General features: G+C 41.6%; 7 protein-coding genes across 8 annotated transcripts; 2 read left to right on the top strand and 5 right to left on the bottom strand.

The window, feature by feature from the left end:
- Positions 1–15,391: 15,391 nt before the first annotated feature.
- tmem38b (transmembrane protein 38B) lies at positions 15,392–24,067 on the bottom strand. The gene is made up of 6 exons (XM_079235173.1): positions 23,635–24,067; positions 18,636–18,792; positions 18,055–18,239; positions 17,864–17,951; positions 17,146–17,263; positions 15,392–16,344 (listed from the first exon to the last, which is right to left on the bottom strand). Exons 1-6 carry the CDS (start codon positions 23,756–23,758, stop codon positions 16,042–16,044), a joined length of 975 nt encoding a protein of 324 aa, XP_079091299.1. The 5' UTR covers positions 23,759–24,067; the 3' UTR covers positions 15,392–16,041.
- A 43,039-nt stretch (positions 24,068–67,106) lies between these two features.
- Positions 67,107–82,376, top strand: prag1 (PEAK1 related, kinase-activating pseudokinase 1; the record flags this gene model as incomplete). The annotated part of the gene is made up of 5 exons (XM_079235376.1): positions 67,107–67,376; positions 67,481–69,240; positions 75,575–75,717; positions 77,288–78,054; positions 79,730–82,376. 5 exons carry the CDS (start codon positions 67,107–67,109, stop codon positions 80,888–80,890), a joined length of 4,101 nt encoding a protein of 1,366 aa, XP_079091502.1. The 3' UTR covers positions 80,891–82,376.
- A 3,551-nt stretch (positions 82,377–85,927) lies between these two features.
- Positions 85,928–89,827, bottom strand: edf1 (endothelial differentiation-related factor 1). The gene is made up of 5 exons (XM_079234728.1): positions 89,608–89,827; positions 88,493–88,544; positions 88,186–88,346; positions 87,513–87,606; positions 85,928–86,460 (listed from the first exon to the last, which is right to left on the bottom strand). Exons 1-5 carry the CDS (start codon positions 89,683–89,685, stop codon positions 86,399–86,401), a joined length of 447 nt encoding a protein of 148 aa, XP_079090854.1. The 5' UTR covers positions 89,686–89,827; the 3' UTR covers positions 85,928–86,398.
- Positions 89,828–90,310: 483 nt separating this feature from the next.
- On the bottom strand, positions 90,311–92,870 carry LOC306751170 (uncharacterized protein). The gene is made up of 4 exons (XM_079234712.1): positions 92,774–92,870; positions 91,531–91,669; positions 91,313–91,417; positions 90,311–90,707 (listed from the first exon to the last, which is right to left on the bottom strand). Exons 2-4 carry the CDS (start codon positions 91,666–91,668, stop codon positions 90,543–90,545), a joined length of 408 nt encoding a protein of 135 aa, XP_079090838.1. The 5' UTR covers position 91,669; positions 92,774–92,870; the 3' UTR covers positions 90,311–90,542.
- A 651-nt stretch (positions 92,871–93,521) lies between these two features.
- prrc2b (proline-rich coiled-coil 2B) lies at positions 93,522–111,204 on the bottom strand (the record flags this gene model as incomplete). The annotated part of the gene is made up of 30 exons (XM_079234801.1): positions 93,522–95,883; positions 96,554–96,739; positions 97,062–97,143; positions 97,309–97,385; positions 97,567–97,758; positions 97,912–98,152; positions 98,285–98,412; positions 98,498–98,595; positions 98,683–98,872; positions 99,024–99,125; positions 99,354–99,641; positions 99,801–99,877; positions 100,173–100,314; positions 100,404–100,519; positions 100,828–100,979; positions 101,691–103,733; positions 103,901–104,108; positions 104,232–104,433; positions 105,337–105,575; positions 105,674–106,013; positions 106,813–106,987; positions 107,097–107,181; positions 108,173–108,336; positions 108,609–108,733; positions 108,891–109,204; positions 109,461–109,604; positions 109,710–109,773; positions 110,245–110,347; positions 110,795–110,972; positions 111,090–111,204. 30 exons carry the CDS (start codon positions 111,202–111,204, stop codon positions 95,716–95,718), a joined length of 6,738 nt encoding a protein of 2,245 aa, XP_079090927.1. The 3' UTR covers positions 93,522–95,715.
- A 9,045-nt stretch (positions 111,205–120,249) lies between these two features.
- Positions 120,250–124,259, bottom strand: LOC306751526 (inactive phospholipid phosphatase 7-like; the record flags this gene model as incomplete). Its single annotated transcript, XM_079235111.1, has 2 exons — positions 120,250–120,638; positions 123,755–124,259. The coding sequence occupies 2 exons, from the start codon at positions 124,257–124,259 to the stop codon at positions 120,250–120,252; spliced, it is 894 nt and encodes a 297-aa protein (XP_079091237.1).
- Positions 124,260–126,075: 1,816 nt separating this feature from the next.
- fam78ab (family with sequence similarity 78 member Ab) lies at positions 126,076–132,094 on the top strand (the record flags this gene model as incomplete). 2 transcript variants are annotated; one of them, XM_079235364.1, is made up of 3 exons in its annotated part: positions 126,076–126,112; positions 126,904–127,207; positions 131,569–132,094. In XM_079235364.1, the coding sequence occupies exons 2-3, from the start codon at positions 126,945–126,947 to the stop codon at positions 132,092–132,094; spliced, it is 789 nt and encodes a 262-aa protein (XP_079091490.1). In that variant the 5' UTR covers positions 126,076–126,112; positions 126,904–126,944. The 2 variants fall into 2 exon arrangements, with proteins under 2 accessions (XP_079091490.1, XP_079091491.1); XM_079235365.1 differs by lacking the exon at positions 126,076–126,112 and having other exon boundaries at positions 126,879–127,207.
- Between the last annotated feature and the right edge of the window lie 12,085 nt (positions 132,095–144,179).

Genomic DNA, 144,179 nt, shown 5'->3' with positions numbered 1-144,179 from the left:
TCCCCAGAGGTTGTCCTACCAGGATGTAACTAAGCTCTCTCTCTCTCTCTCTCTCTCTCTCTCTCTCTCTCTCTCTCTCTCTCTCTCTCTCTCTCTCTCTCTCTCAGGAGAAAACAAAGAGCTCAAAGAGGCACATTCCAGTGGGCAGGTTCCTTAGTGGATGTCATATGTAGCCCCAAATAAGATGTAAGGAGAAGAAACAGAAGTACTACATGGCCAAAATGTAGTACCCAAATATAACATATATGTGATTTCTGAAATCTCAATTCAAAACCATAAAATAGATGCTGAAAAAGCCTCCAATTTTTTGAGACTTTCCACAAGATTTTGGGACCTGGTTGTAGCGATGTGCTCCCATCCAGCGTTAGTGAGGTTGATGTTGAGTGATGAGGCCTGACTCTGTGTATGATGGAGTTTAATGTCAGCGCTCTGTCCAGGACTGCCATGTTATTCTCAGTCCAGTATCCCTAGGTATTATGTTCATATTAGATGATTCTGTCTGTAATGATTTACGTCAAATGCCAACATAGTGTTTGTACAGGAAGCAGTAGCCATTTATGTGGCGAAGTGGAAATTAAAAGAGGGTTATGCTTTAATTGTTCATACCTGTTCAGCATCTCTTGAAAGGGGTCTCCTGGAAGACATTAGGATTGGACTAGTTTATACACAAGAAAGTGAAATATAGTGAAAATATATATGTGTACCCAATTTGGAGGCCGGAAAGGTGTGGGGATATGGGTCATCCGAAGCTATTTGACGAGCCAACAAGCAGTTCTGATGCAGTATACTTGCCCCTAGCCGTGTCTAGTGTGGTTGGGAACAGGCATGTAGTGTATCTGACTTTCTTCGGCCAGCGTTTGCAGGGCTCTCAAGTTTTTAAGACAGGTGAGAGTGACATATCCCCCCCGGCTGCGCCCTCGCCCATGCCGTATGCCCATGGACCAGCTCCCCTCCTCCCCATATTATTATTAGCTTTATTTTCATTGGTTGCTGGATTACATTTCACCCAGATACAACAGATACATTTTTTGATTGGCTATTCGTGTAGCCCATTTCTTTTTTTTGATTGGCTGATGAGTGGCACCTCGCGGCAAGACCTCCAGGGGATTCGGGGGAGACGTGCTTGATTCCTCCATGGTGAGGGCAGCGCGACCAGGTCATGTTTGTGCGCTGCGGCACATTAAATAGCCTAGAGTTTTTTTTCAGCGTGAGAAATACGATGTGTGGCGGGAGGGCGTGACTTAAGACCGAAATGCGTGACAGTCACGCTCAATGCGTGACACTTGAGAGCCCTGTGTTTGCATCCTAACCACAATTCATAATTATACTTTAACTGTACAGAAGTTTATTTGCCAAAACCACAGTCTTTCTCTCACTGATTTTAAAACGTTGATATTTAAAGGTGCCGATCTATGGCCTCCACAAGGCTCTCAACATGGCAACGATGAGCCAGTGGCTACTAGCTAACGGTGCAAACACCAACAGCACTCACAGTGCACTCAACAGCAACAATGTTGAGCTAACGGTGTTAACAACACTTAGGCGATGATGTCGCTGGTCGGAGCAGCGCTATATATGCAGGAAGCGCCCTCCAGTATGAGCGCAGTGCAGAAAGACGACCGTGAGCTAGCTGGTGTGGAGCGCTCACATGCACTAAAAGGCACGTGGTAAAGCAACAAAGCACAGAGAAGCTCGGATAACAACACGCACCGAGGGAGAGTGTCTTCATTCTCTGCTCAGGTAGACGATACTTAACTATACAATTACACAGCAAATCGTGGTTTGCTCTATATTAATGATTTGAATATAGATAGCATAGAGAATCTTTACAAATAATGTTGAATGCAAATGCAGAAGAGAGCAGGATATTAAATGCCAAACTCAGACAACCATTTGCTTTGGGCGCAAGGGCATTGTAATGTTGAAACATCAAAGGGCTTTCCCTAAATTGTTGCTACATGGTTGGGATCACTTTGCTTTTTAATCTACTATACTCAGCCTTCTTTTCACCTGTGATTTATAAGATGGGAGGCGCATCAGGAGCCAGCATCTACCGCTACGACAGCCTCACAGTCTGTGTGTGGAGTCAGCAGAGGAACTTGCCATCAGGTCCTGATCGACCTCCCCTTCAATCCCTCCGCCCCTTCATCCTGGTCCTGGATCCTGCTGGCGGACACGATGAATGATTCATCCTCCCAGCAAAAAGAGCTGACTCATCGCTACATTTCAGCTCCATATTTCTCAAGTGGGCAGGAGCTAAATGGCTTTACCAATAGCCTTCTCACCAGCTCCAGCTACCTTCTTGTTCTGCTGCTGAATATGCAAAAGAAGGAAATACAGTATTGAAATGTGTTGCTTCCCTTTGAGTAAAAGCCATTAAGGTCTATGTATCTCTCCAGGCTGCAGCTAATTACAGTGTATTGTCTCTATATAATTTTCTACAGTGTAATGTGTCTAACGTGTTGCCTCATGAGGTCCTTTCTCAATTCAAATTAAGCTGTCTGATATGATCATTTATTATATGGTTATCTTAAAAGCTCAGGTCAAATTGTCATGAAATCGGACGAGAGTCAAAGTCTGTCTCTTTGAAGCTACTGGATTTGAGAAGCTGGTGCACACAAATATTCACAAACACTCGCAGTGTGACATTCTGAGATGAAGGACATTTTAGTTCTGCTCTGCTGCAGTGAGCTAATGGTCAATAACAGATTCATTTTCATCACACTACACTACGTGAATGCAGTGTGTGTGTGTGTGTGTGTGTGTGTGTGTGTGTGTGTGTGTGTGTGTGTGTGTGTGTGTGTGTGTGTGTGTGTGTGTGTGTGTGTGTGTGTGTGTATGGGCTGCGTGTTTGTGTGTGTCCTTCACTTCCTTCTCCGGCAGTTATTATGGACATTTGAAATTCTGTACCAGCTTCTAGATCGAGCCGGGGGGATTACTCATCTGCCTCAGATATTGGGCTCCTTGGTGGTGCTTGGCTTTGCGGCTGACTTAATGAGAGTGGAAGGCTTTGTTGTTGTGAATTTCTCTATTCATCCAAAAGAGGAGGAAAGGTGCTCCACTGAGGAGAAAGAAAAAAATTAGGTAGCTACTCTCAGCTGCTTTTCTTGGTGAAAAGGAATGGCAACTAATACCTGAGGGCACTTCCTTATCTCCAGCCTGTCAACACAGACAGGCCATATCATTCAATGGGAGCTTTACTCAATGGGAAAAAGCCATCTACCAATGGGAATAAGCCCTTTCTTGAAAACAGTGGTGCTCTATATCTTACTGTGACTCCGTAACCTTTATCATACAGCGTTTATGGAAGAATGGTTCCTCACTCTGCCAAATACTGAGACTTTCTTTCATTTCCTGATTTCAAAGCAATGCTGTGATGTTCTCGGCTTAGAGGAAACAGGATGAGGTGAGGAGCCAGGAAGTGCATTGTGGGACAAAGATGAGATTATGGGGCGAGGAGAGAAGATCAGGTTGAGATTTAAAAGATGTGCTGACCGCAGGTGGTGTTTTTAATGTGAGTGTGTCTGTGAGAACGTTGCTCTCTCAGACATTTCTCTTGATCCGTGTTTAAGGATCGCAATTTAAACGATGCACTTTTAAAGCTCTGCTCCTCTTTCCTGGGGTTTTTTTTGTGCAAAAATGGAAGAACTATCAAGAAATATCATCACTGGATGACTTGATAGAAGTTTGAAAAAAATGCATAAGAAAAAGATGCATGGTGCCAGAAGGCTGACCCTGGCCAAACTTTCTATTTGTGTACAGCCATGTACAGCTTAATCCAGAGACCTTAAAGAACATCATTTTTATTTCATGTAACCCCAGAGCAAAAACCATCAAAACCACATCCTGTGAATACCCACATGCATTGGAAAAACCCACTCAAAATAGTCATGTTATTTGGAGATCCACCTTTAACCGAAACAGTGCTCAGTGCTCCTGATTAACTTTAACAAAACCAGCGCTCAGTGCTCCTGATGAAAGACAACCGTCCAGGGAGCCCCCACCCCCCTTACGCACATACTAAAGTGTCTCCCAAGAAGAAATCAATGACTTTCTGTGGGAGGTTGCGATATGCCACGATCGACTACCCTGCCTACTAAATAAGCAACCACTGGCAGATGATGTTAAATGAGGGTGAGAGGAGATAACGCATTTGGTCACAGCGTTTCTCTGGTTCTTTTGAGTGAGCAGGAAATGATTCAAAGATATGAGGTGAAAAGCCAAACTGTCATAAGTGTCCTTCCTCTAGTAGACAGAGTTCTAGATTGATAGATTTTGTCTCATGACCGACTGACAGAAGTTTGAAGCTTTGTGCTGTAACATCTCAAACACAAATAATATAGAGATATTTAAAAAAAAAAACTTTTACCTTTCCCTTCTAATACTCTCACTCTCAGTTCTTCCTAGCAACACCAAGTTGTGTGGTCTATGTCTGATAATGACAGTGATGATAAAGTATGTAGGACCTGTAGTCTCCAGAGTTCTGAGTGGCTCACATCCACTTCCCTCTTTCTCTGATATGATTGGTCGCTGAGTTAATTGTGGAGGTCACGGATGGATGGGGAATTGAACTTCCATCCTTGGAGACTACAAAAACTAGATCACTCAGAAGGAGACGGCATCATTAAAAGTAAACTATTACTGTAATAATAAAGACTGATAATTTATACACCTGAAATCCAATCTACTTGTTTTCACGAAGAAAGCTCTTCTTTTAGGGATAGGGCTTCTTTCGAGGCTTCTGTGGAATAGTTACAGAACACTATTAGTGACTCAACAAGTGATTACACTTTAAAGGAACAAATGCAGATTAATTTTCACAATTTGTATGGATGGTGGTGTCCTTGAACACATTGTTGTTGTCATTAGCTGTCATGTTTTGTAGTTATTTGGCACATTCTACCTTTATTGTGTTTATGTTACCTTTGGTTATTTTAAGCATTTATGTGTGTTGTTATTGATTTGGTGCTTTTGTATTCGGATCAGCTGCTCTTTTTTTTTATCTTCATTTGGATCCTGCTTTCATGATTATATCAATATTTCATTTGGACATTTTCTTTATGTGTGGACTCAGGAAAATTAGCTAATGGGGATACAATGAAACAAACAAATACACCCTAAACGATAGAGGGTGAACAGACCAATTCTTATGAATAGCAAGAAGAAAGCAATTACTTTTGTTTTTGTAATCAGGAGCGATGCGGTTCTAAATTATCAGAAAATGTTCTGCTAAATTGAGTTTGTTCACCAGAGAATTGTGTTTCTTGTTTTATGTTTGTGTTTTTTTTTTTTAAAGTTGATTAGACACAGTTGGACAAAGATTATGTTATATATATCTAATAACCAATCAGGAGAATTTTAATCAAAATGTCAGAAATACGATATGAAATCCCATGGTGCCGCAGCAGTGGCATTGGGTACCACTGCTATATAAATCAGACAGTCCCTTATGATTTCCTACCTAAGTAAAAAAAAAGTAAAAAAAAATTCAAGAATATAAATGCCACTGCAAAGTCACTCCTCCTGATCAGTTTTAAAATACTGGTGAACTATTTATTCATGTCGTGTCATTGCCTTTTGTTTGACTATACCCAGACGTTTTTGTCCGCATTAATGCCGGTGAGAACCGCCAGAGGAAGAGTTCCTCACATGAACACAACACTGTTCCCCAGATAGTCAAGATAGTCAAGATTAATGATTGAAAACAAGTGGGCGAACCAAGAAATAACAACTATAAATATTGGTGCTTTAGAGAGTTGGGATCAGGCTGGAGCTTTGCACATCAATAAGAGCTGCTTTGCTCTACCTTATTGGCTATGCAGTGTAAAGGAAAATGAAACATTTTTGCAATGCTTTAAGACTATATATGAGTCCTTCTGAAGGTGAAATTGAAAGGTTACTGCACCTGACATTTGTCCAAGTGGTCATTTTTTAATTTGAAGCACATCAGATATTTATTGAGGGCTGTGAGGCTTAATATGAAGTGCTGACCCCTGTTCCTGCATGGACATCAAAAGGAATAACATTAGATTCATATAGCACTTTACAACAATGGTTTTAACCAGGCCATTTTCTTCATTGTGCATGGTTCCCTAGTAGAAAATAAACGAGTTTTTTTAATGAAAGATCTTTTCTTTTTCTTTTCTTTTTTCAGAGCTACAACTGTGAGAAGAGAAACCGATGGGAAACGAGTGTGAGAAGTGTGGACCAAATCTAGTAAAACTTTGATTTGTAAATGTAATGTGTGTGTGAAAGACATAGTGCAAATGTGCAGCCTTTTTCCCCCACAATATTTTCCCGTTTGATTATAGTATGGAGGAAGATTATAGAGGAAAATCCCAAGTATCAAGCGCAACCTTTTATTATTCAAGATTAGTTTTAGCTTTGTCATCATTTGAAGGCGTTTCATTGGCTATACAAGTGGATAACTTTGTAATGTTTACTTTGGAATGATTACAACCAATAACCTTTGTATTTGTTTAATGCAGGGCTGTGTTCAGTCAGAAAGCACAGTCAGGAAAGAAAAAGCCTTCGTCCTTGGTCAAGCTCAACTAAATCCGGATTCATTGTTGATGCAAAGGATTTATAATAGCCCCACTGCAGATACTTACGGTTTGGATTTGTAGTTCAACATTGTATTTCCCCTGTTGATGGCATCCTCACCACACTAGACGGGTATACTGTAAACAATCGGGTTGTATTGTGTTTGAGTTATACTCCCTACAGTATACGTATTTGCATTATTTGACCACTTTGTGATACAGGCAAAGGGTGGGAGATCCGCCTTGTTTCATTACAGAATATAAGAGTATTCGATGCATATCTACATTGTTGCATTCACTGTGATGGAGAACGCTGAGTAGAAGGTTTGAAGTGGGAATGTTTTTGCTGCGTGTGTTTTATTCAAAAGGTGAAGATAACTGAGCCTTTTGTTTCAAATCATCTTACGTTGTCTTCACTCTCAACAATCTCCAACAGCATCAGACACGTTTAAGATAAAGAAACAAGCGGCCCATGTTGACCAACAAGTTGTGCCATCACCATGTGGTAGCCGCTATCTATGGATCCCCCAGCCACTATCTATGGATCATAAAGCTAACATTACCAACAAACTCATCTGACTATTAGTTTAAATAGCATGTAACACATTGCTTTTTGCAGTGCTGATACTAATCCATTTTGTCACTGCCGCTCCTCCAGGAAATACTTCTCGGTTGCTTCATATGTAGTGCAATATCTTGCCAGGCCACCAGGCCTTATCTTGATATGTAAATCATACCACTGCTGCAGTTGTTTCTTTCACTCTTGTTGCTGCTTGACTCTGGAACATCCTCCCACAGAGTCAGAGAGAAGCGAGATCCATGCACATCTTTGTTTTGTTTGTCTCTTTGTCCACTGAGGAACAAAGAAAAACCAAGACAGAATGATAAGTCATTGTGTGTTGTGTGTGACCACAGTGGGAATTCACACTGACTATTTGGGAGCACTTGGAGCTCAGCTGGTCGTTCTTTTATTTTTCTTTAAAGGAGACATCCTTGAATAGTGTCTGAAAGATTAACTGGTAAAACACCAGCAGCGATTTGACATGACTGTCCTAGATTTCCAAGCGGAGCTTTAACCTGGTACAATGAAAACAGGTTCTTCCGGCAGTGCAATCACAACGTGGAGATCTGGTCTTGAAATGGAAAACTACCCAACAAATGCAATACACCTAGGTTAGCTAATATCGAAACAGCTGGTGGTGTCCATAACGGTCAACATACTTCAGCAGTAATGGATAGGTGGACGTTGCAGGTCAGTCCTGTGTCTCGCTCTTGTTTTGCAACCTTCCTCATGGTCAGACTCGCACATTCCTTTCCAGAGGCAGGTCGGCCTCAGTGCCAGGGTAAGCTGGAGTAACAGATGGTTGCTGGAGCAAGTCTGGCCTTTCCCCCTGTCTCTCTCCCTCTCTCTATTCCACGTCCTCTCTCTCTCTCTCTTCACAATAACCCCACTGCTGTTCTCATGGTAACACTATCTGCCAAGTCTGAGGGATTGGATTTTCACAGGACACATGAGCTCAGCACTGTACCAGAGGTGGACACTCTGCTCCCACTGTCTCTCTCCTTCCCTTCTGCACCTTCATCTTTCTTTCTGTCGCCATTGAATGTTTCATTTCTTCCTCCCCGCCGGCCCAGGATCCCTTTGTCTCCTTTCTCTCTCTCCACCTCTCCTCAGCTCATCTGTCATCGCTGCTTGTTGAGTCAACGGTTCCTTCTCTTCCTCCTTCTGGTTTTTGTTTCATCATCCAGAAGTCCCAACCATGACTGGGCTTTATTAGTTAGTGTCTATACATCTTACTCCAATCTAATCTCATGCATCTGCTGAGCTATTGTTCCTCTTTGCTTTGTTTCACTGTAGCTTCAAACATATTGCCTCTATTGTATCATGTTCTCCAGACGGAGCTGATAGTCTTACCACAAGACTGATGATTGCATCTGTGGATACGATCTCGCACCTTTAAAGAATGGCGCCCATTTTGGTGTAAGGTTCTTGCAATGTGGTTTGGTTGCCTGGTGGTGCAGTTTTTTTTTTTTTTGGAACACAATCAGCGACACACATATGCACCAATCCATGCTAACACACATATTAAGGATATTAGATTCAAACGGGCACAGCATGGTGTAGGAAAGATAGCCAGCTGCTCTTTGGACCAACTTAGATTTCTGAACAGTGGCCATCTGTGGTTCGAGGGGGTGACCACTCTGAATTCAAAACATCTACAAATCAAATGCAAGACCACACACACACACACACACACACACACACACACACACACACACACACACACACACACACACACACACACACACACATTCTCCCAGCCCCTGCTCCATCAAAGAAGAAATTCAAATCACGAGACTTAAGAAAGGGAAGCTGGCTTTCGGCGTGTCTTGCCATCTTTCCATCCACAAGGTGAGCTGGCCTTGCTCTCTCTACCTCCTCTTTCTTCCTCTGACGGCATTGTAAATGGAATGAGTCTGGTAGCATTGCTGTATTACGGTGGGATAAAGTATCAGTGCTGGTAATCTTCCGTGGATTAATGGCTTCTTCTTTATCTGCTGCGGCTGCTGCGCTCAGATGTCTGGCCGGGCCAGGAGCCTCCTGCTGGAATACTAATGACAGACAGACAGACAGCTCCAGCTCTCCCTGTCCCTAGCCCAGCCCAGCCCACGGGGGCTGTTTGTGTATGTGTGTGTGTGTGTGTGTGTGTGTGTGTGTGTGTGTGTGTGTGTGTGTGTGTGTGTGTGTGTGTGAAGTGCATGTAGAGAGAGCACAGCAGAGGAGGAGAAGGAGACTGCACGTGTTAAGGGTGTGTGTTTGTGTGTGTGTGTGTGTGTGTGTGTGTGTGTGTGTGTGTGTGTGTGTGTGTGTGTGTGTGTGTGTGTGTGTGTGTTTTTGCCCCCAAGACCCTGTCGCCTCCTTTGTGAGGTAGTCGCTGTCCTTCTTGTCCTGGCTGACACCTGCTTTGCATACAGGAGGGGCCAGGCCGAGAGGAGGGGAGGGGCAATGATGGGGAAATGAGGGTCCCCCAGGATGTGAGAGTGAGGGACACAGAGGGGACGGAGGGAGGGAGGGAGGAGGAGATACAGCAGATTAGTGGAAGAAAATAAAGCAGACTGATGGAGCGAGAGAAGGAACCCAGAGAGAAAATTGAGAAAGGAACAATGGGAAATATGAACAGATCCCAGTGACTGGACTACACAATATTGCCCCTTTCCTATATGAACCACTGACAGAAAGCCATTCTGCCGTAAATAACCCGCTGTAGGGTGTAGTCATTGTGGAAGCTCCTCTTCCATTCCCTCAGCAAGGTCACATTTACCCTGTACAGACCCTAAGCTAAGAATATCCAGTAGGTCCTTTTATGAAAAGGAAAAGGACCAACACTAAACACCATCTGCTTCCTCAGTCAAGGAAGAAAAGAAGAGGAGGAGGAAAGGAAGAGGAGGGGGAGTGACAGAAGCACACCATGTACCAACTACTGGCTATGCTTATGTGAACAGAAATACAGAGGAGAACAAAAGAAGACTGTATGAGCCCTGAGCGTACCTCATTTCCTAGGTGGAGCAGGAACAAATATGAAGCACCAGCAGAACATCCAACCAGAGATACAATGAAAAGCCAACATCTCAGTACCAAACTGCCCTCAAGACATTTGGCCATACCAGCCAACAAAATACCATAAAAACCCATGGATACAACTAACTGTGGATTCACACAATCATTTAGTAGTTGCTATATCGCTATTTTATTGTAAACTTCATTTTATTCTAAACAGCTTCGATTGACTCTTTACTTAAAACATTTTTAAACTATGACCATAAAAATGCCCCCAAAATTGAATAAAGCATCTCTTTGAGTCGCACAGTCTCAATAAAACATGGATAATGTGAGCATTGAGAACTTGGTATTTGGCAGAGCTTCTATCCAGAGACCCTGCATGTATTAAAGGTCACTCATGCACAAACATTCATGAGAAGCACGCTGCATCTTCTACTCTCCACTTTGGACGGTTTTCATTTTCAATGACAAACAACTAGCGGCCATCCTTACAAACTGCATGCTAAAAAAAATAAAGGTTGGTGTCCCTCTGTGTGTGTTGTTGTTCATGGCTCATGGCTCTCATATGTCACGTAATCACTGTTTGCTCGGTCAGAAATGTTGCTGTAGTTTGTTAGCACTGTTAGCTACGAGCCGGCATCACACTGCAATAAATCATATCATTGTGAAGCTTTTTAGTTTGTTTTTTTACACTGAGACCCAGAAGTATGTTACATGTATAAAACCTAGCATCGGCAGTAATGTTGGACGTCATTTTGCCAAGAACATCTTCAATTTGACGCAACGAAAAACATTCCCTGTTAGTGCATTAAACCCACGCATATCTTGTTTTAAAGTAAAACGACATTGTTAAACGACATTGTTATTACAGGGTTTTTATGATGATTTAACATGGCAATGTAAAGTATGAAGTAGTGTGCACGAGTTTGCTCATTTAAGTGCAAAGAAAGGGAAATATCAACACAAGCTCACCCTTTTATTCTCCAGTGTGTCTGTTTCTCACTCTCACAAACACACACACAGCCAGCTTTCTAGTCACATTATAGTAGCTCCATTTTTTTTGGCATTCTCCTCGCAGCTGTTCTTTACAAGTCAGATCTTGAATAGTGGTAGACATTGGCTGTTTGGTTTGCCATTCAGTTAGAGCTCTCTGAAGAGACTCCTGTGTGTGTGTGTGTGTGTGTGTGTGTGTGTGTGTGTGTGTGTGTGTGTGTGTGTGTGTGTGTGTGTGTGTGTGAGAGAGAGAGATTGAATGTGAGAGAGAAAAAGAGATGTCATATACAACACCACAACCATGTCTTGATGCCCTGATGTGAGTCCTTATTCTACAGTATGTGGTCCCTACACATTTTTTACTCTCATACAGTTCATATTTCCCCCTTTCTTTCTTTCTTTCTTTCTTTCTTTCTTTCTTGCCTCCTATCTGCCTTTCTCCTTCCTTCTGCCTAACTTCCCGAACTGAGTCTTTTCCTGTGTGGTCTCCAGCAGTTCTCTCCTTACTTTCATCTCACTTGAAGAGATAATGAGTTTGATTGCATCACCCGTAGAGTCATTTGACAAAAAACTTTGGATTAAATAACACTTTGATCATTAATAATAAAATAAAAAAATAGGAAGAACTTGTCAACGGGAAAAAACGTATTGCGACGTGTTTTGCTGTTACTGTATGAAACTTTTTATTCCATCAGTTTTGTATCTTTTTAAGTGATACGTCATCCATGGCAGACATTTGCTCAGAGGGAGCTCATGGGCCCAATAGAGATCATGTCAGCGTGTGGTGAGAGGCCAAACAACGACCATTCTGACACGTCACGCTTAGACACCACTGAGTTGGAGCAGGTGCACAGCCACAAGCCAGAAGATTGAGCCAGTTTAACACTTTCACAGTTATTTTTTCATGGAGTGATCGGAGGTCTGGTGAGGCAAAATGTCAATGAGATGACTCATACTAGCTGGAATTAAGCAAAAAAAAAAGGCTCATTGTAAATGCATTTCCGGGTCATCATCAACATAAAAAAATGGTTAAACAACAGCTTTATAAATCTGGACAAACATTGGCCGACGATGAACATAGATGCCATGACGGGTCATGTTGTATTCTTTTGAGAAATGGAGGAAAACAAAGAGCCTTGGTCTGACTGGTGGTTGGAAGGATTTGGTGAAAGAGTGTGTGTGGGCGCACTCGGGTTTGTAGGTGTGTGAGCCTCAAGGCTCTTTGTGCCTTTTTGATGGACTCAGCCTTTGTTGCCACTCTTCGTGTCACATGCACCGACAGCGAGCAACTGAAGCACACACGTATACATGCAAGTTGGCTGGTTTTTCACACAATAGAGTCCCCAAAAAGCTTCTTTTAAAAAATATATATATATTCTCATTTCACCTTCAAGACTTCGAGGAGATGATTTTTAATGTTTTCGAAATTATTTTGGATTTTGGTCCATCCAAAATGCTTTCACAAGCTAGAATGTCCCCATAAGAATAGCGGCCTGCCTACAGTGAATCCTCACAAGCATAGCTAAACCAGATCACACACATGCAGGCAGCTACCATTGGCTCCTCAAAGAGGGTCCCCTCCTGTCCCCATCCCTTCTTGCCTGCAGCTGCTGGCCAGCATGTCAGTTCCCAGGCATCAAGCCATCAGAGATGACGCCTCCTAACGCCACCAAGTGGTAATCACCTGCCCTGCACTTCTCAACAACAGGGGCTCTATCCTTCAGGCAGCAGTGGAAATGTTTATTGGTTAATTTATGGAGTTTGAAACTCAGTGTGTGTGTTTAAATTGAGATTGAAGGTAACACCCATATGATAAAGCCACATTATGGAATGAAACCATATAATATAAGCTGTGTGTGCTGTTATCTCGTCATGTTGGTTGTATCACAGCACCTTTATTACACTGCATGACATTTTTTTGTCAAGTCACGTATTGTATAGATTAAGGGAATAGAGTACTTTAATAGTCATGCATGTTTCCCTCCAAAAAAGGGCTGCAATTATTCAGAATTTGCCCCAAAATTCTGGGGTAAATTATCACAGAGGTCATTCCTTTACAGGCAAATTACATAAAATATGATGAATAAACCATTAAACTGTGGAAAAGACTTAGTAAGGCTTAGTTTTGTTGGGACATATCTTAGTATCAAGGGGAGATGATTCCAGCAGCGAGCATGGCTGAAACCTGTTTCACCACTTTTGAACTTAGCTCCTCTAACTGACCTGTCCCTGCAGGTCTGAGAGACACCCAGCTTGCACTCTGCCATATATGTTGGGCCCAGACCATTGAGTGACTTAAAGACAATAAGGAGGCGTCTAATCAATTCTATATTTAACTGGAAGCCAGTGCAGGATCTAAGAATTGGATAAATGTCTTCTCCCTTCTTGGTCTGTGTCACTATTCTTGCAGCAGCATTTTGAATAAGTTGGGAACTTAAGAGAGAAAATGAACCAATGAGTGAGCAACTTATTAAAGGATAAGGCAGACATTCCTTAAAAAGACAAACCAACTGTGTGGTCGTCTGTTTCGCAATACTTTCTGACTTCTCCAGGCTCATTCTGTAGATGTAGATAAAGACATAAAAAGCAGATCACATACAGGTACATCTTTGTTTAAAAGTAGGGATTTGAGTGAAATGACGGAGCGCTGCAATGCATTTATAGGGGAGATTATTTTGTTGATGCATTTGGGATTGTTTCAAAATGAACTACAGCGCTGTCCATGTGTTCGTGGTAATGACAGGTCTTAGTGGGATCAATCCATCGATTGTTTTGCCAAAGTATATCTCTAGATTGTGAAATGATGAGAAACAAAATAAAAAAGCTCCAACCAAACGGGTCACAGAGTCGAGCGGTCCGTGTCAGTCATACCCTGATGGCCTCCCAGTATTTAGCCAAGCTGTCAATCTGTCTACTGCGTGTGTGTGTGTGTGTGTGTGTGTGTGTGTGTGTGTGTGTGTGTGTGTGTGTGTGTGTGTGTGTCTCTGGTGTGGGTTTGTTTGTGGGTAGTATGCCTTGGTCTCACTACGTCCTTGACCTCTACTTAGACTGTGGGTTCAAAGTCATGTGAATAGGAATGTGTGGGCATCTAGTGTCCTCCCATTGTGTCTGTGCGCACAAGTCGTGTGTGTTGTTTGATGGTAAGCGGAAAAACAGATATTTCTGAGCCATAATATTCCACATCCTTGCTTTATCCCTGAGCTCTGCTTAGACATCACTGTGGATTCAAGTGTACAGGAATGTGTACATGCATTGTGTGGATAATGTGTATGTGTGCATGTAAGCCATTTTATTTAAAGATGAATTTTCTGCACCGGACACCTGGAAAACAGGGGTATGTCTGGGGATATAAAAGAGGCTGAAGAGATGCGCCATAGAGCAGGTAAAGTGTAGGTGAAACAGTTGGGGGCTCAGCAGTGGGGGGGCTGCTCAGTTCAGTGAGTAATTATGGTTTGGGGGTCACACGGGCCTGGACCTCATTAAGAGAAATGTCTGGGAACGTTCAGGCTCTGAGCCGCCGTCATGTCACCTGCTTTTTTTATCATGGAAGGCAACGGGAGGAAAACAACGGCTTATTAACGTGTCTTTCAGTTTTCCAGGTCACATAGTTTGCCATTAGTCAGGAAGATCAACGCGCACACACACACACACACACACACACACATGCTAAAACTGAGCATTTTTGCAGCAAACACTTTCAGATGCAAGCCTGTTCCTGACACGCACACGTCTGACATCTGTGGACTTGAGACGTATGAAAGGCAGGTACATCATCTCAGCCGGTATCGCTTTTGATCGTCTTCTCTTATCTCTTCAACCCCTCCCCCTCCTCATCTGTTCTTAATTTGTATTCACAGGGGGGGTTTCTGCTGTCTGAGGTTACATAGATGAGAATTGAGGGGGATTTGGGGGGATCTCTCTCTAGCAGCATTTTAAAGAGGCTGAGGTATCAATCAGGTGCTGATGTTACACTGATGCAATGTTTCAGCCTATGGAGGAGGTTACTTCTGGACGCCGCGCTGCTTTTCATCAACTCACCAGCAGCTAATTAAGATACCAGTTAACATTTGACAAACTCTACTCTGAACTAATGTGCTAAGATAGCTCCATGATGTTTGATTCTGTATTAATTAGCGTCTTTCTTGCAGGGACTTAAACATTTGTAAAATGTGACTAATGATCTGTTTGGTGCTTTAAAGTGAGGCCTTATGGAGTTCAGTCCATGGTCACTGAACTGCATGAATCTGTCTGATAAAGCGGAGAGACTAGAAATCACAAACATTTTATAGTTCATTTAACCCGTTTATTCTCATGCTTATAAGTGTAATTCAAAGCATTCACCAAAGAAATAGAATACAATGAAAAGTGTCTTCCATTTTGTAATGTTCATTCAAGAGTGCAATTGTTTAGTATAAATATAATTAAATATCTGAGTGTTATAGAATATAATCTCTTTAAAAAATATCTTTCTAACCATTTCAGAGTATGAAATATAGCATTTACATAAAGCAAAAAACAGATGCGTAGACATTCATAGATCAGCAGGTGCACAGCACTGTTCCCAAAACCCAAGCAAAAAATGATCAACAGTTTTCAATCAATATAAATATATATGAAAATGAAGCTACACGATGTGTGTAATCAGCCCGAGGATACATGATGTTAACTTCCAACAGCATAAATATCGCAGTAGTTTAAGGACGGGGTGATTATCCCACGATAAGGTGCAGGCTTGGCTGGAGTCAGCTCTTAATGAAATTACATTTCAGCAGTCAGATTTCCATTGCATTCCAAGTAATGAATAAGAGAACTATTGTTTAGACGGAACAAGAACAATGTCTCCATAAAAGAAAAAATAAATAAGTTCTTATGTGACTAAGCTGAATCAGAAATGACTCTATAACCCTGCTTAGAGGTGAAAAGGCGCTATGGGGCGAAGGCTGACTAGTTTATCTTCTTGCAGTTTGTTGTGTCGCCGTTCTCTGACTCCTTTTTGGCTTTGAGCGATCCTCTTTGTCCCTTGACAGGAGGAACCGGGCTCTTTTTCCCTGTCGCTCCATTCTCACCAAGCTCTTTGGTTCCGGCGGTGGAGGTCGACCCGTTGGTTGCGCCGTGATCGAGAGGCGCTTTCTTTACCTCGCCGGTGAGCGCAGCATAAGGGGAGTGGCCAGCGAAGAGGGTCTTGTAGATGGCCAACTCGATGACAGCGAATGGTGAGGCGGAGGAGCCTGTCAGCATCATCCTTGACTGGAAAACAAATTGAAACAAAATGTGAGATTAGGTTTAGAATTTAATAATTTTCAAACTGTGGAAGTGTCTCATATTCCTTCACCATAGCAGCTATAATCAGTTTATTCAAATTAACAATGGATCAGATGACTACTTGTACGTGAAAGAACTTGCTTGTGGTGCTGAACATACAGTATCAGTAGTGTGTCATTTGTCACTTTTCATTGATAGCCAATGTGATGTTGGCCTATCTTAAATAATATAAAGACACTAAGTAATTAGGGGATGAGAGTGTAACATCTGCATCATCGGGAAAACAAACTAATAAATGGGAGATTTGGACGCGAGACTTTGAATCTGATGTAATGTCTCTGCGTTAATTTGACAGATCAGAGACGGAGAGAGCTAAAAGAATGAGAGTTGAAAGAAGACATGGTAGATTTATCTGCGTCTCAGTCAAGAGCACAAGTTTCCCAAAGAAGAGAAGAGAGGAGAGGATGATGCAAGCTGATGAAAATGATGCAAAAGCCCCAGCCCTACGGGTAATACCGAGCTAATGTGAGTCACCACAGCACAAACTTCAAAAAAAAGCAGAGGGAGAAAGGTCATTTAGAAGACAGGACACCACAGATACGGAGGGATCCACGGCACCAAAACATGTTATATACCCGAGTTAAGATCAAATAAAAAACTAAGAATGCTATGAAATCTTTTTTTATTTATAGGTAAGTAAATGGACTGAAATATCTGAACTGAATCACTACCACCGTGGGTGTTTATTCCCAAGGTCACGGTGTCCGGTGTGAGTCACAGACTGACCTTGTTGACGACGGTGAAGACGGTGTAGACGAGCATCAGGTGGTGCGTCTTGAGAGGCAGGTAGTCGGTCTGCTGCAGAGCGAACAGCACCGCTCCTATCAAGGTGATCTTGGTGGGGCTGCACAGACATGCAATAAGAGATTTAGTTATGATATAATATATGATCAAAATAAATAAATGGTGCGGGTGAAGACATCACATTCTTATGTGCTTTAACTATTATACACAAATTAACTAAACTGGAGACACACATCGTGGCTGTAGACGTACTCGGCATCCTCTTGAGTAAACTCAAATCAATGCTGCTTTAAGGCAACAAAGAGAACATGTTAGATGTGATTTGTAAACATACATAGGCTCCAGCTTTAGCATATCCCCAGATTTGTTGAGAGTCTCCATGTTTGGTTCGGAATATTAAGCATTCTGGAAAATGGGATTATTAGCTTTCTTGCCGAGAGGTAGATGAGAATATCAATACCACTATGTGTCTATAAGGTTAATATAAAAAAGGTACAGCCATGAGCCAATCAGCTCGAGTTATTTGCTTACCAGATACTCTAAAGCTCAAACTCAAGTTGTATTTTTACATGAGGGGTTATGTGCCAGATGTCATGTAGTCATTTTGTAAATAAGCTAATTTACCAAAATGTCAAACTAATCCTTTAAATGTGACATTAGACTAAAATGTAGTTTTATAAGAAGTATGCAGAAGACTTACTAAGACATTTTTAGGAGCTCATTAGTCTCTGGTTTCCATACACCTCGAACGAGCTGCTCAAAGTTACTTATCAGACCGCCTCCAGCACCTAATGGGGTTAAGAAAATAATATAAGCATATGCTTAATACAGATTGATATTAATATAACTAATCCATTAAAAATCCTTCTGCATGCACCATCAGCTGCCGACCTTTAGCCCACCCAATGGCGATCATAACCAGCAGGCTGTCTTTGTATTTGCCGTGTGCCTGGGCGACCCCCCCGAGCACCTTCCACGTCCTGGTCACTTCCTTCATCCCTGACAGCACCAGCCTGAGAGGCAGCAGGGCAGCACAGCTGTACACCAGGTCCATGGGGCAGTAAAACACGAGGTACCTGGAGAGGCAGATATGGCTCAAATAAAGAGTACCCACGCACACACTGTTCCTTAAACATTTTGACAGTATCACCTGCCAGTTTCTGTCAAGTACATGACTTCACCAGCAGAGGGTGCTGTGCTTTTTTTGTGAGGTGAGTGTAATATGATGTCCCACCAGTAGAGGGCACCATACACTTCATATTTAGAAGTAGGAAGTTGACAACAACCTCTCTGTTTCGTTCAATCTCTTCCACATGTCATGTTCCTTTCACAGGAAATTAAGTAGCTGCGCATTTCTTCACAAGAGAACCTTTTCATTAAAGCTGCAGCGGGCCGCTCACTAATCCTGCAACGCTCTGCTCCTCCTCCTCCTGGCTCTTTTCTCTATTTCCACACAGTATCAAGATATTTACCAGGTGATGGAAGCCAGCAGAACACCTGTGCTGTTGGACAGAGGTGCAACAGCTGGCTCGGCCAGCATGACAGCAGACAGCACGGCTCCACCGAAACAGAAGAGCATGGAGCTGAACCAGCAGGCTAAGGGGCTGACTCTCGAGACCTCAAGAGCACCTGCACAGGAACACAAGTATACTCATCAGCGGCATCACTGTGACATGGATTTCCCTGAGTCACATGTACGTGGTATATTTCCAATACATAAAAGGTGTTAGCATGCCTACAGGGTCTTTAAATACCCGGGAACACCCCCTGCAACAACGGTTGTTGTTGTTGAATGTTTCCCATAATAAGCGTTAAATATAGTTTTCATTATAGTGGAGGGATTTATATTATGACAGTAATAATGCCTAAGAGACGGGCTTAAGTAACATTTAGTCGAGACCAAAAGGTCATTTGTGTGACTTCCACAGTAGTGTTGTGTAAACACACTTTAAATTTAGCACACAAGTGTTTTAGAAAGAAGTGGAGCTTGACATTCCTGTGTGATGATTCTCCCAATCCCCGTCACTGTATTGATATTAACTAGTGAGAGGGAACAACTAGAGGGAGGTTTGTCAAATACTGGTTACGCGATTGAGGTCAAAGTGCAGCCCGGAGCCACGGCAGTTACAGTTTACAAACCATATCAGTTCACGGCAGATAATGATCAACAGCTCTGTGTTTCCTCCCTTTAAAGAGAACACTGTATTCTTTTTTTCACCGAAAACCATCTACACGCTAATTACAGCAACAGCACGAGTTCTATGCAACTCAAAAAGCACGTGAACTGCTAAGTATTATGATACTGATGTTCTTATATCTTCACTATGGAAGGAAGGTCTGGTGTTACTGTTATTTAGCCAAAGATTGAGATTTTTACATTCTTTATATTGACCTTTGCAGAGATGGACCAATACTATCTAAAACCGACTTGTTTAACTCTACCAGAATTAATGACGCCAACATATGCTGGGATATTCCTGTTTTACTTAACCCCAGACGGGTAACGCTCAGTCCCTCCTGAACCACCTGCCCTGAGTCACTACGGCCACACACAGGCCCAATCTGAGGATTACAGGCAGATTACAGACTCCTGCAGAGCGATCGGTAAACCAGCAGGATTTATAACTCTATCTGCCTCCTCTCAGACTCCCAGTGGATTCTGTCTGCCCGGCCCATTCTTTAACTTTTGCTCCCACTCACAGATAATGGAAACGATAGAGAAGCAGTTGAATTTATCACTTTAAAAAAAGTGTACAAAGTTGTGAACTAGTATTTAGTATAATTGTTTTAATGAGACATGTAACAATATTATCATTTTGAACAGTTTTGATGCTAAAATAGAATTGAAAAGTAGCAATACAACAATGTGAAAACACCTCACTGTAAGAAAAGATCATCTTTCTGCAGTAAAGTGCCCCCTGTGACAGATACACATACATCATATATGACATTAGATTAGATTGTTCATTCTGTTGCAGCAATGTGTAAACAGTGTTTTACAACCTCGGGGCCTGGGCCCCTCCTAAGGGTCACCAGATACGTCTGAGAGGGTGTGAGATGATTAAAGGGAAATTCTGCAGCAAAAGTCTATAATATTTTGGAAACTTTTCTCGAATCTTTGCTTTTTGTGAAATAAAGGATCATTTGACCTCTTTGGTTTTGTGAATATGAGTAGATTTTTTAACTCCTATTATTATTCTGTCACACTTTGGGGGATCACCATGCTTCAAGTTATGTAACTACTATTCCCATAATGTGTTGGCTTGGAGTGATGTAAGCAAGAAGTATAATGCCATGGACTAAGTCTGCTGTGGGTTACAACTTCCTCCACATGTCAGAGCCTATATTTGTTTGCATTTTGGAAAATGGCATAATTTAAAATATGTCGAATTAGCTGTTAGTTCCTGTTTGCAGTGTAACCAAGTTCTGATATAAAAATAACTTTTTCCAATGAGTTTATTTCCAAGTGTTTATTTGTTTGTTCTATTCATTTATTCTAATATAGTTGGAAAGTGTACTTCACACTGAACAAATATGTGTATTGTGTCTGTGTGTTCCGATTTCAGTTTCGACTGAAGTTTTCATGCAAATTGTGGCCATCAGGCACTAAGAGTTTTCTAGTACCATAAAAGTCTCCATCCGCTGTATTTCACAGACACTGCTGCTCTAACCACTAACGGTGTTGGTGAGCGGGTGTGAAGTCACTAACTTCCTGTTTTTAGAACACCGGTATGCACCTGTCTCTCTCAGTTCAGTGTCTTAACCCTTACGCCTGTCCCTTCACCCCTCTTCACCCCCTTTAACTCTCCCACGCCCCTGTGGGTGGGCGCCCCTCACAGTTTGAACATCTCTGCAGATGTTCTTTCTGCTATATAGCAGAAAGAATAGAAGTGAGTCGGTACAATATGGCTTTAGCTCATGGTAACATGCAACTGCAGCATCAAAAGATCAAAGATTTTAGAGTTATTTTTGTGTGCGATGGCACAACCAGACCGTTTTTTTCTCTTTTTTCTTTTGTGTGTCAAGTCTGATGTAATAAACGTTTCTGTTTTTAAAACCTAACCGGCAGTTAAAAGAGGAGGAAGTTCAGGAAAAAAAACACCCAAACGTGAGACAGGAAAGAGTCTGGCAGCCCATCTGTCACACATATTACACATATTCCTTCCTCCTGTGAGAGCCTCAGCCTACATGAGACATGGATGCTCAGTATCTGTGATCTTATAGCAGTGGTAGCACTCAGTTCACATGTGTAGCACATTGCTTACAGTAAACAGGGTTGCATTGTCATCACTTTTCGTTCCAGAGCTAAACACACTGCTGTGTGTGAGCCTGACTTTTGCACTGTCATTTTATAAAGCGTAATGTCAATAGCAACAGTTGCTTTTCAGAGAGCTTCCAGGTGGTAAAAAAAATAAAATAATGCTTTGTTCACTGAAATATAAATCAGGCTGTTCGGACTGCTCTGACCTGCTGGGCTACAAACACACCTTTTCCAGCTCAAGATCCTGTTTCCTAGTTTGCGTTTAAGGAAACACATTTGCAAGCCAAATTTGGTGAATACAAGCCACGAACACCACAGCTGCAACATGTAAAACTCTTCTTTTTTTTGTATTCCTTTTTTTTTCTGAGAGCAAAGGTATCTTAGTGTATTCACATGCATACAAGTCCAGATCTTTTAAAATCGACACAAAGGAAACGGGTAAGAGGACAAGTTTTATAGCTGAAAAACAGTTCAGTGATTAAAAACCAGGACAGCATCTCTCCGACCATACACACTGACGCGTACATAAGACTTTCCTCCTCCATCTTGAAACTGGATAAGAAACAAAGTGGCTTATCCCCGGTTATTTTGGGCCCTGAAGAGTGAACCACTGATTGACTGTCCTCCTGCGTCTAATACAATCCACTCACAGCAATGTTGAGGAATTTGCTTTAAATAACTCCACTGTAAACGGTAGTGAAAGTGTCATAAACATGTGCGGAGACCTGGCGAGCGCTTTTTAAATCCTCAGACTGGAGAAGAGTTAACATATAAAGGATAAGAAATGGAAGGCTGAAAGTGGTTCATGGCATTCCTTTCCTTTTTGGGGAAAATAAGAACTTCTGCTTGCTCCTTGAGTGTTAAATGTCTTGATCTATAGATAGATAGATAGATAGATAGATAGATAGATAGATAGATAGATAGATAGATAGATAGATAATGTGGCAGCAGCAAGCAAGTTACATAGTAAACATAAAAATATGAAGTATAGGAAATACTCAATATATACACAATACAATAAAATAGCAGAACAGAACATATTAATTTAAATGAAAAAAAGAAAATGTATGTAAATGTAAGAACAGTGTATATACAATGAATTAGAACTATATACAGATACAGTGAATTAGAAGTAATTACAGTGAATTAGAAGTATATACAGTGAAAGCGGTGCAAGGGGTTTACATGATGGAGGATCTGGCCGGAGGTGATTTATAATAAATGTATTATTTATTCTGGTTTTAAAGACTTTATTTCGCTATATTCTGCGTTATGAGGTATTTTTGTGTTGTGTCTCCCCCCACCCTTGTGCATCTGTCTCTTGGCTACAGATAGATGGATAGATGGGAGCAGAGGACCAGGGGTTAAAAGGTCACGGGAGCTCAGATGCTTTGCGAGGCAAGTTCCAAAATAGACGGCAGGATTCGCAGTAGCGGGACTACAATGGAGTATATGTGTGTGTGTGTGTGTGTGTGTGTGTGTGTGTGTGTGTGTGTGTGTGTGTGTGTGTGAAAAGTCGACTCGCTGGGCAGTTAAAGTCCACCTGTCCCTGCAGACTGTATCTCAGTGACATAACACATGGGCTCAGTGCCTGCCTTTAGTCTGAGCTGATACAATCAACTGTTGCTCAGCGGCAGCGTGTGCTTTGAAGTTAAATTAATTTGATATTTATTTATTAACTATCGATCCGTCTAATGTGCAGTTTTTCTGACCTTTTTATAAGAGGGGTCATTGGACTTTTAGAGCAGATGTAGTTGGTGCTGTTGAACTTCATTTAATTAGTGGGGTGGATAAGGGGTGGCCAAAATAATAGAAACAACTAAGAATAAACAAACTAATTGGCTTTTAAATATAGCTTCTAATAACACAAGACTAATAATATGCATGTCCTTATGACACGAAAGGGCACAGCAGAAGTAAGAAGTGGTCGAGATTATTTGCACAAATAAAAACAGATTTAGATGTGTTCATTTTAAATGAGGCCGATACGATCCACTAAATCTAAGTGTGTTGGCATTTATAACATCCCCAGTGGCTGAGTGGCATTCTGGTTTTGGTCCTGAAATACCAGAACATCATGAGAGGCATATTGTGGAAGTTTCACCAGGGCAAACTCTTGCAAAACTATGCAAAACAACTTCAACAACTTGCTGAAAAGTGTAAATGCCGTGCTGGTTATTGTGCGCTCGAGCTCCCCGTCCACCACTTACCTGGCTGCTCCCTCAGAGCCAGGATTGACACGATGTAGTGCGCCATGTCAAAGAATGGAAACATGGACAAGCTTGCCAGCCCGTGGGACAGCTCGTCCAAATGCAGCAACCCGAACAATTCCATGATCTTTTTTTTTTTCTTCTTTTTTTCTTTTATAACTTTGTTAAAAACTCTTCAGCAACAGGAAGTGACTGATCCCCGCCAGTAGTTCCGAGTGGAAAGAAAGGCACCCGTCCAACTCGGAGCATCAGGGCTTCATCCAACGTCCGCAAAGTCTGACACCAGCCTGTGGCCCAAAACAGCTGTGCGCGCGCCCGCGGAGACACTGACGCCAAGTTGCTCGCAGCTGGTTAGTTGATCGCCGCTCGTCGCCGTGCAACAGATCTGTAACGCCAGAGTGTGGCCATCGTCGGTGTTACCCCATCGACGACGCTGTCATCGGCGCATAGCCGGAATTCCTGCTCGGTTGTTCCGCCATGCAAGTGATGTGGCGGGCGGAGCCAGCGCGGCTTTGTGATTGGAGGAGCGGAAGCACGCGCGAGCCAATCACGTGTCACGGTGCGGCTATGTGCGGCGATGCTCGCGAACCACGTGACAGACAAACACACAACGTTGTCTTGTTTAATTGTGTACACAAGAAGCTTAAAAAGGCCTACCTTTAATTAGGTAGAGCCCACAGGTAGAAATGACACATTTTACACTAAAACTATAACATGTGTTTGATATTCATGTGTTTAACATTGGAATTATATTGTTGATGGTCTTTTTTCTTAGATGCTATTGATATTACTATTATTGTATCTGTTCATTGTTTGTGCTTACATTTTGAGGGATGGACACAGTATTATTCGTCAGCTTGTCCCACCTAATTAAGTCATTTTCTTTTATTTGCATTTACTATATGACACAGTAAATAGTAATCTGTGTCATGTTTGGCCTGTGTGTCATGTGAAATGGCTCTGACGACAATGTCTACTTTTACTCCTTACAACATTGTAATTGACCTGCAGTTTTCAAAACATGAGGGAATGCAGAAAACATAAAAGCTCAAAAAAGGTGCAAGAATAGTGTAGATTGTCACAAAAAACAATTACAACTTAGTTTGTTGTGTCACATTGGGTCATATTTTTACTTTGTTTGAAAGCACAAATAAACTTAAGGAAATGTTGAGACAACAATCAGTTCTCCATTATTCATGTTTTACAAGAACATGTGAGCGCACAAACAGATTGAATAAAGTGTCAAGGAGGATGGAGCTGGTTGATCCTTTTTTGAACCGGTCAAGTCGGATCATGTCCGAGTCACTGCAACATCAATGCTTTCATGGTAAACTCAAAGACCTATGGGTTTTCATGAACAAAAAATATGATACATTGACATCATTTGTATTGTATTTTATTTTGTATCTACCATAAATAGTTGTGTGCATGAAAACAGTCTTTACATGTCATCAAATTAGTCAGCTAGTCTCCTGGCCAGCATGACACCTGGTGGTGGCTCCTTATGAGTTTTTTTTTCTTTTCCTTTTTAGAATCAAATTGGAATATAATCAGATCTTATAAGAATTGTTCTGTTACAGTGTGGTTAACTGGTACAACAGTAGCTCTGCTTGCTAATATTGAGACAATATCCATCCTCATTTGATTTCTGAAATTCTTGTTGTTACCATGTAGACGTAGCAACTGAAATATACACTTTTTCTTTCTGTTTTAACCAAGATAATTGGTCAAAGAATAAACCTGTGCAGAAATACCATGGGGTGCCCTCATAGGAGCTGGGGAAAGCAGCCACAGTCAGAAAGTTGTGGTTATGACACAAAGCCCTTTTATAGCATGTCAAACATGTGGTGTCACCCAGAATTAACAATCAGATATCAAACTTGCTACACAAATGCTTGTATTATTTTGAAGAAGCATGAGGCAGTTTTTATCTAACATTTTTCTGATCATTGAAATCAGCTGCTCTTATGCCTCAAAAAAAAGGAAAAGGGACCTTTTGAGAAGCTGTAATGTGAAGGTATAGCCACTAGATGGCACCAATCATCCATTTACACGACAGAATCTTACTGAAACATAATCATCCAAAAAGCAACCGTCAAATAATCATTAATATTCACCTTGTTTAGTTTTCTCTTATTAAAAAAGATAAATCAGCGTAAGCGCGAATGCATGCAGAAGATTGGGATAAAACAAATTGTTGGTTAAAAAAAGGTTGATAAAGATAATCATCAGTGAAAAAGGGTGGCGTTCACCTTTTAATGCCCTTTACACAAGCCATTGTGTTACTTGTTTAACTGTGGAGGAAACTCCTGTGAGAGGTGACGGGATTCCAAAGCCATGATGAACATGGACTGATAGCATAAAGGAGGCACAATACCTACCCTGGCCTGGTGATGACGTAAGCTCGTATTTAAGACCAACATCGGAGTGAAACTCCACCCGAAACCGCTCCTGTGTTTGTGTTGGTAGCTGGCAGAGGGCTGAGATGTGTATTGGCTTGTTGAAGCCTCTGACTTGTACACTATGCCGTCATAAAAGAGCTGTGCATTATTACTAGAGCCTGCATTTTATTTTAGATATTGCCCAGCTATATTGTGTGACACCTTCCATAAATATATAATAGGACCGTGGGTCCATCAGGGTCAAGGCTCAGAGCTTGTCAATGCTTTTAACACACACACACACACACACACACACACACACACACACACACACACACACACACACACACACACACACACACCCTCCTTTCTGAACACTTCTCATCAGTATTCTCTCAGTAGTGCAGGATTAAACTGTGTCCGCAGCGTTGACAGCACATAGGCGGCCTCTCATTCCTGACATTTCTGGGGCCCATCTCAAAGCCTTCAGAGGCTAAACCCAGGGATTTGAGGACAATTGGAATCTTAATTTAATTACGTCTGTCACCAGTGTGTTACGTCTTACTTTAACTATCAATAGTTGACATGGCCGATATGAATCTGGTTGTTTGTTCGTGTTCTGGCCATCAGTGGTTGCCAGCCTTCTGCCCATGTCATGCTAGGAAAGGCTTACGGCATAACCATGAAAAGAAAAACGCAGTCAGAAGAATTTGATGCAACGTCACCTAAATCCATCCATCCATATTTGTTTCTAGATGAAACAAAAAAAAATCAGGGTTGACTTTGAGTTGACTCCCTTACTTTCTTGTGACAACAGATTTCTTTCCAGCTTGTTTATTATTATTTTACTCGCATTAAGTGCTTTCTTCTCTGCCACTTAGGGGCAGCACAACATTAACATATTGTCACTCCATAAAGTTGTTATGGCAAATGTGTTAGCAAACAGTTGCCTATATTCACATCTGGCAGTCACTTAGCATAAGAATTTTGTCAATCTGATTTATTATCTTTTAGCTCTGTTTTAGTCTCCACCAACTGGTTGAAATATCTGTCTCTTTAAAGACCTTTACACATCAGGGATGTTTTTTTTGTACAATTATTTTGCACGTACATACATGCTTTTGAAATGGTGCTTTTGTCATGAATAGAGAAACAGAAATCTTTATTCGCTGTGTGAAAGCTCAGAAGAATCTACCTTGCATTTTCGCCTTGCATATCTGTGTTCTGTGTGAAAGTATTCATGTTAAAAAATATTTTTTGGAATTGCAAATTAATCCCACATAAAACCACATCCGATGTGTTAATGCCTTAATGCCGTAATGCCTTAATGCTGCATCTGGAAATGATGATGCTAATGAGAGCGAGAGAGAGTGAACCAAAACTTTAAAGTTGAAGGCCATCAAAGCAAAACTGTGAGTTGATAAGAACTGCACATCATCATCATTCATAGGTTTTGTCACTACTAGAGACCCCTTTCACACTCACAGTCACTTGTTCCATTGTTGATATAAAATATTGATAATAACAGCTTTAAAGGAGATAATTCAATTACGGAATTCACGTATCTGAGTTTTTTTTCTTAATTGATAAGCTGTGAAGTGACTGGGATCATTCCTTTATATTTAAGGCAAATCAAGCTTGACTTAAACATTGCTTTAAAATAATGGTATTCAATACCATATTTGGTCATAGTTAACAATCACTGATCCAGCTATTTGAATCATTATCGGACCGATATCCGATACCGTTGGCGTCATTTTTTAACAGACTAAAGATGTCATAGGTGTCTTACTTTTTACCTGTCTTCTGGATTTAATTGGATGTGATAGACAACAGATGCACCATGATGCAACTTAAGGGAACATAAGCGCTTGCCTTAAAGTTTTTATGTTGAAGGAGTAAATGTAGAGAAAAGAGAGTGGAAACAGGACACAAGCCACACCTTATGATAGATGACATATCAACAGAATGAGTAACGATGAATGTGCCACACATCTGTTTTGATTATATTGTTCTTCAGGTGTTGTTCAAGTGCCGAAGTTCATGTGGAATTCCCCTGAAAATGTAACCAATGGTCAACTGACACGAAACATAGGACCTTTAATATAACAGATAAAAAAGGCACATGAAGCTCTCTGCCTGTCTGAGTGTTGTTGTGTAGCAACCAAGCAAATTCCTGGGTATGGTGAGCAAAATGTAGGATACCAGCCCATTAATCAAACTGAACCACTGAGCGGAGGCATTATTTGTGTGTACTGTATGTGTGTGACTCTCTCTTTGCTCTGCAGTAAATTACTTTCCAAGTGAAAATCTTGTACAAACAGGATTTTTTCCCATCAACACAGGCAGAAAAGTCAAGCAGAAGGTCACAGCCAGGGAGTTTCTCAATTATTTAAACAATGATCGTATGTTTACAAAAAATACTTCAGAATATCTCCCTTATTCATGCCATAACCAAGCTTCTGTTCGATCCTTGATTCTGAGATTGCTTCACAGCTGTGACTGATTTCTTCTCCAATTATTCTACACTCTTGTAAATCACTCTTTTAATTATAGCTTGAAACCATAATCTTTCTAAACGGCCTTCTGCAAACAATTATTCTTCAAAGTTAAACCCTATTGTCGATGGCGGATGCGTTTTCGACAAAAGCAAGACTTACAGTGAACGTATTTACAGCTCAGTGTTTTCGAAAATTAACCAATTAATCAAATTAACCTTGATTATCTGTACAGGACGTACAGCTGCCGTCCAACAGCACTGCACATGGCAACGGCTGAACCGGCGGCTCGCAGCTGATGCTGCTCACGACATGACGGTGCTAACGACATGAACAGTGCTAACGACAGGGACTGTGCTAGCGACATGAACTGTGCTAACGACATGAACTGTGCTAACGACATGACAGTGCTAACGACATGACGGTGCTAACGACATGAACAGTGTTAATGACAGGGACTGTGCTAACAACAGGAACAGTGCTAACCACAGGAACAGTGCTAACGACATGAACTGTACTAACGACATGAACTGTGCTAACGACATGACAGTGCTAACAACATGAACAGTGCTAACGACATGACAGTGCTAACGACATGAACTGTGCTAACGACATGACAGTGCTAATGACATGAACAGTGCTAACGACATGAACAGTGTTAACGACAGGGACTGTGCTAACAACAGGAACAGTGCTAACCACAGGAACAGTGCTAGCGACATGAACTGTACTAACGACATGAACTGTGCTAACGACATGACAGTGCTAACGACATGACAGTGCTAACGACATGAACTGTGCTAACGACATGACAGTGCTAACGACATGAACAGTGCTAACAGAGCTAATGTTTACCTGGGGGGTGATCGGAGATTGAAAGGTGGGCGCTATGCTTCAGCACTGGCAATGAGCTAGCTAGTGGGGCACGCTTGAATACACTAACATACACTAAAAGGCACGTGTGTCCAGCTATATCAACAAGTGTTGACATAAAATGTTTTTGACAGATATAGTTACAAGTTACTTCGCAGATTTCGATTTGACATGTTGCATGAAAATATGATAGAATACAACACATTGTTAGAATGTGTGGCTCCCAACCATTTGGCTTATGACCTCTTAAAACAGTTTCTAGGCTCCTCGTGTAAGATGTCTATGTCTGAAACGCTTCACTGGATATAAAGTAGTTTAAACTAGCTCCTCATGGACCAGCTTCAACTGTGCTTTTGCATTCATGCAACGGCCTCATAATTGTATATTGTAATGTATCAGTCATAGGGGCCAAGTACATTTTACTGATAACATGTTTGCTGAAGTATCATTTGAATGCAGGGCCTTTGCTGTCTAAGGGTTTTTATATTGTGGTATTGGTACTTTTAGTTAAGTTGAAAAATGTGGTAAATTCTTCCACAACTGTGATAAAGTTGAGACCTTGGCACTCTGACAGCCAGACCAAGATAAACTGTCGAAGAGATTTGTTTCTGGCTTCTATTCCAGACCCGGTGACTCAGGCGCTTTGGCGCGTCACTTTCAAACATTCGTCCCCAGCAACACTGCTTAAAACAGAAACTAACCCTAAATTGCTCCGGTATAACCAGGAACATTTCTGTGGTTGGCTAAATATGTCAAGCAATAGAGACATGAAACCAGTCATATCGGATTACAGCTGTTTGAAGATAGTTGGGGGGCGACTGCATTGGACCTTTATCCAGTTTTGTTTGTTTCCACTGAACTTTCTTTGCACAAACACATAAGCAATTCCTGTTGGGATCAACTTCCCAAAAGAAGAATTGCGGTGGCAACAACATTGTAGCTTCACCAACACAAAGAGATACAACACGGCGTGATGATGCTTTGTATATTCCAGCAGTGTGATGAACTCCTGAGGTTCCTCTCGCTGCCATAAGTCTCATGATCAAGCCTCCACAGCAGACACAAAGAAGTTGGTTCCACAAATACTCACTTGTCTTTGTCCTCAACACAGTGTTTATATGAAAACAGATGTGCTGCCTTCATAATAACTAAAAGGGTCAACAGTGGTTCAGGATCAGTTCCTTCAAGTAATCCCACCCTTCCCCCACTCTGCAGGACCCATCCAGCTGAATTAAACCTCTGCAACCAGTTTCAATCAGACCAATCAATTGTGGCATTGATCTGGCTTGCATCAACATGGATTGCAGATACTTAAAGTGAAGGTGTAAATGAGCAAACACCATTCCTGAGCTAGAGCTACAAGAATATAAATACTAATCACTTCATTCTTTCACTCACTAATCGGACACAAGTATTGGATTTTTTAAACGACTAAGTTAAACAGTGTTTGTGAATGGTTTAACAGCGCAGTTACAGAAGATCTGGGCTTAATTCATCTCTTTAAAGTGCAATAACACAACCATTATTGAAGAAAATCTCCTATATAAATGTCTTTTATAATACAAATAAATATAAATAGAGTTTTTTTCCAAAAATCTCTGCATTGCACATTTGCATTTCAGACTTCCTTCATCATTTTGATGAGCGCTCTAGATTATGATAATGTGATAATACCATCATGCTGTGTTTCAATCTTATCAGACGTCAACTCAAGGCTTCTCTCTTGCTGTGTTGACAAAAGAAAAAGAACATCCACTGGAGGCTGACTGCATGAACAGAAGGGCTGACTATGCATTATGCATTATGTATTTGTGTGCAAGAAAACCTAGAGTGTGTACCGTGGACAGGCCGTGTAAATAGCCCATGTAGCAAAAATGGCTTAGGACACAGCAAAAAGGCAGGCCAGTCCTGAAGGAAGAGAACCAGGATAAACCAGAATTATCTTGTCATCGGCAGCGATGATAAATGTAAAACCATTTGTATGAAAACCACATCACAAGCATACACAGTAATGCTGCGTTATCAACCAACGAACTCTCAGACTGAGAGGGAATAAACTTCAGACTCTGCAGCAGCACGACTGGTGAACATAGTGGAGCAGTTTAGTAACTGAAGAGTCAGATAATTCCCTCTGGAGTTGGTCGTAAAAAAGACAGTGAAACTATCAGGTGGACAGAAACATGACTCCAAATGAATGCTAATGTTGCTCCATGGTGTGTAGAAAACACTTGTATGCTAACATTATTTTATGAAAATGAGAAAACTCCCACTCACTTCCTGTTGGATTATTAATTAATTTACGACATTGCTGTCTGTTTTGCTATTGCTATTGTCTGTGTGGCACCCTGTGTAACATCTGCTGAAATTTTATTCAAATTGGGCTTTCCTCCAACGCACCTGTCAAATACTACATGTGCAGAGGATTTTTGTATTTTTTGAGGACACTTGCCACAACAAGTTTTTGAGGTGACAATAAGTCAAGTGACCAAAATAATCAATTAATGCTGCTTTAAAGCCACTTTGTGTAATTGTTTTGTAATTATAGAATCTTTTATATTACTTGAATGCCTGAAGGCAAACTGAATGTTAAGGGGCTAAGTAATCTAATTCAACAAAATACTATATTTGTGACTGTAAAATATCCCCATTGATCTGCTATAAGCTGTATTGATATGATCAGTCTGAATAACACACTAGTTCCTCACTAGTTAAATCACCTCACTGACACACGTTTTACCCAGAAAAGTGACAGACGTTCCATTCCATTCGCTGTGACTGTGACACACGGGACAATGTGGGCGACAGCACATTAAATGTACATTGAAGGTTAGTCAGTGAGTCAGATTGTTTTTTTTTTTACGCCTCAGGAAACTAGATGTACTGTATGTGGGACATTGGCTGCCTCTGGGTCTGGCTGGAAAAACCTCTCACCCTCGAGACCTTTCCACAGTGCTCTTAGCTGCCAACGACACACACACACACACACACGCGCACACACACACACACACACACACACACACACACACACACACACACACACACACAAACGCAAACACAAACACAAGAACAACCTAAATGCACTGAATTCTATCTCCGGCATCCTCACCCCAGTGTGTGCTGGTGTGTGTCAGCCCGACCACACAGCGATACAGGGAGTCGTACGGCTGGCGTCACTCTGTGGTAAATTAGTAGACATGTTATAAACAGAATATTTTAGTCTCTGATTACGTGTACCAAATGATGGCTTAGTTTAAACACCAGTGACTCTGCCCAAGTGTCCTCTCTTTGATTACACACAAGGAGGTCTGGAAGATAATTATTATACTAAAGATAGTCACACCGAATAAATTCCAAAAAAGGATAAAGCTATGTTATGAACAAAATTCTTCTTTAAGTGCAATATAATAGTTTGTTGTCAGGCACGAGGGGGATTTTTTTACCATTTATATTGTAAAACCAGCTCCATCTCAACTTGCATTGTTGTATGTTGTACAAGCCTATATGGTCTTTGAGTTCCATGAAACAACAAAATGTTTTCTTATTCTAATAACAACAATGTAATATATTTCAGTCAAAGGGGCCATTTGACTACATAAAGAGTATGTTTAATTCTGATGTTTAGTATTATAGTATAGTGTTGTATTGGGACTGTTCCTTTAGTCAAGGGCCTGTTACTTTTTCCAGGACGAATGTAAGAAATATAGTCAGTGGTTATAATGGCTTTCTGCTTGATGTCCTGAGTGCATCGTCAGGTTTTCTCAAGATTTCCCTTTCCATTTCCTTCTCCATCTTTCTCCGGATGCAGCCGCTGTTTCCGCATACAAGCAGGAAATGAGGAATGTTAAAGGCACCCGTGTGTAACACCAGGGTGACGCTAAGGATTACACAGGGACCGGCTCAGTTTTTCTGTTGGACCTTCCAGCCATTAAAACAAATGAAAACCCCTCTGTCATGCGCTCAGACACTGAGGGGGAAAGGGCGGAGGTTGAACTACACCCTCTTTGCAAACCTCACCAACCTCGTCTGTCTCATAAACACACATGTGCACTCTGTCTTTGCTACCAGGCTGCACCGTATCATTTTGGGAAGGCCAAATGTGGGTGTTGTCTGTTTCTGGTAAAACCATGCAACAGAGCTGGTTAGAGAAATGGCTCTGGCAATACCTTAAAAGAAAGACAGGGAGTCAGTCAGAAAGAGTTCAGTGGAAAGAGAAGTGGCGTTTAGAAAAATTGGCGTCCCCAAAATTACATGATTACATGCACCTCTACTGTACTGTACTGTACTGTAGAAATGAAGGACATATGGACCACAAGGTTACAAATAAAAGTGGAGGTTCAACCAGAGGACATGTGGAAGAGTGAGAGCAAAAGCAGACTTTAAACTCAGTCTGGCGTTAAAGGTCAAGCCAGCCTTGACCTTTCACATTGACCTTTAACTTGTTGACCATCAGTGAGAGAAGATGACCCGCAACATTGCACCCTGGGTATGTAGGCCATGTTGTTCCCATGACAGAACCAAGAAATGCCTGTTATATTTTTATCCTCACTAAACCAATGTTTTTCTCATCCTAAAATGGAGAGTATCTGGAAAACGGAGCTTTTTCTTTATGGTGCAACACATTCTTACTCCTAACTAACAAAGATGCTTGGTCTGTGTCCTTAAGTTTCAAACTATGGCGCTCTCGGTGTTCCCTCGAGCCTCAGATTTGGACGTGGCAGAGACAGCTTGACAATTTACACTTGTTGCATACATATTAGTGTCTTTTCAAAACAAACTGTCTTCACAGGAAATTAGGTTTACGCAACAAAACCACTTAGTTAGGTTTAAGAAGAGCGCAATTGACAATGATGATGACTAATGACTGACGTGACAAAAGGTCAATGTTTACTTTTAGCTCTCCACAGGATATGATTAGCGGCCTACTGGATGAAGGTCCTGTGTTTGTTTGACCCGTCCACCTCCCCTTCCTGCCCTATGTGCACTCTTTATACTACGTCCGTTGCTCTGAGCATTTCATAATGATGAGGATGGGTTTACATTGGAGTTAGTTGAATGCCTGTTGTGTCTCCTACAGATGCTGAAGGGCGGCCCTGTGCTCATGTATCAGACTCCGAGGGACACTGACCAACCGTCGGTATTTGACGAGATGGGAGTCCGACCGGGTTGAATGATGACGTAACTGCCCACGCTGGGGCCTGTGGCAGTAAAGTTAACCGGAACTTTCTGTCTCTTTTAACCTTCATTTCTAAAGTCAAATTAGACAAACACGGAGCACAGGTGTTGCCATTAACTTGTATTTAAGTTGACTTTTCAGACAATGTTGCAAAATAAAGATTTTATTACTTCAGTGCAGCAACTTTGAAATCCCTGCTGGTTATCAGTTTGAATCTATGAGAAACAATTAAATCATACTTTGTCGTCTAATAACAGATGCAGTCAAATATGTAAATGAGAACTACTGTAAAATGGTCTATATTTAAACTCAGATTCGTATCACCTCAAACTGTCTGCCCTAGATTTTTTTTACACTTTGTGGCAAATCTTTGTGGTTAACTATTCATGCAGCTGCATCACAGTAAAAGCCCCCGAGTAGTACAAGTGTCATTAACAATTTTCTAACTCAAAGCACTATTCAGACAATTTATTGCTACAGTATACATTGAATGCATAATATGTAGAAATGTTTTTACTGTTGTGCAGTGGAATCTAATAAGATGCATTACACAATTAAACAAATGGAAGGGTTGTACTGTGAAGCATGCAGAAACTAAAGTATATAGTGTGTTAATAGAACAATTCACTTTTAGTTTGTCTAATTAGAGCAGTAGCCTTAGCGTTTGAGTAAACCAAAACTCTGCACACAAGATAGGTCATCTTGCATTCTGTTTAGTACTTCTTCGACTCTTCTTGTGATGCTAGTGACTCTCTCTCTCTCTCTCTCTCTCTCTCTCTCTCTCTCTCTCTCTCTCTCTCTCTCTCTCTCATTATCTGGCCTATTCATTTGGACTGTAGTGCAGTGATGAATCTCTCCTCTTTCTCCTAAAATCACCATTAAACAGGGTGTCAGACTGCAGGTCAATTAAAACCGCTAAACCCACTGAGAGACTGCCAAAGGCTCTGCCCGCTCACTGTTTGCTTTTAACTGGTGAGGAAAAAGAAGTGTTTGTGTGCCAGCATGTGGAAGGATCCACAGTGGGAAAACTGGCAATGTTTTACACTTAGTAAAAAGATATGGGCGTTGTGTATTAAACTCAAGGCCAAGTCCCAACATTGCCTTACAAAGCTTGCTGTCAAGCACACTGAATTGATGTCTGCTTAATCCTGAGTGGCATACACATGTTTATGATTGATTGCAAAATTAACAACTTGTTTTATTCTCATTTGTTTTTAAGCTAATTAAAACAGCACCTTGCGTTATCAACATAATTTGAAGTTCTGCCTTTGAAAACAAACTTAATTCACTCTTTTTTGCATCTCAAGTCCCACTAATTTCCCGTGCTGCTCCAGACAGACGTTAAGATTAATCAAGCCTGACTTGAGCGGTTGTCGTGCTGAGGAGGAATGCTCCTCTTGACTCTCTACGTGTTTGAGGATAATTGCTACTGATTACCGCCTCTTACTGTGTGTACTCACTGCTCACTGATGAGGAATGGCTCTAACACACAGATGCTCACAAACACATAGACACACTTTTGTTGTCCCCAAAAGTAACACTTGGTGCATGCGTGCAGATACACACCGTTTCCCCCATTATCTGCTCCTGCACATACCTGTAGAGGAGGAGGCTTGTTTATTTGAGCTGCTGTGTCTCTTAAAGACATTCCAGTGTGGTTTTCCCACGCTGAGGGTGGTGCTGGTAGCTGGTGAGAGGGTGGTGGTGGTGGTGGATGGGCTTGGGGCAATGGCCTCTTGGACTTTGTATTGACAGTCGGTGCACGAACAGCCAAAGAAGCCTTGTCTGTCCACCACAATACATAACACACATTCCTCGGAGATATGTCCAGACATGTTGGAGAAGACTATGCGAGGACACACACACTCTCTCTGTTGCTGATGAGAGCTGTTTAGAAAAGGGATTGTGGGTATTTATGCATGCATGTACATGTGTGTATATGAGGGTATTTCAGTTCTTCAGGATTACTGTTGTTATTCCACTTTTGCGCCTCAAATCAACGCACTGCATCTCAACAAGATTTAGCTTTGCAGTTTTAAAAGAGGGCAGCAACTGTCTTGCTTCAAAAAAAAGACTGGATAATCCGGCTATCATTAGAGGCGCAGTTAAAGCAGAAAAGAAAAACACAAGTGGAGAGTGCCCCTGAACTTTGTGGCTCCAAAATAGATCTTATCAGCAAGGCTCCTGTTGCCAGACAACGCTGTTGAAAGAAAGCGGTTAACTGTCTATTTATGCACAGACATGCATGAGCGCACACACACACACACACACACACACACACACACACACACACACACAAACACACACAGTTCACTGTTAAGGCCCGCTGCAGCATCCCCAAAGCGCCCATTGTCAACGTATATCAGCGGCGTTTTGGTGAAACCAAACTCCCCAGACATCAGAGGGCCAGAGAAGAAGGACCCCCCCTCTTTCTTTCTCACCCCCAGCTGCCAGGGAGGGGCAGCTCTGTGCCCTGATTTATACCCTGCAGGTGGCTGGCATGTTCATGTGCATGCACACAGATGTCCATGGACGTGTAATGTCAGAACAAATTGGCCCCTTCAGTGTATTTTACTATTTAGATAAGGCAGTAAAGTGAAACACTGAGATGCTTCACACTTTTAGATCGCTCCATTAATTCTGCTCTGTAAAACTCTGCTTTTAAGAACCTATTTCTGCTGTGCAATGGAAGTCAGATTTAGTATGTGCTTCTAGCTACTGCACAAAGCACATTGTGAATATTGTTTGGCCAAATAGCAATGGACATCAACTGTTTGTTTTTTTCCAAATTAAGAACTGCGCTTCTTTATAATACTTTAGTAAACATTAGAGCCAGTGAGTTTTTATTTGTGTAATCCATGACAATGGACTCTAAAACCTATAAATGCCAACCATTTATTCTTAGATGACAAAATATAGGTCCATCCATCTCCCTTTGTCCACTTTAAATGAAAAGTTACATATTTCTGACCCATTATTTAAAGGCTCGCATCTTGCCTGCTGGAAAATGATGCTGTGAAGTACCTGTTTGCCTGCATGTCTGTGATGTTCACAGGAAGCACCGATTGTGTGCTGTGGGTCCGTTGACATATGCAAGCACGGATGAACACATCCACATGTAAACAAACAGCAGGATTATTCTTTGTTGACAAGATTACCAGTATCAGTTTCAGAGAGAACAGTTTTTACTTTGTATAAATGTAGGAAATAATTAATTGATTGCATTGTCTTCATTTTTCAGGAATACTTTGTTTCTCACAGCAGTTCTCTGTGTCTCAGTTACCGCTTAAACCAGCCCCTCCCTCACTCAAACACAACCAGTCTCTTCTTTCACGTTCCCAGAGGGTTCGTCTTGATAAAGGGTACACTATTAGAAAAGACGGAGGGAAAAGTGATGGGCTGATAAGGAAGAAAGGCAGTGGGGTGTTCGGGGGGGTGGGGTCAGGCCAGTGCAGAGTGCTGATTTAGCTCTTCCTAACAACCATCACAAGATCTATTCCAGAGTTTCCCCAGGGAGTAGCTACGTTCTCAAGGCTCCACGCTCTATATAACGGGAACATTCATTGGACAGACAGCATCTAGTGACAGAGATCACGTTACTGGGACGGGGCAATACGTGGTAGAGAGGCTCCGTGCAACTTCTTGTGTATGCAACAATGAGTTGAAGCATGAGAGAAGACAAAGCCCATGTGATTTTACATATAAAGATTTGTGGTAGCTGATGAGTTTCCATGTGAACGCCTGCAGGGTAATAGTGCAGGCTGGTAGGATGTTGTTTTTAGCTGTGTCTCTCCCACGAGGACAGCGGGAACTTAAGCCAGATACTCCTAAATATAATGAAATGTCTTTCCAAGTCAAAACAGTGCTGTTTAACCCCAGGTTTAGCTCACTCAGTGCCTCTCAGCTTTCAAACAGTAGATAAAAACCCTGGAATAGGTCAAGGCCGTCTCAGACAGCTGAGCTGACCAAACTGCCAAGAAACTGATGCTCCGATACGTCTCAGACGGCCGCGTGTAATTTGGCTGACAGGAAGGAAGCGAATGAATACCAGGAAGTGAGGTTCATTGAAACGACCCATTGGCTGACGTGGCCTTGGTTGCTAGCGGCATGAAACGTGCAAAAAATGTCTGCCCAAGTCTGCCTGCTGTTGCTTAGCAACCCTGATTAGGTTTAATCACTGGGAGACCTTTATCTGCTTGTGACTGCAGAGCATGGCCTGCCCTTTGGAGAGGTCACTCGAGATAGTGTGTGCAAAGGCATGCGGATGTATCACGACATCAGTTAATTATTCTATTCTATTTATACTCTCATCTGATTTCCATCCAATATGGATTAATATGTTGTCATGGGTTGTTTTTTTTTAAATGTATTTATTGTGATACCCTCATGTAGTGTGGTATAGTATATTTTCTGGAAATTCAATTGGGAAGACAACTAACTTGAATTCTTCCATCTGATAGTTATAAGACAAGAATCCTGTGAAAGAGGTCATAAGTATCCACTTGATGGATATTGTTGCATGTCTCGAAAAGTCGAAAACTCATTGTACTTCCTGTTGAAGACAAGATAAATGAATTGCAATGGGCTCAATCTTCAGTCAGACTGGCTTCGGGGAAGCCTTAAAAAAAACACAGACCTGACACAAAGTATTTCTGTATGTTTAGTACCAGCAGCTACATGTTGGGTGTGCAGTAAAACACAGGACCTGGAGCGATAAGGAACATGTGCCAAACCCTAACTAGGCGTAATGCATTCAGGTTTTGTAGGTTGTGATACAAATATTTCGGCTTCTAATAATATCATACGAGGCAAAAATTAATGTATAACTGAATGTTCACAAACACTGAAGTATTCCTACTCCCTCGGGCCATGGTTTCATAATCCATTTATCAAAAACACATTTATTAAGACTGTCTACGTCCCCACAATACGTATCTCACAATCAACACTCCACCTCTTTCTCTCACACTCTCCCTTTATCTCTGTTCCCTCCTATCTCCTGTTCAATCGGCTTTCTCTTCCCCTGCCTCTCATTGTGTCGCTGCCTCACTTTTCATCCTCAGTCTCATTCTCAGTCCTTTCATGGAAACAACAGGTTCAATATTTTCTAACATGGTTCCCTGAACCGACAAAAGGAGTGAGAGAGAGAGAGAGAGCAGCCATCTTGTTCATATATATGCCATGCATGATTTAGTACAGGTTTGAAATGTGTGCATTTCATATTCCTTTCCCACAGGGTATTACTTTCTCTTGTACATCGCATGTAAAAGAACAAAGGAGATGCAGGGAAGGAAAGAGGGATAAAGGGTTTCAGTCTTAAGTATTAGGTGAATACCAAAAAGTAGCAGGGAAGACAATGAAATAGAGACAAATTACAAGTTTGATGTTTTGTCTAATCAAAATTCAAGAATATACATACAATTAAACTTTCTAAAGGGTTGTCATTCATTATCCCCCGTCTAATACAATAACACATTCATTTGTAAACTTTGGTTCCCCAATGTAAACGCATATGTGTGAATGTGCTCTGCTCTAGTCTAAGCAAGTGACATAGTTAAAAAAGTGAGGAAACCGGTGTTCGAGACCCAAAGTGTCAATTTGAAGTTACCCTAGTGATGTTTGTTAAGTGCTTTTCTTATGTTGTTTACCTATTACTTAGTTTATGTACTTGTCTTAAGCCCAGCCATGATGTTTTTCCTAAACCTAACTAAGTGATTGTTTTTACCGATACCTAACTTTAGTGTAAAATAACACGAAACCTAAAATGTGTTAACATGACAGAGGAATGTCCTTAAAATGGGCTGCTATATATTTATACCCCCTACCATGAGGTCAGGTTGCTTATCTACATTTTTCTCCGTGCCATCGTAAGTCTTGTTGTTTCTAGATTTCAGTGCAGCACAACTATGTGAGCCAATTGAATTTCCTGTTACTATGTTGACATAACGACACTCACGGACACATCCTGTGAAAAGACGCAGAACAAGAAGAGACAGCGAACAAAACCACTGTTTATTAATTAAACCGCTGATACGAGGAGACAGATGGCCGGATGCTCGTATGCGATTAGACAGCTGTGGCTGTCATACCTCTTTGACGTAGAGCCTCCCAGGTGTTGCCTCCTGGGCTTAGTGGGCATGGTGGGCACTGCATTCTTCTGTATGTGTGTGTGTCTAGATGTGTGTGTGTGTGTCGGGATGTGCGTCTGTCTGAGGGGAAACCAACGCTTTCACCAGAGTGTTTTTCTACAGTCAGGTTTCGGTGCCAGTCGACACGTGTACGTGTCATGTCATGCCTTTGTCAAAGTGAGCGTTTGCAGTCAATCTCACGCTGTGCCTCAAAGCAGTTGGCGGGGAGAGAGACAAAGGGAATTTCCTTGAAGCTGAAGCGGATCTCACGTGTGCATTCCTCTCGTACCAAAAGCCAGCCAACGCCAAGATAAAACAAAAGAAAGAGATCTTTTACTTATTGTATTTTTATTATTCAGGATGTCCCATTGAGACCAGTGTTCATGAGACGGCAGAGAAAAAGCAAATCAATGATGCAATAAAAGAGAGACACTTTAAAAATGCTTTAACAAATGTGTACTAGTGTAAACGCCTGCCCACTTGGTTATCTACTGATGATAGAAAATGCTCAAAAAGTGCAGTCCACTGCTTCTTTTTGATAATGTTTCTCTGCTTGCAGTTGTTATGCAGATGTATGCATTACAAAAGTACTCCACCAATTTTGCATAGCACTCAATCATTGTTGCACAATGAACACTTTAACAAAAGAGGATCAAAATAGATGCAGCAGAACCAGAAATATTGTCTTTTTTGATTCCACAGATTCTTGTCAAGACCTGGCGCCTACATGATAATGAAGTGACATCACTTGAAGCAGCATTGGTGGCGTTCCTGTTTATTTCCTGACAAACAGCGAAACCATATATGCCCATAGTCATAACAACAAATTCAATTTAATGTGCATCTAAAATGCAAACTCGTAGTCATCTGACTTCGACTAGTCATGCATGCAACACAATTTGTATCATCAACCCATGAGCAAGTTGTATAAACAGTCTGCAGTCATGTGAGTCATTTTAGATACCAGCTAATAAAACCAAAAGATGTCTGAGTCTGCAATGTCATATATTTTCATTTCTGTCATCATCATCACATTCTGGTAAATGGTTGATCAAGAACAAACACTTGAACGATGAGGGGTGTGTGTGTGTGTGTGTGTGTGTGTGTGTATGTGTGTGTGTGTGTGTGTGGGGGGGGGGTAGACAACCAGACTTTAGGTTCCTGTTGGTATGATCTGACCGGACCTCAAAGAGAAGTAGCTGTCACTTCCTGGCATCACACGGACAGGAAGCAGATCACTGACTGATCTGGTTTCAGTTCCTCTGGCAGCTCAAAAGCAGGAAGCCAGACTGATAAGCAAGAATAGCCACAGACAATGAACACCTGAAAAATATCAGTGAAGAGGACCACATACCAAAACACTCATGCTGGTACACAGACGTATACGCAGCACATGACTAGCCTGGGACTGTATACATGATTTATGACCCCCACCTCAAAATTAGCTTATTGTTTCACTATCTGCAGAAAAAAAAAGACACTCTCTGCAGATTCCTCATTATGACCGAAATGTATCACATTTCCAACCAAATGTTTTCTCATAAAAAAAATAATAAAAAGAAGCTTGGTGTAAACAAAGGACCATGTTCTGTGCTTGCAATTAAAGCTGAACTGCTATATCGCTGGTGAAATAATGATGCATACCGGCACACATTTGGATAATTCCAGGATGAATCAAAAGGAAGCACCAAAGAAACTGTCACAGTAGAAAACTCAGTGGCCTAATTTGAGTTCTCACATGTGTGAGTTTGAAAAAAAGATAAAACAGTAAATTGTTGGAAAAAGAGAGGAGTTGTACTAATCTTGTGCAGCGGGCTGGTAGTTGAGTATTTTTATACAATGGGAGACTCTTCCTGTCTTTCTGTTGCATTCCAGAGCTGACACACCGTTCAGGATGTCCTCCTGGTAGCAATCCTTCCTGAAGGAAAAAAGATGTGAGGTCAGCCTGTGATGTTCTTTTGAGCGACGGGGATGGAAAGTCAGTATAATTCGTATTGCTGTGAGTTTTTGATCACTTCTGGGTGCCACTCGGAATGAGGTTGAAACTAAACGTTTAATAAACCCCTCCCCTAAACAGTGATTATCCAATCATAGCTTCGTAACCACAGGCAGGCGTGTCAAGCTTTGGATTTCTCCCGATGATGAAGCCTTGTTCATGGGTAGGAAGAGTCATACTTGATATCTGTAGATTGGAAGGTGTTTTCAAAACCAAAAACACAAGAGCAGTAGTGTAAGGAATTGATTAATAGGTCTGTGCTGCTCCTTATTGGACTCTACAAGTTTAACTATAGCAACTTCAGCCAAAGTAACCTGAGACAGCATTACATTAATAAAGACATGTGTTAATCTTTGTTCTAAAAGTCTTCCACGGGATCATTTCAAGTGAAAATATACTATTTGACTAATGGGTGACGTCACGGTGACTAGGTCAACTTATTATAAAGTCTCTGGTTATTTCAATATTCAGACAGACAGTAAAACATATAAACGTGTTCTGGTAGAAACCCAAAATACATATGAATATGAAAATCGGCTATATGAAAATATAGCCGAAATATAGCCGATTTTTCCGATAAAAAGTCAGTCAGCGAATGTGTTTTCAACTAACTCATGAAGATACCAATAGATAAATTATGAAGCTAGCTAGTTGGCTGATAACATCTGTTAGCGACAGTTGTCATTGTACAAAAGTGATGTTCGCCAACTAGAAAAGAAAAGACCGCTTTTGTCGGAAATCAAGGACATTGTTGAAAAAATAACTCAAAATTTCAAGTGGTAAATCTGCCACGCTTATAATGTAAAAAAACGGCTCACGTGTGTGTGTGTGTGTGTGTGTGTGTGTGTGTGTGTATGCGTGTGTGTGTGCGCGCTTGCGTGCATGCATGTGTGTGTGTGTGTGTGTGTGTGTGTGTGTGTGTGTGTGTGTGTGTGTGCATGACAGCAGAAAGTCTCTACATTTCCGTCGCAAACTAAAAACACATCTTTTTCGACTGCACCTTGAATAAGGAAGGTACCGCCGTAGTAGCACTTTAGCACTTAGATGGTACTAAAAGCACTAACTTTATTGAAATTGTACTTTTCTTGATTCTTGTTGTTCTGAGTTTGTACTCACGGTAGAATTGCACTTATTGTAAGTCGCTTCAGATAAAAAAACGTCAGCTAAATGAAATGTAATGTAATGTGTGTGTGTATGCACAAATATAATTCCTCTCCTGTTGACACTCTATTGTTGTGCGCCTCAAGTTCAAGGATTTCTAAGTGATCCAAATAGTTGTGCAGCCGCAACCAGCATTCTGTAGAATGACAAGTCTAATGACTAATCCAGTGGTCATCCCTCTCCCCAAACTCTCTCTCTCTCTCTCTCTTTCTTTCGCTCTCCCTCTGGCACACACACACACACACACACACACACACACACACACACACACACACACACACACACACACACATACACACACACACACACACACACACACACACACACACACACACACACACACACACACACACACACATTCCCCTCAACACCACAAACAGAGCATGGCCAATTAAGTAAGATGAGCAGAAAAGCTTGGGGTTACTGGAAGCACACAAAAGGCTTTTGTAGAGCTGCCCCAAACTGACATACACTGGTTGAATATATGGGAAAAGATTAACCATGCATACATTACGATGTGGCCAACAACCATTATGCACTTGGGAGATTCACACACATGCACCTCCATTCTATTTCTTCACATTGCTTTACAGTAAAGTCTCTCAGACCGATTATTATAGGGACGGCGGTTTCCATTCATAATCAAATGCCTGATTTTGACAAACTTTTAAATCTTTCTTTTCCTCCATTTAAAAAAGTCGCGAAAGGTGAAGAGAAAATGTAGGATATTAGGAAGCGTGTGGTTTAATAGTGGGAGAGAAGTTTGGACAAAGACCGACCGTTCACAAACCCCCCAAAAAATAATCATTGTTCAAGCAGAAAAGAATCATTGTTAAATGAGACAAAGAAGAGGAAAAGAAAAGGAAAACAGAAAGAAAAGAGACAGAACAGAGGAGCTGCCATGTCTTGAATGACACAGTGTCTAACCTGGTAATAATTCAACATCTTGGGTTTTTGTTGGTAAAGAAAATCAGATGAGTGTGAAGCAAAGATAAGCATGGTTGGACTTTATTTATACTGTGTGTATGTGAGAAGTTTTATCCATAAATATTTGTAAATTCAATATAGCCATGGGTGTGATGTAAATAGTTAATAGTTGTGTATACTATGCAGAATTAGCTCCTTTGGTAAAATGGAAAGACCTTCAGTTGAGATTTGGTTCCATACCCACCCTGATACTTAATAAGCTATTAATCTTTTATCCTGGTCCCTCCCAGCTCACGAAATACATGCATGCAAACAGATACCGATATGCATGCAAATTAAGTTGTTTTGATTCCTCCACACACACACACACACACACACACACACACACACACACACACACACACACACACACACACACACACACACACACACACACATTTAACATCATGCTTCAATCTGCACAGGGCAGTATGCATTTTGAATAATTCAGCAGCACACACACACACTTAGTCAATATGACTCCATGTATTCATGCCGTCCTCAAGGGCAAACCTATCATTATTTGATGAAGACTTCAAGAGATTTATAGTTTAAAAAAACTGAAATGTAAGAAGAGCTGTGATATTGCTCAAAGGCTTACTCGCCTTTCAAGGAAAATAGTTTACTTTCTGAATATAAACTAAGTGATAATTTCACCATTTAGCTAAACTGATCACAGGCTGTAACCTGGAAAACACACTTTCTGTTGAAAGTTAGATGAAATGATCCATACCACTCACAACGGATACAGTGTGTTTCCCAAAATTTTGAGAAAAAGGGGAAGTGGGTTTTATATTTTTATTTCGTTGTTTACTTCTTTGGCATGCCATATTTTATGGATCTATGTGTGTAATTATCACACACAGTATAAAACACAACAACACACACATCTGTCATTAATTACCAATCAAAAGTTTAAATATTTTGTCTCTTATCCATTTTTAATGCGAAGCCACAAGGATTACTCATTGAAGTTCCTGGTCTTAGTGTACATTCCTGACCATTGATACACAATTGTACACCCATAGCAGAGAAGCACACACTGTTGAACATATCCCCGATAGAAAGCCTTGAGAAACACAATCAGTGTGAAAACTTCCTCCATATCCTTTCTGTGATTTATGTGGCATTTAGTGGGAAATGTTCCATCTGTGCCCTTGAGAGATTGTTTAGTGCCACCAGATTTTTCAAGTTTGTTCCCCGTTCAGAGCATTCAGAGCAGGATAAAGGGGACGAAGGGTTGTAACCTCCGGGATCGGTGGTTCTCTCTGTGTCTCTTCTTTGATGGTGACAGCGTCAGCGTGGAATGCAGATCTAATCTCCACCTTTGGGAGAAATTGTTAAAGACAAAGTAGTCATTACACTTTCCACTTTCCACTCTTTCCCTCGCTTGTAGTTTCCACCGAGAGAGAGAGAGAGAGAGAGAGAGAGAGAGAGAGAGAGAGAGAGAGAGAGAGAGAGAGAGCGCTTTGGGCTAAAACCAAATATGCAAACGAGGGGTTCGTTGTGTTTCAGTTTGAGGCTTTTCCTGTAAATGTTTTACTATTTAGTAAGTTGCTCTTTTCCAAAGTGCCTGAAAGGTCTTTCCCATTATGGCCTAAGTGGGATGTTAATCCAAAAACATTTCTGTGCTCTCCTCTACTTGTAGTGTACTTGGATGAGGATTGTGTCCAATAGATAGCGTGTATTAAAATACAACGTTTAATAAGTTTTTACTAAATAAAATGACCATGAACTTAGAACCTAGTGGCTAAATACAAATTGTGTCGTGTTTTTCCTTGTTTTCCATGTCCTCAAGTAGAAAACAATGGGTTTCTTTATTTTGCTAAATTGGCTTTACTTAAGTCCGGAGGTTATTTGAACAATAAATAAACGTTGACTTCTCAGTGCACACCTTGCACAAACAACGGTCTCCTGTTGAAATGCACTTTTTAGTTTGACCCATTCCCCTGCCCTCCCTCCCGGCCTGTGTGGGGTTTAGGTTTAGTTACGAATGCTGGACGAGAACAGCCTGAGGCCGGGGGCACTTCTTTTGAGGGTGACAGGTTTTGTCTACATGGATCATCAACTTGAGGGAGGCTGATGGGCAGCAGCCTCTGTCTTCACCGCATACAGTAATATCACAGCCAGGGGGTATTTAAAACTCTTCACAGGGTTCTTGTTTTGAAAATAAATCAGCAACAAATATTAAAAAGTCAACGTTAAGCTGCGCATGAAGCTAACTTTAGCTCAATTAGCTAACTTTAGATGATAAAACATGACAGAGACAGTTGTCCTTTCAGCCGACAAAATGGTCGGTCACTGGCCAGAAGCCTGCTCTTGTCTATCTCTAAAATAAAGGACCTGTTGTTTCCAAAGACAGTTTCCAAGTTTGAGTGATACATCCACCACTGTTATCCTTGTGCACTGCATATGCGCGAGAAAAGCCTGATAGGTGTAGCAACACTAGAAACGAGCTGAGCATTGATCTAGTCACTTTGTATCACGGCAAAAATGTTGATAATACAAAGTTCGCAAAGCTAACACTGCTGAATAATTGAGAGTATTGTTTCTCTGTTTGAGCTGGAGGGTTAACAAAAACAAATTGATTGTACATGTGGGACCTAAGCCAAGACCCCTTGCCAGTTACTCAGGTCATAGACAGCTAATATATGACTTATGGCCTTGCTAAGAAATAAATAATGGAAACGTCAATATGTTTACTCATCCATGGGTTGTTAAAACAATTAAGGAGAGAGTTTTTTTTTGCCCTCTTCCAAACGAGTCAGAGCCTCTTTGTCTTTGGATCTTCTATTATTGCTGGAGGCCAGTGTAATTGCACAGAGCACCAATTTTCTGATTCAGCACTTCTACAGTGTTAGAAAAGCAATCAGGATTGTCCCACAGCGATCCGCTTTATTGCTCCATTCGCTCCGTCTTATTTCAGATAATGTGGAGTGAAACACAGAACAATGTTCAGTTATGCTCTGAGGCCAAATCAGGCCTGAAGTTTTTCTCCATCTTGTCCAATCATTGTGTTTGTGTGTGTATGAACTCTCCATCTGCAGGGGAGATTCTCGCTGCTGAGGTTTGCACAACAGGAAGATCTTGTCTATTGTCTCATCCCTCCGGATTTTTTCTCCCCTCCACTGCACCATTCAGCTCTGCTCTTCGATTCTTTCATTAATTTGTCCCTCGCTGTTTATTCATCAACATATCCAATTAATTGGAAGGATGGAGTACCCACAAAACAGATTCAAACTAAGCGTGTAGAGTCTTATAGTATATACAGAATATGTTCCAGTGTGAACACATCAATATTGCATTAATTAAATAGCCATTAGAAATGTATTCCATCGTATTTGGGAGATTTATTGGGCTTGTCTGATAGAGTTGGCTCATGTTATTGATTATGTCTGGAGCAGTAGAGCAAATCCAGCTCCAGAATCTAGTTTTGTTTTAGCTCCCAACCAAAGCAAACAGATTGATGAAAGGGGTTTAAATTAATGTGTCTCCAGTATACACACGTTCTGCAGGTAGATGAGCATATGAAAATTCATAGTCATAGATTCACTACCCTCAGTCGGTGAGTTAACCAAACACTTTCTTTGGGCGGCTGTAGCTCATGGGCATGAGTGGTCGCTCTGTAACCAAAAGGTAGCCGTTTCGATCCCTGGTATCCCCATAGTTTGCATGTCGAAGTGTCCTTGAGCAAGACACTGAACCCCTAGTTGCTCCCCAGGCGCCTCACAGGGCAGCACACTGCTCCTTAATCACTAAGGATGGGTTAAATGCAGAGAATAACTTCCCCAAGGGGATTAATAAAGGATACTTTCTTTCTTTCTTTCTTTCTTTCTTTCTTTTCTTTCACTAACATGCCGGCTATTGCTGGTCAGGAACAATATTTCTCCAAGCTAATTTCTATTTTCTCTAATCTTTTGGCTGTTTGGCCTCTGAATGGACCGCTGCTGTAAATCCAAACTGAGCATATTTTGACAAGAGAAATGGAGCAGAAAAAACCTGCACCTGTAGCTTTTCTGTCAGCAAATGACAAGCCGTCAGGGACCTCCGTTGGGATCGGGCTTACCAGACACACACGCAGAAACACACACAGAAACCAGACAGGAATTTTTGGCCTCCCCCCAGACAGGTGCTTATTAAGACAGCAAAGTCCTTCTTTTCTTCTTCTTCTGGTGCCCTACTTGGCTGTAGGTCAAGAGAATGAATATGAGAGGAAAAAGTAAGATAGGACGAGAGATGAAGATTTCATCCAGACCACCCACTGCCATCCTCAGGATTCCTCTTTTTGTCTCACATAATAATCAGAAAAGAGGGACATGTTGCCAAATTCTCCCCGAACTCACCAACTGTTGTTACTGCAAACGCTGTATACAGCTCTGTTTGGGATAAATAAGCAATGCGTATAGTTTACTATTTACTAGCTGACAATGGATAAAACCAGGGCTTTGTCAAGTCTCAACGTTTCCTGGGAAGCTGTTTTGTAATTCCCAAACAGATGGAAGGAAATCCATATAATTCAAAGAGCCTTTGAAACCAGCTTAGAAGATCTAAAAATGTTGTTTTTTTTATACTTTCCGCTGTCTATCCTCTTTTAAATAAAGCTGCATTTGACACCTTTTCAAATCCTTTTAAAGTTGTTTTCCCAACAGTTCGTGACCAAACACATTTACTCCCATTCTCAGTGGACAAACTTCTGCTGAGCGTAGCAGTCTGAAACTAACTCTGCTTTTAATATTCTTGCTATTGTTGTGGCTTCCCTAACCCCATTGTTAATCTGGAGGTTGTTTGATATGTGACGCCAAAGTGCTCTGGGGTTTCTGGTGGTGGTTATTGATGGAGAATGGTATGTTCTTTATGATTCAAAGATCAGTGTGATTGTGTGGGAGCAAGGACAGCACTTCTTCTGTGGGAAGATGGGTTGTTCCTGGTCGTTATTTATTCTGTTTTTCCCCTCCTTACTCAAGCAGCATGAGTTTATGTAATGATGGATCTGTCATGACAGCTGCCACAATAACGGAACTATGTCGGTTTTTATATATTTTACATGTGTGTTAAATTACAATGTGTGCGTGTGTGTGTGTGTGAGCACCGCCTCATTCCGTGCATGCTTCAGAGGACAGCGTGTGTGTCTTTGGTACAGTATGCCGCTGCACAGCACTCATTAAGCTTGGTTGGACAGTGACTGTAACTCATTAAAACCTAGTTTTAGTGCATGGCCCACTGCGTGTGTATGGACCCATGGAGGGCTACGGTTTACTTGGCACCAACTTTGAAGATGAGGAGCGAACAGGAGAAGGATAATACAATATATTTTGTTTTGGTGCTAAATCTTTTAAGAATAGTATACATTTACTTGAGAATGATCGATACCACTGTCATGTCTAAGAGTGGGTTTGAAGAAAGCAAATATTGACCAAAATGTTGAAAAAAAAATCTTATACCTTCCTATCAACAAAATGCATCCAGCGAAACTAAATACTGTGTAATATTTTCTATACCATGGATTTGTTTGTTTGTCTGTTATGATTATCATCGTCATGCTCCTTAATTATTCAGGATGGGTTCAAATGCAGAGAATACATTTCCCCACTGTGGGACTAATAAATAATAATAAATAAATAAATCATCCACAAGAGGTATTGTTATACATTAAAGTGGTAGTAGTCGTAGTAGTGCTGGTTGTGGGGTTTTGGTGTATGAAACATGTGATTACTAGTATGCCTCATTCCTCCTATAAGAGCTTAATCTCACTCCCCATCTCATTCGACTTTGCCACTCATAATTATTAATCACCACATTTTAATTTAGCACCATAGACCTCCTTTCTGTGTGCGATAGTAATTATGAGAGTGAGCAGGTGCTCTCATCATCCTAATGCACTGGCTGGTAATGCGATCTTCTGGGTAGACGGGTTGTAAGCGAACGGCTTTTCCCCCGTCATCTCTCCAAATCCCTTGGGGCAAAAATTACGCACATCTGAATTATTCAAATGGGCATAAGTCTGAATGATTTATCATCAGGAGATTTATCTTTTTCATTTTACCTTACATTACCTGTTTTTCTCATGTCTGTGAGAAGAAACTTCACCTCCCCCTCTGCCCAACATGACTAACATGCTGCTGAAACCACAAACCGCTGTCAGTAGTGAAGAACCGCTCCACCTCCTGCTCTGCAGTTCTCTCATGGCTGAAACAGAACACGGCAGATAAGAATGCCTCTTATCTGCCGCCTCTTGTGTCCAAGTCTACAGGATTATGTGTACGTGTGGTCAACCATCAGTAGTATAATGGCAGTGAGTGCCAGATGTGCCCTTGCTACATTATAGATGATAGTGGCCAACATAAGGTCTGCGTTGGATTTCCACCTCAATGTCCCTGTCAATCTCCAAGATCTGCTGCATCTTAGTGGCTATTTTAATGGATTTCATATGTTCATTCATCAATGCTTTGCACTTTCCAATTTATGTATCTCTTATTGTAGTCAAAATTATGTTGATGTGTTTGAAAAAATAATAATAATATATGTATTTATATTTGTTTTTTTCTTCTTTTTAAATGCCTTTTATATAATTTAAGAAAAAGGTCTCTTTTGTTTGTCTCAGCAGCTGGAGGGTCGTGTTGTTGTTTGATTGACGTTAGCTGTCCGGCCGAGCCTCAGCAGGAGAACGAGAGACAAAGTAAACAAACTTCCTCTGTGTTACCATCCCAGGACAGACAGTGGCAGAGAAGAGGTGCTGAGGTGCAGGACAAAGCATATGTTCATGTTTGTAAGTTAGATGATATGGGGCCCGAAAGCCAACACGGGGTTCTTCTTCAAAGTCTGTGGCTCATGTGTCATGTAGCAGGCTGCAGACTGGCTGTTAGTCCGTGTGACTAACAACGCTTTTTTTTTCTTTCTTTTTCTCAAAAAAGCACAAAGAACATGTGACATACAGACCAGATATGTATGCTGCAGCAGACACAAAAAAGAGCTGATCCTCTCTTCTTATCCTCTCCCTCGTCCTTTCATCTCCTCCTACCCTCTCTCTCTTTTTAAATTGGCGGCGCAGGTGTTTGGGTGCAGTAGAGGTTAATGCATCATTCTTCCATCTCCTCTGAGACCTGTGTCCACAGCCCTGTTTCATACCATTACAAAGTAATTGGGATTCATGCACACACACACACACACACACCCACACATACACACACGCTGTTATACAATACTATGCAATATCATCATTTTAATTTTAAACTATAAGAGGAACATGTTTCTTCACAATATTGAATTTGATCTCTTTTACCCATTACATAATGTTTTTAGATCTAATTTTAAAATACTTTTTCCTTTTTTCCTAATGTTGTTGATCCTTCTGGCATAACTTCCATAACATTAATTATTCAGTCACTTCTTATGAACGTTTGAATACAGCAAAGATTTACCTTTGGGAAATATAAGCAGTTTATAGAATGATGACTACGACCTGGATGTTGTCGGTCTGTGGTGACTGGAGTAATTGTTTGAGTGAAACTTCTCAAAACGGCCTGAGGTTATTATATGAAAAACACTGAGTATCTTTCATATCTCTGACTCAATTGTTTGATTATGAGGAAGAGGACCAGATACATCTGCCATGGCAATTGGAGAGTGCAGTAGATATAGAATACACGTATATACCTATTTAATTAGAAAAATATTTTTCAGAACAGCGCATATACAATGTTGATGATGGTAAATCAATCATTATAATGATGATCATTACAGCAATCGTGATATTACTATCACAGCTGCTCGTAAGCAAGATGCAGGAAGAAACGATGGCTGATTTGAATGCAGATGAGAACCTACTGAGAGAGAGGGAAGGCTGGATGCTTCTCTCCGTGTGAAACGTGGAAATGCAAATCAGATTCGACAATCATGGCAGGATTACCAGAAGGAAGCACAGCCACCATACAGATTCCTTTCCTCTGGTGCTTCATTAACCGTAAATTAACCGTATATTTCTGGTTCACACTGAACATTTTGATTGGTTTCTGGTCAAAAATAGAAGAGACGCTGCTGCATTGTAATAACCCTCGCATATTGATTTCCTTTGAATGCATTTAATATTAATACCACTGGGCCTGTGTTTACCTCACACAGGCTGTATTTTAAGACAGCAGTGTAGTTTTGCAATAAAGCAAATTATAGCAGTAAATGCTGCTGATCATTTCCTTCAGGTGAGGTTGCACAGGTTCTACAATCATTTTATGCATTTTTTTGGTGCATATTAATCTAATTTCCATTGCATTCTTTATGCAGTTACATATTTGATGTGAAGTAAATCCGACTGTCGTGCTACTTGTTTTCCGTGTCGTTGACTACACCTGGTTTCCTGGTTTCAACACTGACGCTATTGTTCCTCAGAAGAGGCTTGTAAACAACGACTCTGGTGAGGAGTGACTGCATGCTTGACTAAACTCAGCCTCTTTGTCTCTGGTTCTGGTTCAACACACACATGTAAGTGAGTGAGGAATCACTGGACTGACAGGTTCTCTGCAACTAGAGCTGGCTTTGCCTAACCCCACGTGGAATTTCAAGGTTTAATGATTGAGTGGCATTCGAGAGGCTGACAAGATATGAAATGTTCCACATTCATCCGATTGATCTCATGAGTAGAATATAGAGGGATCTGATGGAACAGTTGAACGTTATATTTTACTGTTAATGGGAGATGACTATTTCACATTGTGAGAATAATTTGAGCAACTTAGCAATGTCCAAAACTCTCAGACCAAAGATACACATTCTAAGTGGACGTTGCCTTTCATGCAACAGAGTCAGTCCCATTCACATTGGTGTATGAGTTCATTTAGCGTGTCATTGTGAGGAAGAAACAAGGCTCTGCTAAACTTAGAACAACCACCAAAGTCAATGTCTCTGATGCAGATATGAAGTTGTCATATGAACTCAGCTCTCAACTGCAGCCTCCGAACAAAATGAGAAGTAAAGCCGTCCAAATCTGCCGTTTTCATCTCTGTTCCCCAGACGTACAAAAGTTATTTCTGAAAACATGACTGGCTATTTTTACATGCTGAAAATGTCATCGGCTTGTTTACTGATTCTCTGTCCCACTTCGCGGCACACCCTCTCCTCTCTCGTTCTATTTCTCTATCCCACTCAGTCTGTGTGCTTTAAACCACGGAGTTAACAAGCAAAGACGGAGCAGATCACAGCCATTTTCTGACTTTATACGATGTGTGTTTTTCACATCTGCTGTTGTAATTATAGCAATCTGCATCTCCTCCAACCAACTGTTCTCTCTCTTTTTTTCATTTCCGTCAATTTTCATCTTTCTTTGTGTTAATCACCCAACTTGTTTGTCGCCAAGGCATTCTCCAAAAGGTATTGTCTGTTGCCTCATGCTATTTCCCAAACACAAATATAACCACATACCGTAGGGGGAGGGGAATTTACCTTTGTGAGAATCATGATCATTTTCACACAATCATCACAGAGATATGGCCCCTCCCCCAGCTCCCTGCTCACAGTGCCTGGATGGCACATGTGTACAAATGGCTTCTGCACCAAATATGATGTAACGTTTGCATTAAGACTGCAGAACATGCGAACAGTTGTTTTCTGACTAAATATTGCAACATTTATAAGTTCTCTAATTTTTTCTTCAGAATTACCTTCAGAGAATGATCAACATTTACGCAAGCCACCTCCGCAGCTTGCATGAACATGAAGTGCTGGGGGAAAAGTTCAACGAACATCAAATCATAATTGATAATTTAAAAAAATCTGATTTGTGTAAAAGTAGATGGAGGCCATAGCCTGGAACACAATTAAGTCCATATCAATAGGAAATATTTATTTTCTAGCACAAACCAGCTTTGAACTAAACATCTTTCTTAAAAGAAAATATAATGCCTATTAGTGATTGCAAATACTATAGAGACTGAGGATTTAATACATTCATAAAAACACATTCTCCATTGTGCACATGCACAGTCAGCAGTGAAAGACTCCACTGCATCTGTTGAAAACATGAAGAGCAGTCTGTTAACTGCAACACTTTCTTTCATATAGCACTCACGTCTTTGGTGTTTGACATGATATAAAGACATGTGACCTCCAGGAGGTCATCAGACGGTGGAGAGATGTAACAAACAAGAGGGGGGGGGGGGGGGGGGGGGGGGTGAAGTCTGGAGTGAACGTGCGTCTGGGAGCCAAGTGTGATTCACACGCTACTCATCACCATTCAGCTCTGTTCTACAGAGCCTCAGGCACTTAATTGAGAGGGGGGCTTTGTTAGGAGTCCTCTGAGTTGTTAGTGAGTGAGAGTTATAAAGACCGCCTGTGAATCAACAACTGTACACGTCGTATGTCCATCTGACTAATCAAGGGTTCATCGTTCATCCATTGACTCTTTTGTTTGTGACTTAACAACAATGACAACGAGTCAACGAGAAGTTAGCTGGTCAGCAGGAAGCAGTGCTGCATGGTTTCAGCTTTCCCCCTCTGGAACGTATTTCATCTCACAGAAGCCAGTGCACAGTTAGGTTGTTCGCTTGTGATGTCACACTACACATGTGGCCGTAAGTGTTATTATCCACAAAAGAGCCATTTAGAGCACGGGTACTAAACCTCTTTGTGGAGGACCTGAAAGTGACAACAGAGTGGTCGCAACTCTATGCCAACCACAAAATGTACACTTCTTAACTCCTTGTTTCATGAAAGCCATTTCAACCACATCAAGCTTATAGATAAGTCCCATAAGATGCTGTGATGAATTAGAAAGACAGAAATAAGAACAGCTGTGCATTGAGGGTTCAGATTGATGCAGACCGGAATGAAGGATTGATTCCTCTCTTCTTTGTTGTTATTTTCTGCTTATGTTACATTTTTTTTGTTTTTTGTTTTTAACATCCCAAGCTGATTGACAATGTATCCTGGCCATATGACCCTCATACACACTAATGAGATTCTTTAATAATAGGCTTCTTAACTGATAAGTATGTGTGTGAGAGAGAGGGTGAAAGTGAGATAGACAGCAAGAGAGAGCACATCCAGCCAGTCAAAGTCAGTCAGGCTGACCTGTAATCACAGCACTGAGGGTAAGCAGTCTTCTGGGACACTGTGAGGCAGACATCGGGTCAGACCATGTTGCAATGTGTGTGATGTGTCGAAATTAGAGCCACAACTTCATGTCCATTGGCACACATCTCACCGCATTTGAGTTACAAAGCAATATGAATCATGAATACTATGAAGTATTACAGTAGTGTCTGCTATGGAACTGGGATGGACTCTTTCTCCCCTTGAGGGAGATGTTTTGTTATGAGTAATCATGGGTTCACTCTCTTAGCTTGTACAATTGAGGGATAACTATACTTGACGGTTGGATCAGTAAAGAGCACATTCTTTAACTCTTTGTTTTAAGAGATTGTATTGTCCGTGTTATTGCTCAAAATGTTATCTCAGTAGTTTACCCTGCTCCCTCTTGTCTCTTGTGTTTTCTCTTTGTTTCTTTCTGTTTTCTTTTGTTCATTGTATTGCATTGCTTTATTTTAAATGGTTATTTTGAGTAAAGTTAGCTTGTTATCTCTGTAAAGTAAAGTCATCTGACATGATTTTGTGCTGGAGCTGTAGAAATAAACTTGATGCCTTTTGGGAAAGTCACTGACTTTATGTATGTATATATAAGTTTGCATACACTATAGGAAAACCTCCACAATCACGTTTGTGTGTGACATAACAAATGATGTATGAGCCTTGATTTTTAACATCATCCGTGCCTTTTAATGTGCCACTTCATAACAAAAGAAGTAACAGGAGTTATAATACTCTATAATCTTAGATGAGGTGGTTTATTCTTTGAAACACAATAGAGAAGCTCATACAAAGCCATCGGACAAATAAATTAGCCAGACCTCTCTATGTGTGTGAGAGAAAGATAAGGTAAAAAAGGGTTTGGGCTTTTTAAGATGATCTGAGCCCCCCATAAAGCCATGAACGCACACACTCCCAGTGCTCTGCTATGACAGTCTGACCTGGGCATCTGTAGAGGGCTAATGCATCTGGCAGATGGCTCTGTGTGTGTGTGTGTGTGTGTGTGTGTGTGTGTGTGTGTGTGTGTGTGTGTGTGTGTGTGTGTGTGTGTGTGTGTCTGTGTGTGTGTGTGTGTGTGTGTGTGTGTGTGTGTGTGTGTGCGTGTTGTGCATCTGTGAAACTATGCTAACATTCCTGTTTGTGTTTATGTGTGTTAAGTATTCAAGCAGGGCAGCAGCCCCATCCCAAGACACACAGGTCAACAGTGGGTATTAGTCAGTGTGGGTGTGGGTGTGAGCCAGATGAGCAACACATCACAAGCTGACCTATTCAATGGCTGCAGGAAATAACCTGTTGAAGCTGCTCTGCAGGTGGGGCACTTCATTAGCTCTGGTCTGTAGTTTAACTATTGTGTTCAAATGTGTATGAAAGAAATATAGAAGTCTCCTGAATACATTATCATTATTATATGTTTGTATTATGGCAATCACTTTCACTTTAAATTATTACATGTTTTGCTCTGTCCAAACACCCGAAAGCTCACCAATAAACACATTATATCTCATTCATTCAGAAACAGAAATGTAAAAATAACTAAAATGTAGACTTACTGGAAGTTACTATCTATATAGCCGGACTATTTCTTATCAAACAGAAGGTTACTGCACCTGACAGCTATTTGCCATGTGAAGCTAATTGCCTCCTGCCTCTAGCTCCGTGCTTAACACACTAACAGAGGAACCGCCTCATCTAACTCAGTAATGAAGCACATAGGCAAATATCCCAAAACACCATAGTTATGTTTTTAACTTGTTAGTGTCATGTCCTTCCAAGTCTTGAAATTCTTTAAAATAAACAGGACTTTTAAATTAAAGCTATCTATAAAAAGCTCTATTAAATGGCAGGGAACCGTAGCAGCAATACTTATTCTTCACACTATAGTACCAGTGTGTTATGTTAGTATACATTTACAGTATAGTACTCCTAACCATGGCCTGCATGTAGAATTTAAAAAATAGATTATAATTCTGGAGGTGAGGTTTATAGAGAAAATAATGGATTGCCTCCTCCTTTTTAAAGTTTTGAAATATCGGAGCTCATGATCTAACTTGACACACAGTATCATATACTATTATGAATAATCTGGGTTAATTCAAGTAAAATCACATTAGAAAAGCCCTCAAGCTCTATAAACAAATTACGTGTCGTATTGATGGCGAAGTGTTTTGTGTGCGTTTCGTAATCAGAGGGTAATAAGCCTGTAGGGACAGGCACGAGAATGCCATGATGGAGGCAGTGGAGCAATATCGTCATCGGGACGCGGCGTCGGGGATAAAGAACCACATAGGGTGGGTTCATGTGTGCGTTGTTTGACTCTGTATGCGAGTGCTCCTGCCTTACCTTTGCATTCCTATACACCAACTACTCTGCAGGACTGCCATGGCAACCCAGAAGGGGAAAGGCACTAAATCTGACACCCACCTCTCCCTTTGACACACTGACACACACACACACACACACACACACACACACACACACACACACACACACACACACACACACACACACAATTAATTCCTGGTGCCTGGCTCTCAGAGGCATACAGTTACACAAGCGGGGGAAGCTTTGAATGTTCAGGTTTTAAAAGGGACGACCTGTGGAGGAGGAAGTGAGTCCTGAGGGAGCCGGTGTACTTTCTGCCCCTCTTGCTTTTTGTAGTGTTTCCGACAAGCAGTAAACAGGCTGACTGCAAACAGAAGTTCCTTCCGTCTTTCATCTTTTATTTCCAACACCTGTGGAAAATGGTCAAATTTCACTTGAACTTTGAGTTGAGCTTCTTTTTTTCTTTCTTTTTTTCTCAACTGAGGAGAATCTCAAAAAAGCATTGAGTTTCAAAAGTGACGTCTAATGTCTCCAGTGACCGATTAAAGAGGATATTCTTCACATGCAGGCCACATGCAAACCAAAACCTTTTGGTGTTGTGACAGGATATCTTTTATGGGGCCTCCTGCGGTAAAAGGAAGTGACATGCAGAAACAGACCGAAACCTGAGCAGCACAATACCTGGTTTGTCAATTAGCCGAAATATAAACACTTAACTTCTTCTGCGTTGGAGATTTCCAGAATAAAGCTCATGTAAAATGGCAACTACAACAACAAAAAGAGGCATCTCAGTAAGTCCACATAAGCATGTCATTAGAAATTTAAAGGAGGCTAAAATTCCTTTTGAAACGAATGATAGTTTTAATAAGACACATACGGCCATGTCCCAGAATCCAACTGATAACTTTTGTTGCACGACATACTCCTATTAATATCAATCTACTTAACCATGACTGACTCTGGAGGAAGCATAGTGTTGTCTCTGACCTGCGTGATTGCATTTAAACCCAGACTTATATGGAGATGATTTTCCATTTAATAATATATTCATGCTGAGGAAAAAGTGAGCATGTACGTCTGTCTGAATGCTGACAAAGCAGAAGACCTGGATGTGAGCGTGTAGAGTTGGAATTCAACTTTCTAAAAGTTTCTGACATTTTCTGACATACATTACTTTTTGTGGCATTTCTTTAAGACATACTATACCATTACTTTTTTAAGACATTTTTTATCAAATACTGTACTATGACTAATCTATACCATGACGTTTTGAATATTTATTTTGTGACATACTATACTGTAACTTCCTTGACATATGAATGATCTATTATGCTGTGACTTTTTTGCTTAACTACCGACTATACTTTGACGTGTTTTACTACTTTGAGTGAAATAGTATAATGTATTTTAGTATTTTTGACATACTATACATTTGGTCTTTTTTTTTATTACATTCTATGATTTCTTTATGTCCATAGACATACTTTACTGTGACATTTTAATAACTTTTTGCCACTCTAATACACACAACAAAAGTATGTGAGAGAGTCAGAGTATTGGTCAGAATGACACAAGAAAGGTCTAAGTATAACAGAGCATAAAAGATGTAATACAATGTTGTAGTATGTCAAAAAGTCATTGAAAAGTCAAAGATCAATAAATCATAAAAATGTCATAATATAATATGTAATTTTAAGTCATAAAAAGTCATAGTATCGTATGTCATAAACAATGTCAAAAAAAGTCATAGTATCGTATGTCATACAAAAATAATAATAAAAAGTCATAATAGAGTATGTCAAAAAAAACCTAGTATAGTATTTCATTAAAAAAATGAAAACAATATTTTTGTTTAAAGAAAGTACAGGAAGTGTTACTACGCTGGCTTAAGGGACGGAACACAGGAACCAAACAAAACAATGTAAAGGAAATAAAGAATGATAGAATGAAGTCATGAATATCACAAAGAAGCCATATGTCATTTTGAAGTAAGTCATGCTGATGTCAATAAAAATGGTCATGAAAAGGTCAGAATATAGTATATCACAAAAAAAGTTTATGAAAGGGCATATTTGGTCATGTAGTATGTGAAAATGTCAATAAAAACTATATTACGTCAAAACATTCTCATAAAACAGAAAAAAGTCATACAAAAGTGAGAGTATAGTATGACAAAACAAAACAAAACAAAAAATATTATAAAGTCATAGTATAGCATGTCATTAAATGGCATAAACATGTCAAAATAGTACACCATGAAAATATCAGAAAAGGTACAGTCATAAAAGATTGTCATAGAAAAATTGCATTAGAAAGTATGTCAAAACAGTGTCAATGCAAAATCATAGTACAGTATGTCATAAAAATAAGTATTTGGTATGACTTTTTGGATGATTAATATGACTCTGTTATGACATATTATACTATTACTTTTTAAGACCTTTTCATCACATACCATACGATGGCTTCTTTGACATTTTAGTGACAAACTATTATATTAAACATTAAGCATTCTATTTCATTTCTTGACTCTACACTTGTCATCATGTGCAGAGGTACATGGGCATCAGGAGACAACATACATCACACAGAGTTGTCATAGCGCTGCTCATATTTCAGCATCCTCGTGTCGTATCTGGGACCCTGGCAGTTCAAGACTGGCTTTACTCCAACAGCATTTACATGTTGCAGGGGAAAGAGTACAGAGTGGTCGCCACTATTCCAGCCTCTCGAACACAAATTCATAGCCGTGTGCAGAATGCCGACAAACTGCAGATTCATCAGTGTGCGTATAGTGTGGCAGAGCCTCTCATGGCCGGATCAAAATTAAGTGGCTTCAACTCTCTTCATAATTCAAGAAAGTGCTATAAATGATGAGCAACTCCGAATGTTTTATGGGACAAGCTGTACATAGACTGACAACTTCCGCCTCATGCCAGAACACCAATGTGTGTGGCATGCAGTATACATGCAGGCTAATGGCATCTATAATTCATCAGTAGTATTTTTATAGATAATATTGCAAGTGGGTTGATGGATATAGCATGTACATCAGGGCGTAATCGAGCCAAGAAATATATATCTATTTTCTCACTTTTTACTTTTTTCATCACCAAATCACTCTTGTGTTTTTCCTCACGATGCAATTTTCCACTGCAGAAATGATGTGAGGGGAAAAAAGTCTTCCAGCATTGCAGTGTCAATACGTGATTCCACCTCCCTGCTTCGCTCCTCTAATTTGGATGTTCCCACAACATCTCAGCACTAAAATCTCAGCTTGCGATGGAAGATTTATCTCAGTGTGTCTCTGGAAACAGTTTTATATGACAACCCTTCCTGCGAGCATGCAGTGTGACACCCCATATAGTTAACCAGGCTATTTTTAGCACAGATGCACATCCATATTACAACCGGATATACCACTTCCTGCATGAATGTAATGTGCTGACAATAATTTGCAGGCCAAGTCAAAATAGCATTGGTGTATAGACGGTTCCATATTTTTCAGCTATTTGAAATATCCCATTAGGAGAATTGTTTCTTGATCTGTGCTGCCAAAAATAGATACAATGCAACAGACTCCTAATCCTCTTGATAGGATTGTGACTCTAAATTCAACTGGTGGTCTTGTAAAAGATATCACTTTTCTTGGATCCAGTCTCTGCTGTGCCACTTGTGCTGATTGTCTCGGCTCTGCTATAAATCCTACAGCGTGAGGTTCAGGAAACCGGCGGGTTCTGTGACCAACCGATTCATGTACGGATGTTTCCTTTCACAGGAAGTAGACCAGCGCAATGGGAAGTTGATTTGGGGGTTAACAGATGTTGTTTCTACCATTATCCATCTCTTCAGGGCCTCGTCTGTATTGCTTCTTTCTATTGCACCAAAGAAGCCCAAAAGGAAATGAAAAGAGCACAAAAAAAGATTAGATTCTGGTTCTGTTTAAGTGAGTCAAAAAGCCAACAGATAATACCTTGTTTCAGTGTTATTTCTCAATAAGACATAAGAGGAGATGTTCAGTTCAAAGGTTAATCTCTGTGAATAACCGTCTTCATCCAACCCAGCGGCTGTGTTTGTCACTCTGTGAGCTTTGCTTCTCCTTTTGCTGCCCGTAATGGAAACCAGCAGGCGGTCCAGCCTGGCTCAGTAACTGCGGCAGTGTTGTTCTATCAGGCTGTCACCCCCTGGCCATGATGAACAGAAGCAGGGGCAGTCCAGGGGGCCGGCAGGAGAGAAGGGGCAGCAAAACCCAGGGAACCTTGTTTACATCTGACTTCCACATCAAAGGGCTTCTGATCAAGATGGATCGCTTGCAGGATAAAGCTACACAGCCCGGTGGGTTTTTAATTCAAAAGTTTAGTTGCTTTTGAGAGTCCTTGCATTCTTTGCATCAAGTTGCAACTTTCAGTGTGTGTGTGTGTGTGTGTGTGTGTGTGTGTGTGTGTGTGTGTGTGTGTGTGTGTGTGTGTGTGTGTCAAATTGTACTAATTATTAGGTCATATGAATCACCTGTGTGAAGGAAGGATGAAAGTGTAGTAAGGAAGGAAGGAAGGAAGGAAGGAAGGATGGAAGGAAGGGAGGAAAGAAGGTGGATGGATGGATGGATGGATGGATACAACTGTCTTCTCTAAACCTGATCAGCCGATTGGCTTCTACTTAACTTTTATTAGTTTGCGACGTGATGTCACACAGCTCTAAACCAATACGCTATGAGTTTGAGTCAGTGATGTCATTGTGGTATCGTGCCATCAACTGGTAGTGTGGATCAGGATGTCTAGTATTTGCATTATTACAAAATATATAATAATCATAATAATCACTACTCCCCCGAAAGACTTCAGTTGGTTTGTTTTAACTAAATAAAATGGACATCGTGTGTGTGTGTGTGTGTGTGTACGCGCGCGCGCGCGTGTGTGTGCGTGCGTGTGTGTGTGTCCTTTATAGTATACATTTATACTTTATTGTGTAATTTCCTACAAATAAAATGGCAGCTGGGTTGTAAATAATACAATAACATAAAAATAAAAACCTTATGACAGCTAATAGAACAAAGCGTTGATGAGAATCTGTGAGAGTGGCCACTGGCCAGACTGCATGTGTGGTGTGGCGCTCCTCCCACCTCCTTGTGCTCTCCACGCTGCTGCAGAGGACTCCTGCTCCGCCTCAGCGCTCCACCTCTGCACAGTGCAACAGCAGCAGCAGCAGCAGCAGCAGCGCCGAGAGCCGAGAGCCGAGAGCAGCCTGCAGCCGCACACGGTCTCCTGGGTCATATACCTGTCGCTAGTGGGACACCTGAAGACAGGCGGATATCGGCTTCTGCGGGAATTAGAAGAGCATGCGAGTTGTGTTGTTGTCTCTTTTTTGTCTGTTTTTTTAAGGGGGCAGAGCATTTGTGTTGCCAGGAAAGAGAAAGTCCAAGCAGGTAAGCAGCCCGTCAATACGCACGAGATAACCTTGGCTACTTAGGCATTGGTTATGTTATAGCTTTTCCTTTTGTGCACCTATTGTGTATAACACATACACGATGTATAGGTTGAGCCAAGTTGTTGACATTTCCTATTTATATGTTGTATTAAAGCAGATAATGAAAACAGCCATTTTTTTTTCGCCAGTAGACTCACTGCACGAGGGAGAACATTACGGATGTTTCTGCTTGAATAAGCTGCCGTAAACTGGATTTAGCAACAGGGGAGACAAGTGTGTGTGTCCACATTGTCATTTATCACATCTAAAAAAAAAAAGGAGGCTCAGACCGAGGCACGTGGGATGTGTTGTGTGTGCCGAATGTGTATTCACTAAACATGCGAGGAAAACATCCAAAAACCTCAATAAGGAAGTTATGAGATAAGTTTTGGCGGAAATCTCTTCCAAGTATCGAGAAAACAGGTTGTCCACCGCTCATAAAGGAAAAGGCTGTGTGAGTGAAGCAGGCGTGACAAATGTCACTCGTGAAAGCATTTGTTTAAAGTGGGTGACTAGACGTTGTGACCTGCTTATCAGACCGTAATATGGACTATAGGTTGTCTCATTATTCTGATGATGAGTGACTGTTATTTTGCAGGCATTTCATTCATTGAAGTCTCTTTTTTTTGGCAAGGCACAGCCACTCAGTAGAAAGCCACCAATAGGATAACGCACCAAATTATGATACAGTAACCCTATAATAATAACCATCAAATGACCTGACGTTATACTTCATTGTGTCCCATTGTGCTGGTGTGTCTATGGGGGTCAAATGTGTCTGCTTGCTTGCAGCTGCAGAAGGTTTCAGATGCAGTCCAGTTTTACCAGCTGTTGAGTGTCGATAAGCCTTTTAACCTTTACCTTAATTGCTCCTCTTGATCACCATGTCTCTGGGCTATTTAAACTGTTGCCATCCAGTCTAACGTTGCACCCTGACTGCATTCCTCAGTGCATCACAGCCTGTTGGCTCTAAGCACATGCCTAGTTGTGTGTTTTCATGGGAAAACTGACAAGACTATGAATATAACGAGATATAACTGAGAATAGGGTAGTAATTGAATGTGTTTTTGAGACATCTAGTGGCCATGTGACTGTGTGTGTGACGTAGGGCCTGTGTCTTCAAGGCTCTTAGTGTCTGTATTAAGTGACCCCAAAAGTTCCACACCAGACCACATCTTACCACAATCCTTTTTTTCCTTGCACTCATCTTATTTTTTTTGAATTTTTTTTGTAACATGCTCTTGAGAGAGTTTTTTTTTATACTGAAGGCCTTGAATTTGGTCTTCTAGCGGTTATGCCCTGTGCGTGTGTTTTTACAAGGGGAAGTGAGAAATATTGGACCTTGAGCTTGAGAAGGTGTGTGGAATGTAGACAGCAGGGTCTACCTCTGTTCAAACAAGCAGGGATGAACGTGGAAACAAGAGGTAGAATAACCTAAACTGAGGTGCCGTTTGAGGGGAAATTCAAATTAAATTCCCACACGTCCACTTCTGTTGTTTTCTTTGATTACCAACAGTGAAAATAGAACAACATAGATTAAATTGTCCCTGTCAGTTTCGTCTTAACTTACTAAAAGCAAACACAGTGCTCTGTCCGTCTATGCGTTGTTATTGCCCGATCGTCCCAGGAAATCCCATAGACATGTTCTCGATTGGCAGTCAGGTTGTTCTCTACAGCAGCAGGACTTTTAGCCTAATGATCCGTCATCGCTTCGTATGACTCATCCACAATGCCATGACATGTAAGGCAAGGCTCTGTTTCCTCTGTTGTCGCAGGAACGGTATAACAAACAGTGAGCTTGTGGGTGCTTTCCTGCCCAAACTGAGTCAGACAGAAACAAAGTCAAATGTAAACATGCATTATCTTTACCAACAGGAAATCTCTTCATTTGACTCTTCACATTCATAGACGGCAAGGTTGTAAAACTCAAGCCATGAATTACCTGGCGTCTTAAGAAGTCTAGGCATTCCTTATCATGTGTTCTGTCAATGACCAATTAATAACGCCCTAATATGCCCCTTTTCATTGTTTAAGAGGAGTAAATGTTCATCCTCTTGCTTCCTCTATTTATTTTTCCAGATAATGAGTCTTGATGGTGGGCTAATGTTGTCGTGTATCATCGCAGCACTTTGTTGAGAGGCAATTAAAGCTGTGTAAAGAGCATAAAGAGGGGCACCCAGATGCAAGGCAACAAATGATCTCTCTGAAATGGTGTTGATCTGCTCAGTGTCAACCCTGTTTAACAGGACACACAGAAGAGAGAGAGAGGAAGAGTGTGTGTGTGTGTGTGTGTGTGTGTGTGTGTGTGTGTGTGTGTGTGTGTGTGTGTGTGTGTGTGTGTGTGTGTGTGTGTGTGTGTGTGTGTGTGTGTGGTTCAGTTTGTTTGTGCCAGAAGGAGAACACACATGTTGAGTGGGAGGTGTGTGTGTGTGTGTGTGTGTGTGTGTGTGTCTGTGGAAGGGGGATGGGAGGTTGTCGCGGGTGTGAGATTCACCCTGGTGAGACTTTAGACATTCCTGGCATTCCGACCTTCGGGATGCTTGAGGCTCCTCCGCCGTCTTCTAGCATGTCGGGGGCTGCAGAGGATTCTGAAGGGCTTTTATGTCGCTGGGCTCACACCGGCAGTCCCTTTGGTTGAGCAGAAACCACATACCCTCTAATTTAGGAGACCATGGGAACAAGTAGCACAGCACACATCAGGTCGTCTTAAGTTACATCGGCAGATGACACTTAAATCCTAACGGGGGTTTCTTGAGCCCTGAGACACTTGTCAGCCTGAACTTCCTCATCACTGTCTCTAGCATTTCAAGAAAAGGTTTAGGCTATTCCAATTTACTTTCTCTCTTTTGTAAATTAAAAAAAAGGCTTCTTGATTCAGAATATTTATATATCGCAAACAATTGAGATTCACTGATCCAACCTTTTCTGTCCGATAATGTCTAATAACTAACCCACAGCTTTAGTTTTTTTAATTTGAAATGTTACATTTTTTGGCGAAAAAAACTGATTTAAGCTCACATTAGCAAATACACTGTATTTATTTATTAGGTCGGTTATGTCACAGCTCAAAGACCAATCTGCTTTAAAAGGTGGCATATCACATTTGGTGCATCCCTTGACATAATAAGCAGTGAAAATAAGAATAGTTATATTAGTTACATGTGTTGTGATGGGATAAGCGTGGATTTTTAGACAGTTCTTATGTATTGCAAGCAGTTTTACTGGGTGACAAAGACATGTGGGATTCTGATACAATCTATGGCTAAAAAAGTGATAAACATCATGACTTCATTAATTATTTTAACAATGTACGTCATTCTTCTCTCTCCTCTTCTTTTGATGTTGCAACCTTCTGTGGGTCAGCCATGATGGTTCATCTGGTGTCTGCCACATCACTCAACAGCAACTTCTGACCAAACCTGATTTAGCAAACCAAAGATGTCAGCGTGCAGCGACTTTGCAGAACACGTGTGGAAACCCGGCTCTTGCAAGAACTGCTTCCACCCACTTAGTGCACACCACAAGACTGTCGGCGGCCTGGATGGCAGTGGGCCAGCCGCTTATTTGAAGAGCATCCTGGGAGGCGATGAAGAATCTGGAGTGATAGCGCCTTCACCTTACAGCAAGCCAACCATCGCTGTCAAACCCACTATGATGAGCCTCGACACCAACGAGTCAATGACCGACGTCAACATGAACATAGAGCAGGTGATTCTCTTAAATGTCTCTTTCCTGTAACAGACCTTTGAGTTTATTACTGCCCAGAATGATGTACCTGTTCACTAATGTGTGCTCATGTTTATGTGTGACAGGAGAACACAAAGAGCCCAGTTGAGCGCATGGGCTTGAAGAAACTCTTGGACCTGTCGTCGCTTTACATTGACAGTAACGGCTGCAACAAGGCCCATAGAGAGGCCGTTCTTCAAAGTCCTGAAACCAAGATGGACTACAACAACTGCTTCTCTCTGGCTTCATTATCCCCCAACATCCTGCCTAAAGACTCAATGATCATCAGCAATATCTTTGTCACCCAGGAGGAGGGTAGAAGTTCTCAGAGTTTAAAGAAGAACGCCAATGGAGACATCTGTAGGGAGCAGAATACAACAACCTCAAGAACCAAGAGCACTTATAATGGAATTAGTATGACTGCCAGGGCAAATTGTCAGGAGTCCCACCTGGCGTCGGTGGAGATACCTTTTTCTGTGGATACTGTCACTTCCAGTCCGACTACAGTTCATAGCAATGGTCTCAGCAGTGGGAATACTGCTGCTGTTACAACTAAGACATCTAGCACTTCTACTACTTTCCGCACCACAGCCTTCAGTGTGGACACCATTAGCCACAACCCTCCCCCATCCCTCCACTCTCCCCCCATCCTGTCTGAACAGACCAGTCTATCAGACTCCTCTTGTTCTTATCGAAGTAGTACAGATTCCCTTCCTGGGGCAGAGGGGTCTGGAGGAAGACAAGTTAAGTCAGGGAGCCCCCAAAGCCCAACGGCCATGGGTAGCTTCCAGTCCGCTCCCAGCTCTCCTAATGAACAACAAGACTCAGAACCCATTTATGCACAGAGCACCAAGAAAAAGCGCAGTTCAGAAGGAAATGGGGTGCAATCCCATCTTGTGTCTCCAAACCAGATTAAGAACTCATTCAAGGGCTCTGAGCTGTCAGGTGAGAGTCAACGGGCCACCATCACAGTAATGGCCGCACACACAGAGGAGAACAGGACTTTCTACCTGAGGAGTCCAGATTCAGCCATCAGCACCCAATCCCACTTCAGCCCCACAGCACGTAAAGACCCCAGCAGCCCGGCTTTCCGCTGGCCCAGCCCCAGCCACAGCCACAGCGCACCATTTTTGATCCCCGAAGCCAGCCTTACCCCAACTCTTCACCCCAAGCCTCAGTCCAGCCCACCCATTCCCCCGAAAAGAACCACCCGTTCCCCAAAGCTGGGCGCCTCCAGCCTGTCACCGTCCATCTCTTCTCCCGTCCCTCTTCCCGATCTCCCCAGACTGAGCACCTCCAGCCTCTCGCCGTCCATCTCGTCTCCCGTCCCTCTACCTGAACTCCCCATGCTTTTTCTCGTCTCTGCTAGAGAGGGCCACTTCAAGGTCCATACAGAGACCCACAGCGCAGCAGTGTCTGAACGCTGGCACAAGCCCCACCACCCCAATTCTGGCTGGAACTGTCGCATAGAGGAAGAAGAGGAGGAGGATGTGAAAGAGCCGAAAGAGGGACAGAAGAAGAAGTTGTCTGCCAACCTAGGGACAACCTCTCGGGTGGCATGCTTGGTAAATAGCGCTGCTGTCTGGAAGGAAGCCAGGGACTCGAAGGCCCACAGCAGCCCCCCTCCAATGACAGAGCCAGGCACGGCCCCCCCAGCTTCCCCCAACAATGGTGCCTGTCAGGGGGAGACTGCGAGCACCGGTGCAGAGGAGGAGGGCAAGCATAACGGGAGCATGCCGTCCAAGCAACGGTTGCATGGCGGCTCATCAGAGCTGCTGGCAGCAGGAAAGGAAGCTGCCAACAATGAGCCCAATCCACCACCTCCCCCACCCAAGAAACTACACAGGTAAGAATAACAGAGAACTTTTTGTCTGGCTTTTATACATTCAATTATTAACCCTCAAATAGGTTTGAAACACTCCCTACTGTATTTGGGTAGGACTGTGTTTCCATCCCAGAAAAATGTGAGGTCTTAACATTGTTGGCTCAGTTTGACCAAGAGACACAAATCGTCAAGGTACTTAATGTACAATATGAAGCAATGAAAAGTAAGCACTTCTTGGTAATGACGTATTTGGGAATCTCTGACCACTCTATGATGAGTATTTAATCTAGATAAAGGATTTAGATGATGAAGCCTTTATTAATCTCACCAACGACATCAGTTGGTTTTTCTCCAGATTCAGCAGCAATCTTTTATGCCATTTTCTTTTTTTTTTACTTTCTTAAGCGCAGCTGAAAAGATTCAGCAGTGTTAAACTTTTGTTCGTATGTAACTTCCTACATATTACCTTTTTATAATTTCTCATAATATTTTTTATGCTAATTAATGGCCAAGCACAGTAAATAGATCATGAATCTCAAGAAAGGGTTGATGTTAAATATTGTTTATAATACAGCAGCTATGTAAAAGAAAAATTCTAATAGAGGTTTAATTACACCCTAGTCTACTAAGCACTTGCCGGGAGATGAATGCTATGCATTTCTCAAACTTGAACTGCCCATTATAGCACATATTTGCGTGCCTGTCCTTCAGTCTTACTTTTGACTTGCATGAGAACTAATGGGACTGTAATTTAGCTATGACACTAAATTCTATAATTTAGTACTTTCAACATGCACTTAGTCTAAATGCATAACTGCACATGTCTCTCTGCACATGTCTCTCTGAAGGGACTGTATATGTATAGAGTGTTAGTGCTGCTGATGGAATATAAGCTACTGTCTAGTATATTGCCTGTGACAGTGCACATGTATGCATCTCACTGCAGTCGTCTGTGTGAATCTCCCGGTGCCTTCCCCTTTCATAGCATCATTATTCAGCCTTGAATCAGCCTCCATTCTTGCAGCTTGTGATCATTCAAACTGTTCCGGCACATTCCTCAATGCATGCCTTGTTCTATTCAAGCTAGTAATGTGACTTTTTCAATTCTAATTAACACACAAAATGGGTCTGTTAAATAGTCCCCTGCTCTGTCACGTTGCTGTAAATTTGTTTTGGCTGCAGCACAATAACTGTAAAAAAACGAAACAGGCCTTGATATATTATACAGGGACAAACTGTCATTTGCAGGCGTTCAGACGTATCTTTGGGCCCAAAATAAATATCACATGTGCCCTGCTCGCATGTGATATTTCAATTATTGATGTTGACATCCTGGTTATATTTAATGCTAAGTAACAATATTTAATTACATAACTCACAGGAACTGCAGAATCATGCATTTTCGCTCTTATTCAAGACTGCACCATTGTGACCTACTCTACTCAGGGCTCCAAGCCGTCACGGTCATTTATTAGTAGTAACATTTGCACATGTGCTTTAGTCTGCAGGAGGCTAGGAATACACTCCGCTGTCTGAGTCAGCTACACCAAAGCAGAAACAGAGAAGAGGCCTTGTGTTGTTTCAGTTATTAGAGGATCAAATGATCTCCTCAAAATAAACCCAGCTTCGTCTGGGACGACATGATGAGGTGTAACACACGACTGTGACTTCCTCAGGACAAACAGATGTTCTGCCGTCTTGAGCTGCTCGAGTCAGCAAAAGCTGAGTAGGAGTGTTTTACTGTTGAAAACACAGATTGACTATCACATTTCAAGGGCCCTTATGTTTGTGGTAATTCTAGGTTGGACCTATCTCTCTTGTTATGGCATTGCGGACATTCTGCACTGATAAAAATACACCTTGTTGTGACACATTTGGAACAAGCCTCGAGCCAGCCAGCGACAGTTGTGACTTTCCAAGTTTATCAGCGTGTTTAGTGTATTTAATCCACAAGTGTGACAAAGTGCTGCAGAGAAACAGAATCTAAATCTTGTCTGCATACAGTTTTATTATTGAGACTTGAGAGAATCTTGTGTGTGGCGTGAATGGAAAATGTAACGGACCCCCGTGAAGCAGCATTTTGATGTGCTGAATCATTTAAAAGCCACAGATGGTTGGAAAAATCTGCCTCCCAGAGCCTTTGATCACAGTGGAAAGCACCAAATGTCCACTCTTTTATTCCTCGTAACAGGTCAACCTACATATAACATGGTGGGTCAGCCGAGGAGGCGTTTGTGCATGTACCTAAGTCATGCACGTGTGTCAGTACTCTTTCACGGAGAAGGCTTGTCCACCCCACTGATCATTGAAGGTTGTCAAAGGAGGGGCTTTAGTGAACAGATTGTCGCCCCTGGCAACTCCCAAACTGTCCCTATCTGGAAGTCGGTTGCCATCAATAGAAATAGAATTCATAGATCGGCCGTGTGGATTCAAGTCCACTGAGTTTGTCTTGGGTTTGAGTTGCCTTTTGCTATCTTAACTATCATTCCAAGACGAGCCGCCCCTCCCTCCACAGATCCCTTCTGTGCCGCAGAACAGATAGCATCTTGTTGCCGCCTGAAGAACCGCTAGGTCAATGAGTGAATGCTATATATGATATATGGCTGCTTAAATTTTGCACATCTGATGGGTGCTGTGGCTTTTCCTGCTGAGAGGGACTTTAAATACACGTATGACTCGTGTGGAGCCAGGGTTGTGTTACTACACATGGCGGGGCTTTAGAGAGCCACCAGTCTGATCCGGGGGCATTTCGAGCCGGCCAGCCCGACGAGGACCGTTGCCTGTCCAGCATGAGGTAGGCACCTGATGGCGTCTTTTTCATATACTCGTGCTTTTCTCTTGGACGACGCATCTATCATTAGACTTGTGAAGAGAAGTGGTTACATTTTTGGTCATGCAGTAAAATTGACTGAGTTTGGATGCGTTGCACGAAGAAACCACAGAGGCTTATTTTCACGCCTCCATCAGGAGCTTGGTAGTCAGAATTCAGAGGTTGCTTTGAGAGGCACAGTAGTAGATGGCATGTGGTCAACTTTTTGCTCATTTGTTCATCCGCCACACGTCTTTCACACCGTGACTTTTGCTCTTCTCATCTCTTCAAATCCTTTTCTGCCTAAATTATGTTATTCTTTGAGTCTATACTGTTTACACAACAGTAGTTGTAAGATGAAGACGGTTGAAATGAAAATTATGCAGAAGTGTGTTACTTTCTGTGATGCGGGGCAAATAAATGAAAGTGGCTTGTACTGAATAAGGGAAAGGGCTAACTGGCAGTGAAGAAGATAACAAGGCAAAGCTGGAGCCGTTTGCAAAAGATAAAAGGATTGTTGTCAACCATTAATGAATATGTGTTTCAAAGACTGGTTTATATGGCTATATAGCCATGGTAACTATCCTACAATCATGACAAAGAAACTGTGCATGTCATTCTTCGCTGCACTGTGTAACATACAGAGGCTGCAAATTAACACAAAATCACATGCACGATATCATGCAATCCAATATAGCAGCAATGCAATAATCAACACCTTTTGTCAGTTTGTAGAAAACAAACGGAACACCAAATGTTTTCCAATACAAGCAACACAAATACACTTCAATCCGTTCCTCTCTGTCTCGTCAGAAACTCAACATTGTCGGCCTCTTAAAGGTTGTGTATGTTGCTGTTGTAGGGGATTGGATTACGTTGTACAGGTGTTAATGAATACCTGACTCCACTTCATTTTAACAAAACCTTGAATTGTGTATCAACATCAATGTGTTGGTCATTTTATGAGTTACATTTTCTTTTGTATCTCATCACTCTTAATGCTGTATAACCATCTTAGATTTTGACTTTCACTAAAAGATTATTGTCTCTACATTAAATAGGAGAGAGAATGTGTGGATGTAACAACACACAGTACTTTTTCATCATTTTATATATTTACAACAGAGAAAAGCCAGGAAGTGAAACCAGTAGCGTGAACCTGATCCACAACAACAGCACAGTTTAGTTTGGGTCTCATTTTACACCGTCGCACTGCTATCTGTGGCTAGTTAGCTGTAACCCCAATCCGATCCCTTTTTAAAGAACTGCCCAATATGCCTTCACACAGCTTTATTTATACCACACACACACACACACACACACACACACACACACACACACACACACACACACACACACACACACACACACACACACACACACACACACACACACACACACACACACACACACACACACACACACACACACACACACACACACACACACACACACGTCAGGATAACATGTGTGTCAACAGATCCAGTGTGTTAGGAACCCAGATTTAGAGTGTAAACAATCAAGCTCCAGTACGTGTTGTTGCTGGGCTGATTGCAGAACGTGTGGCTGGTTTACTGGGGAGATCACGATAGCTCACGTATGCTTTGTTTTTGCAAAGGAAGTGATGAGATCTATTCTGAGGAAATGAGCAATTAAGATGTGTATTAATAGACGTTTAGACTAAAACTGAGCTTTCCCAGTCGAGTGAGAACATCCGGATGAATGGGGCTTTTATTATGTTATACCGGCATGATTTAGGAAAATATTTTAACATTTGTGTTATTTGAAGATGGGCATTTCCCCTCTTTTCTGACCAAACAAGAAAATAATCATCAGATCATATACATAACTGACTAAATGCATGTCTATTCGTACACGCAGTCCTAATCCGATCCAAGGTCTCTTCCGCGTGCCCTTGCTCAGAAGGCTCATTCATCCGTGCCCATCCTCCCACAGGACATAAGCAATGGCATTCTTTCACCAAGGAAAATCTCATGTTTTGGATACAAATCTGAGAGATCTGGAGGGAGACTTGCACAGGCGCACACATGCACACATAGTTCCGGCGCCCATTACTGTTTCCCCTCTGCCTCAGCGTTTCCACTGCCTTTCATCACCGCTCTTTTGTCTGTAAAATGATAGCGGATTCTTTCAGAGAATACCCAACCCTGTGTCTCCCCCCCATGTGCTCCTCTCCCTTTCTCCTCCTCAGCTGTTTGTTCTGCTGATTTATGGTGGAATTGAAGTCGGGGGTCCAGCAGATAAATGGCGAGAGGAGTATTTTTTTTGCGATGGAAGAGAGGAAAGATAGATGAAGGGATGGGATGGTACCCGGCTTCCCTGAGCCATTAGCGGGTATAATGAGACAAGCGAATGGCTGTCACTCAGCCTAATTGGTCACCTTGATTAGGAAGTCTGCTCATGCACAGATTTCATTGGTATTATAAGTGGCTATCATGCTACTCAATCAAACTGAACAAGAAGAATGCAAAGCTTCTTTCAAGCGAGTAAAAAGAAAGCACGCAAGGTTGTGTAACTTTTGAAAGTAGAAATAACACAATCTTTCTTCCAAACCAGAGGTTGAATTCACAATTCACCTTACTCAATTCAATACACCTAGAGGTTTCGCTGCTACAGCTTTTAATATGTTTTTGTGGTCACTGTAAAACTCAAGTGCTGACAATTTGGTTGGGCGTGTTAGGCTAGTAGTGGCTAATGTAGCTAGCCTTAAGCAGAGGTGAGGAGCGGGCTACATAAAGCTTTCTAACTCCACACCCACACACGTCATTATCAAATGTGTTGATGTACTGACAACACTTGAGACAATTTATCAGCAATCATCATGTATACAACGTTTTCCATTCATGATCTCCAAGACCTGTAAGCTGACTTTTGATGTGTGAAATTGTTTTGAGTTTCCCTTTGAAAGCAACCGATTCAAGGGAATCTTGGGAAATGTAGGGAAAGTCAAATACGTCATTATCCTGCAATTGCCACTTGTGGCCTCAGTGTTCGGAAACTGACTTTTTTGACTACTGCTGTATTGCTTGATGCAGTTTACTGTGTTCAAGAGAGGAAAATTCCATTATCGGAAACAAGCTAAACTACTGAACCTGTCAGACTAATATTGTTTTTAGTAAGGCTTATTTGTCGCAGTTATAAATCAACACAAAATCAAGAAGTGTGCCTCTTGAATTAGGAAGTGAAACTACTGACGGTAAGTGTTCGTCATTTAAAAAGAGGCAGTGTGATCTTTGACGTGGACGCATGAGTAATACATAGTGCAGATAAGAAAACATCAAGGGGAAGTGAAATGCTTCCACATTCATGAACAGACGCACGCAAACAAAATGTAATATTTCAGCGGAAAACCTTCTGACTAAACTAGCAGTGGACGCTACACTTGGCGAGGCTTATGTTTGGCGAGGATGTCAGCAATGCAGACACACAAACAAGCATTCAAACCAGATTTTTTGGTAGAATTTGTAATCTTGTTCGTCCAATCATCATATTCACGACCATCGTTTCTCCTGTTTTCTCCGTCAGAGTTAGTAGTAAGATGAGTGGCAGCAACATAGAGCTGGATCGCTGCAGCCAACACGGGTCAGTGGAGAGCCCTACTTCCTCTCTTCGGGGCTTGGGCTCCAGCCTCTCCACCGCTTCCACCGACAACCTGACTGGGGACACTGGTAAGTAACACTCACACACATATTATTACATTTTTGCAAAAGGTCCCTTTGCTCCAATAGAAACATGCACTTGGAGTCCAAGGACCATACATGTCTGAACCCGTATCTGATGAAGCAAACCATTGTAGTTCATTGAGCGTTAGGTGCTTCCTCCACATCTTTTACAGACGTGTGCTTGGTTCGCCTGCACGTCAGCCGCCTCGCAGTTCAGATGCTGCTTCCTGATGTTCGACTATGAGAATGCACTTTAACACAGTGAAATTTTGCAACAACGAGGAAAAGAGGAAAAGGAGCGTTGCGAGGTTTCATAACAGCGGCAGTCTGTCGCCTTATCTCTTCTATTCCTCTTTTGTGAAGATTGTTTTGACCCTGCGGTTCGTTTTTGTGACGCGAGTTCAAGATTTCTACAATCATCAAACCTGAGAAGTGGCTCAGAATCAAGAATCCTTGGTTGTGAAATGATTGTCAACCTTCACATATCCTCTGTGGCACAGACACTTGTAATTGCTGTAACTTCCTGGGCAACGTTGTTTGAAGAGATAATTATGGACTCCGATAACGAGGGAAAAAGGGCTCGGCTACATCCTACAGAGTAGTTTTTTTCTTTTTCTTTACAGTCTTCCCCCCTCTGTGAAAGCAGTTATTGAAGACTGCACCACACAATTATTTCAGTATCTGTCTCCTCGAGTGTAATGTCGAGTTCTTGCTTTAAGTCTTTAATTGACAAATGGATCATAATTGGATGTTTTGAGTGTCGGCTTGAACCCTGGATTGTGGAAATTTCCAGCTGTTTTGCGGCAACGAGGTATGTGTTTGTGCTCAGGCTAAGCAGAAGGCAGTGACAGAAGGGGTGTAGTAAATATATCACATTTTACAACCGTCGCCGAGGAATATGAGAGTCTATCAGTACTGTAAGGTTACAGGAATTTCACTCACAAGCTCACTAATAAGTAGAGGATATAGTGTGTCAATGACTGGTCATTGGTGTTTGTGTGCCTATTTTCCATTTCAACATATGTTAGTTAATTCCATTCAAGCGATGGTTCAGGAATTACACTTTGTCTTTTTTAGATGAAAATATCAATGTCGCTCTCTCATCTGTCTGTTCAATATGAAGCTACAGCTGGTTAGCTTAGCTTAGCATAAAGACTAGGATGAGGAAGAAACAGTTAGCCTGGCTCTGTCCAAAGGTAGTGAAGTCTTTCTAACAGCACCTTGACGATTACTAATTAACACTGAAGTCTATTTTGATTAAACATACACAAACACATTATCTTCGAAACTGTTTCCGTCTATTGGTTGTAGCTTCATATTTGGTGCACAGACATGTATCAATCGTATCTAACGCTCAGTAAGAAAGCTAGTAAGCACATTTCCCAAAATGTTGAACTATTTCTTTCACAATTGATCTATCCTCTAGCTTGAGAAGTACAAAACACAAACTTAGTATTTGCATTCCTTTTCCACCTTTCCTTAAATAAGCAGTACAGTGCACTTAACTTGATCAGGAGCTAACGCGTTCTTTCCTTTTAAGCAGCCCCGCTGATGTAATTTATTTTTCTCTTCTCAGGTTATCAGGATGCTACGCGGCTCTCTTGTTCCTCTCCATTTTCCAGAAGTCCAGTGGCCTCAGCTCCGGGATCTCCGCACCAGCCGTCCTTTGCCAGCTTCAGTAACCAGCCACCGCCACTCCCAGAGAAAAAAAAGGTCAACCGCACCGTGTCGGCTCCTGATAGCGCGACCGGAAGACCCTTTGTCCGAGCCTACCCACGCCTCCCGTTCACGGGCTCGGAGAGCAACGTGTGTCGCCCCGCTGATGTCGGTTGCCTCTCCAGTTTACCGTCCAGCCCCGTCGACCCACGGCCCATGTTCTCTTCCAGCGAGTCTCTGGAGCGCTGCCACACCCCGCTAAGCCGACCCTCGAGGTCTCGGACACTGGATGAGCCTCTGAAGACTCCAGGGCGCCTGGGAGTCCACTGCCGAAGCAGCGTCACCTGCTCCTCTTCCCCACAACTCAGCGTGCCCTTCTCGTCCTCAGAACCGGGTTCAACGCCAAATTTGGGCTCCAGCCTGCAGCTCCAGACCCTTCTGAGTAACATAGACAGCAGGGAGGGAGTGTACTCCAAACTGGGAGGCCTGTATGCTGAGTCTCTGCGGCGCTTGGCTCTCAAGTGTGAGGATCACTTCACTCGCTCCCAGAGGAACCCACTTAGGTTTGAGGAGAGCAACTGGTCTCTGTTCAGGCTCACCTCCAACAAGCCGAGCTGCAACTCAGGAGATGCTGTGTACTACTCTGCTGCCTGCGCCTCAGACCCCAGCAACTCCTACGCTGTGAAGGTAAATACTCAGCCTAATTTGACAAAGTATTTTATATCGGCTGTTTGTGAAATATGTGTTTGGTATAACCATGTTCACTTCCAGAACACCTTAAAGTTGTAATCTTTAATATTTTGTTGCTGATTCATTTGGCGTAACCTTTGATTGGGTGTAACAGGAAATGCAGTGTTATACTACAAGTCTCAGAGTTCAGATGGGAGCAAACACTCTTTGAGCTGCTACCGGAAATGCAACAAAAGAGCAACTTGTCCATTTACAGCGGATCCAAATTAACTTATTTAGTTTGAAGTAAGATATCGAGCAAAAGTGAGTAGTATTCCACACATCGAGAAACAGGAAATTAAATCACCTTGCTGATCAACTCAAAAAAAAAGAAAAAAGCCAAAATATCTTTACTTCAGGAAAATCTTAAGGGTTTTAACTTAAATGCTTGAGTAGCAGAATGATGTCCATATTTTTGCATCACCAGTGAGCAGTGACAGTTTAAATGTTTAATCAATCATTTTTTACTGGGAATGAAAGGTCTTATGGATTTGCTGATAATTGAACCTGATCATTATTCCATTGACGACCTGGACTTTGAACACCGAGTAGAGAAAACGATAAGTAGAGGATTTTAAACAAGAGTAAGTTCTGGGTTCGGCTGTTGGTTGCTGGGAAGTGTTTTTGTAATGTACAGATCTGGGTTTGTTTTTTCTGTACGGTTAGAGATTGTCAAAAGAGCAACTCTCTTACGATCATCTTTACTGTTGTTTAAAGGATCATTTTTGAATTGACCTTTTTAAGCAGGGATTTGACAGTTTGAGGATAGAAGGAGGAGATTCAAATTGGGCGGTGGTCTTGTTTGTTCTTCGACAGCAGATGGGACGGCCCCACCACAGCACAAACCTTCAGGGCATGCAGTGTAAACAACTAGAAAGAAGGGTGTGGATTCACACTCTTTAACCTTTGTCCCAAAGTCATTAGTGTCGTACAAAGCAGCAGCTGTTTGTACAGTATGTGTTGTGCCACACTGTGGGTGCCCACAGTCTTGCTTAATATCTCTAGGCCCAATTATTATTGACATTCCAGGCAGGATTTACAGTCAGACAAACCTCTGTTGTCAAGGCCAGCACACGCTCAAATCCAATACACACCATGTAGAACGAGCCCATCCAGCACTAAGACAAATAATCATGTTGGAAACTGAAATCAGCATTGATTGAGGTCATTGTGTATTAAGTGTGTGTGTAATTTTATTAATTGTTCGTCAATGTTGCTGACTGAAAATGTAACTAAATGAAAGTGGGGTTTTGTATAGTTAATCACTAAGAAGAGCTTATATTTATAAATTTGACCCCAACACGGAATAAGATTTGTAACAGAATTCAGATTTTAGTGTGTGACTTTTCTCACGCACTTAAGGGCCGTGGTAGTTTACTTAAACACAAGTTTAGTTTTTCTCAGCTTTTCAGTGGAGGATTGGGTTTAAAGCTGCACCATAGACATGGATTTCCCTTGAATGAGAACAGGGGCTGAATTGACGTTGACCTTGAAACCTCACTAACAAGAATTCCTTTCTTATGTTTCTTGGCTCCACTCCCTTTCCGTCTCTGTGTGAGGAATTCTTCTCTCCCCTCCTCCTTCCCTTTCTTCTCCTTTCCTCCCACTGATCTTTGTGTTTATATCTCTCCAGATCTGCAAGAGTCCATCCATGGAGGCCAAACAGGGCCATCTCTACGGTCTGTCGGTGCAGCAGAGCATGCCTCCCTACTTCAACCTCCAGCAGGACTGTGGCCACTTCCTCGCTTGCGTCCCTCAGAGCATGTTGCCTTCTGACGAAGTCTCTCTGCCCAATACCCCTGCTTCATCGCTGCCTCAGCCCTCCATGCCTGCGCCCGTTCAACAGGTAGAACGAGAGCGGGTGGTGGTTATCACCTCTGAGATCCCTCGGCAGACCGCGGCTGACTTTGTCCGGGAGTGGGCCGCGTTCCATAAAACTCAGCCAGAAATCTACGAGCGCCGCGTATGTTTCCTCCTCCTGCAGCTCTGCCACGGCCTGGAGCACTTGAAGGAGCACGGGGTCACGCATCGCGACCTCTGCCTCGAAAACCTGCTGTTGGTGCCTCATCTACGCAGGCCCTCCAAGTTCCCCCAGCAAACCGCCACCGACAATGGCACCAGTAACAGTTCAAGCGGTGGAGACACTCAGCGGCACCTTCCCCGGCTACTCATCAGCAACTTTGCAAAAGCCAAGCGTCGCTCCCCCGAAGACGCTGCCTCGACCAGTGTGGACCCTCGCATCAAACGGGACCACGCCAGATTGGCGCCTGAGATCCTCTCAGCAGCGCAGTACCGTAAATTCGACGAGTTCCAGACGGGCATCTTGATCTATGAGCTCCTCCACCAAGCCAACCCCTTTGAGGTGAGTCCAGCTCTGAAGGAACAGGACTACCGCTGTGAGGAGCTTCCGCCGATCCCTTCCGTCTCCCTTTACTCTGCCGGCCTCCAGAGGCTGGCCCAGCTCCTGCTTCAACCGGACCCCATCAAGCGCATTCATATCCAGGAGGCCAAGCGCATACTGCAGAGCCTGCTCTGGGGCCCCAGGAAGGACCTGATGGAGCAGCAGCGGGAGCGGCACGGACAGGGGGTCGGCTTTGTGGACGGGTCCCGACACGAGGGCCTCCTGAACTGGCTGGACGTGAAACGGGCCCTGCTGATGATGAAGTTCGCAGAGCGTTCACTGGAACCCGAGAGGAACGCAGAGCTCGAGGACTGGTTGTGCTGTCAGTACTTTTCCTCGGCTCACCCTCTGTCGCTCTGCCATACCGCCGAGCTGCTCTACTCGCTAAAGTGATGGCTTCCTTTTTAGGGTTCAAAATGTTGTGTAAGTGGAGCTGAAGTTATGCGTGAATGAGTGAACGAGAGAGACCAATCATTTCAGTTAAGTTAACGTCGAGACTATGGATGGGAGATACTGTGAACCTAAACCCACCTGTTTGCGCTATTGCTGCTTGCATGAGAGCCGTGCATCAAGCTAACCGTCCACCTTTTACACCAACAGTATCCTGCTACAGACTGTCCACTGAGCAAATACATAACCTGTGAAAATGTAGCTGTTTCTACATGTTTTAATGAAATGATTGATTTACCAACTGGAGACGCTTTGTGCCAGTGACTCATACATCTGTAAAAAAGGAAGAATATGAACCGTATTCATAATCCGATAATACACTTACCAAAGTTTCATGTATGACACTCTTTTGTGTGTATTTATTAAAAATCAATTATGACATTTTACCCACTGAGAACAGGCTAATAATTCATAACCGTATTCTGTTGGCTTGTTAGCTTTGCAAATAATGCAGCGTCGTATCTACGTAAGTGTGCAGCTAACTTTTCATTTTAATAGAAAATGAGGTCACGAGCAGACTTATACTTTTGCACCTTTCCCGTCATGTTTATTCATGAGCTCATAGTGCTGTACTGTATACTTTGTTTCAATTTTCTTGAACCAATCCACAGGAAATGACATAATAATGGCTATTCCCCAGTGAATACTGGTGTACTAGTTGCACAATCCCAGTCACAGTTCTTGTGCGACAGCATTGCTTAATAAATACTTATGGACTATATGAATTAATCATAAACCATACTGTCTAACAACTCAGTATTAATTTGATTGACAAAACAATTGGCAACGTTAGAGATTGCTTCTACTGAATGGATGCCCAGTTTTTCCTTATGCTTATTTTTTAGTATATATTTAAATGTTTTTACATTTGTAACGGTGCCTTTTGTTCTTTGTATATGTTACAGTGACACAGAAGCCAAATGTAAATATTACTGATCATTCGTCCTTTGTGAAACTGGCCTTTCACCGAATGTTCTAGAAACACCTTTGTACAGTAATTTGTATGATATTCGAAGAAAAATGAGCCCAAGCAGGTCTTAAAAAGCCATGAATATGAGCAGGAGTTAAAAAATATTTATGATACAATTTGCTATCCTGTAGTAGTCACTGGAATTTCTCTGTTTATTTTCATATGTGGATTATCAAGTTATTTGGAGGTTTTTGGCGCAGCAACAGCTGAGCCGGGTTTTTTTTTTTGCTTCCCGTAAGCTTCAAATTTATGAGACTTGTATCTCCAACAAAGGAATTCTTAATAAAGTCAAGAATGTATCTGCCTTCACCAGGTTTTTAGTCCATGACTGACTAATGTTTCTAATGTTGCAGAGGGGAAAAAACATGGTCAGATCTCAGCACTATACATTATTAATTATTTTTATTTTGTGTGTGCCTCACCTATTTGCAACTATCAATAAACTGTGCATATATTTTCTCCCGGTATTAGCTGGTGTTTGTGTCTTTTTTTGGATGGATCCCCTTTATTGATTGGGCCATTAAGGGCTATAGTTGTTATGTTAGCATCACTAGCTGTAAAACTAATGAATCTAAGCAAAAGTATTTCATTTGCTGCATGAACTAGACATTCAGCAGGAAAAGAGAGCTTGATTGGACTCAATTACAAAATAATGTATTCTTTATGTTTATCATACAATATTTAGCCATTTAGAATTCGCTTTTGCTCAAAAGTACTTTATGCAAAGCAGCACCGTGTCTATTATAGTTGTCTATTGTCTATTGTAATTGCAGACTGAAAAAACGTAACATTATAACAACCAGGGAAATGTGTGAAATAAACATAAACTACAGCACTTTGTGCAAAGATTAAAGCAATTTTCCAACTGAAAGAAATAAAAACAAAACAACAAATACAAAACAAAAGTAACAGAATAAACTAGTCAGCTGAAAGAGAGGTGTTTGCTGTTGACGGGGAGACACAGAGTGCCATGCACGGATCAACACAACAGGTTGTACGTGTAGTTGCATCTCAATTTGAGTTTGGAGCCTCAGGCCAAAACTAGAGCGCAGACTTCCAATCCCTCCCCATGTAGCTTTCTGCTTCACATCACTCCTTCAAAACCACTGGCTGCTCCCTTGTCATAGGTGGAACTATGTTGCTATGGTGTTTTGACCAATGGAATGGCATTTCAAGGAACGCAGACAGTCTCCTGTCTCTGTCTCCCTCTCTCACACACACACACACACACACACACACACACACACACACACACACACACACACACACACACAGAGAGAGAGAAAGAGAGAGAGAGAGAGAGAGAGAGAGAGAGTAAAGCAGCCTGTTGAGTAAGAATCCAAATAACCCCCTGGTAACAACAGCCAGGCTCTCCTTTGTTTGTCCAGTGAACACCGGTCAGGAGGTTGCATACTTTATTTGAGCAAATATGCATCCCTGCACACTGTCTTCAGCGCCGGACCGGAGAAGACAAAAAACACAACATACCCAAACTTCCCACAACTAGAGAATGAATATGGTGCAAATGCTTTCTGCCGTGGAACCCAGAAGACGGTTCAAGATCAAAGCTAACTCACCAGTTATTAGTGCCATAGCTGCTTGTAATTGCTCCATATTCCCAGGGATGGAGGGCCAATCATAGACAAAGACATATAACGTAAAGACATCTAAAGTAAACAAACAGGATGATAGTGCCTGCACCCCACCACAAAGTCACTATTTTGCATCCAGCCATAATTAATTAGTAATTATCATGACTATTACATATTTCCACAATGAATATTGCCAACTCCTGCTTTTTTCAAAAAAGTGCACCGCAAATGACTGAATCGTGCTCCAACTGGAACATTGAACCCCTACTTATCTATTCACCCCACTAACAGTTTGTATATTGTGAGTTGGCTCAGCTGGCCTGAGGGAAAGCTACCCAGAAAAGTTACCAGCCAGGCCATTTCCATTCACATAATTCAAAGCACAGCCAGTAGCTTCATTGACAGTAGCCCGGAGTGCTACTGCTCCGTCAGTTTAACATAACTACCCATGAGTGTGCTCACTTAAAACTGGGGACATTTTCCAGATGAAGGTCAATGGAAATGTAGGGCAGCTAGCATTGTCCCCTGTCTGTTTCCTAGCTTTGCTGCTTCCATGTTTGACCTCATGGCCTGTTGGTTCCTGCTCAATGCTGTTTGCAACTATTTGCCCGCTCAGGTGAAGCACTTACTACTGCTGCATGAACCGCAACAGCATGCTGCGGCCCCTGACTTCTACTGTAAGTTTAGACTATGGGTTAGTCCCTTTACCACAAAACAAAGCTCAAAAGCTAAAGCCTGAGGCTTTTTTTCACAAAAGATACTTTGAAATGTCACAATAATTAAATTAAAAATGGCTAAATTTCATTTAGCTGCTTCAGTTTCAGTAACGTGCATGCTGGCTCACAGCTGCACTTAAATATCTCAGAGCCACAGAGTACTTCAGGGATGACGCATTTTTGCAGACCAACCCTTGAAGTTAGCGTTGCGCTGATTCCCTTGACAAAAAGCCGATGGGAATTTCCATTGGGTTTACTTACACAATTTGTTCAGCGCAATAATCTTCCCAATTGTGCACCATTTTTATGATTTTTAAAGCGTGATTCGGCAAAACTAAGAAGCTAATGTTAGGCTAAAAATAAACTACTCAAGACTGGGGTATTTACAGAAGTTTTTCATATCGTAGAATAAAACATTAAAAACTGTTAAACGTGTGTTAACCACAAGCTTTATTTCAGGCATCTAACCAGAAAACTTGACTTTGAGATGAGGGAACTGGAAGCGGAAAAATGCAAACTCATGTCCGGGTTGTAAGACTTATTCCTGCAGCAGTCTGTTGTTAATGTTATGATTAGCACCTCTTCTTTACCTAAAAGTAAAAATGTCTGATGTCAAAAAGGCCAGTTAGGAAACCAAAGAGTAAAGTAAACATCACAGCATTGCTTTCCAATTAAAGATAAAGTGCCATGGGACTATCTTCCCAATACAAGCGGACAATGTGTATCCACAGCTCTGTGTTTTTTTTCGGGTTCTGCTACCCGCTATATTTCTTTGGTAATACCTTCTATTAATGACCACATTGATTTACAGATGTGCCACGGGCACCACAGGGTCTTATCTTACCAATCCAGGGTTTCCACTGCAGGGCTCGATAGTGGCCAATCAGGAACAGACTACTTGAGGGTTTGCACTTCTTGACCTCCGAATGGCCTTCTCTTTTCCCTTTGTTTATTAATCATTCCATGAATGTGTTGTCCCACTTGCACTTCCCCTTATTATGCTGCTTTTGTGATTCTGCAACAATAAGGTCCATTAATCTTTAATAAAACAGAAGGTAGGGCTTGCTCTAACAATGTAGAGCAAGCCCAGCTTCATTTAGGCTGTAATTTTAGAGTGTTTGAAGAATGCTGGCATGTCTCACAGTTCATTCTTTAAGTCTCTTAATTAACATTACACACCAGAACATTAGTAGTTTTAAACATTACAAATTAAAAGGGCAATTTGTCAATTTTGGAAGCGTTTAAAATGTACATTAATCAGCCAGGGCTTGGCACAAAAGTCTAACTACAACACAAAGGACTTGTGCAGTGTTTCAGTATTTGGACAGTGAGACCGAGCCAATATATTGCCGGTAGTATTCTGACATCTAGTGGAATAATTCAAAACTACATTCAGATTTCAAGCATTACAACAAGTAAAATGATCCCAATTAAGTTTTGATTGAAAATGTGATTTGATTTCCAAAAATTCTTGCGGTAGTACAAAAATCATGAAATAATGTATTTCTCAGAAGTGTTGTACATTAAAAACTGGTTGTGGTACAATTAGTGCCTTTGTAATTATGAAGCATTGAATTATTTGCCAGCGTTTGCAAATAATAAGCTTGAATAAAACCTTTATAAAAGGACTGTTTGAGAAAATGTTTTGTTGTGAAATCCTGTGCTACAGTGGCTACAAATGCACACCCAGAAAAGGTCATGACCTGCTAAACTTTATTTTTGTAGATCAAAACAAAGAACAGTATTAAAAACTTGTCAACACTGTTATGACATCCACCCACTGTCTCAAGTGTGTGAAAAGGATGCACTCAAGCACTTTTGGCTTAACATCATGCTCAGAGTCATGAAAAATAATTCTACTTTTTAAATGAGTTTACATTATTATCAAAAAGTTGAATCGATCATGCCAAAGCAGACATAGGTGAAAAGAAGATTCACAGAACTTCAAGTTTGTGACGTTCGATCATTCATTTGATAATGTGTTTCAGTATGCAGCCTGTAATGCAGTAGAGCACCAGGTCCTCAGGCAGGACACAGGTGAGATCAGCCCAGGTAGGGGGAGAGAGGGAGGAGAGTTTTTGAGGGTTCTTGGAAGTAGGGGGTTAGGAAAGGGTTCATGTTTCAGAAACAGGGAAAGATGGGATTTGGGAGGGCTGATTTCGAGGCTTTGTTTTCATTTCTTCTTGGGTTTGTCCTCCAAGGGTAGGCCAATATCCTTCCCACGCAGTTTCAGCCCTATTCATGAGAGAAGATGAGTAATAGTTACATATTGCACCACCAGATTCTATGAGTATAGGCGTAGTCCTCTAGGAGCAGCCTTGCACACGTGCGCAGTAATGAAGATCCTTTTTGTGCCCTGCATGGGCCTGTTATGTACGCACTTGCGAAAAATGAATGGCCGAGTGACCACAGTTCTGCTGCTCCGACAGGAGTAGGTGGAGCCAGAGGGACCCACAGTTTAGAATGCTACACCTATACTAATGGAATCAGGAGTTACACTACGTAACTAACATTGTATATTGTACCAGGCTTCATCGTCTATGAGCTGTCGCTTTTGGGTTGAGGGCGAAGCTGATGTGGTCCATTAAACTAAAAAGAAAGTACACAAAATGTGGAATTGCCACGTGTAATACGGCTGGGAGGCACCGTCTGTACCTCGGTTAACAGTGAGGTGAGCATTAAAACGGTCCCGGGGACTGCGGTGTGGGTTACGCCTGCTGGCATCACAAAGTCTCTCAGATCTGGTTTCCAGCAGATCCTGAAACAGTGCCTTAGCGGCAGGCAAATGATACAGAGGAGGAGACGGTCGCTGCTGGGAAAGAGGAGGCCGAGAATGTGGAGCTTTGTATCACTCATCCTTATCAGCCTCTAGTGAACCCGAAGAGGAGGGGGGAGAGCCAAATAAAAACCCGCTATGGAAGCGCTGAGCCAGCAGACACAGCGCTCCTCATCACCGTGAAGTAGAAGGTGGAGATGCTCATCTGTCTGGAAGGTACCATCACCACCTTCAACAGACTGATTCTTCAGTTGTTGAACGCTTGATGCTGAAGAAAACAATGGGAGCAAAACTATGGCCGCACTGCTGCCACATGTTGCAAATGTGGACATAAGAGAGGCTCGTGCAGGACACAGGGATTAAAAAATAAAATTTGCCACAACTGCGCATGCCCGCGGGGATAAACCTAAAGCAACAGCTCTTAGAGGGTAAAACATAAATTACATAGAGCATATCTTATACAACTGACAATTGAGACATAATTATCAATCATATCGAAGCATATTCTTACCGATCACTCTCTCTACCTTGCCGAGGACCTGGTTGTTGGGAATTGCTTTTCCACACTCGTAGTCTGCAATGACCTGAGGCTTCTCATTAATTTTCTGAGGAAAATATTTTGCAATCAACAATTTAGAATTTTGTTATAACACAAGCCACAAAAACTACTCAAGCATGTAAAACACTTCCTGTTGCTGGATATATAATTACGGGCTGCATTCGTTTACACAATAGCATAAAACTGACACCAACATGTTTGAAATGACTGCTATTTTTGTACCTGAAATTTTTCAGATGATTATGGGAGAAATGGTTGTGTGGATACATGTGTCCTCGCTAAGATACTGTATTCATGAGAGGCAGTGTCTCACAGATCTCAAAGCCAGACATCTGGCTGTTTACTTTCTACTTCCTAGGCAATAAACACTTGATGGTGTTAGGCTGAATGTGGCTGGACATTGGTTAAGTTATCACAATATAAGACAATGCGTTTCTCTGTTATTGATTAGCATCATCTCTATTTCCTGCTTTTAGGTTTCTTTTACTGTATGTTTGTTTATCAAATATACCAACATACATAAAAAGGTAAACAAGGTTTTTCAAATCCTGATCAAGGCATCTGTTCAAGCAGTACTACCAACTAATACATGTTGCATGTCAATACAGGATAACTGTATACTCACAGTGGCCAGGTCTTTCTGGGTCATTCCTTTATCCTGTCTGCCTTGCTGAATGTACTTTCCCACCTCATGGGGAACCCTGTCATGGTGTAGCTCCTCTGTCTCACGGTCCAGTTTGGATGTGTTCTTTGTCACAAGATGCTGTTTGTTCTGTCCTGCAGACCCTGTGTGACGAGCAGCGGATCAAAGTAATGTTTGGGCATCATCCAGGGCGGTAGACGTGCAATATCACCACAAGCACTAGCAGAGGTTGTTCCTCCAAAGTTATTAATTGGGAAATTATACATTTATACAGAAAGTATGAAGTTACATTTTTTGGATGTCTCAACGTCATGCCCGCGTCTCTGGGCAGCCGCGATTGCCTAGAGAGAAAAAAAATGGGAAAGATGTTCAAAATCTTACATTACATTTAGCTGACGCTTTTAACCAAATACACTACTCCAGATTCATTAACTGTAGGTTGTATTAAGACCAGGCTGTATTCAGCTTTCGACTTATTATTATGAATCATGAAACCAACTGTTAGTTAATAAGCAACGAAACTGCGTATCTGGGTATGACGCATCAATCAAATAAAAGACGGCCTTGAGCACAACAACGACAACTTTACAACCAATGAGGCGGTTGCTCCTCTTCCGGTAACATTTATTACCCAGGACTAACCGGAAACATATATTCATACCGTACCATATTCAGATGTTACATTAGAGCAACTATTAAAGTAAAGTTGGGTGTATTATGATTTATCTGTAACCTTTACGGGCATTAGGTGTTCAACTGACGTTAATCACCAGACAGACGTGTGTGTGTGTGTGTGTGTGTGTGTATATATATATATATATATATATATATATATATATATATATATATATATATACACACATATATTTAACTATATATTCGTCATATCACACATAACATACCTTTTGTTTCTGGTGTAGTTATGAGCAACGTTAGCTATAGACATGTAACGTTATATTTCCAGGTTAGCTTGCTAACACTAGTTAGCTACTGGCTATTTTGATGACCGTCAACTATTAAAACAGTTAAGTTAACATCACTAACTAACCTGGCGTCATCCACCGACTTGGGTAACGTGCATCAGGTGTATGTGAAGTTTAGTTTTGCCGAAGAGACTCTTACGTTAATGATAATACTGTGTATCTAACGCTACATGCGCACTGTTGTTATTGTTACTAGCTAGCTAGCTAGCTAAAGTAAACCACGACGCATAAGGAGCGTGTGTCGCGTGAGCCCATAACACCACGTGTAGAAATGAACGCTTTAACAAATGCACTCTGCACGAGCCGTTTACTCGGGTGTTCACAATGAGCTGAAACCAGCATAGTTCAGAGGATCCACAGTTGAAGGTTTGCTCGGAAACAAGTTGCAAACACACAGACAAAGTGGGGCGCCCGTGCTAACCTGCTTGGACTTCGCCTGAGAAGCAGTCGGCCCCTTCTTCCTCAAGACAGTCACGGTGTCCCAGTCACTCTCTGCCATGTTGCCAGGGGTTCACTCGTTACGCAAAATATGTAATATAGATATAAAAATAAGTACAACTCGGTGTTTTCAAAAGTATTCTTTTTTTGTTTTTAGAGCAGGTAGTGTTGCTACAGCTAATCTGACGCTCCGTTCAGAACGATCCCCCACGCGATCTGCCAAAGCTTTATTTACAACAGACAGACGAACAGTAACACTATGGAGTTTCATCAGCAGCGACTGTGCTGGTGAAGCACAAACACCTGCATCCGCGTCACAGGTTCCAGGAAGTGCAGCCTGATTGCACTTTTTGTATACTCATGAAACACGGCCTCGTATTCCAGTTAGAACAGAACAGTTTGTTGTGAGAACAAAGTACACGAACATACAACGTCAATGCTTAAATAATACAACTAATGGTAACAAATTGCCATTAGGATTTAATGTAGACATTATTCTGAATAATGCATTGCTGAGTGCACTAAGTGCACACTTAACAATGCATGTCGTTTGTTATGCACATGTTATGTGTGCAATGTTTTTTTATATTAAGCAAAATGTAAAAATAACAGGCTAGGGGATTTCACTAACTTTACACAAAGGTAGCATGGAGACAAAGCGTCACACTGATCCGATAGGATTATGATTATCCAAGATTTTATTCAAAAATCTAGAGTGTTCAACTCATGCATGGGACAGAACAATGTTAAGTATTACACTGCACGTACAACATTTAAACTATTATGAGTGAAGATTAACCAATGAAAAAAACTGTGCAAAGACTTTGGTCTTCGATCATCAATTTGGTGGAAGGGAGCTGTACAATATTTTTGCACTGACTGCAACCTCAGTTGATCTATTGGCCACAGTGAACCAGATCACCAGTTACAGGACATTTCAGAAGCAGCGTCGCTGTTTCGTCTCGTGCGGATGGGGGACCAGCCAAACTCTGACTGGGCATCGTCCGCCTGGTGGAGACGTCCTAAGCGATAGCCATGTTTGGAACTCTGTTTCCCTGCCCATGCGCGAGACTTGGGATTCATCTGGAAACAGATTAAGCAGAAATTAGTGAAGGGAACTGTGCACTGATGGGGTTCAAAGTCTCAGAAACAGTCCAACGATTAGAAAATGGGGAATATTTTTTTATTCTCATCCCAGATTCAATCTCTCAAACATTTAATAAAACTTCCTAAAATAAAAGTGTTTTCCGGTGTCACGACCTACAAACGATGCTGTATTACCAGCCAGGCAAAGTGGGCAACTGCCATCAATTGTGTGTGTGGAAATTGCTTTGTGGTAATTTAATTAAACTTCAAAACTAGTTTGATAATATACACAACTGAATCCCAATAACTGAACTTGCAAGCACCCTAAGGTGGCTACTGTATCTTTTTCCCATGAATGCATGAGGACCCGCCATACAGTCAAAAGGGCCTGTCTAAATCATATTTTACTACCATTCACATTCCCCTGGAGATTATGCTTATTGTGCATATCCTTAATTTGTGTTTAAAACCATTTGTATTATTATGGCATAACATACTAGAACATTCACGGTGCTGATTAAAAAAATATATAGTAGAGGATTACTGCCAGTTTTTTCTTTGTACATTACCCAGATGCCATCAGAAATGATTCCATTCCTCACCTGAACAAAAACAGCTGTGTTCATGTGAAGAGTCTCCACACGCTCCGACAAGTGATTCAACCATTCCAGGTGGTCAGCGATAGACTGGGTAAGATCGCTGTTGCTCTGTTTTAGAAAAAAATGAATGTCAAAATTGGAGAGCGTTTAAGAGTAATTAGTTTTGATGAAACTGTTTTTTTTAAATCATAGATGGGGATTTCTTGTATGCCGGACCTAACCCCGGATAAATTGTCTTTCAGTTCAACAGCGCCAAGGCGAACATGCTCCAGTTTGTCGATCTGCTCCTTCAGCCGGTCGTCAAGCTCCTGCATCATCATCAGGCCTTCATCGGGCCTGACGCCCCGCTTGGTCGCCATCCTGGTTGACAGAAAAAACACCTGTTATTCTAGTATACTTAAACAAACGGAATTAAAATGAGAAATGAACAAAGTCCTGATACTCAGTTAATGGGCAATTTTTTTAAAACTGTTTGCTTTGAGCTCAACTTATTAAAGTTTTACTTGCAGATAATTGAAGGATTTCTTCACTGACTTTTAGGTGCAACCACCAGAGGGCGACACCACGTACAGCCTTCTTTCAAATGTCCTAGGGAGCCCTTCTGTAATGCAGTGCAACAACACTGATGTAGTCTTTGCAGACACATTTTACAATTATCACCGTTTAAAAAGACCACCGCTGTCTGAACCACGGCACCGATTATGAGAAATTAAAAGGCTGTGTGTTTTTGCCAGGATCGCAATGTCACTTGCAACTGGATGAGAACATCCACACTGGAGAAATCTGGATTCAATGTTCGAAACACTCTCACACAAACACGACGTGTTTTCAGGACTTTCGGGGACATTACATTGACTTGCATCCATTTTAAGGAGACTTTCCCCAACAGGAAGTCTAATCCTATCCCTTACCAAACCTTAAAACAAATCTTCACCTTAAAATGTAAAATATGATGTTTTTAGGACGTGAAATCGTTCCCGTTTTGTTCTCACAAAATGACCGTGTAATTAGACTTATGTCCCCATAAGACGGGTAAAACACGACCAACCCACTTTTTAGCTGAATTCGGATTTAAAGAGACATTGCAGACTACGTACATAATAATTTAGCCACGTTTAATAATCAAAGCTTTTCTGCTTCACGGTGTGGCAACATCAGATCATATCGCCTACCAACAACTTTCATCCCCGCTAGAAGCAAAGCACTGGGTCATTTTAGGGTTAGGCCCTCACAATGTTTTTTTTAATGTTAACAAAAACAGAACGAGTGAACATCAAATATTCAGACGGCCTCGTGAACAGAACTTTGCAAACGACACTGAAGCCTCAACGGTGAATTCGAATGTTAAACATAAGCGTATTGTTACTCGCGCGTGCAGCACACCACGGGACACCGTCCCTGCAGACTAACACAGCGGGGGTCTGCAAAAAAAGTTTTAAAAAAACTAAACAGAATTGAAGTTACCTTGTTTATCTGACGTAGAAACACCCAAAATGCTCGGAGGGGAAAAAAAAGCCGTGTTTGTCGGGGGGGCTGAGTACGAGACTTCCTCCCTCCGCAGCTTCAGACGGAAAACTGTCTTCGTCCAGACAAGCCCCTTTGTTCTGCAACCATCCAAGGAATTTGACATTTCTGACGTCACGCAGATTTAATAGTTTTTTTTAAATTTTTTTTACAGGTGCGTTATTGTGGCATTATAGTCATTGCTATTAATAAGATAGCGACCGAACGTTGGAGAGCTGGTAAAAAAAAAATACCAATTGTATTATAAACTGACTCAGTGTTGCAGTGGGTTTGAAGCTAATCTAGTATTGCTGGCTCACAGGTTCTTAAAAACTAAATGTTTTGCTGGCATTTAAAAGTGGTTTCTACATCAAGAGCAGTACTTTCCCAATCTTTTAAAATCCTAAACCCACTTAAAATGGGAGTGTCTATCTATCCCACATTACAGGCCATTCGTGTACACAAGGTACAAGCATTTAAAACGAATAACAATTTGAAAACTAAACCAAATGGTTCTTTAAAAACTTATTTTGTAGTATAAAAGCCACTTGAGGTGTAACTGCTGGGAGAAAAATACTCAGGTGGCTGGAGGAACTGCCGGACTACAAGTTCAACTTGTCTGCTTGAAATGCTAAAAATTATTTCCCCAAAATGTCTGCTTTCACAAGAATTTGATGCATGGTTTTAATATGACAAAGTGAGAATACAGAATCAACAGTACATTAATGAAATCACAACTGCTTTATTTCTTTTCTTTCAATAAGCTCTTTTTTTTCCTTTTTTTTCTTTAACAAGGGAGAGTAATGACCAAATATCTGAAAGGATAAAGATCAGGTTGGATAAATAGAATGCTGGATCAGCTGTAGAAAGCACTGGTCCTTTTGACAAAATGAAATATGCATCTTAAAAGTAAAAAAAAAAGAAGTCAGGACAACATTTTGGTGCAGGTACAGTGATGAGAAGCATCAGGATCTTTTGCGGGAAGGGATGAGGCAAAAAAAAAAACACTCCAAGCCCGATAAACCTAACAACAAGTGAAAGCCGTCCATTCTGAGAACAGTGACCTTTTCAACGTTAAATCCTTTATAGTGCCACAATATCTAAAATGAAATGTGGAGTTTAAGCCTCCCCTCACTGACGAGGCTCGACTGTACAGTAAAATATGCATATACATATATACCAGTGAAACACTGTCAAAGATAAATCGCAACATTTTGTAGTGTCATGGAGCGTTATGGTAAGCAGTAACATTTAACCAGTTTTGGCTTTGTGAGTTTCAAAACGTGTCCATTACAAAAAAACAAAATAAATGATGATTCCAACAGCTTCACATTTTCAAATAGAACAAACACTTTAAAAGTCCTTCTTAGTCCTCTGGAACTGCAGCGCTCACAAATAAAGCTTAAGCAAATTGTATGTTAATTCAATAAGCGATGCTATATGCCCCGTCATTTGTGATCCATTAGCTTCTAACAGAAAAAAAAGTTATTTGGACCCTGATTGTGATTATAGTTAGGCTGCATTTATTGCTCGTGCCAACTCAGAGACCAGATGCTGAATAATCAAATAGGGATGAATCCATTTCTTCACAAGTCTCCACAGTACTGTTAAATGGGATTTTAACGGAATTAGAGAAAAGTCTTTTAAGAGCTTTTAAAGAAGAAAGCTAAACGCCCCAGACTGAGGGATGTAAAAATCATCACTTACATCACATGTTCATTAACAGATTTGATTCATTACAACCCAAACACAGCAATAAGAAAGCAAACATTTCAATTAGCTATTTTCTTTGGGGGGGAGGGGGGGGCTTTACAGCCATTGCTAATGCAACCCCCTCCCTCCTCCCCCTCCGCCCACACAAAAACTTCACAATGAGCCCAAAAAGAAGAAAATTGTTGCCAGCTTGCTTGAGCAAAATCCACACAGTCGATGGCAGCACTATGAATGCTGAGTTCAGGTACAGTCTTTGTGAAATGTTGCTCTGTTCTAAAAAGGTGTCCCGCAAGTTTACACACGTTCAGCACGTCACATGCACACGCTGTATCAATGCCGGTGAAGTTTCATGGAAGCAACATGATTTTGGTAAAAATGTCCGACCGTTTAGTTTCAATTTACATACAGAAGAGAGCGAGCAAAAGAATGTAAAAGAAAAGAACCGAGTTTCACCACAGTTCATGGGCTGGCTAAAGGACCCCAGAAGATACATTTTGAGAGCGATGCACTTGACTTTTTGCCATGTTGACATGCAATGATGGCCACAAATTGGAGGATTTTTTTCTCCCTGGGTTAATAAAATAAGTCCTTGAACAATAGCAGGAATGGGTGATGATCTTTATAATTACCAGCAAAAATGCCAATGAAAAATGAGAAAAAAGTGCCCCACTGCATTTCAAATTTGTTTTAAAAAAAAAAAAAAGAATTGTGAACAGACTTTGCTTTTCATAGTTGTATCAAGAGCCTGCCTGGTCTTAACAGCTCCAGTCCATAAAGAGGGAGTAAATATAGTTTGTCAAAATGGTATGAAAAATGAACCATCTGTCTGAGTTGGCCATTTTCTTTTCTCCACTTTGGAGAGAAACACAAAAAAAAACAGAAATATCTTTTTCTCTTAACCAATCTCTTAAAAGTGACTAATAATAAATTAAAGAGGACCTTGAAGAGATCTGTTTAAAAGACTGTGTGTGTCTATGTATATATTTATATATATATTTATATATCTCTATATGCGGTGTGAAATAATAGTGTCCAGTTCTGATAGTTCAAGAGGGGTATTTCATTATGATGTCTGCATGTATGCCCCTTGCCATAGTGCCTTGGGATAAGGTGGTCTTGGAAGGCTCAGACATTGGTCAAGGGGCTTGTGTTGGCAGGCTGAGTGGTGTTGAGGATTTTAAGGTCCATTGTTATGCCTTGCCCTCCTCTACTTTGACAGCCTGGGGTTTGATGGCTCCAGAGCGTGCTGGTTTGGCTTGCCCCGTGGGGGGTAGGGGCTCCTGGAGTTTGCTGGTCATGCCCCCAGATGGTGTCTTGCCCTCACCCACTACCTTGCGCACTTCTCGCATGGTTTTATTCTGCACAAAGAAAAAGGCAGAACGACTGAGACCAACAGAAGCACATTGAAAACAACACATTTATGCACCAACACTGACAGACCGAGAGGCTATTGGGTAAAAATACGTTAGATTTCAAACGGTGACAATTTTATCCATCTGCATAGTTTGGCAATTTCAGCAGTTACTTTTCCAATTTATGCTTTGTCTGGAAAAGCATCGTTTTACAGGGTTATACAGTGTCATAAAGCAGGAAAGATTCTCAGCTTTTTATCCCAAACTTCTACCTCATTTAACCCTTTAATGTGAATGCACCATAACCACCACAAACCCTAGAGATAATGATCTCTATTATCCATTATAATAAATATAAATATATATATATATATATATACTGTTACCACATGGATTAAGAATGCTGCAATGAACATTTTAGTTAACTATTTGTGAAACATTAAAAGTAGAGTTTTCTCTAAAAACACATCAATAGTACAGGTTTATACTATGGCAGATAAATCTTACAGCACTACAAAAGCACCCTATAAAGACCTGTCAGTTACAATATGTTAACTATAAATCTACACCTAAAGTCAAAGGCGCACACTAATAAAATACACAACACAGGTAATGCAAATAGAGAAAAAGAAAATTGATGAAATTAAATTACCTATATTTATAGTGGGTGGCTCACCTTCATGCCATCCTCTGGCCCTTTAATAGGGGGCTCGGGGACAGAGGGAGGGTTGGAGTGGGAAAGGTCACGGCCAGGATTGGGGTAAGGGGGGGGGCGGATGAGGACAGGCTTGTTGACCTGCATGACTGGTCTCTGAATGGGGTTGGGGAAAGGGCCAGTGTGGGGCGGGCGCATGTGCATCACCATGCTGCCCTGAGCAGTTGGGACCTATTGGTGCCGGGTGAAGAGGGGGGGTGGGGGGGTAGATAAGAGGCGGGAAATAAATAAAAACACAAATTTAATTAGCATGCCAGTATTGAATGTGTCCAGGATTTTTTTTGTCTTGTTTCTTCAAACGCATCTCATCAGTGCGTTTAAAAATATAATTTTGCATACTGTATTCAAACGGCAAATTAAGTCAAGTGATGAAAATGAGGATTTAACCAATCATGTCATTCAATTTGAATTGACCCTGGTCTCTCATTTTGAGATGCAGGATCTACACAAACATAAAAATAAAAAATACCTGCTGAGCATAATGTGGAGGCAATGGGCCTAAAGGCCCTCCAGGACCAGAGGGCTTCCCACTGGGGCTGGCAGACCCAGGCCTGATGAGGGGAGGGAAGAAGAAAGTAAAAGAAAGTAAAAGAAAGTGTTATTTCCAGGAATTTCCATAAATGTGCCTTTGTGACACACCATCTGTCACTTGTTGATGGAGCAAAGCTTCATGTCCGACAGTGGTCTTCTATTATTTCTAATTAGTAATAACTTACCTGTAGGATCCGGACATGCCGTGGGAATGATTGGGCTTCTCAGCAAACTGAAAGCCTTTCATTTCCATCTGTGAGCCCTGAGAAAGACATGTTGTCAATGCACATAAACAATATCGCCTTTTTTTATCAAAAAGATATATGAATAATTATACAGATTGGTCTACATGTTTTTGTGGGATAAAAATTGAATCCGACATTCATTTTTGCCCTGAACAAACAAGTTTTTGGGTTGAGTATCCTAAGATCAATAAGTCACACCTCTCGGCCGCCAGTCATGACCGAAGCCTGGGAACCAGGTGGCAGCATTCGGCGTGGGCCACCAACTGACAGGTTCTGTCCCTGCTGCAGCTGGATGGACTGTGGGAGGATGAGATGCTGATGTTGATGTTGATGCTGATGCTGCTGAGCAGAGCCATAGCGCAGTTGAGAGCCAGGTAGGGGCATGGTCACCTGGTGAAAACAAGGACTTTAATGTAAACGTTGTTCTCCAATGATGCCACAAAAGCTTATATATGGGGAGCTAAAATGCATGTTATTTAGCAGCATCAATAGGAACACAGTAACTTCAGCAGTTGAGAAACTGAGCTTCAGCAATCCACTAACCTGGATGAGCTGAGAGTCCATTAGCTGGGAGGAACCCATACCCGGCCCTTGGTTCATCTGGTTGTCATAGACTAGCTGCTGGCTGCCATTCATTGGCTGATAGTGGGAGCCTGACTGTGTCTTGACCATGTCTGAGGGCTGCATGCCAGGGAAAGCAGAGTAGGGCCCCTTGAGAGTGGCTCCGCCTGACAGCACCATGGGGCTGGGCTGTGACAGGTTGGGGTGCATGTAAACCTGGGACCTGAAAAGGAACGAGAAGAAGAAAAAAAAAAACTAAATGGTGGTGCTACATATATGAAACAGATAATATGACTAAAGTGAAGCAAATGGATGGGACCATTGGAAATTCCATGATAGATTGAGGTGGCAGTACCTGAAGGGGGGAATAGAGTTGAACATTTCTTGGGACTGAGAGACCGGTAGACCTCCCCGAAGTCCCAACTGAGCCTGAGCCTGAAGAGACGTGTGTAAAGAGATGGGAATCTGCTGGGCTGCGGCTGCCTGAATGGATGAACAAATGGAACATGATGACAATTCTGCTAAAACACAAACAAGCCGGTGTGGGTGTGTGGGTCTGTCTCGCTACCTGTTGGTAGCTCTGCTGCTGGCTCATGCTGGGAGGTACCATGCGGGGTTGGCTAGGAAAAACATGACCATCCAGATACAACGGGGGAATATGACTACCTAGAAAAGAGAAAAACAGGATTTTAAGTTTAGTTCCACTCAAAGATTAAGCCCTCATCAAATAAAGAACATTAAATGCAGTTTTACCTTGCATGGACATGGAAGGAGCTACTGATGCCACAGGCATTGGAGGCATTGAAACCCCTCCAAAGGAACTGTAGCTAACACCACTGGAGCCAATGCTGCAGGGGGGCTGACCACCGGAAGCAACTCCGCCAGGAGAGCCCTGCTCGGGTAGGGACTGGGAGTTCTCCCACGCTTTGCGTGCCGATTCCATCTGAAGAAAAAGAAACATTTACATTTAATTTTCCCACTATATTATTTTACAAGAAAGAGTTTGCATAAATACATAGACAAGTCCTTTTTCCTTCTTTATCATATGTATGAAAATATATAGTTTGGTGTAAATTGGATTGTAATTCAAATACCTTGAGAGTGAGGTCAGCACTGGGGAAGGACATGGGGTTGAGGTTAATGCCCGGCTGCATGTGGTTGGAACGCAGCATGGGGATACTCTGGTTGAGAACAGTCTGTTTAAAAACCAAACAGAGGTTTAGGATAAATCAGTTGCATGTCAATATCTCTTGCTTTTAAAGCAAAAAAGGCCACTATTCCATAATCAAAACAGAACTTTAAAACAATGTTTTGACAATTCCTGTGGCTATCGTCACATCAATCTGTAATGCATTTGGATTACCAGTGGTTATTGTATATTTTTTTTTTAAAGACACGACAAAAGTACCTATATAGTCACTTACATTGGTATTAAGTGCTTCCTGAAGCTTGTTGACAGGATTGGACACAGGAACTGGGGTGGAGCCTGGTGGTAGGCTGAAATCAGAGTCTTTGGCACTGACACCAAACTCAATAGGAGGCACAGGCAGAACAGCGTCCACATGGAGGTCCACGCCATTGACTGGCGTTATCGGGCCACCTTCCAGCCGATCAACACCTTCTGATCCCTTGCGGTGCTTTAGGGAGCGTTCATTTCCAATGGGCCCTGGCTTGTGCTGTTCTTTACTCTGCTCTAGACCAGCATCAGAGTCCTGGCCAAGAACAAGACAGTAATTGGTTGAAATTTGTGCAATCTTCAGCCAACTTGTTATTTGTCAATAAGGATTCAGAAAGATATTTTCACGGCAGCAAACAAAGCAGATACAGAATATATGCAGTGTAAGTTCCAATGAGCAACTGCATTGTACTACCTCAGAGTTGGGCTCGCTCCCAGTGTAAGACACCTGCTTAGTCCACGAGTCTCCCCCTGAAGACTGTACTGAAAGAGCTAAAGAGATACATTAATGCCATTAGTAAAACATGCAATCAATGTGTCTGTTTTAACACAATTTCCATTCCCCCAAAAAATCCTCAACTATCCACGTATGAAATTGATAAATATAGTTGTGATTGATAAGCATTATTGTCATTCCCATTAGTTCATAATGTGAGACCTGTACAAAGCTATATTCTGCTATGTGTTGCAATAAAACAAATGTGCTCTAAATGTGGTTACTGCTCAATAGCACTGACAAAAGCATAAAAAAACAAAGCACAGTCACAAAGTAGGGTCTGTCTTCTACCGGAGCTGTTGGTCTCCCAGATTTCAGTTCCCAGGCTGTTGGAAGACAGCGCCTCTTCCGGTTGTTCAATGCTCATGCTTCCCTGCTTTTTTGCAAAGCGTGGTGGTATCTTAGATGCAATAGTCCTGTTCTTCACTGGAACCTTACACAGGCAAAGACAGAAAAAGCTTTAGAAACTACACTTTGTGTTTGTCCCAGGCATGATTAGAAGAGCATACAGAGTAAACTTACAGCAGATCCCTGCTCCTTCCTCCTTCTATCATCCTCCTGTGGGCGTCTTTGCTTTTTGGACATGGCATCCTGGTATCCATCTTGATTTGAAACTGGTCCCCCTGAGTCCCCCTCAACTACAAAACAGACAGGTGGTCAATGCAACACTATCTGCAGATGGGTGGGAACTGCAGTTGTGAACATTATCTGTATGTTTAAAAATGTGCGAGTCAGCAATGCAACATGCATCATCAGTTTGGTTTAAGGCTAAAATTATAGCAAATATTTAGCTAAAATTAGTCAGCTAAATTAAATGTGCTCTTGCACCATTTCAATCCTAGAAATATAGAAATGTAGCAGCACCATAGTTCCCTTTCAGAATTGTTCATTTCATTTCTATCAACATGGAGAACACAAAAAGAGAAATTCAAAAAATTGGACTCACTTGGGTAGCTGCTGAGCTCATACTGGGACAGAGGTTCAGTCATGTCTGTCTTGATGGATCCTTGCTTCAGTTCCTTCCCTGAGGGTTCATTGGGCTCCCGCTCCTCTGGTTGCTCTATGCTGTAGACAGAGCCCGACTCATCTGGGCTTCTGCTGAAAAACAGGAAAAGGAGACAAAGCGGTTGTAATTAGAGATTCTGACATAAAAAAATGAACAGAGGAAAAATAATCCAATATCATCTTAGAAACTACTGACGAGTCTCATTTTAGTGCTTTGGCACAAAACAAATATCTAAAACATATTTCAGTTCGCAAATGAAGAAGAAACGGGATGACTTGACATTCTGGCAAATCTACAGTGTTGGTAGCCAATCCTCCTGTCAAGCACAGACGCCTTTCCCAAATTCATCTAGCCGATGAAACTCAGCTACAGCCTCATCTGGGACAGACGGATGGTGAGAAGTGCTTAGTACCTCAGGCTTTGCTTAATAGCATGGGAAAAGTACAAACTATAAATACAATTTGTACTTCCTTAAACAATGGAGCAGAGTAGAAGAGTGTCAAAATCGGTGTTCAGTCCTATCACTATGAGAGTGTCAGTCAGAGTATATATATATATATATATATATATATATATATATATATATATATATATATATATATATATATATATATATATATATATATATATATATAAGAATATAGGAGACACCCTGTGTTGTTGGTTTCCAAATAACTATAACTACCAGACCATAGGCAAGGCTGGTCCCAAGCACATATTGCAGATGCTTCATTCTCAATGATAATCCATATGGGTACAGCATAAAGATAATTACTGCAATTTTTTTTTTTTCTATTATTCACCTCTTACAAGAATTCCCTCCATTCTGCCAACTGTCACTCCTGTTGGAGGAGGAGGTGGGGGGATTATCAGGCGTACGTCCCATCTTGCTGACTTCTAGCAGTGATGGCTCTCCTTTCCTGTTCTGCCGTTCCACCAATGGTCTCTGGCTAGAGAAGCTTCTCTTGCAAAGTTCCCTCTTCTCGCCAGAGCCTGGCTCACTATGGCCAGAGTCTGAGGGAACATCACCATGTCCTTGTGGAGCTGTGCCTCCACTTCGCTTCTCCCTCCAGTCGAAGTCGCTGTTCTCAGATCCAGTCTCCCATTCTTCTGCCTGACCATGCTGGCTTGGGCGTCCACCAGGATAGTGGCCACTAGGCCAGTTTTCTTCCCCAGTGCCTTTGGGGCGACCAGGCCAGGGGTTGGCGGAGTTGGCAAAGTCTCCATTTATGTACTCATCACTTGTCCACTGGTTGGTACCAGGTTCAGGTTGTTGTAGACGACGGAAGCGTGGAGGCTTGTCTTGACGGGGTGGACGGCGTCTTCGTAGCATCTGCCTATCAGGGTTGTCATTGTCAAAGTAGTATTCTCCTTCCCGGTCTTCTGTGCCATTTTCCATGAAGGAGCCAGTTAATTTAGGTGGGTACTTGAGAGTCTCACGTTCAACAGGGGGGGGTCTGCGGGAGTAAGTCGGCTCAGGTCCAGGAACATAACCATTTTCTTGCATGGAGCCACCAGTGCTACTAAACTGGGGGCCACGGCCCCTCCATGTTGAAATGTCCCTGGGTCCGCCAAAGCCTCGACTGTAACTTCCAGTGGTGTTCATTCTGGGAGGCAGTATGCGAGTGCCGAAACCCCTGCTGGCCTTGGGATTTTCTCTGGAATCTGGGGCTGCCTGTTCATCCGTGTACACCTTGTTGGATCGCCAAGAGTCTCTATCAGCCTTACGGACTTCTCCAGACTCTGCGTAACTCTCTCCATTTTCAGATCCCTTCTCGCGGCGCCTCTTGGGCAGTTCCTCATACTCAGAGGCTTCACTTAAGGTCTCACTGACATTGCGCCTGCGGGGCTTGCCCCTCTGGAACTCCTCCACATTGACAATGTCCCTAGTTGCTCTGCCTCTGCCTGTCCGCTGAGTGCCACTGCTGTTGTTATTGTTGTTATAAGCCCCCCTGAGATTGTCTCCAACTCGGCCACCACGGGTTCCGCCTCTTGAGCTAAATTCCCTAAATCCTCGACTGCGGCCTCTACCCGTTCCCCTGACTGCACCAAAAGCCTGTTCTTCGTCAATGAAGATCCAGTTATTGCGCCGTGGTGCTTGAGGCTCCTCAATTTCCTGGCTCTCTCTAGGTGTCTGGTTCTTGCCAATGTCCCATGCACTCTCTTTGGGAGAGTCATCACTGTGGGTGCTCAGAGGCCTGTCTGTTTTGGTGGGAGCTGGTGACTGCCGCTGCCTCTCTTCAGGCTGTTTCTCAACAACAGGTGATGCTGAACGCCTGTTGCTGGCAGGCTGGCTATCTTTCTTCAAGTCGTAAACATTAGTAAGGACTTCTTTCTCCAACCGGTAAGGGACAGGCTTCTCCTCAGGTTCAGGTTTAGGCTTCTCATTCTCTTTATCTTCGACTTTGAGAGCCTTGAGTACTGGCTTCTTGATGGGACCAGTTCTGCGAGTCAAGGTGCGCCCACTGCTCTCAGATGGCTGGCTAACATTACTACTGGAAACGGCTCTAGGCTCAGCCCACTGACTTTGGACATTGAGTCCTCCATCTTGTTTCAGGCCTCCATCTCTTTTCCAATTGTCCTTTGAGCCATCTGAGGTCTCATCGTGAGATTCACTGGCATCTTTCTGATTCTTGTCTCTACAGTCTTGTTTTGGGTAATCACTATCTGCATGAATCAAGGGGTGGTTCTGAGCAGTGGTCAGCAAGCCTTGGTCATGGTGTTGGTGTTCTCTGTCCGGGCCTCGGCTCTGGTAAGCATGATGGGAGATATCATCTCGGGGGTGGGGCAAGCACTCATTGGCCATCTCTTCATAGGAGTCCTGTTGGGTGCAGGCCATATCACTTCTGTGGACGACAAAAATAAATAAAAGATGAAGAATGACAAAAACAGTAAGCAGGGTTTTACGTGGCAATAATGTTTTGTGAGGCCAGTTCTAATGAAAGAATGCCCTAGTCTAAGAACTGCAAAATTCTGCAAAAAAGAGTCTAATATCTTAAACATAATATCGGACCTGTCATCTGGCTGAACACTGTCTGAGCTTTCATGCGGTCTCTGGTAAGGTGGAGTGAAGCTGCGCAAGGGGTAGCCATCTTGGTTCCACATAGGGTAAGGCTCAGTGGAAGGGGCTCTCCTCTCCTGGTGCAGGTTTGAATGGCATCCCTCATCGGAACCAGGGCTGTTCAGGTGGTCTTGATGCATCATGGGTTTCATCATTCCTGCTGAAAACAATCAATGTTTGAATTTCATAGCTTTTCCATGATACAAAAATAATAATCAAGAAATCAGAGGAAAGTGTGTACAGATGTGAAAGTATCTGCTCCTTTTACTGAGTTATTGCTCACCTGAAGAGTGGACCGCACTGGGGTAGTAGTCCACAGGAGATCGTCCTTGGGTCATACGGGGATCCATGAAAGGAGGCATCATCATCCAGCGGGGATCGAACCCGAGGACATGTGGGGGATAGTAGCCCCGCTGGCTGTGGCTTGAGCCAGACGGAGCAGGGTGACCCGACTGCTGCCAGTGCTGCATCTTGTATAATTGTTCCTGTAGAAAGGAAGCAACAAATACACTTTTAAGAGATTGTGCAATTTTTTTTTTGAACTTACTTTTAACATTCAGCTAAAGCCAATGCGAGACTTCAGAGTAATCCACGTCAAAAAAAGAGATCTTCAAATGTCTTTTTAGTATAGAGCCCCTTCTATTTATTGTACATTTTATGAGAATGTGAACCAATCCTTTAACTCCACATCTTTAACTCCACATTCACAATTGAACACACAAAATTCTCGCAGCAAGAATCCATAACTTGCACTGTTAACAAAAAATGCAAGATTAATAATCAAGAAAATGAAGACTAGACATCTATGTTTAACTCCTCCCGCATGACGGTTTTCATCATAGCAGCTGTTCTCCGATGAGAAAATTGCCAAATAATCTAGTAATCATCCTTTTTCACAGTAGATATTTTGACTCGTCATAGGTGGAAAGGTTCTGTTCTATTCATGTGTCCCAGTAAGCCATGGCAGTGAGGGGAAGCCAGAGCAGTTAAGTATAATTCATCCATCATCAACTGCGAAATGTCAAAATGTCTTTTGTTAAAATGCCTTTGAATATTTAACCAACTCTCTTGATGTGAACCAAAATGTAGACACTTTGAAATATTGCAAAGTGTATGCATCTACTTTTTACAGAGTCCATTTCCTGTTCTTCTTGCATGAGATAAGCAAAAGACATTAGCTCCAAAACAACTGAGAATAATGAACAATGGACAATCCAATCAACGACAAGTAGGTTAACAACCTTCACACAGCTGTTTGCATGCGATGACAGAGGGAGCTACTTCCATGAACTCTTGAGAGCCCTCTTCTCACAAAGCAGCCACTATAACATTGATGCATTAGTCTGGAATTAAGAATGTATTGGTTAGGAGCATCAGCCGATTCTCACCTGCTGTTGATGGTGCTGTGGCTGCGGCGGTGGCTGTGACTGCGGCTGCAACTGCGGCTGCAGCTGTGACTGCTTTTGAAAGCGGGGAGGGATAGGTTTGGAGGGTTGACGTCCACTGTAGTCTCCGGAGGGGGAGATTGGCTCCTGGATATCATCCTCACTGGCACGGTAGTTAGAGAAAGCGGGTTCCTCGCGATAACTATGGCCAGGAGAGTTGTCTAGGGCACACTCACTTCCATCTGGAAATCATTAGATCACAGAATAGGCTAAGAATGTGCCATTATGATCTACAATAAGTAGACAAATGTACACATAGACAAGCAGTTTGTTGTCTTACCTTTTGTGCTGTACTGCCAGTTCTCATTGTGGCCTTTACTCTGTTCCCTGTCTGGGGAAAGTGGAACCTCTTTGCCTTCTCCCTCTTTCTGGCACTCCTCTGTTCTTGATGTCTGCCTTTCAATCTTCCCAAACTTTTCATCTAGCCTTTTGAGTTTTTCAGCACAGGCAGCCAGCCGTTCCTCACGGGCACGCCTCTCCTCCTCATCCCGGCGTCTGCGAGCTCTCTCAACAGCCTCCAACACCTCAGGTGACACGTACTTCGCCCTTGCTGGAGCCTGAGACTGGCGCTGGTGATCATCTAGGTCAGCCAGTGGCTCACCTTGGATTTTCTGCTGGACCTAGAGATGGAACAGAGGCAGTTGAAGGGAGAAGTATGCATGTAGTATTACAAAATATCTATATGGTCTCCTTTTAAGTGCTTGAATGCCCAACAAGATTTAATGATTTTAAAAGTGTTCATGCTTGAAGGTGGTCATCTTTAGCTCCAACATTGAGAATTTTACGTAACAAAACAAAAAGGTGTGCATTTCTTAAAACAATTACACCGAAGGTTCAATTCTAATTTACAAAAAGTGTTAAGATTTAGCAGTCATATAAATTGTTAAAACATGGGGGGAAAAGGAGATGGATGACAAGCAATGCATGCACCATAGACCACTAGGCCTTAAGGACATCCTAAATGACATGGTCTGCAAAGCCCATCCACTCACACTGACGACTTAAAAGCCCAAAAGAAAACATCAAATATGTACCTCAAATGGGCAACTCTACTTGGTTATTTTAGGGACGGATTCTTTCACATTGAAACTGGCCAAAAAAAACAGATGCATAGTCTACATTTCTATTACGTCTGCCACATTGTTTTCAGTTGCCAACCAAAAGGGAAGGCAAGGGAAAAGTGCACATATCTCTATGGTTACTGCAAGGTCATTCCTCCCAATTCAAAAGGACAGTCTCAGTTGAGGATGTATGAAGGCACACTGCTATTCATATGCTCTGCAGTGTTGTCTTATCCTCCACCGTCACAGAGGGATTAAATAACAATATGTGTGTTATAACATCACAATAAGTTAATCTTAGACAAGTCATCTCAGTGGAGGAGGATGAGAGTGGAAAAACACAACAGTGTGTTGTTACCAGGGTGTCCGTAGAGAGATATCTGCTGTTGGTCTTCCTGGGCTGCTCGTGGTGGTGGTGTTGGTAGGAATAGCTCTCCTCAGGGCCCTCCTGAGGGTAGGGCACTTCACCTGAACTCAGGGAGGATGTGCAGTCACGCTGGCTCTCTCGCTCCCTCTCCTTCTCCCATTCAGTCCTAAAAAATAACGCATCAAAATTGAACAAGGAACCCTTTAGAGGAAGTAAAAAAAACAATATATAACCTTATTTAGAGCATTAATGAGGCATCAGCAAAGAGATCTCACCACATCCTTTTTTTTTCACCGGAGGGGTCTTCTTCGTCATCACTGAACTTAAGCTTCTCACCATAGTCAACTTCCTCATGGAGTCCTAGACAAACAACAAACTAACAGTCAGCGGCGGTAATGTAGAATGGGGTATAGAGCTTGGGAACAGGCTTTGGTATCCTATCTGTAAGCTCTCAGCTGGGAAACTGGAAAAACAATCTGGGAGTTCTTGCATGTAAACAGAGCTCCATTGCATTCATACAGCCAGCGATTGAGATTATAAAACGTACTTTAGTATTGATAGTGAGTAGAGTGAAATAAGCACTAAATATACGAGCAGTCTATACTATATACTGAGAAATACTTCTATACTGAGAAAGCTTAGGTGACTTAATACATGAATAAAATGATACACTTGAAAGAGTAATGTTAGCAACATTTATCTTGCCGAATGAAAACCATAATGCTGCGTTCACACCAAAAGAGTTGCGAAATATTTGTGCGAGTAGATGAGTACATGTAAAGTCAATGCACAGACGCGAATGAAGCGAAACATTTCAACTCGGGCGAAACAGTTGCGTTGAGAAGCTCCGCCCGTCGTCGAAAAAGCGTTGCGAAAATTCTCAACCCTTTTGGTGTGAACGCAGCATAAGAGGGTAAGTCAACTAGCTGTGTCCTGAGCAGGTACGCCAGCACATCCGACTTTTCTAAGTCATTTGGTTGAGCTATGGAATGCTACACAAGCTAATGTTGTAGATGCGGCTGGATCTGATCAACAACTGTCAGAAATGTTTTATCTTTCATCTAATGTACCTTGCCTTATTTTGGTGCTGCACATTGCAGCATCTATTCAGCTACAACAGAAGTTGACATCTCTATTAGTGTAATCAGAGCACTGTATGGTCATAATTGCTGCCATATGATAAATTCAGCGATAATTCACACGCAAACATTGGTGCAACGAATATTCAGACAATGAAGAGAAAACTTAATATGGTACAAACTAGTCAAGACAAAGTCAAATGTAAACTTTATATTTGGCCTCCTAAAAGAGGGGGATGAAGGAAATTCACATGACTCAAAGAAATACTGACCTGCCCACCCATCCTCAGTGTCATTGTCAAGCTCATCCAGATCCTTCAGGTCGTCTGCATTAATGATGGCTGGACGTTGCGGTCTTTCACCAGGCCTGCGGATGGGCTGAGAAGAGGGTCGAGGTGGAGCACGAACAAAGCGGTTCTCTCTTCTCACATCACCACTGCAAACAGAGATAGGAAGACAAATTAGCCCGATCTTGGAACCCATTGGCTTTCGATCCGACGACTGATAAGCCTCTGGGGGCAAGGGGCTATAAGTCTGTGATTCTGGTGTAGCCAGCGGATATCCAGGCTAAAAATTTTCGCGCACTGCTTTAAAAAAAAAAAAAATCCTGTCTAGTTGCCTTCAGATTTTACATGTTAATTGTCGCAAAGGTTTTGGGTTAAACTACTAATTATTAGAGGAATGCTCTCACATTGTGACTGTACTTACTTGACAACTTCAGGTTTGGCGTAGCCCAGTCTAAAAGCAGGTTTGTTGTCAAATCGAGCTGGAGCTGCTACAGTGGCAGGAACGTGGTCTGTACCTGGGGCTTCGCGTGTCCCTTTGGAGCACATCTGAAAACAGCAGGTTGAAACAACGTGTTTATAGCAGAAAAATAATGAGCCATCAAAAGGATTTGTGTTGTTTCTGGATATTTCCAACAGTAAATGTTTCACAAGTAAAATCGACAGTGTCTTCACACAAACAATGACCTAAAAGGATAGTACTTACAAATGCAGGCAACATGTCATGGTAGACAGCATTCGAAGTGTGATTAAGCTGAAACTGCAGAGCAGTAGGGACGGTTGTTCTGCGGATAGGCTGGGCGGGTCTCAGCGAAAGCTCCTTGGGGTCAAGGACTGGTGACTGAGCCGTCACTACACTAGAAGAGGTCGTGCCGTTGGCAGAAGGCGGGTGAGATGAGGCGGGAGGGGTGCCGTTCTCACCCAGGGCAGTGAGCTTAACCTCAGGATCTGCTGGCAAGCCGAGGGTCAGGGACGAGGGCTGAAGGTTCCTGCCACCACCTTCCCTCCAGCTCGTCACATCTTAAAGTGGGGAGAGTTACATTTCAGAAACAATAACAGCTAATCATCCCAAATTGTCCGCATAAACTTTTTAAAAAAGACATCTATTCTCCCCTTTGCCCCTTTCTTTTAATTAAACAATAATCCAATAATGTGTTTTATAGCACCATTAGATTCTAGACACTCAAAAACCTTGCTGCCATTTTAAGAATTGTCTTTCTAGCAGACATCCTTTTATCTACGGGGTGGCCAGAAAAAGTTTTAAGTTCAGACTTACTCTGGGGGCGGAGGCTTGGTCCGGGCCCATACGACGGATCGAAGCCGCTTCTTTCCTTGCCAGCCTTGTCCTGTTCTCCAGCTGCCTTCAGCGTGGGAAATTCCTCGTGAGAGAAGGGCTGAAGTCTGTTTAAGGCCCTTGAACCTGATGTTGTCATTGAAAGAAGTTGCATTTAGAAAAACATTTGTCTGCCGTCATTTGATTTGAAACACCTCACACTCAATTAAAGATTAATTTGAGGTGACTCACCATCTCTTTCTACTGCTCTTCCATTTAGCTGGGCCCATTGCTTTGGTCCACCTGCGTTTGTGTTCTGTGGAAATGAAGGAAACAAAAGTCACAGCCTAATATCCACACACTCTTTCTGATCTTTAAAGACGTAATATTTGACTTTTTTTCCCTTGACAAAATTTGCTTAAAAGGAGTCACTCTCTTGCGTTAGCTAGACCGAAACAGAACAGACACACTGCGACAGAAAAGAGGACTAGGCATCATCCTCTCTGTATCTTGCAAGAAAACTATGTATGTCCACTTATCAGCAACATCTGCTTTCAAAACACACTTCAAAGCTGGGATTGTACGGCAATTGTTTAGTCACATCTATTTTAAGACTCCAGTCCAGAAGTCCAGTTCAAAATATATTTAATGTGTATTAAGGAGTGCTTAATGAGGAGTGCTTAAGGAGTCCAAGATCAAATTATAGACAGAAGTTAATCTTCATGATGTAAGAAGAAGAAAAAGAAACTATCCCATGTTGTACATAACCATAGCAACACATACACACCTCCTGGTTGGCTACCGGTGAGGGCTTCTGAAGATTGGAGACAGATTTCTGTGAAGCCAGCTGTGGCTGCAACTCCGGCAGCTGTGGTGTTGATGCAATAGAACTACAAAGAAAGAAAAGTTTTGTCAAATTTTGTCACAGCGGGCCACGGGTACAAGGACTTGACAAAAGGATCACAAGACTTTAGACTGACTTGCGCTGACAGCCTGGACCTCCAGGCAACAACTGTCTCATCATGAGGCAAAAGCTTTGGAACAACAGCTGACTTTTACAAAGCTCAAAGCTTTATTGAAATGTTTCCTGACGCTGCCTTCCGAGAAGGATAAAAGCGTTTTAAGACAATACTGGTCTCTTAGAACGCATCTTTACATTGCACACAGGATAGTTAACTTATTTTCTTTCATTGCTCCACAGCCTATGGCTATGATATATGCTAAAGTATCTTAAAATAAACTATGAAATAATTAATTGTAGCGCAGTGGATTTACCTGAATGTTAATATAATGATAAAAGTGGGTAGTTTAGAGTGTTTCAACCATTCTACCCATACCTCTTTTGATCGGGTTGTTCCTGCTTGTTCGCCCATCCTGTACCGTCTTTCGGCACAATAATCACGTTGGGATCGTTTCCTTTGTTTTCGGACTTCAAGCTCGGCAGGTGAGCAGGTGGGGGCATGCGCCGGGCTGCGGCCACTTTGCCAAGACTCTGCAAGCCATGTCGGGGAACTACTGGGAGAGAAAATATAGATAGATTAATAGATAAAGCAAGGGGACTGAGATTCACAAAGGGATTGACAAGAGATGCAAAGAAAGTAATGAAGTGTTGAGGAGAGACAAAAAACATACCTGCGTTTTTTTGATTTTCTGTTGATTTTCCCTTGTACTTGTCAAATAGGCTAAGTGTGGAATACTTGCTTTTCCCATCCTTGGACTTGGTTATTTGCCCTAAACGATCGGACATTGCGATGTAATGTCATCGAGTATGGAAATTTTTTGTTGCGCCTCTTCCCAGTGCCTTCTGATTCTACAAAGACAGGAAGAAAATAACTGTCAACCATATGTACAAACTTCACTGCAAGAACAAACAAAAAAATCCAACCTTCGAGGAGGAGGAAGTTAATCTTCAGGTCTCCAGGCGGCGACCATTATTTATGAGTGTGCAAGTAACAATTTCATGTGGTCGCATTCATGCGGGAGCATGACATCATCTATTTCATCTCTGCCTCCAAAGTCTTTGCAGCGTAAGAGTTTACAAAACAATCCATTTAGCTGGTACCATGTTCTAAAAATGAAGCAGCCTATAGCTGAAGGAAGCTGTTGGGAAGGTAGAGACAACAATATATTACAACTTGGACGCCACTGATGATGAAAGTGCAGGCAGGGAGAGACTGACATCTATCACAACATGGCTTGGTACAGGTATGGTAACCAAATAAAATAAAAAAATACCTTTTGTGCTCATTATTTTGAAGCACACACTTGCACATTTGATTTTAAATGGGAATATGTGAACACTCCATGTTGACATGGACTACTTTAGAACTTTACTTCACAGTTTTTGCTTATTTCCTATCATGACCTGAGGGCAGAAACACAAACAAGTCAAACTTGTCTATGACAGGCTGCCTAAATGGAAAGGTTCCATGTGTAGTAGGTTTACTGGCATTTTGGACGAATACAATTGCAAACAGTAAAACTTTCTGTGATCGAAACCAATGTGGATTATTCAGAGTAAAAGGGGAACAGTGTTTCTATTGCTTCTGGGCATTTCAAAAATGTGTTCTATGCTTTGATCACCACAAAATAAAGTCTGTCACATTAACCATCTGTTTGGCTTGATACCACTAATAGTAAGGGGCGGCCTTTTGGAAGAAATGTGCTTTTAAAATGATTCATCATCTGACTTACTACTTTACACAAACCAAAATTAACTAATAAGTTGTGTGTGCGAAAAAGCTTTGGATTGTGGCACATGTGTTGAAGTTAGAACCATGCACTCAACACACTAGGTTAAGCTTATACAGTAATGAGCTTATCCATAGTTCACATCTGACAAAATCCTTAAGTTACATACTTGAATAACATCCAATTGTTAGCTCTACCACACTTTGCTACCACACAGAAACTTAACATATTTCCAAGGTTATGCAACAACACACTGCACTTACTACTGTAACGTATAAGGTGGCACTAACTACAAAAGTATACAAAAACATGTAGATAAACACAATAATGCAAGACACTGTAAATACTGAAATATAAATGACAATTCATTCATTTTTACAGTTTACCAGTTGAGCAGATTATTTAAAGTTACAGGATACCAATGAAATATTAAACAATTAGGAGGAAATGTATTTGATATGTTTAAACACACTTAAATGTGCCCAAAAAATACAGTAATATCAGTAAAACAAGAGCCACCAACTTGTTATGCATAAAATAACAGATAACTGATTTTTTTAAATCATAAATAAAATGTTTTTTACCAAGACAATCAAATCAGATCGAGTGCACAACCCAAAATGTGTTTCGTGTTAAATGTTACGATACGTGGCTCAGAATGTTCTTAAATAAACATTTGTGTGATGGCTAACGTTAAGTTGCGGTGACATTTCAAGAACCAACACAACGCAGATGGAGACACAAGGCTTCAATAATCTGGGCTAAATGCTCGTGTTTCTTTGTTTATATAGCTCTCGTTACGGCAATAAAAGCCCCCAACGTATGTTTTAAATAACATATACAAAAGCATCTGCAAATAATTATGGTCGCTTCAGCCGAACACCAGACGACCCATAACGTTAACTCAGGTTATCGAAGGCCGCTCCTTTGCAGCTCCGCATAGGCGTTTTTACCGGGATTTACCAGGAGAAATATCCGCCCATCAAGGTCGATTTAACGGAGTATTAAAACAGATAACGCCATTCTATTATATTTTCATTTCAGATGAAAGCCTATCATTTCGATAAAGACCACCAAAATGACAAAACATCGCGTTAGTTGACATTTGGGTTAGAAATGGAAGCTAACGTTGTGACAGCGTACGTGAGAAATAACTTGACGCAAGTCTCCATTTTAAGGGTTATTTCAAATCAGACGAACAACAGAAAACTAAACAAGTACTACAAATTAATGTACAAGCTGTACGTATAGGAAGCTATGAACTGCAAGCAAAATAACGTTTGACCTCCTTCACGTTAGTTTGGAGGTGGCGTTACCTCTTTCGAAGCTAATGCTAATTCCGGCACATGACACAAGACAGCAGCCAAATCGCAGCACAAAACAAAAACAATCTGTTCCAACTGATGTTGTGAATAAAAAAGAATAAAAAACAGCCAAAAGAATATTAATGTCAAAGTCCCTTGAATCATAACGTAAAAACACAAACGTCACAAAAGGACTTGCTAGCCATCACTGGTAAAATAAGCTAGCTGGAGACTGGATTCAACGACTATGTAAACATGGCCAACAGTGGAGCGGTGTATCATATCGTATTTTATTTATTTTACCACGTATTAGACTGTTCACATACGGACAACTGTATAATGTTCCGTATACCCAAGCTAGCTTGTAGATCTAATAACAGACAACCACTTGTTCTTATTCACATTTGCTAGCTTCGCCAGTCGTAGGTTTTTGGAAAACTGGCGAAACAGCAATGCCGTTTAACTTCAAGTCTAGCTAGTGTTTCAAAAACAACCCCAGCAGGCCGGGGGTTTGCTGAGCGTTTGTATTTGTGCATGGCAATAATAAACACACTGGTTTTAAGGGGAAATCTCTGTAAAAAACACTCAGACCGATGTTAACATTTTCCAACCGTTCGTATTTTTTTTTTTAACAGAACAGTCTCACGACAGCGATGGGAATGTAGGGCAAGGCGATTAAAAATGGCTGCTGCCCAGAACAAAGCAACAATAAAACTGGGCAGCGGAGAAGACAAGCAAAATGGGAGATTTCACACAACCACCTGCCTCCATAACTCACCAACTCAACGACTTAGTGTATCTTCTGATCAGTGGCAGTGATATATTTCCACAAAATGTTGTATATTCAAAGGATGGATGGAGATTGAAAAGCCCAATCTTCATAGGTTGAACCGATTTCAGCGGTGTTGCTGGGGTTCTACCCGGCCTGGAAATGAACACGGCTGTGTGTAGGCTGGCTCAGCTCGACTGAAACGTCATACGTCACCAAACGTCGTTGGCACAACACAAGCGCCCCTGCTGGTTGACTTCAGCAACTGCAGAAACGCCATATTCATTTTTAGCACTGTTCAATCATTTTTCTATATATAAATATTATATTACAAACTGCGGTAAATGTCATTGCAGGTATATAAACATTTAATTAAAATTATAATATGATGTCAAATAGGGAGCACCCAGTGAGTTGATGAGGTAGATAACTGCAGGGTATAGCGTAGAGTCATCTCTACTGTTAACTTCTATATATCTATAAATATATGTGAGTAGGCTATTCAGAGATATTTTTTTATCTCTGAATTACTGCAATAAATGACATATCAATTAAATTCAGTTTATTTTATATAGTCCAACATCACAAATACTAATTTGCCTCAGAGGGCTGTCCCAGGCTGCCCCGGGACCTCACATCGGATCAGGAAAAACTCCACCAAATAAAGATAGTAAAAACCATTTCACAGGGAAAAAAAGGGAAGAAACCTGAGGGAGAGCAACAGAGGAGGATCCCTTTTCCCGGATGGACAGAAGCAATAGATGTCATGTGACCAGAATGAATAATGTAACTGAGTTACAGCACATTCAATGAATATGACAGAAATGAATCCTATAATGAGTGGTAGGTATGGTCCACGATCCAGATAACCACAATCCATGAAGCAGAAGGAGGAAGAGAGGAGGGGCATCAGCAGGGCCGTGGCAGGAGGCAGGACTGGCTCTAGACAGCCACGATCCATTGCAGGGGGCAGGACCGATTCCAGGCAGCCACAATCCATGGAAACTTGAGGCGAGGAAGCACAGAGGCTCCCGGGAAAAAAAACTAGAGTTAGTAATGTGCATCAAAGAGACAATAATTTATCCAGAAGGAGAGAAAGAAGAGGAGAAGAGGAGAAGAGGAGAGACGTGCGAAAGAAGAAGAGAAGAGGAGAAGAGGAGCTCAGTGTATCCTAAGATGTCCCCCAGCAGTCTAAGCTTATAGCAGCAAATCTAGGGGCTGGACCAGGGCAAACCTGAGCCGCCCAAACTATAAGCCTGAGACAGATCTAACTATAAGCGCTATCAAAGAGGAAATCCTCTCCTGTTGAAATACATGACCTGTTCTTTTAATATACATACTTGGATGGATTGGACTGCATTTATAAATCACTTGTATTAATGGATTGTATCATTTGCCTCTCATTCATCCATTAACAACTACATTTCTGTAGACATAAACTGTAATTTAAAAGATGTGTGAGGAAGGGGCTCGTCTGGTGGAGCAGGCACCGCATGTACGGGACCTGTCCTGATTGCTTTCGAATAAAGCCAAAAAGCCAAAACAATTTTTTATCAAATGCAATAATAATCAGAAAAGGTGTGTATGGAATACATTCAAAGATATGTTGGGAATAAATGCTAAATGCATTGAAATTAACTCTGAAATGTTTTTGAATCAAATCATGGCTGTGATTGTGACTGGCCCTTTTAACTGGTCTCTTACAGAAAATGTGCTTTTTATTGAGTTGAAATATTTCCATCTAAAAAAGGAAAAGGAAAAAAATGCACTCTGTATTCTAGCTTTCACATTTAACTTCAGTGGAATTGAATGATTTCTTTTCTTTATTCTGCATTTTCACTTAACTGGTTCATATTCAAATGCCAGGATCTGTTATGGGAGTTTGCTGCTTTGAATCCTTCAGAAAATTAAAAACAATAATTTTCCAGCGCATTGCCAGTGCTCATAATAGTCAAGACAAGCAGAATTACAATTCAATTGAAGAAGAAGCCTCTAGAGGGAGCACTTGTCTTACCCTTCATCGACCATTCCCTTCAAATGGCTGCAAATATCTCCTACTGATCCACCAGCATTTGTGCTTTTATTAATACAAAAACAATTCAGTAACATGTATATATTTATGTCGTTCTTGCAAATATTTAACAAAAGTAGCAATGCACTCACTAAAACTGGAATGAATTGGCAATTGGAAATTGGCATTTTTTAAAGTTAATTTAAAACAAATGTCTGTATGCTATTTTTGCAGACTCATGACAACTGCTTGTATTAGCCTGCAATGCTTACAATGGTCACAGTAGTTGTCTAAAATACAGAAAATGCAAATCTCACTAACAATCACCAAAATACCTGTTTTGGCATTAAAACACACTCAGGGCTATATACCCACAGCAGATACAAAGGTCAGAGCCACCTGGGAAGTTGTGGAGTCTAGTTTCCCCAGTGCACGACACAAACAGAGCTCAAGACACAACAGGAAGTGTGGCATCTGTTGAGTCAGTGCATATGAACCCTGCAGAAACAGGCCTGTAAGCACTATCAGCTATTACCCACAGGGATATTTTTGGTACATGCAGGGTTGCAGAGGTCTTTATGTTGGTGCAAAATCAACCAAACTTGTATTGGGACAAGTTCTAAATTGGCAATGTTTTTTCATAATTTTTTTTAGGCAGGAGCAGCTTGTGAAGTGATACAGGTGAGAACTGCTGGCGCCTTTATTTTTTGTTTTTGTGATGAAAGAACATGGCCATGGTTTTGTTTGCATTTGACACTAAGCTGAGGTAGAACAGTGTGACTGAATAGTGTCATAAGCAGACTGCAGATGTTTAAATGCCTGGGCAACAGTGATTGCGCAACAATATACGATGATAAGATGGACAAAGGATAAAGACGGACAGAAAGCATCAATATTTTTACCATTTACATAAATGGTCCTAAAGCTAAATGTTGTGGCACATCTGTGGTGACATTTGGAAAACCGGAAGACAAAGCACTGAACTGTAAACATTTTTGCGAGGAAGCATCCTTCCAAGATTTCCATGGTGTCAAGCAAAGCTCCTGCAGCTTAATAACTGGCACTGCTTATTTTTGTAAATCTCCCTCTATATCTTTATGTACATACAAATTGATATTAAGATTCAAGATTCAAACATTAATGAACGGTAGCTGATTTACGTTCAACCACAAAACATACAATCACATGGCACACATAGTAAAAATGCTCTGCCACACACAGACTCAATTACTATACAGTAACCACATAAGAAATAAAATAGTACAAACAGATAGCTCATGCCCTTAACGTGACAAGTTAAAGTGCATGTTCTTAGATTACTTTATTAAGACTTAATAAAGGGTTGCCATTGTGTGAGGAGTCCTTTAAAATGTACGCGCTACAGTTCAGAGATGGTGGGGATTACAGCCAAATGTTTTGAAAGCTGTGCACACAAGTCTTTCTGACTTTTCTTTTCTCGTGGACTGGAGAATTGCCATATCATGCAGTTATTCAGAAGGCGAGCACACCATCACTCTGTAGAATTGTAACATTGCAAACCTTGAAACACCAAATTTCCGAAGCTGTCTTCAAAAGAATTGTCTCTAGGTAATTGTGTTCATGTGGAAACTTTGTCCCCATGGTGGCATTGACAAACATGAACAACCGTCCTCTGGAAATAATGGATGGAAATCCATCCATTATTTATTAAAGCTGTGTTAAGCTGTGTGTATGACATTGCATCATGCGGCGTATCAACCAGACCACTGACTTTGATTAACCTTTATCTGAACACGATTTTCAACATACCCTTTTTCTGATGTCAAACAATGCACACGCAAGCAGGTAACACACACGCATCTCTGACTTCTGATTCTCTTTTCCCTCTAAACTCTGCCAGAGCGTTTTTTTAAGCAGTTTCTGTTCCTGCTATGTGAACTGTTTCAGAGCACACACCATTGGCCTTGTTTCCTGTCTGTTTTCTGTGGCAAGAGTTGTGTGACAGGAAACTATAGTGACACACAGACTGAATAACATTCAGAAATATTTCTGCATCAATACATTCCTGTTTGCTCTCTCGGTCAAATAAAATATTTGGTCGACAATTGTGTGTATGCAGTTAACAGGCAATCAGGAGACTGAAACACTATATGTTGATTAAAACACGTTAGCTTTATGTCAAGTGAAACCCTACTTTGCATACTATATGGCCGTATAGTTGCACTGCAGGTGCTGAGATGAAATAGAGGATCGTCAAAAAAAAGGTAATGCTTTAACATTTCCCATTACCTTCTTTTTTGTGGAAAAAGATTTAGCAAATATGTAATTTCCCCTTTAATTTACCAAAGCCAGAAAGTGTATAATGTCCATGTCAGAGCTGTCTCATGACTTATAGGGTTTCACACTTCTTTATTATTTTTTGATACTAAACAGTCAATGTGATTATTGAAGCAATCATAACAATTTGTTGCAGAAAGTCGCCTAATAAATAGGCAGTTAAGCTTCCGATAGCATTCAGCTGATTCATTAACATTCATCAAATTATGTTTTCCTCATTCTAGTTCGCACACAAATTTCCATTTAAGACATTTGCAAAATCGTGTCTTGTGGAGTCTAGCATGTTAACAGATGCACAAGAACACCACACACCCACAACATTCACCCTTAAAATTATCATAAAAACAAACAATTTGAATTTTTTTTATGTTAACACAAAAAATAAAAAATAAACACAAAGGCATCCACGTTTTACTGACAGCCCGCCTCAGTTTTATTAATGCTGGAAAAAAGTACAAACATGACTTACAGAGCTATGCAAGCTAATGTAGGCGACAAAAAACTGTATTTACACATCAAACCACAAAAAGCCCAACAGTTGTTAATCAAAGGTCCATAAAAAAAAAATCGGAAAATCAAATATAATTTGTTCAAACTGATATTTCTAACTGCTATTTTTGACCTTGTATGCCAATATTCATGGACAATCACACACACATGCACACGCACACGCACACGCACACACACACACACACACACACACACACACACACACACACACACTTGCACGTGCTTCAGTTGTTTTGTGGGGCACAGAATCAGCATTGACCATAAATAAACGTCTGTTAGGCTGATGTGCTGACTGCAGCAGCCTGAAATGAAAGAGCTGAAGAGAAATATATGTGATAAAAAAAACAATAAAAGTCATTAAAGCATATATGGCAAGTTACAAGGAGATGATACTTGACCCCATAAGAAAAATATTCAATTTTGCACGAGTGTGACATTTCTTTTACACAAGCAGCTAAATTTAGTGTCATCAAAATAGGTTCATATTGGATAAACATTCCATAAGAAGAACAGAATCCCTTCAGAAATATACAAATATAATAGTCATGCCAAAGAAGGAACAATGTGGAATATCCAAACAACAATCACTTTTTCATATTCATATTTTAGTGTTACATCCAATATTATAGCCTATAGAATATTCAAAACAGATGAGAAAAGAGGAAGAGGTGGCAGGGAAGAAGGACGTACTGTAAAAGGAAGTAAGAAGGCAAAGAGGAAGAGGCACACAGACTCAAGAGCGAATTGTTGAATAGAAAGGGGTTCAGTTATGGATAAATGGCACAAGCTTTCATACTGCATAAGAATCACAAGTCGAAGAAACAACGGGAAAAAAATCTTTAAAAATCCTACGTATACATTGTCACCAAATCATTGGGAGTTTGCAGCAATTCTCCTTTCATCATTAGTACTTAATTGAGGGCCAGGAGCAGTAGAGGCGTGTTTTAGTAGGTTTGACTGAAGCTACTGTGAAGCATTATGAATGTTTCGGGAAGTCTTGTGACCTGCCTGTCTTGGGTGCTACATGCAAACCGCTATCAAATTCCTAAATATGAATGCTTCTCTGTTAACACCCTGCAATATGAACTTCAAACCCTTACAAAAATAACTTCATCAGACCGAAGTCCTTGACATTGTGAGGTTAGTGTATCAAATAAGCCGTGTGTGCTAGCATAGCCTTATATCAAAAGCTCAGAAAAAGGGGCTCCAGCTGAGCGTGCTGATGGAAATAAGATTCTGACAAGTGGTTGATGAGAGCCACACCGACTCCATCAAGCTAAAGTGGAGCAAGCCCAGCGCAAAGCCACACACCATATCAGTTAGGTGGTGTTTCCCCAGCAGCACCCGGGACATGCCCACCAGGAAGGCCCACAGCACCAGCAGGATGCGGAGCGGCACAGCCAGGACCAGATGAGACAGCAGGAACTTGGAGACCAAGGCGGCCCGGCTGGCATGAGCAGCGGGGAAGGAGTAGATGTCCATCGCGACGCAGTCCATGAAGCCCGGCGCCATCTCCCAGGGTCCCCTGCGCTTCACCAGCCTCTGGAGTCCAGCTACCGTCAGGATGTCAAGAATGAGGGCTGTGGAAAAAAAGGGAGTTATTATAAAGGTTATTATAAAGGTAAAAAAATAATTGATGAAATGCTATGAGCTAGACAATTCCAGTGGTGAAAGATGAATACTCTTAGTTTTGATTAATATGTCAACAATACAGGAAAGAACAATAGTTAACAATAGATAATTAACATCTAAGAGTAACACACTGCCTCAGTGGACCGCATTTTATATAAAACAGCGAGTCTTCAAATAAAGCATGAAACTACTGTAGTACACGTGTAAACAGATATCTTGGTAAGCCAAGAATAACCAATCAGGCATACAATACCGTCTAACATTTGCTTTGAGTCCACATACCGGACATTTGCAGATGCCTTTTATAGCTTCGTGGCACTCCCCAAAATATCCCTGCCATTGCTGTCTTTAACTTCTGTTCAACGCTGCCATCTTTATACACACTCAACCAGCAACGCGCTAAATAACTGTCAGTTGTCTGACAAATTGATTATGCTGGCCTAATTCTCATTCCAGTCATCCACTGGCTGTCCTAACAGGGTCATTGTTTTTCCACTTCTATTGCAGGTCCTCAATGACAGGCTAGTGAGGTGGAAGAGACATCTAAATGCCAAAGGAAGAGGTGAAGGGACAAAAGAGCGGTGGGCAGGCCAGTTAAAAGAAGTAAAAAGTGTTCAGGACATAAGCTAATCAGACCATGAAGCATGAGGACTGAATATTATCAGCTGTAAATTCAAGCCTGTTTTTGACTGACTGATACTTTCATAGAAGGGATCATTGTGCATAAAGTTTCTTTCCGATTTTTTATGTTTTTTGCCCATGAAAAGTCCTGGTTGTGTTAAAAAAAAAAGTGTAGAAAAGCTGTAAACACTGACATATTAGCATCTTAAAAGTCAATATGGTGATTAAATGTGTATTTAAACATCCAGCACAATAGGAGTAACATTATCACTCAATTGGAGTCTTGTTTGTGTCTTCCTGATTAAAGCAAATTCACTCTTTGTTTTGGTCTCCACCAACTCCTGTGCATATAATCTGTCTCTTTAGCTGCTAAATGCTCCACGGTGTTCCCCAGCTAGTCACAAACTATATTTGTTTGCCGTTGGGTGCTCGACAGGCAGCACGCAGAAGGGTTTTAGAGCTTTTGCACCGAAGAAGTTGCCTCCTGTGGTCAAAAAGAGCTGACAAGAGTGATCCAAAAATGAGTACTGCAGAGTTGGCTGATAGTTCTCTGTGGTTTTGTCAACATTAGTATTTCCTTTCACATTCAAGTAGTCCTGTGATCCATCGTTAAAAGAATAATATTGATTACTGCCCCTTCAATTATTGTTGTATTGCTGGATTCTTTTGCGATTAGAAAGTCTGGAACTGCACACAGGTAAACCACTCGAAATATAATGATAACCTATCTGTTCCATTAAGTATAATGAAAAATAAATTAAAGACAACTGCCGTGTGATGTCATGTCTGTTTGTTACTGTCATCATCCATGCAGGCTTCAAATACAGGACAAGGAGTTGAGCATTCAGACTCACACACACTCTGCCTCACTTATCTGATCTCATCTGGAGAAGCGACGGTAGTGATGTCATGAATATTGTTGCAATCACATCTGCATATCTGAAGCATCTACTGGCTAAATGTTTCCTTTTTGAATGAATATATATTTGGAAAAACTGAAGAAGAAGAAGAAGAAGAAAAAGAAGAAGAAGAAGAAGAAGAAGAAGAAGAAGAAGAAGAAGAAGAAGAAGAAGAAGAAGAAGAAGAAGAAGAAGAAGAAGACACCAAACAGAGCTACACTTCGGTTGATAAGGATGAGAACACCCTCTGCAGAGTCTCTGATATGTTCAGTAGTCTGGTACAGTCCCGGTCATTTCACTGCACAGTTTATACGCTGTTGGCACTAGACTGAATTAAACCAAGCCTGACAGTCCAGTCTGAGCTGATTAATTTTCTGTTAGGTGAAAAGAAAACAGAATTTCCGTCAGTTATATGAATTCCCCACCACTCTTCAGCATGTTCGTAGATTTTCTCCTGACAGACCTCAATAATAATAAATAATAATAAATGATCCTGGACCGACAAATAATCAACAAGCATTTGGGGCTGAACAATGCCCCAAACACAATGCAACAGTGTCCTAAATCCAGAGATTTACTGGTTTTCAATCAGAGCTCAATGTAGCCACAGCCAGGAGATTTGTACTGCTCTTTTGTCATTAATCTGTGTTTGGGTCCAGACTGTGCATGTGTGCATGTGTGTGTGTGTAAAATTCTGATCTCATTTGAAACAATGTAGCACATGGAGATGGTCGACATAATATCATGAACCATCATGCAATCGGATGCAACGCTGCAGAAAATACTACTTTCGGATATATTTGTCAGTTTGAGTCAGTACTTTATGCATGGCATCTATTGTTACATTACATAATGGTATGGTGTAACTCATAATAAGAAGTTGCATCAACACCATGAAAAAACGCATTATAAAACTCCTCCCCTTTAATACATCATATTGACTTTAACTGAACACAAGTGACACATGTTGCTGAAGGACAATTAGCTGTAATGTGTCAATCAGAACAATGATTAACAAGGACCAATGTTTTATAGTGTAAGTGTATCAGTTTGAAAAAACAAACTGGGACCACTTTCTAACAAGCCATACTTTATATTCAAAGTTTTAGCTATAATGGCTTTATAATGGTAAATGAATCATTCATCAATACTTTATAGAGCAGTAATTACTCAGCCTTAAGTAACATTTTTAGGTAGTCGTGTTGTGGAGACCTGTTTATCATCCCATGATCTATGAGGTATGTATAAAAGATGTATTAATTAGATGTATTCAAAATACAACTTATAAACCCTCATTACAAATGTATGTGATTGTATGGCAGGAGCATTTTTTTGCAGTGCAGAGTATAGAATGACACAGCCTTTACAAGTATTACCAACGACAGCATGTGAATTAGTTGTCAGCCATAAAAGGGAAAAAAGATTGTGATCACATGTAATTCTAGTGACTTGCTCCTCCTGTGCGGTGCATTCTGGGTAGTGGGGAACCGAACTGCTACTGAAGTTTTAGAGCGATTAGATGGTGAGTGTGGTGTGGCATTTACCAAGCAGCAGGTTGACCAGCACCTCTTGCCCTGCCAGAGTGTTACTCCTCGCGAGACACACGATAGTGCCAATGATCCACGTGATGCCGTGGCCTGTGTGCGCGAACATGGCCACCATGGAGCGGCAGCCTCCCCATGAGGAGGTCGTGTTGGCGCACGCCCCCATGCGCTTGGACAGGCAGATGTCAATGGCAAGGAGGGAGTTGATCGCGATCCCCTTGAATGAAGGGTTCAGCTGCATGCAGTCTTCCTCTGGCATTTTGCTGGCACCCTCGGCAGGTTCCTCACTCGGCTGGCTGGTTTGGTGCTTGATTGGACCCGGTCGCCTTGCGCCACCTCGGCTCTCCGAGGGTCCGCCAACGCCACCTCCACTGCCACTGCCACTGGCACCGCCGCCGCCAACGCCGCAGCCGCGGAGAGGCTGGTTCAGGGACACGAACTCGGGTCTGCTCAGGACGTTGTTCCTCTCCCGCGCCCTCGCTCTCACATTGTAACTCGAGGGCATGTTTTTTGGATAGGGCCAAGTTCTCCTCTGTGGGCGCAACAATCGATTGTCAATCTCCGGAAGAGAATTCAAGTGGTTGCGAGTTCACCAGGATAGTGAAGCGTCCCAGGATAGACCCCCTGCACAAGTCCTCCCCCTGCTGTGGCCTTAATAGATATATTTAGAGCCACTGGAATGTGCAATGGCCATGCTGTTTATACCGCAACCCATGCACGCTGGGAGAGTCTCTTGAATGGCATTTGCCTCGACCAATCCAGTGAAACCCGATCTACAGCATGGAGATAAAATAACAACATGAGCATCTCGTTATGCCACAGCATGGCACAACCACACGGCAAACAGGTGCTTCCACTGCGCGTATTGCTGACAAAACAGGGCTCGGTGTCGGTAATGTGCAAGAAATACGCAATACACGGTGTCGTCTTACCAAGCGGAGGATGGGTATGAAGCACAACGCATCGCTCTAAATCTGCCCCGCAGCCTCCATGACACCTCTGATATCCCGGCAGCGAGGAGAGGGGGGATCCAGCATAAAAGCTGAAACGGTTAACATCATCAACAAAGGGCGAAAGACGAGGCAGCCCATCCGCCAGTGCAGCACTCGGTGCTTCCGTGCGGATTTGACGTAGTTTACGCATAAACCCGATTCTGCAGTGCGCTCTGCTGTGGAGCGGAGTTCTCCAAGGTGCTTAAACAGACAGTAGCAAGACGGAGGGGCACCCAGTTATGATGTCAGCTTTATTGAGACAGAGGGAGGAAGTGCTGCAATGCTCCGAAACTAAACGATAAGAAAGATTAAATCACACCACATCATCAAAATATGATGGCCAGACTATAAAACTTTTTTTTTTTTTTGCATAACTGCTCACTGAAATATCCAGCCTGACCCGAAAGCTTTTTTTTAAAGTCAAATAAAATAAACTTCATTGGCATGAATGTCGATGGCAATTACATATGAATATTAGACTTTTTTTTTTTAATAGGACTACCATATAAACAGATATAAGGTAATTAAAATACACGAAGCAGCACAAGTTCATATTATTATTTATTTATCCCCAAGTTAATTATTTAAATTAATGTAATCAAGTCAGTAAAAAAAATGCCACTATAGATAATACATTATTATAACGTATGTATGTGTAAAGGGACACGTCAAATGACAAACTATCATTTTCGACATCACACAGGCTCACAGCCTATGGAGGTGGTTTGAGGTAAACTGCTCAAATATTTATAATGTTTTCCTCTTGTTGGCTGAAACCCCCTTGCGCCTACATTTCCCAGCATGCCTGCAGCTCAGAGCGGAAGTGTCGCCTCAAAGATACTTATAAAGCTGCTTCCCAGGCAGCTGAAATAGACCAATACGTAGCTGGGTGAACCTGCCGTGGCAGCGATGGGACGAGCACGGAGAAATGACAGCTTGTGCAGGAATTTCGGCTGAACTGCATCCCATCACAGACAGGAGCTGCAAGTGCCCGCTCGGTCGAACTATGTGACAGCTGGCTTTTTCTCCCTTCCGAGGCATTATAGGCTGCTTTTATTTATTTTAAAATCTAAGAATGGATCCGGTGAAATGGGTGCTAAAGTTGACCCGGCGGTGTCCTTTGGATGTTGCGGTGCTCCGTCTGAAACTCGACTAGATGCAGTGCTTGTGGAAATGCTATATACCTCTCTCTCTCTGTGGGACGGGGAAATAATGTGCAGCTGTAAATGACGGGCGCGCGTGTGAAGGAGATAACGGAATTACCTCTCGGACCGACGAACTGTGTGCGCCGCCGTGCGCTCTGAATTTCTCCAGGATTTCACCCCTGCTGCAGACACTGGAGACTTTCCAGTGCACTGTTTTATAGGTAGACTTTTTTTTTTGCATGTTGTTTTTGTCCGCCAAAAAAAATGAGACAATAATTCATGCAATTGCACTGCATGAGCTGTTAATCCGCACATGTATACAATCGTTGAATTACACTTTTTTATTGTGAGGAATTTAGTCTATTGCGGATTAAAAGGACGTAAGGCTCCATATGAGCGACCCCTCTGAGCTGCCATTCGTCGTGTATATGTCCGCGTACACTGTCACAACATTTTTTTTGATTATGCCTCTTGTCACCCAGCTGGACAGAGAGCATTAGCTGTTAATGACGTAAAGAATCACACAAAAGATAACATGACGCCAAGATGTAACATTAGTAGTGTATTTGTTAATTATTTAGCTCATAATTAACCGGAGCCTTTTACGCGCACCTCTCCAAAGGATGCATGTCGCCAAAAGGTCAAGTCCTTATGTGATAAAAGCGCATTAAGGAGGCGATGACTTGTAACTTGACCGCATGAAAACATCAGTGCACGGATAAAGGAAAGTTATTGTACCTGCACTTGTTTGATGAAGTTGCGTTTACGCACCGGAAAGCATGCGCTCAACAAATATGAAGATTCATATTCAAGTCTGTCTTCTACTTTTTTTTCTGAAAGCAGTTTTGCATCAAAGATGCATGGCTTCTTTTTTTCTTTTCTTTTTTTAATGAGACCGTCTGCTACGAATAAGCACTTTTTAATCTGGTAAGCTTTTTTCTGGAAAAACATGATGTGGATCCACCTGTGGTGATTTTCTTGCCTGTTTCCATGCGTCTTTCTTCTTCTCCAGACCTCTGGACGTTGTTGTGGATTGTGTTGCTATTTAATGCGATGGGCTGTATCCAGAGTATCAGGTGTAAGCCCAAGAGTTTCCGAGACAGTATCATCGTCCTGGAGGTGAACACTTCCATCGACCCCAACCCTACCAGCATCGACGAGTCATCCAGCGTGGTTCTGCGTTACCGGACACCGCACTTCCGAGCTTATGCCCGGGTCCTTGTGCCGCCAGTCGCCAGTAAAGAGACATGGACCATTGGCTGGATTCAAGCCTGTAACCACATGGAGTTCTACAATACGTATGGAAACAAGGGGATGTGAGTATCGTGGGCTCTTTGTTGTGTTGGTCTTATACCGTGTTCATCATCATAAGTGTGTTGAGACTCATTAGCAAGGCATGAATGATAAATATATATTTTTAAGTGAACAAGGATAATTACTACTGGTGAATAAAGTCATTAAAGCTCGGTGAGGTTAATTTGCTGCAACTGCCACTTCTGCCACAATTGATAACCTTTTTCTTCTATTAAACATTTAATTGTGTGTTCTATGAAGTGTCAAATTATTTTGGAGAAATGGCAGTCAAAACCTCTCAGAGCCATGGGAACATTTTCAAATACTCATATTACTATCATATATGACAAAGAGCAGCAGCAACTCCTGCTGGAACCTAAAGAATGAGCAAAACGTTATTTTTAAATGGCTGAAATAATAAAATAGTTGCAAAATAATTTTCTCTTGACCAACTAAGCAATTAATGAATTAACAATTGAAGATATAGTTAATATGAGTTAATAGGTATATTGCATTTTGGATGATGTAAACACTATACCATATATTTGTTTGTCCCATCAAACATGCACTTTTGGAGAAATCTCCCAAAAAAAAGAAAGTTTGTTAAACGCATTGTTCAATGGAAATAGTGAAACATATGGTTGCATCTGAGTTGCCCAGTGAAACATCAGCATCAGTCTGTGTGCAGTGCAATTCAAATATTAGACATTAACGTCTGTATTCAGAAAGATATGTAAAACATTTATGGAAAAGTAAAATGAATTGAACGGTCTGTAAGTGAACTTTAATGTTCAATCAGTTGCTGAGCAATCTTCAGTATGTGGGCTTGTGGCTGCAGGCTACTTCAAAACCTGACAGATATGAGAGCAGGACATTGTGATGGAAAATAATTGCTCTGACCTTTCAGATCCCTGCACTTGTCAATACACAGTTATCTTGCACCAGCATTGACAAACATGGGCCAAAGCAGCTTCAAGAAAGATGCTTACGACACAGATGATAGGCCTCTTTCTCACTCTCTATCCTGTTCTTTCTCCTTTTTTTCTTCAAATGAGAGTGTGAATGTGTGTGAGTGCAATATTGGTACACAAAGGTTAGAAAAGTAGCATTCTTGTATCCTGTAGTAGGCAACCACAAGCTGACATGTACCCAGAAAACGCTTTATCTGTCGACATTGCAGCTGTGCGACTAAGATTAGAGACACAGTCCCCTCCCCAACACCCCAAACCCAGGATACATAGTCCTATATGTGTGTGTGTGTGTGTGTGTGTGTGTGTGTGTGTGTGTGTGTGTGTGTGTGTGTGTGTGTGTGTGTGTGTGTGAGAAAGAAAGCCCTCCATTACTTTCTAAAGTCAAGTATAATCAATGCCTTTTGTAAACTGCATTTGTGTTTACAGTAATTGCTTTTTTTCATCCAAGCTTTCATATTTACTCTTTTATCTTGAATTGCCATGCTCTCTGGTCAAATTCCTTTTTTCTTAGTGATGTACTTATTCATATAAAAGGAACATAGACGCATTCAAAAACGTCCAATTTTGAAACACAATATAGAGAAAAAATAGACTTGCTCCCCACTTTGAAGCCCAAAACATAACATTCCAGTTATTAGTATAAAAATTCCCAGTGTTCTGTCGGCTACTTGACTGGGCTCACACAGTAGTAGTAGTTTCTCTCATCTTTCAAGGTGTAAAAGAGTCCTTTTAAGATTGTATTAACTACAAAACAAACAGGATGCAACATAGTGTGTACTCATTGAAAACGCTGGCAAGTCATTTAAGGGTTAAATGTCACTTTTTCAGAAGCATTTTTTTGTTAGTAATCCCCATTTTTACATATGACACATGCTGGAACAAAGCTCCAAAGGCAGGAAATACAAAGAAGACTCATCGCAAGCTGAAAGTAACCAACATCTACGAAAAAATGTACTTTCTATCGTTATACCCCAGTATTAATATCGTTAAAGTTCACAACCACATTAAGGCCACTTATTCTTGATGTTCAGTTTTGAAGCCGCTCTTAGGATGCAAGAGACGATTCAGCTCTCGCTGCTGAGACTCTCATACTAAGTAGTTTCTTTGATGGCAATAAAGCTTCAGCGTGCTGTAATTGGACAGAGCGGCTGAAGACGGGAATGTGCATGATTTCTCTGTTGGCTCTGGATGATCTGGATTCTGGACACATTCATCATCTCTCCTCCCTGGTTGTTGGACCCCGTCTTTTAGAATGGCTCTGCTGTGGTACAGTTTTGTGTTGTTGAGCAGGATGTGTGTATTCATCAACAGGCATATGTGGATTACATGAGGCGTCTTGTGTTGCCCTAAAAATGTCAGGGTGCTAAAAATAGGAGCTGTGGCAGAAGTGAAACAAAAAAGAAATGAATATCTTTTGTAACCGTTTGAATTTGCATTTGCTGTAATGTTTCTTAAAATGAATGTAAAGACTCGACATGTACATTCACATTACAGACAGAATATTCGTGGTTGTGTGTAGACTTGGTAGTCTACACACTATGCGTACTCGTGGTGTTAAGCACGCTGTAGTTGATTAATTAATTGCATTAGCACCCGGTTTCTTAACTCCTACTCCTACAAAGTTGATCCAATCTTCGGCATTTGTTTTTACTTCTAATCAACATAATTTTGATCCTCTAAAGTCTAAACCATTTGCCCGCAACATGCAAATGAATGTGTCGGCAAAGTTGCAGAAACAGGAATTGAGCTGTGTTTCCATGTTACTCAGTACATGATTTCTCAATGAAACCATTTGTAAATGAATCCTCATTTTGAGTCATGTTCCAGTTAAACAAATACAATTACATTTTGTCAAGTTTACAATGCACTAGCAGTGGCTGAAGCTAGACGAATCAACCACGTGTCCGTCATTTGGCAAACTATTTCAGCTAACCCCTTAAACTGTTTATAATCCTTTATTAAATATTAGCTATCTATTTCAGCCATTCATTACTTTTTGCTAACTAGTTTGCACACACTCTGTCACAACCTGGTGCAGGGGTTATAGTTTAATCAACCTGGCAATATATATATATATATATATATATATATATATATATATATATATATATATATACATATGTCTATAACAACACCCTTGCGGTTCACTCACAACGCTTATGTCAGACCATTTCGCTGTGACGAAGCAGGCAGTGAAGAGAAAAAACAGGAAGTGAGCCATGTCGCTGCAATGCCACTGCATGTCTCCACTTATGATTAAAGTTTCTCAGCGGGTAGACGGCTCCACATCGTACCTTTGTGCAGTCGACCCTGCTTCATGTGCTCACTGTTGATATATTGTCTGAGTTCCTGACAAAATGGAGAATTACTACAAATTGTTTTGGAGGCATCAGTTGAGAGGATTAGATGATTTATTTTTTCAGAACAGAACTGTACACATATGCGCACATACATACACACACACAAGGGCTGGCTATTATCATGCATGCCATGCTAATCTCACCCCGTGGGTGAATACATGAATCAGAATGCAAGACCAGGCCTGGCAGGCAGGAAGTCATGTGTCTGGTGATCACACTGTTATCTCGTCTGTCCTGCTGACCCTCGTCTTCAGCGAATGAAAGGTAATCTTATTCCTGCTGTGGGCAGAACATCCACCGACGGATTGGACCAGAGGTGCCAGGTCACTTGAGCCGTTCAGTGCCGCTTGCTGTGTGTGTGTCACAGTATTTTATTGTTGTATTCTATTTTTTCTCTGCAGTTATAAAATTGGCGGGAAGATCCAACTGTGAGGCTTTGAGTCATTTCCTTGTGTCTGTCATGTGTTGTTGGTAATGACCTCAAGAAGGAGACTTGTCACACTATTAAGATGCACATTAGCCGCCATTATACAGAGAGGATTAGACTGGAGAGCTTTTTACGTGAGATAAACTTAAAGGATCATTCTGGTTTCTTACAACTTTGGTCTTATTTTTGTACTTTTGGGCCTTTTTTCCTATCAGTAACAGAAATGATGACATCAGATTGAAATGATGGCATCAGATTGAAATGATGACATCAGATTGAAATGATTTTTTAACAAAATAACCATCCATGTCAGTTTACAGTTTCCTGGTTCACTTTGGCTTACTGCAGTTGTGTGTGCATACAGTTCAACCCTGTGGAATTACGCAATATCATACATTTCACAAACGCTCGCTTCCAAAGGAAGTGGTTCAAATAAAAAACGGCTTGACTGTTTTTCGCTACCGTTTCTTACCATGTCAACTATCATAACTGATAAAGAGGATGAGCAAAAATATAAATCGACCAAATGTGTAATACAATGAAATTAGTCTATAATCTCAACAGCCACTAAATGTCTATAAGATCCATTTCTGGGTAAATCCTCATCTGTGACTTTCAACTTCCAGGTCAAGTTGGGAGCTCCCCGACCTGCGTGATGGCAAAATGCAGGCCATCAGCGACTCGGATGGGGTGAACTACCCGTGGTACGGCAACACAACGGAGACCTGCACTGTGGTGGGCCCCACCAAAAAGGACAACAAGTTCACTGTTAGCATGAACGACAATTTCTACCCAAGCGTGACCTGGGGTGTGCCCGTCAGCGACAGCAACGTGCCTCAGCTTAGCAGCATCCGCCGCGACCAGAGCTTCACGACGTGGCTGGTGGCCATTAACCAGGCCACCTCAGAGACGCTCGTGCTGCAGACGATCCGCTGGAGGATGCGGCTTCACATCCAAGTGGACCCAGAGAAGCCTCTGGGCCACAGGGCTGCTCTGAATGAGCCCGTGGTCCAGGAACAACCCCAGATCCTGGGCAAGAATGAGCTCATCTCCTCTAACGCCATGGTCAAGCCCAACGCCAATGACGCCCAGGTGCTGATGTGGCGGCCAAAGAACGGTGACCCCATGGTGGTCATCCCACCCAAATACTGACCTGCTTCACTGACCAGACTGGCCTTGGATACCTTAACCGTATCATCTCTTACTTCTTCTCTTTCTTTTGTTCCTGCTCGTCACCAGCTCTCACTGCTTTAACCCTTTTTTTTGCCTCAATATTCTTCTCTCGTATGTTTAAAAAACAGACAGAGAGAAAAACTGGCAAATGAGACCACCTCTGAGAAGAAGAGCAGCTGTTGCTCTGAGGTGGGAGGGTTGCGGGAGGGTTGCAGGAGGGGTGCGGGTGGGTTGCGGGTGGGGTGCGGGTGGGATGCGGGGACTCGAACACACTTTCGAAACTGGAGTGAACAAACTGCAACCATTCTACCTTCAAACTGGGTCGGGTCGCACTGTGCTAAATGAAATCATTGCAAAAATGAAAAACTAAATAATTTCTTTGTTTTTTTTTATTTCAGTTTTATATTTTGGCTGTTTTGGGCCAAGTGTTATTGGGTTTGTGAGTGTGGGTGGATCTAAGTATTTACATGTCTGCACACATGCTACACACATGGATGTGTACAAACCTTGTGTATGAATACCAGTTGTGTTTTTATTTATGGGCTGGGAAGAGTGCATTTAATTTTGTTTGTTGTTGCATTGTGTGACATACTAGATTTTAGGACTTTCAAAAAAACAAAACATGCAAGACATTCAATCCATGCTGCCTTAAGTTTACATTGCTTTCCATTGCAAACTTTTTAGCCTTAAACACAGTGGAATGCAGTATTTTTGCTCAATTGTCCAGTCTCTTCCTGACAAGTTGGTGCTGGAACGTGTGGGTTTAGAACAGGGATGATACCACAGAAGAAGACCCGGGTCTGAAGGCTTTTATGTTCAGTTGCATTTACATGACAGATGTATTGTCTCACGAGTACAACCAGCATAATGCATAAACACAGTTACACAACCAGACTAACTGGTTGTGTTTCAAGAGTTATGCAACAGACGTGATGCTCTGTACTGATACAGAGAACACCAGTGAAGCCAACCCTCGTCAATAGCACTCAACACAATAACGTGCAATTCCAACTTGAGCACAAAGTACTCAACGGCACTCCTCAGCTAACCTCATTTCATTCACTTTATTCTGTTTATAGGCATTGCCTTCAACATTAGAACACTTGCTTTCCTTTCTCTGCATCACACTCCTTCTCGGGAGCCCCTTTTTCCACTTCCGTCCCTTCTCTTGTTGCATCCATCCTGTCTGGCCTCCTCTTTCTCGCCACAGTGAGTAACTGTGTTTACACTGCTCACGTTGAACGATCAATACTTTGATTAATAAGCAGCCACACAGACAGGAGAAATAACCGGAGACTTAATAACTGGAGGATGAAAGCAGCAGGTTATTTGCTAGGCTGTCAATCTGGACAACCTTCGACGCATTTCTATTCATAATTGTTACCTTCCTTTAAATCAATAACACCCCTTTTCTTTCTGTAATACTCACATCAAAACATGTGTCTCATGCTGGGGTTGGTTTTGTCCCTCATCCTCAATCATCTGTGATCTTCATCTACCCCACAGTTCTTCTTTCTTTCGCTTTGGTCTGCATACATGTTTGATCCTGACTGCTCGGTTGGCATATAGATGACCCACTTCTCTGATCTGCCAGTTGTAGCTCTCGCTGCAGAAATGAGGGGGTTTGTCTCCCTTTATTTTACCGCCAGCAAAAGTAAGACACGAACACGCACAAACAAACACAAACAGCTCTGGTCAGCTCGATACCAACATGAAATGAGACGATGCCTGTTTAGCTGTTAATCTTTAAAAAGTGATTCAGCTGCAAACTCACCAAACACTTAAAAGCAGAGAGAAAGGCTGATTTCGCCATCATGGGAAGCCAAAATATGAGTACAAAGTTATTTATGCACACATACTCTTTTAAAATCTGTTAATGAGCACGGGAAGTTTTTTCTGTTAATGGACAGTTTTCCACTTTCAGATGTTCCAAACATCTCACTGCTCTCACTGCTCTCACCAGGTTCCCGTGTTTCGTCTCAAACCAAAGAAATTATTTAGATGCAAATCTGACCTGCTCATGTGTATTACAAAGATCAGTAAACTGCTGCTATTTCAGTTCAACAGCATCTCCTTACTAGCGACTGTACAAAGCATTTATCCATCAAACTCGTTTCAGGGTTTGTGTGTTCTTTTAGGACATTCTGTCTGAGAATCAGCGGGTGTTTCAATACTTTATGCGAAGATAAGCATCTCGCTTCATATTTAACATGCAATAACAAGAGCTAAGCTGAACCAGAGCTCAAACTTCTACCCATCGTGTCCATTTGATGCCACAAACTGAGCCGCTTTGTTCACACCCACATTTAAAGCTTGCACATGGCGACACGTATAGACACTCCATGGTAGCCTCTGCTCCAGGCTGGGTCGCAGGGAGAAGAGAAGGGAGAGGCTATTGGGGGATTGCTGTCATAATTAGATCTGCAGTGACACACTTGCATGCCCTAGATGGGCAGAACTGGGCTGAGTCTGTGTCAGGCAACACAACGGCCGGCGAGAGTCATGGTTGAAGTTTAAGTGAGGTCAAATTGCAACGGTCAGGGTCAAAGTGTTTGGGTGAGGCGACTGCAGACTGTCGAGCGGCGGTGGCGGAATGAATATGAAGGGTGACAACCAATTAGATCCATTCGACATTATAGCCAACCTAAAATAAGAATGACATTTACTGAGCCCAACTTGGATGTCCACCACAAGTTATTTCAATTTGTGGTTTGTTTTGAGTGCAGCAGAGAACGCTCCGGCTCACGTTATGAACTCAGTAAACCTTTCACCTCAAGTCGTGTTTGCATCGGCCTCGTAATGTCTTGCAATGACCAATGGACATCGTGGATGGTCCTTGAGCTGGACTACATATAATGGCAGTAAACCTTGGCACGCAGATGTTTCCCGCACTCACAACATGCACGTGTGTTTGTGTGTGTGTGTGTGTGTGTGTGTGTCAAATCCCATTTGAGGGATTTAGGTTGGATGAGGAGTTCCACTGATGTGCTTCTGCTGTTGTTGAGTCATGATTTGTTCTCTCTCTCACACAAACACAGTGCAGGAAAGGTTACGTCCTTGTCATAAAACAGGGACAGAGCTTGCCCGCTCTCTCTCGCTCTCACACACACACACACACACACACACACACACACACACACACACACACACACACACACACACACACACACACACACACACACACACACACACACACCCTGGGGGGAAAGGAGCAGGCCTGGTGTGGTATCTGATTGTCAGTACATTGGCAGTGAGAACTCATCTATCAGCCCAGCATGTGGACCGTCTGAACACATGCACATGCTGCAAAGCCATATGCACAAACACACCTGTTTTACTAATAATCAGGAAGTGATACGTGCTTTAATGTAAAAGAGGAATGGGAGTATTGAGGTCATTGAGTGGGTGCCTGTCAACTATCAACAGCATATATTGTAGGATTAGGGCACTAGTTGTCTTCTGTGTGTGTGTGTGTGTGTGTGTGTGTGTGTGTGTGTGTGTGTGTGTGTGTGTGTGTGTGTGTGTGTGTGTGTTGGGATGTGTTAATGATGTGTATTTTATGTTAACACAATAGAAGAACTTCATAAATGCTTTATGTGCTTCCTCAATCAAGCCACAGAAAAACTAAATGGCACACGGTTTGTTTGCTGTATGGAGGGGCAAAAGTGCCAAAATTGGACAAAGCCAAAACTATGCAGTAGGACATTGTTTGTAACTCATGAACTCTTGGCATTCAATAACAGGCCTGTTTTCAGTTGTTTTCCATCATTAAATGCATTGTGCATGTTTGTATTTCCAACATTAACAATGCAAAATGTAGCCATGTGGAAGATTATTTGTTATTGTGTGTTCTGCTTGTCGGGTTGAGCCGAGTGGATGAAACCTTTGCTTCTGATCGTTACGCAGCTACTGAACATCAGTGAACCAACATCTCTTTATTTAAACCAATAACACATCCCGCGTTCACACTATGGATCGCCGGCCTTCATTTCCTGACTTTGACTTCTATCCCATGAAATATAAAAGTTCCTCTTGCTGTTTTCCTTTAAAAATGAAACCAACACAGCGCCCATGGTTAGAATACAGCCCCAAATGTACCACAGTAGATAAAATGAGCGACGTTGTATGTTTCTCAGTTTGTTTGGTTGGTTTTCCGGGATATGCAGCACTGAAACAGTTAAAGCAGTTTGTGTACTTTTGTTTAGCTTTGACTTTTACACCAATACTTGAAAAAAAATGGGTCAGTTCTGGCAAATATTTAAAACTGTGAAAATGCACAACATTGGGGAAACAAACCCGGAAAAAAATAGATATAAGAAAAGGTATTTTTCATGAATGAATAAAACGAACAAACTTGATCTGTTGACTTTCCTTTTCTTTTCAGCTTAACTGTGGAGATGTACTTTCCCCACTGTGACATTCAAACTGAAACCAACAACGAGCTTCCTCTGCCGGCCACATCGCCTTCTTTACTGATTAATTATACTGAATGAATCTAGTTTCATCCAAACATGTCTCACTTCAGGGGTGCTTTCCTTTCCAAACATGTTGGTCTGCATGTTAATTCACTGCATAAATCAAAGAACTTGACAGCTTCTGAGTCGGAACAGAAAGAAACGTAGTCCTGAGTACCCAACTGAAAAACATCTTGAACGCTTGTATACGAACAAACCCCGAGGCGACACATACATGGCTGAGCACATGATGTACTGTATGCCTGAGCCAGTCGAGAGATTTCTACAGCGTTGGAAAGGATGTTAGTGCTCTGTAGACTCTTTTTGTTAGCAGCTGTGATATTAAAAGCAATGAAAGGAGGTAGAGTAAAGAAAAGGCATATAATAGAGCGAAAGAATGGGGTGAAAATCAAAAGGAGGATAAAGAAAGAAAGAGACAAATAATACAGCTAAAATCCTTTCAGGGTTATGCTGATTTGACACACATACAGTGTGAACAAATAAGGGAAAACCTGAATTAATGAGTTAACTTTACCTGTATATTGCAAAAAAATACAAATAAATTAAATTCCCATTTTACATATGAATCACAAAACTGTGACGACTTAAGAATTTATCTGCAGCGCAATTTATTTCCGTGGTGTGCAGTGTGTCGTGTGTGTCTGCCTTTGGGTTCAAAGATATTGCCTTTGCAGCCTCCAGTGTCTGCGTGGAGAGCGTCGGCTCCTCTACAGTCACAAAGGGACTCTTTTGATTATCTCTCCTCCATCTCTCTTGATTGAATCATTCACAGTTATTTTCAGTCTTATTCTTTTATAGTTTTCTGGATTATATTCAAAAAGATAACACTGGCCTATATATTATGTTTTTTCTCATTGTCTGTTAATCCCATTAAAAGACCGATACTGACTTCCCTCCCCCTGTTTGTGGCAAGTAAATCTTTTCAAATGTCAAAATGTATGAATCTGAATTAAGCCATTGGAATGCAAGCGGGTACACAGGTATGCTGAACTGCAATCAGATGAGTTATTTTCCTCCCTTTCTGCCCTAAAGAGTCCTCAAAGGATTGCAAAGCGCTCTATTTGGGTTGCTTAATTTCCAGTTCATCACTTGGTGTATAATATCACATTAAGCACGTAGGTAAGGGCTCAAAGATAATCTTTAGTCTACAGCGGAAGCAGGGAGCTGATAGCGTCCCTTTTGGTGCCGGCTCAGAGAATCACTGCAGATATGGAGGACAGTGACTCACAAATCTGAAGGCAACTTTTGGGATTTAGCCACCGCTGGCTTTATTAAGAACTGTAGAAAGTCTGGTTAACAGTAAAGTAGAGACAGCAGAGCGGCTGATAAGGTAAAGTGATGCTTTACGATGTACTGTCTGGTCTACTACAAATGCTTGATCCTATGAGGGGCCCATACACCACATGAAACCCCCAGCAGCAGCAGCTTCTGCCGTGTCGGACTGCAGCCTCTACTGTCTGTGCTATCCTGGTCACATTCCTGAGCTTTGCATTCACAGCTATATTTACTTGACTCAGAGTCTGTGAGTATGTTGCAGTGTCTCCCGACATACATCCACCTGTCCCTATTTGTAATACCAAATAATCACTGTGCCACTGTATCTCCGGCACCAGACATTACTATTAATACTCCCATGCTGCAAATCATAGAGATGAAATAGCTCTCCATCACTGTTTGTGATCTTTGGGACAATATTGGGGATTTATTAGCCACTGATCCACAGAAATGCACCGGCTCGGCTATTTTGGTTTGAAGAGACCGGCGTCTTCAGCAGGATCGACCTCTAAATCACTTTGTTGTTTGGAGTAGGACATAGTTTACACTTTATATCACTATCTCACCTTCAACGTTAAAGAGTTGCAAACATGGAAGTATAAAGCCCTTAAGTCACCTTCATATTTTAGTAAAATAGATTACAATGTTTGGCATATTTGTGAGGATGTATTAATATTGGCAAATATCGAATCAACAAGGAAAAATTGGAGAAATAAGTCTGATTGAAATTACAGCTTCTGACTATGATCTGAAGAAATATATATATATATATATATATATATATATGTATATATATATATATATATATATATATATATGTATATATATATATATATATATACATATATATATATATATATATATATATATATATATATATATATATATATATATTTGATAAAGACCAGGAAAGAAGACTTCCTGATGAGGGCTTCTGCAGGGTTGCCAAAGCTAAATGTAAGACTTGTTAAGTCCTTTTCAATTAAACATAAAATACAATTTAATATGCACTTTACAACCACAATTATTCAATATTTGTTCCCACCATTATATCACAATAAATAATAAATACAACCTGGGCTAATATAATTGTCAGAACATGGATGGATGTATTAATCAATTAAGTTTTTCTAAATTGACACTTGTCCGTTATGGGACAATGAGGTTCCTGTCAACTGTAGTTAGGAGGAGTGACTGTTTGCTTAATGGAAACTCTGATAATACACAATCTCCACAATCCCATGTTTAGCTGATACACAAAAAGGTTTTTTACAGATTTTACTACTTTGGCATATAAGAAGAAAAAAATATCGAAGACTTTTATGAATTCAATTTAAAACATTTTCATACCTATGAAAGCCTGTTTTAGGAAACTGAATTTGATGCGTTTTACTTGGCTTTTCAAGGCCTGCAGATGATATTTAAATTTATTTAAATGTGATGCTACATCAAAGTATATAAACCATTGTAGCGCTCGAGCCATGCACTCACATTGCAACCGCTCCAGTTACATACGATTGGTGTGTAAACAACAAGTACATCTGGACTACATCTGGACAGACTAAGCCTTAAACAAGGACAACAACTGCTTACTATACAGTATGCTGTAATTTCCATTTAAATTAATGATAGCTATTAAGCACTGAACATCCCACAAGCGGGACAAGGGTACTTATTGGTAAACTTTAATTGCCATCAGTGTAATTGCAGCATGTGATGTTGGCTCCTACACCTCCCACTCGCTGCCAAGGCTTTTGTAATAAACGCAGACATCACATGCAGCTCCTGAGTAGGGTTGGGTACCGAGAACACGTCCGGAACACGTCCGGTACCTACCGGACTGAAAAGCAACTCAGATTTCGGTGCTTCCTTCCGGTGCCTGAGCCGATTTAAATACTTTTTTTTTTTTACACTACTCTGTAAAGTTGCACGGTATATAGATACTAAAAAGGTAGCGCGGTGCCCACACGCTAAAAACGATTATTAAAATAGCGCGGATCAGAGCGCACTCGTCTGCCTGCATGCAGAGCGGGGCTCGAGGGGGCGGGGCTTCCAGCGCTCACACACACACACACACAGTGCGCGCACACAGAGATCGCTGGAGACACGAGCACGAGCTTTTGAACGTCCGTCCTCGGCTTGATGGAACAAATCTCTCCAGTTGATATGAATGATGACGTGTAGTCCATAAAGCAGCAGTTTGTAGAATCCAACAGTTTCTGAGTTCTGTTGCACACGGTCCCATCAGGCCACGTTAAGTTAAAAGGTTTGAAGCTGTAGTTTGAAGTGTGTTTTGTATGTACTTATTTATTTATATCTATAGTATACTTAAAACAGTTAATAATATTGTTCAATTTGAAGAAAAAAATTGCCTTGGCAATAAAAAAGTATCGGTTCAGGCACCGTTTAGGCACCGGTATCGTTTTAAAAGTATCGGTTTAGCACCGGTATCGGAAAAAACCCAAACGATACCCATCCCTACTCCTGAGGGAATGCATCATTTACACAATTATAAGCTCAACTACTTCATGAAAAGTTAAAGTGAACACCTCATCTGACCTGTGCCCGCCTTGTCCATAATTAAATCCTGTGAATATTAATACCTTCACTCACATGAATAAAACATGTTGGTCTCCTTTCATTTCATAGTTACTTTAATTTCTCCGTACAGTTTAAAGCAGCTTACAAAAGGTCGGACGAGGTCTAAAATAGATAATAAAAAGCAGACGGAGCAACAGCTTTTGAACATGATTAATTAGACACATTATTCTAAAGAGACATTGATCATTCTTCACACCGCCAGTGTCGGTTGGCTGATGAACCTCCTGCCTTTGTAATCTCTCATGTGGGTTTCTGACTGTTGAGAAAAGTAAAAAAAGAAACATCAAAACATTTCATTTAGATTGACAGCAGTATGGACAGAGTGTGAAACACAATGCATTGGTGTGGGCGTCACGTCTCGTCTTTCCACACATTGTGTAGCACCTCCATACATCCACAACAAACCCTTCAGTCCTCAAACAAAAATGCCCTGAATGCACTTGGTATCCCTTTCTATTTGCAACAAATAGCTTTATTAACAATAAGTAATTATATTCATGTTTTATAGATTAGTTGCAAATCATTAATAACAGATCTTGGGTTGCCACATCCTAATGGCTGGTATTTATCCTCTCTTTATAATAAAGCCATTGAATCATCACTTCTGCGGGTATACATTTGAATAAGTCGTTAATAATGGGTTTTAAACATCAAGTCTACATCATTTATAGTAATAAAGTCATTAGGTATATAACTATTACCATACTTATAACAACTTTATTAGGGTGCTTTAGTACAAAGTGTTCAGCCTACAAAACTTGCATCCATCACATCACTGCATTTAGCTACACAAATGTAGCTAAATACACTTTATTCGGTTATTGATATACAATTTATAGGCATAGACCATATAGCCAACAGCACACAAAATAATGTTAAAATCCCGCGTTAGATCGCTCAAATCTGCTATAAATAGAAACAATACCTTATTGGGGTTTTAGAAAAGAAACACTATCAGATTGGATCAGTACCCACATTGACTGGTTTACTCCGACATCATCTGCAATCAAACACGGATGTAATTAATGTAAAAGCTCAGCGAGCACACAGCCTATGATTCTGATGCTTATCCTCTTTGACCAATCAGAAAGAAAAGCCATTGGTGACTGCTAGTTTGGCCACGAGCCTGTTAAACCAAACATATAATATATAGTAATATAATAAAGACAATGACATGTTATTAGAGCAGACCAGAGAGCTGTACGCATGACAAACTGTCAAACACAAAGAAAGCTCATACCGTTTCTGCTGAATCAGTTGCAATGTCTCATCAGCAGACCTTTAGGTTTTTATTGATGACCACGAAAACTGGATATGGATTCAGCTAATTTATGTACCCTAAATCTGAGCAACACAACACATCTGCTGACACCAGCAGTGTTTAACATGCATCCAAATGCAAAGAGCTTGCTTAGTGAAAAGGGGGGGGGGAATCCTTGATTCAGCAAATGAGATAATTAACTACAGTAAATGTTGACTGAGATTCAAGAGCTCAAACTGAAATAGTCTCAGAGGGATATCAACGAAATAATGTAAGTCAAAACATATTCCATATGATATCACAACCACTGTGACTTGGACTTTGAGCTCAAGCTCAAACTGAATGCCAGCGCTATAGAAACAGGGAATGCTCACCTGAGTGGGACATTTAGAAGGCGATGCTGGGAAGTCAGCTATGGCTCAACTCACACACACGTCGAGAAAAAAAACAGCTAAAAGCAAAGGGGCTAATGTCAAGTGTGCTTGAGATACCGTCAGAGGAAGCCGTGCACTTCAACAGGTCGGTTTTTATTGTCTCATTTTAGATGTTCCCTCATGTTTACGTCTGAATGATGGAGAAGGAAACAGTGTGGCAATGCTCAACATCTGTGATAATGCCTGACATCCACGATCAAGTCCGCTAAGACGTTAAACCCATTCTCAGTAATCCAAAGTGTGGAAATTGCCGTCGCATGCACATGTTTTTCTAGTGTCGCAAGTAAATGGAGAAGGGGGGTATCGGCTTTCTCTGCAGAAGCAGGGCTCACTTTCTGGACACTGTGTATACTTGGAAGACGAACTCTCAGTACAAAGCTCCTTTGAAGTATCAGGATAAGTAATGACATTGAACTGCGTAATCCCTGTGAGTCAGTTAAAGACAGAGAGGGAACGAGGAGGAACCGAGGCAGGTGGGTAATTAAAGGATGGGACGGCCCTACTGGTACCGCTCGGGTGTTATTCATCATGCATGATGCTGGCATCAGCGCTGCTATGATGCTCAAAGCTGTGCTGAGCATTGAATAATCATGTCCTTACATTCTGCATCTTATTAGAACCAGTGAGCTGAGTAACCGCAGTTTAAGAAAGGACAAACACACAGCTGGGGTGGCAAATTGCAACTTGCACACAATTTATTAATTTTTTTAAAGAGAGAAAACTCTGATAACATTTGAAATGAATATTAACAGTAGATGTGACGATGCAAGACAAAGTATAAAGAAATGTATCGACCCTTGAATTGGATTTTTAGAAGTGGGTTGTTCTCCTGGAAAAGGAATACATCCAATTATTTAAAGATTTATGTGGCAGGCATTAAAAAGAAAATCTACATTTTCCACAGAAAAAGATGTTGAACGAGACCAAGAGTCGACAGTCATGCCAGCGGCTCGGCAAGGCGGCACTCGGAGCTAAATGCTAACGTCCGCAAGCTAGCACGCTCACAATGATAATATGATATATGATAAGCTGTTATGCTAAAGGTGTTAGCATTAGCTACTTGGCCATAAACAAAACAAAGTGCATCTATGCGGCTGATGGGAATGTTGGTAGTTTTGCGTTGGTCATAAACCAATAAGATTAGAGGACATTTTAACCTGATAATGGCGCTGGAGGAAAAGTTATTAATTCTGAGGGGAACATGAATGTCTGGAAAAAATGTCATGGCATCCATCAAACAATTGTGATATTTTCATCTGGAACAAAAAGTGGTGGACTGACCGACATTCCCTTCAGCTAAATGGCTAAAAAACATTCTGGTACAATGTTATGAACACAAGTGATGTTCGGACCACACTTATATACCTACCTGATAATTCTTTTCTATTGTAATCTTTTCGCCACATTGTGGCCACTGGCTTTGTGTAGGTGCCGTTAGCTCTGCAGTGCACCACCATGTCAGCGTCGTGTGCAGAGAGGAGAGGAAACGGGGCGAGGCCCTCTTCCGTTAGTGGATTATTGGATTTGGATTATCTGGGACGACAAAATTACCCATTAGGGGAAATTGTAGCACGCTCTTTCAGAGGAGCTGGTGGTCATCCCACAGCATGACCAGCATGGCTGCCGCATGTATGGAAGACACCCGAGTGACCAGAATCGGTTGCATTCATCGCTGTTCATAGGAATGCCTTAAGACCCAAAAGATGCACCCACTGGGGAGCGAAGCGGCACATGCACAGATGATGACTGTCAGCAATGCAGGATGTGCTCAAGAGCTGCTAATCATCACTCACTTGGTGGAAGTGTTTGTGTGTGGGGGCACAGAGAATGACGGTGTGGTTGGGGGAAGGGTGGGAGGTGGTTTTGACTAAGCTATTTTTATCTGGATTCCACAAAGACAGCTGACATCCTCCAGAGTGTTGGTGAGACTTTCCATCACCAAGAACAAAGCCACAAGAAAGAAGTACTGTCACTATGTAGTATTTCTGTTATATTTGTGATATAATAATAATAATAAA

The sequence above is a fragment of the Taurulus bubalis genome (assembly GCF_910589615.1).
Source record: "Taurulus bubalis genome assembly, chromosome: 19".
Classification (NCBI taxonomy): Eukaryota; Metazoa; Chordata; class Actinopteri; order Perciformes; family Cottidae; genus Taurulus; species Taurulus bubalis.
This window is presented reverse-complemented; position numbering and strand designations above follow the sequence as displayed.

Excerpts from the sequence above, each read along its gene's own strand:
- tmem38b (XM_079235173.1), bottom strand. The coding sequence starts at position 23,758 with ATGGAATTGTTCGGGTTGCTGCATTTGGACGAGCTGTCCCACGGGCTG. Across the intron at positions 18,793-23,634 it reads GGCTCTGAGGGAGCAGCCAG|GTGCTCTTGAGGTCTCGAGA; the intron begins GTAAGTGGTGGA and ends GTTCCTGTGCAG. Across the intron at positions 18,240-18,635 it reads CTGCTGGCTTCCATCACCTG|GTACCTCGTGTTTTACTGCC; the intron begins GTAAATATCTTG and ends CTGCCTCTCCAG.
- edf1 (XM_079234728.1), bottom strand. The coding sequence starts at position 89,685 with ATGGCAGAGAGTGACTGGGACACCGTGACTGTCTTGAGGAAGAAGGGG. Across the intron at positions 88,347-88,492 it reads CGTTGAGACATCCAAAAAAT|GGTCTGCAGGACAGAACAAA; the intron begins GTAACTTCATAC and ends CTCGTCACACAG. Across the intron at positions 87,607-88,185 it reads CCCAGAAAGACCTGGCCACT|AAAATTAATGAGAAGCCTCA; the intron begins GTGAGTATACAG and ends TATTTTCCTCAG.
- LOC306751170 (XM_079234712.1), bottom strand. The coding sequence starts at position 91,668 with ATGGCGACCAAGCGGGGCGTCAGGCCCGATGAAGGCCTGATGATGATG. Across the intron at positions 91,418-91,530 it reads TGAAAGACAATTTATCCGGG|AGCAACAGCGATCTTACCCA; the intron begins GTTAGGTCCGGC and ends TTTCTAAAACAG. Across the intron at positions 90,708-91,312 it reads ACACAGCTGTTTTTGTTCAG|ATGAATCCCAAGTCTCGCGC; the intron begins GTGAGGAATGGA and ends ATCTGTTTCCAG.